Below are 143,379 nucleotides of genomic sequence, written 5' to 3' on the forward strand. Positions count from 1 at the left end.
TGTATGAGAAGTCTGCCCAACACTTTCCTCCCATAAAGCTGATTGAAAGGAAACTTCAAGCAATGGTCCCTTCTTGCAGGCAGAGATCTGAGATGACTCAACAGTACGAGTGGTTTGATATTATCATAAAGCATGTTGAACAGGTGATGTGAGCCACCAGTTTAGGTTTGGAATAGCTGGTCACAGTCTGCCCCCTTGTGTTTGAAATATTCTGTAAATGAAAAAGCTGGTATTGCATGCTCTCACAGTCTTTGAAATAAAAACTTAAAATAGAAAAGTATTTTATAAAAACAAACAAGCAAACAGACAGAAAGGTGAGTAAAAACACAAAAAGACACACATAAAGCAACAAAAAAAATCAGCAATCAACAACCAGCAAATGATCAACATTTGAAAACATTCTCCCTTGTTAATTAAAATCTATTTAAAATATCGTTGGTGAATGTTCAAAGTACTGTCCGATAAAAGTCACTTCCTTCTTCCAGATTTACGCAGGCGTCCGATTGTGGAGGTGAACTGCAGAGCTGACCTCTCACACAGTGAGAGAGGACTGTCTTTTTCTATGTCTGTGTCTGCATCCATTGAGGAGACAGATGTGGATGTTGAGTTACGGCGCTCCACATCACTTGTGCATCTGCTGTCGAGATGCAGGGAAGTCTTTGGAGAGGCTGAGCGTGAATGGGCCCCGTTAGCATGAGTGAGTGGCCCTGCATGTCTTTCCTGATTTGCCTTTCCAAGTCCCTCAAGGTGGGCCTGGAACGTAGAGGTCTGTTGTTCCAGGGGAAGGAAACTGTCCTGCACCTTGTCAAACTGCAAAGAGAGAGGCATTTTTAGTCCGAGTAGGATCTAAACCTATGAACAATGTTGGACCTTATAGTACCTGCTCAATGTTGGATTGAAGCAACAGCTCTGGCCAGACTGACTCACTCCTGCTGCGCACACTGGCACTCATGTGAGTGTAACTCCAGGTCAACTCCTGTGGGACAGGGCAGAGGGAATTTCTGAGTCAAGACCGCAGAAAATATCAGAAGTGGATTTTTACTGGATCAAGAGAACTTTACCTGCAGTAGTTGTGTGCTGTCCTTCAGATGAGCCTCGCAGCACTGCAGTCTGTTCCTGTAGTGACCCAAGACTGTGAACAAAGTCTTTGCAGACATGAGAGAATTACAAACAGCACTCAAAGGCAAGGACAAGAAAAATGATTCATGGTTCTTAAAGAAACTAAAGCTAAAGAGATAACTGTTGTCGTTGTAGGGAGTACTTAACTTTGGAAAAACTAGGCCTAGGCACCAGCTTACCTCTACATCTGTCTGGGCAGAGGCCAGGTCTCCGTGGCCTTGGCTCCCCTCTTTGGTGAGCGTGACCTCAGTGTGCAGCTCCTCCAGCTGAACCCAGAGGCCTTCTAGTCCCTCCAGCATGTCCTTCACACTGGATTCAAAATCCCCCTGCACCTGGACGAGTCTGCATAGTGACCTCATCCTATCAGAGAGGAGTGTTTGATGTTAATCCAACTGAACAAGTGTTTCCAAGAATACACATGGCACAAACACAATATGTTGAACCTTACCTCTGCTGCAGGTAGGAGCGGATGAGCTTCACTTTGTCTTCCAGTACAGAGTCTCCATCCTCCTCCAGTGTCACCTCTGACCCAGTAACAGCTCTCTCAAGTGTTTGAGACACTGACTACAGTGAGAGGATTGAGAGGGCTGGGTTTTTTGTGGGTTTGTTTGGTAGAGGTTCTTCAAACTACCTCTACAAAATGTATGCATAACTTAACTATGCAGCACTTAAGATAAATACATCAACCAAAAGGTGTATGTTATTTGTGCCTAATGCTGTCATATAAAAACTTTAAGAGATAGAAAAAGTGTGCAGGAATCTATTTGATGCATTATATATAATTCCCCACTGACACATCTGTTCTACACATGCAAACACCCCAAAATATATTTTTTCATAAAGTTTAAAAATGCAAAAATACATAAAAATGATACTGATTCTGCAATTTAAATTAAAAAAAATAATGTTTGGAAGATTATAAAAAGAAATAAAGATATAAAATATGAAATGTTTTACCCCAAAACAGGACAGTTATAAAATACATATATTCTACCACTAGAAATGTTGATCTGCTGGTGCAGCAACAGACTTAGGACCAATGGGTTATAACACTCTCTTACACTCATAGTAAGGGCTAAAACACAGATAGAGAATACAGAGGGACACGAACATTAAACTTTCTCTTGTCAGGCAACCTGATTGATTCAGAGTGCAGACGACGGAAGCGGTGCATGTTACCCCAGGCGAGAATATCTGTGTATGCCTGAGTGCAAGGTCTGATCTAATATCACCAACAAAGACTTTACCCTGATCTACATGCAAAGAGCGAATGAAAACACAGGAGATGACAGATATTGCCTGAGGCTGTGTGTGAGTGTGAGAGAGGGTGGGGGCTGAGGGGGTTGCTTCTTCAGGGTGGTTTTCTCCCTCCTACCTCCAGCCTGGAGAGAAGGCCCTTTATGTGGGGCACAGTGGGGTCTGGCAGTGGCTCCTGAAGCACACACAGCAGCAGGCTGTCAGCCAGGGCAAGGGCCAGAGGAACACAGTGGCCCGGGCTCCTCTTCTGGGACATCCTGGAGAAATAATGAGACCACAGTGACCATGTGTATGGATTTGTTGGAAAAGAGTATAATTTTCTGATTCTCTTAAATAAAGAAGTGTGATCTTCCCTCACAATGTAAGATGTAAATGATGATTGTCCTTTAATGATTGGGTGCAGTTTTTCTTTATATGTTGTATTTCATTGGTCGCCTGCTGCTCCTTGTATTCCATGTATTTCTATGCCCCTGTAAAGCACTTTGAATTGTATCTGAATGGTGCTATATAAATAAACTCACCTTGCATTTTATTAAACAGTGAAATAAAGACATTTCATAGCAAACAGTTGTAATGATTAAGACACCTGTGGGTATTTTGGATGCACTGAAATATAGCTCACTTGGAGCAAGAGAATGCCTGATGCATGCAGTGTCCATAGATCAAATCTGGCCTATAAGGTGATGAGTTTCTATGTCTTTCTTTGGTTGTTATTGTCTCCATATGCTGTCAAACAGTGTCAAAAATAAATAGCAAATTATAAAGGAATGGCGGTAAAATGAAGTCTCACCATAAACAGTGGTTGTTCTTGTTTTCAGTAACAACCTCCTGCTGTACCCTCCGTGGAGTCTCCCCCTTGAATTGAAGCAAACTCACTGAATAAACATAACATGATTAAATCCACCAACAGGGTCAAGAGAGATTCAGTCCATGTAGCTGCGCTCACCTGATTCTGTCCTGGCTGCAGGCGGTACTTCAGGGCATAGACACAACCTCCCAGAACCATCCACAGCAGACACACCAACAGGAGCCTCAAGCACACATCAACCAGGGGTTGATAGAGGTGCAGTGGCGCCTCCACCTGACAGACTAACCACACTACACCGACTGGAAGGAAACTGAACCAGCTCCTCCAGGGTAGCAGCGTCCTCAGAGTCTGTGACCAAGAGGTTTGCTGTGACTGATGAACAAGTGGTGTTTGGTTTGAACTGCTGGAATAATGGATCAATACAGAGAGTGAGAACTGGTTTACTAAAAATTAATATTCTCTTTTGTGAACATTTTTTCCTTTCAGTTTTTCCCCTTCATTTTAATTTAGGTTAGATATAATATGTTATTGCAATAATAGTAACAACAATAATAAACTTTATTTAAAGCACTTACTTTTCTTAACAAGATTACAATGTGCTTTTCAGAAAATCAGCAGATGAACAATCATAAGATGAAGCAGATGAACAATAATAAAATAACAACACTGTGGTCATATATAAACACTCGCGGACAAAGTAAATTTTGGAAAAGTAACTTAAAATCACCGTGAAGGGATGTTAAAAACCTAAGGACAACTTAAAACCTTAACAACACTTAGGTCTACATGATTCTAAAATTGACTAAAACCTTTGATGCAAGGTTTCTTCTCAACATTTGGGGGCACTTATGAAATTGGGGTTTTAGAGTCCAGAAAAACTTCAATCAAACACCATGCACTAGTTTTTGCCTTTTCTGCATTAATTCATTGTGTAAATTCTTGTCAAAATTTTAAATCCTCTGCTACTTCCATAATTTGCTGGGGTCAACTGCACATATTCCAAATATTGAGGAATATGTGTGCCCCTTAAATCTTCACCTATGCCAGGACAGCATGTTCGTGTAGTAACACATGACATGAGATGGAAAGTTGCAGATTTCTTGTGCTTCACTTTTCACACAATTTGGTAAATTCTGGGCTCCACATTGTAATTTAAAGTAAAGTTTTGCAGCTCTGATGAATGCTTTGCTTCACAACATGCATTTCAAATGTTGGACCAGCTGTTGCGTCCAGCTGCTCTCCAAAACAGCACGGTCCTGTACAGTCACTTTGGGTATTTTAGCTCATGTCTGGTGAGCAGTTAAATGGGGACCCAGAGGTGCAATATGTTGACAGATATATACCTAATGGAGCAGAAAAACATTTGCTGTCAACATAGTTAGAGCAGGGAAATGTTCTAAAACCATCATTTCACACAGACCTCTCCTCCCTGTAGCAGCAGGTAATCAGAGACCTGCCACTCAAACCCTGAATCAAGTGAAAGGAGAGTTATTGAAAGACACACAGGTCTACATACCTCTGCTGTTTTCGGCTCCTCTCGACAAGTTTTATCTCTTCATCCTCCTTTACCTCCTCCATCCATTTAAAGGCTAGGCCCTGGTCCACTCTCCATCCCTGTCCTGTACCCCCTCGACTTTTGGGGTGGGCAACTGTCAACAGAGGCATTGCAGTGACACAGACACAGACATGCTCACTGAAACTTTACCAGTGCAATCAGTTTAACTTTACACACCTACTCTGTATGTGATTAGTTCAGTGGCATGAAAAGCATGTTAAACTGGTTCTACTGGAAGATTCATTTTATCTAGGCAGTGGCTTTTTCCATTTCTCACCTTCCATCGAAGAAGGAATGTGTTTAACACACTGATCACAATTGTGTGGAGGACAAGCCCTGCTCCGCCCAGATACACCTGAAGCCAACAACCACTTCAGCAACAGTCACTTCTATTCTTAGATCACACCCAGTAAACAACCTGTTGGAATCATTAATTGAAAGCTTTAAATTCCTGACCAGAGAGAAGTTTACATATGAGGGAGCCCATTTTAATTTAAATTATTGACACCCATAAATAATTGTGGTTGACCCTGTCTGTTTTCTATGTAATGATAAAGTATTAGTAAGATTTTGTAGTACGGGGATACTCAGACAGGACTCAAGGGGCCAATTTCTAGGATTTTTTGGCAATTCTTTTTTTAACAAGCTCTATTTTCAGAATCAGAGTCAGAAATACTTTATTGATCCCTGGGGGGAAACTGTGGTTTGTTACAGTCACTCTGTAACAAAAGCATATAAGCATATAATGTAAAAATATAAAATGTAAAATAGAAGTACACTAATAGTAAAACAATAAGCAGTAGTATATAAATATTTAAAAATATAAGTATGTGTGCCTTATGCTACAATGCAATCAAACTAATAGGCTATGTAAAATACAAATATACAATGAGTCTGACACTACAATGCACATCACATTTTGATGCATTTTATGCACTCTGACACCTCATTCACATATAAATTACAAAAATAGTTGGTAGGCAGAAGTTAAGCATCACTAATGTAAAATTTGTTTTCTGTGGCTATGCTGCCTCCTAGCAGTGAGAGCCAGAATGACTGACAATGCCAGACAAATCAAGCTTCAGTTAATCTGAAAATTTACCCGAAAAGACACTATGAAATTATTTGGGCACCACTTGCTCCTGGGTCCAACACATTCATAATGAAGTGAACTGAAAACACAATGTGAAGATATAAAATAATTTAATCTCAATGCATGGACAAAAGGACAAAATCATCACTTTACATGATCAAACTCTCAATATTCTCACAACATTTCACATTGTACAAGTCTATTTTTACAGACCAATAAAAATAATGGGCACATGAACAGCATTTTACAATAGCGTTAATGTACTAACCTGTGTCGTCATCATGTTGAATTTATTGAACTAATGAAGAATACTTTAACACTTAAAGGATAAGCTCCAGCACCAGACATGCCTTGCTCATGTAAAATTAAGTTGGTTATTGCGATCACAAGGCTTTCTCACTTAACTGTGCAGGAAACATGCAATGTGCTGAATGACGATATCCCTTATTGGTGTTTAAGATACTATGCTGTCCTTAAAGTATCATTCCCAAATGAAATTCTTAATATATTTTTTATAGGGTGATAAATAGATTACCACAGTAGCATAAGGTGTCATCACCCTGTAACACTGCATCATGTTGAGCTCCTAAGCTGTCCAGTTGCAAACCTGTGATGGTGTCCCCAAATTACTCTAACTTTAACTTACACTCATTAACACATACTGTATTTGGTACAGTTAGGACAAAACTAATCACAAGTGTGCTATGTTGCTGTACTGGTTTCTAAAGTAACCCCAATTCAAAAACTTAAAAAAAAAAATTTTAAAAAAGTTTGAGGAAAATTTAATGTTTCTCATAAGTCTGAATCGTGTCACCTCCAGTGGTTTAACTTCACGTCTTGCTGCAGTGATATACAGGTGTACTCCATGACTGAGTGACATCACTGTTGGATGTGTTTACAGATGTAACAAAGCGTATTTTCTGACCCTATCCAGCCACGGGTGTGCCATTCAATCTGTAATGATTACCTTTTAGATACATGGGGGGAGAAAAAAGAAAAAAAAAGAATTATCCCAGAGTTTTAGGTCCACTGTATCCATGAAAACTGTGATCTTTGTGAAAGAGAGGAACTGATGTTTGTTTTTCAGAATTTTACTATAAAAACCCAAGTGTTGCAGTTGTGACCATGGCAATGAAAAAAAAGCTTTGGGGGAAATCAGGACAATCCAGCACATAAATAAAAGCAGATGTCTGTGACATTCTCAAAAGGAAATCCATGAAGACAAATCACATAAGATATAAGAGACAATCTGGTAACTTACAATATAACAGATGCTGTGCTGGACAGAAACCAACGTGACCTGTTTTGGAAAGCCAATCACAGGACTGATTTATACAGTATTTTCATATATTTTCTTTCTTTCTCTGATCTATTACTTTCCAAAATTTCATTTACAAATACTACACTTTAAGAAATGTCTGTAACTTTACAAATATGTAAAATGGGCACTCAAATCTGTATAAGGACTGAGCAATAAAGCTTTTCCACCACCTCAGACTCCAGTAGCTCATACAGCAAGACCTTAAAATTCTCGCTTTAATTGTCCATACTTTCCAAACGTGCTCAGGAACCCTGTATTTGATACTATGATATGTTTGTTTTCAACAGCTTTACTCAAAATGTTTTTCAGTGCTGTGTATTTAAAATAAGGGTTCACTTTTTTGTCTTACTGTGTGTTACATGTTCTGTAGTTTACATGTTCTGTTCAAAATCAAAACTTTGCATTCTTCTCTACTAACTTTATTTTTCACAAAATTCTGGCTGGCAGCTTGTACTTTAACACTTTACAGACACATAAAACTGTGCTGGTCATCATTTCATCCCCGTTTCAGCTCTGTATGTACACAAGTCTGTATCCATGTGCATATGACTGTGTGTTTGTTCATTAATGTGCATACAAGCTGCTGAGGTATACATGCAGGATCAGTCGGTGGGTCTGCGCTGGGTTTGCAGAGTTTACCAGTGTACAGTTCAGGGTTTTGTAATGTGAACTTCACTAGTGCCACTGCCATTGGTAGTTGTGGTGATGATGTACTGCGTGGTGGCTTGCTGATTGGTCGGCTGTTGCTCCAGATGTTCAGTGTGGGCCTGGGTTGCGCTTTGAGGAACAGCCTGTTTGGTCTCCAGTTCAGTTTGACCCTCTGAGATAACGTAGTGTGTCTAGAGGACAAGGATGAGATAATTTAAGTTCTACAAATGGACGTTCAGTTCATACAATAAGCCACAATGGTAAATATCTAAAACAAAATGGTCAAGGATCTACCTCACATCTGAGCACCATACTCAAAAGTTTCAAAAAGATGTATATGCAGGAAAACAATAGCCGCTTTTACACAGACATTACGATTTAGGGCCACAACAAAGTCCCCTCTTTTTATCGCCCCTGCATTTTTACACAGAACCAAAGGACAGCGGCAACATCCAGCTGCAGTGTGTGATTATACACTGCATCTCAGCATCCAGATTCCATCAGAGGTACGACAGGCGTGACAGCTAACACAACAACGTCAGCCTCTATGACATATGTGCGTTGGCATCGTTTCTTAACAATAACAAAGGCAGAACATGTCAATCACAATCATTTACCATCCCTGGCGGCTGACTTTGTCCTCTGCTCAGAGGTTAACAAGCTCCTGAATGTCATTGTTTTCCCAGTTTGTGTACATTTGTGGCTGCTGTTCTTCTTCTTTGTATTAGCCACTTCTTGCTACAACTGCAGTGCTGTTACTACTTCCATTCCCGCTTCAATGGCGAAACCATTCTGTCCCCCCTTTCCGCGATCGGACATTATGTACAGAATAGCGAGGCGGCATAACAGTGTTATATTCCTGCCTTGAACAGGCAATGTAAATGCGGCTTACAATTTTTTTCTACATTTTCACAAGTACTGAACAAAACATTTTACATGTGCTTCATCAAGCTCAGTCATCTGTAAGGAGACTGATGTGCAATCATGGAGCCACATCATGTGAGCAAATACCATATACATCTTATATAGCTAAAGAGTTAAAGTAAGTATACAGTAAACAAATATACAGAATACAAATTGCTGGGATACATTTAAAGAAGATTCTGGTGTGAAGCAAACCATTTTTTCATTTATTCAAACTAAGATTTATTTGTTGTAACAGGGGTGTTAAGAATTCCCAAGTAGGTGTCAGCTTCAGGACCTTCTTCTTACTACATATCCATGTAGCCATCTATCATTATAGCCATTGTCACTTTTTATTAACCCTTTTGATTTTTTTGTCTGGAGGTCTAACACTTTCAGCTGCAGTGTTAGCCTTATAAGAACATGGGTGTAAAAATAAAACTGCAACACAGTGATCAGTGATTTCCTTATCACAGCCAAAATGTACTTCTCACTTTCATCTAACAGGTATCAGACAGCATTCACTCACCGTTTTCACCTGGTTGCTGTTCACTCCAGATACAGGTGTGCTGGCCTCTGCGATCACATATTGTGCGTGAGGTAGAGCCATCATCTGGATCTCAGACGCTGCTACAGTAAGAGGTTAACATATTAACCTGACAAGAAATTTATCAGAGCGTATAGAGCCATCAAGACATAGAGTCTGACTAGACGATATGGGAGCACGTGTGTGACTCACAGTAGCCTCGGTAGTTCCAGTTCCCGGGTATGTAAGCATGCTGTACAGTCCCCTGCTGCTGCTGGGTGCTGCTGGTCTGCAGAGTTTGGCTCTGAGCTAAGGTCACAGGGGTCAGCTGAGTGGGGCTCAGTTCCTGACTGGGCTGCTGGGAGGTGGGGCTTAGAGACTGACCAGTGACCTGGAAGAGAGTGAAGAGATATTTCGTTCGTATTTTGTTATAAAACTTAGCACTATGGGTCCCACATTGTATGTTATTTTATGTTCAAATATGATGACTATTATGGAGTATTGAGGTTTACCTGGGTGGCTCCTTGTCCAGTGCCTGAGGGCTCGTTGACCTGGATGTGTTGTACCTGGATGGAGTGCTGGCTGTAGCCATGAGGGTCATGCAGCTGGCTCACATCTACTGTCTGGTGCTGAGAATGTGGGGAGGAAGCCTATAATAAACACAGAAAACAACTATTATTTACGGTTTTCCACATTAGTCAATACACCACAAGACAACTATTTTATAAATATTACTAAATAAAACAGGTTACTTCAAATATTTTACCTGCAAACTATATTTTCAAAATACAACAGGAAATAAAATATAGTTCACCTGCTGAAACATTTCAAGCCTACATGCTATAGCAGTAAGAATGTTCAATGTGGATAATGGTTATTTTAAGCATCAAAAATGGTAGAAAAAATATCACAAAATCCCATAGCACAAGGTATAATATTTACATTTGTTTGTTTTGTCTGACCAGCAGCCCCATACTCAAAAATATACAGTGTACCATGAGCATAAACCAGAAAAAAACAGCAAATTTTAAAAGCTGGAACCATAGAATGGTTTGCATTTTTGCTAAGCAACTAACTTAATGAATTAGTTTATTAAAAAAAAAGTTATTACTTGTTTATCGGTGAGTTACCAAATATCAAAGTATATAACTGTGATTGTGCAGCAGGATGTTGTTGAGTTGCTCAGTCAGCTTTCCCCAGATACATACGATAAAAAAAATTAAAAAATTAAAAAATCTAGGCCTCAGATCAGATCCTGGGTCTTACCGGAGCCACCTGCACCACCTGCAGCTGAATGTGTTGTGGCTGAGACAGGTTGCCTCCTGCCTGAGAGACTGGGATGTACTGGATTCTCTGGTAGTCTCCCTGTGCTGTGCGGTAGTCTGTGGTCAGTGTTTGAGAAAGCTCCGTCATGGCCTGGGTCAGCAAGTCTGTGGTCTGTAAAGGAAATAAATCATTAAGTTATAATATCTGGTATGTATCAGTTGACACTTCTTTCTATCTGTCTTCTTTACTGTCTTGTTTCTGCTGCACTGAGTCCAGTTTTCTATAATTTATAACTCTTTTTTGCACTATGTAGCTTTGTTCTTTGCTATTACCACTTTTTTGTTTCTGTAATATTAGTTTTCAAAAAACCACTGGGTGTTGGTGCTCAACATGTATGTTATGAACAGTTTCTTACCACTACAGCCTCAGCTGTGGTACCATCTGCACTGATGACAGCAGGGGCACTACTGATGACAGCTGTAGTCAGTGGAGTCTGGATGGTGTTTGCAAGTTGGGCAAACTCTGGATGCTTCTTCCTGATGTGCTGAACCATCTTAGTCTGAGATACAAGCAAACAGAAAGTTATCAGTTGGGGTCTTGGACTGTCCAAGACACAGCATAAAATTGTAAAAGACTGCAAACACAGAGCTTGAATCAATCCCTGTATAAATATTTATAACATCTTTGACAGAGCTTCATACTGACCTTGCTGCTGTACTGTTTGGCACAGTGAGGGCAACAGACCGGTGCAGTGGCGATGGTGCCAGTCAGCTGTGTGTGTGTGCTCAACATGGGGTCTGGCTCACCGGGAGCAGCGGGACGCAACTTACGGATGCTGGGAGGCAATTCTGCCCCAGGGTGGTTCTTCAGTATGTGTGCTTTCCTCTTACTGGCACTTTTATACACCTAAAGAGATATCAGCCCATCAGATCGATTCCTAATTATCATACTGAAAGCTCAGGTTGAGAGTTTGAGGTGAGGCAGAGTTTGCAAGTATTATTCAAGGCATGAACTTCATGATAAATATTACATATATTTTTTGATAAATAATGAAATAACATGGATAACGAATGCCAATGAAAGTCTTCTCCAAAACTAAAAGTTCATATGGCAGGATGGGAAAAACAAACCTTGTCACAATACTGGCAGAAGTAGTCCCTGTTGGGCTTGATAATTGGCAGCGTGAGCTCAGGCACATCATCAATACGCATCTCTGGATGACGCTTGGACAGATGATTGACCTGTAACCAGGAAAATAAAGCTGAGTGTACTGGAGTTCAATTTAAACAAACAAAAAAGCTTTCTGTAAGCTGTTGCTCACCAGCATGCCTCTGCGCCTGAATCCCATCATGCACACTCTGCATTTGAACATGAAGCTCTCAAAGTCAGTGGTGGGCACCTTCAGTTTGAGGGTTTTGGAGCGGTGGATTCTGTCAGCCTTCTTGGCCTCTCTGTCAGGATTGTGCATGCGCTGCATGTGCTCCCGCAGCTTATCTTTCCTCTTAATGCCACAGGAAATCAATTGTCACACAAGAGCTCACAAAGCTAGAAACTAATACTACCGACAGTTATCTTGCAATGCTCTATCTATTCATCTCACCTTGAATTGTTTGCCACATGTTGAGCACAGGAAGTCCTTGCGGTCAGAGTGGCGTAACATGTGCAAACGCAGCTTGTCCGGCCGGCAGAAGGCCTTTTCACAGTCTGGGCACTGGAAAATCTTTTCTGAGTGGAAGCAGCGGATATGCTTCTTCACCTAAGGAGAACATGGTAAATGTATGTAAACGTGAGTAAATGTGTAAATTTCTTATTTTAAGGCCATGACACACCAAGTTGACAGTCGTCCGTCAGTCCACATTGGGCTAACAGCAAGTGCCAGCGGCCCTCGTCACAGTTCAGTTCAGCACAATAGAAGTGAAAAATGTAAACAAAGGGCTTAAGTCAAGAGGGAGTGAGGTTGAAACAAACTTGTTATATGAGGGAAGACTGTTTTTCTTCTGTCATTGAGCTCTTTCACCGAAACATTTTGTGGTTGTTAATGTTGTTCATTGCCGTGAAGTAACCATGCTTTGTTCTTTTAACATTTGATTGTATTGTTAATGTGCTAACTGGCTAACTAGCCCCATGGCAGTCTTCCGGTTTCCCGTTTTGAATGATGAATACAGACCACCACCATCTGTTGGTATGGGGGGTTGGCTGTCGGTTTGGTGTTTTCATGTGCAAGTTTTTAGCTAAGACCCAGCGACATGAGGCAACACAGCAGTGGGCTTTCATTGCCACTTTTTCTCTGATGTCATTTTGGTGTGTCTGGCCATTTCTACCTAACTTTTGCTCAGTTCTAACTTAATCACTAGACAAGACATTTATTACTAACCTGGATAAAGTCAGTAAACGTCTTCTTGCAGGAAGGGCATGTGAAGCAGCCGTCCACAGCGTGCACACCTACGTGGTCTTTGAGCAGGTCCAGCCTTTCAAAGGTCTCTGGGCATAAGAGACAAGAGTAGGAGCGGTTCTCCGTGTGCACCAGTAGATGGTCCTCCAGGGCCGAGTCACTCATGAAACTCTTGCTGCAAATGTGGCAGGAAAAGGCATAGGCGTCCCGGCCGTGGACCCGCAGATGCTGATCAAGCTTGTCTTTGTCCCGGAAGGCCTTGCCACAATGGGTGCATTTAAAAGGACGGAAACTCTTCCTAATGAAAAGGTGCTGCAGTGCTGCATTCTGGGATGGATAAAACAAAGAGAGAAACTACTAACAGAAAACCCGAAGAGTGTTTTGTGACATAGATCTGCTGTGACGTGGGAAGAGGTTGATATATGAAATGGTTTGTGCAGGAGGGGATACTTCCTGAAATGTCGTGAACATTATCAACATGGGATATGACAAAAGGAATCTTTGAACCAAATGTTTTTCTGCCTCCTCCATGTCCTACCTACCTGCACATCCATCTTTGGGCGAAGTGCGCATTGAGGAAGAAAGACACACTGTTGTAAAGCAAATCACGGCCACTATAACTGCAAATAAAACACTTGCATTTCAGTGAACACAGCAGTCTTACCCGTATCCTCTTGGCACGGCGCATGTCCTGAGATGTGAGGTGGGCGTCTGATTGGCTGCTCTGTGTGGGGTCCTCCTTCAGTGGAACTTGCAGATCCGTGCTGGAGGGTGGGGTGACAGACTCTGGGACCGGTTCCCCTGCAGGAGGAAGAAGCTGGCCCTCTGTCTCAGTCCCAGCCTCTGCCTCCGACTCCATCTCCACCACCTTCAGCCCATTCTGAGCGCCCTCCATGCGCTCCTCCAGCGGCTTCTCCGTCAATTCCAGCATCTCCTGATTAAAAAGGTTAAGAGGTCAGTCACAGAAAACAAACATCTCACACTTCGGCTCCATATGTATTTCTTTTATTTCAATGATGACATTTCGGCGCTCAAGTCTTCTTTAAGATCAACATGAACAATCCTGAAGAAGTGATCAGCAACTCACTATAACTCCTGATGTGCGTTTTTGTTATATTTAAAAAGGTCGGTCACAACAGAGTCCATCAACTTCTAATCGATTATTCAACACAGCAAGTATTAATGTGCCCCTTACTGTTGTCTTATCCCCACCAGCGTCTCCTGGTGGATCCAAACGTATAAATTTAGGTGGGCGTCCCGGTCTTCTTCCTGTCCCAAATCTCCTCCTGCCTCTTCCTCGACCCCGGCCTCTGGATCTGAGAGAGTAAAGTAACAATGAACACATAATTTGGGCTTAAATGCGGTAGAAATGCAACAGAAAATATCAAATAAGGTGAAGACAAAATGTTTTACCTGGTAACAGAGTTTAACTTGTCGTCATGCATGTTGAGATGTTGCTGCAGTTGTTCGGAACTCACAAAGCGCCGGTTACACTCATAACAAGGCCAGTTCTTCTCTTGCTCCCGGAGCACTACAGGAACAACAGAAATTGAGGACCAGGAACAACCACTACTACTGTTGTAGACACCTGTAATGGCTAAATGAGCTTAATAAGTATTGCATGCAGAGGCTCACCTTTTCTCTCTTCTTCTGTAACACTGTAGATCTTCTGATTGACAAACTCTGCATATGATGCCGCATACCACACCTGCAGAGGAATACTTCATTAAAAACACTAATTACACTGACCTATTCAGAAATCATTTATTTATTGGCAATGACTCACTCTTGTTTCAGCTCTGGTTTGTTTCAACCTCCTGTGTTAAATATCTGGCTCTTAAGTTATGAGATATCAGACTTATGGCTGAGCAGCTGTCTACAACTATACAGATATTTTTGTAAACAGATATTTTCCTCTACTTTCTGACCATTTGTTCACGCGAAACTTAGTTTCAGGTCACTAAAAACAGATTTTTGTTTTAAACAATTTTAAAGGTCAGATTTTCCTAACTGGTTACTGAGCATCAGTGTGGACACTAAAATTGAGTATTGAGTGTGAAATTATGCTGTCATCTCCTTAATTCGCACATGCCCATTGTCGCTTTGTGTAATAAGCACTCTAGCAGTGGACTATGGGTTTGTTTAAATTTTGCTAGCACTACTTGGTCAAACAAAATCACGGATAAACAGAGCTGTCTGCTGTGGCCAGTGCTATCTGGTCCACCTCAAAGTCTGTTAGAACAACGGTTTTGTATTAGGTCCGGTCAAATCAGAAGATGGTGGGACAATTTTTGAAAGTGGATTTGATTATGAGTGGTAGGAAAACTTTCGCATGTCCAGAGCATCAATTTTATCTTTGAGTAAGCTCCTTCATCCTTATATCTAAAGGAAATCATCAGTGATTAAGTCTCAAGTAGCTGTTTTAAACAAGGTAATGTTAGCCTGTTCACTTTACTACCTTTGTGACGAGGGGACACTGCAGTGGACGGCTAATCAGGGTTCCTTTAACTTAAGAAAAGTGGGATTTAAGACTAATTTTTCAGTAGCCAATATAAAAAACATGCACTGACATCATGGATTTTATTTCATTTTTCAAATATTTATTGTATCATAAAACTCTTTCGTGATGTTAATGCAAGAGGCATTTGGTACATTTTTGTTGTTTTTTTTTTTTTAAATAACCCATTAATTTGAGCTTTTGCCATGCAATATCAGAAAAAAAGACTGATACCAATCCTAACTTCAGTGTATAACCATTTTTAAGGCTTTTGAAAGATTCAATAAAGACATTTTAAAGGCAATTAAGGAATTGAATGCCTTTTAAAACTGTTTAAGGATCCGTGGGAACCCTGACTAATGCTGATTTCCTTACCAGGTAGTTGCTAACTTTGCATGCCTGCTGTTGGGTGGTGGGCAGGGAGCATACAGGAGTATAGACTTTGTTTCATTGCTTTACACAGAGTGGAAAAGCATAGAGAACAATATAAGAAGCAGGATAAATTGGCACACTGTATACGCAATGGAACACACCATCTGCACTTCATGGGACTTACCTTGAGCTCTTGTTTGGGTTGAATGTTTTTGATGGTCGTGTAAAATATCTCTGAGCCGTACTGATAGGCCACCAGGTTCTGCTCCAAGTGGTTCTGAGCAGGTCTCACAAACATCATCCAGTTACAGCTGTCCTCATCAGAAAGGTCCAACCACATGTCGTCAGACTTCTCTCCATCTTTCTCTGCATCAAGCATGCACAGCTAACACAACAAGCAAAAAAAAAAAAACAGATTAGAAATAGAGACAGATTTAAAAAGAGCAACCTTAAATCACATATGCTTGTGTATACAGGGTCTTTGTCAGTTCCTACTTACTCAGCACTTTCCTATCAAACATTCTCAATTATAAAACAGATTTCCTTTTTTTCTTGGTTAGGACAGTTTAACTACAGATTTGGTCCTTTTCGTTTCTGGGTGTTTGTAAAGCAATAACGTCACAATTCTGTGTGCAGCTGAATACCAAAATAAAAAATGCACAACTTAAGAGCTCATCAACAACCATAAAGAAATGAATCATTTAGAGCAATGATTTACTTTGAGATGAATGTAGTGGTCCTGCAGTTCACTCTGAGGAACCAGCGGTCCCTCCACAGGGCCAAACTGTGTGCGCTTTGGGATGCGTCTCTTGGAGAACACTCCACCCATGAACCGATCGATGTAAAGGACCAGAGGCAGACTGGCCCGGGCCTTGGACATCACTGGCCGGTTGGGGATGGGATGCAGAGGGCCATGCTTCAGACACACAGAGGAGTTTGCACAATTGCACTCTTCACACCCTGAGAGGCCACAAAAGGAAAAATCATCAGGACAAAAATTACCACAACAGGTATGTAAAATCAACAAGTATGTATTTGTGTTTTTAAATGATGCAGCAAAAAAAAAACTACAAGGAGGGAAGGCCAAGTCACTGAGCTGAGTGTAATAAGTAGACCATTATTTCTCATCAAGACACAGAAAAGACTCAAACATCCTCTGCTGTCTGCTCTGAATGAGCGACTCCTGACAAACCACGACTGTGTTACAACCGTGGACAACATCACTCACACAGGCTGTGAGGGTTGAATGATTGAGGCTGACGAGGTTCCCAATCATCCATCTCAGAGTCTTCATCCTCGTCTTCGTCAGAATCATCTGTTGAGTCCGTGGCCCCGAGGGGACTGGTTGGGGGGTCCCCCATGTCAGCCATGGAAGGGAGTGAGTTGGACACAGACAGCTGCTCCTGTGTGTGTTTGATCATTTCGCAGAGTTAATATTCACTCAACTGTTCTGTTTATTCATTTGTTAGGGAAACGCTGACAAGGTAATATATTCAGGCTTGGCTTGTTCACATGCAACAAGCAACAAAACGTATATAAAGAATAAATAAATGTATACGTGGCTAGTTTTAGACAACTAGATACTTTTTATGTATGATCTTCTGAGCACATCAAAATACTGTGGTTGTCAGGTCAAGAAAAAAATCATTTATATTCTTCCTGAGGGACTGGTGGTGAAAATCTCAAATTAAAGGGAAAACTCACCACGTTTTATGTGGATGTCCAATCAGTGTTGATGGTAAATGTGATTGATTGAATTGAATAAATAAATTCCTCAGTGCTCACTATATTGATTGAGAAAGTCAAGTTTGCAGCTGCAAAATCTGATGTTCTTCCTGCTTCCAGTGTTGTCAATTGAAGTGAGAGTGACTTAGCTGGAGGCAAGGAAGTACTACAGGCTATTTCAGCTTAGATTTCTAGTCTTCACCTCTGGGTAGCCAGGGGATATACTCTAGACGTGTATGTATGTTCTGGCATCCCAAACGAGTGCAGAGGATATTGTGGATGAGGATACATTTTAATACATCTAATACATCACAAAACAATTTGTGCTTGTGTCCACTTAACTTTTCCTACTATAGGCCCTATGCATGCTAACATAAGAACAGACAGATACTATTTACTTGTTTGTAAAACACTCTGTTCTCACCTGGGAAACAGGCTCCAGGATGGCTTGGGGAGCCTCGGCTACATTACTGAGGACATGCAAATTGGCAGCATTCATGTTTTGTCCGCTGGGCAGCAGAACTGTGACCTATGAATGAAATTGCAATGCTTTCAGGTTCAATAAAGAACAGGTGGTAAATTGCTTGTTAATGACGCGACAGTACTTGGTAAACTTACCTGCTGCGTTGTACCATCCTGCTGGATGTAAGCAACTTGTGGCTGATCAGCAAATACAGTCTGAAAGAAAATGTAATACAGCGCTGTGAGCATATTTTGCAGGGCCACATGCATGTTGTGAATTTTACAAACAAAAATAAAAAAATACATGAAGCTTTTGACAGACGTTTCTTAAATTTTCACAATATGTGTTCACATGTTACTCTACCATAAAAGGCATGGTTTTTGTTTTAACCCCACCTGATCATCAGTGCATGTTGTGTTATCTAAATGCTCCAGATAACAGTTAAAATGTCTCTACTTTTAATAAAGGCCCTTCTTACTTGAGTGCCATCTGCAGGATGTATGTAAACCAGTGTGTGCTCTGCAGACTCCACTGAGGTGTAGGAGTTCCCATCTGCTGTATAAACCACCTGCTGCTGTCCCCGGTCCGCCTGATCGCCACTGTACACTATCTGGGCCACTGTGCCGCCTTCAAAATGCACCTGCAACACGTGTGAACAGGACACAAAGGCTTTCAACTAGCGGCAAAATCATTACACACTGAATGTGACTCACCCTTCATTAATCCTCCATAAACTTAATATGTCAGTATTGAATAAGAGATGGTGAATTTATGTCCTTCTCATGTCCTCCTGGAGGGTAAAGAAATGACGACTTGAAAAACCCCTCTATAGAGTACCCCAGCAATGACTCCTAAAACCCAGAAAATTAGCATTTCGGCACCTCCGGTACCCTCGTCTCAAAGTCAATGGGGTATTTTTTAACGGGTTAGAAGCCTAAAATCAGGCCTGTGGTTAACACAAACTGAAGAGACTTTCAGACTATTGCCATAACATAACATATGTAGTTCATTATAGCCTAACATTAATTTTTTACTTCTGGCAATTGCATGAGGCACTCTATATAATCTTAGCTGAATGGATGGTGAATTTTGGGATTTGGTTGAAACTAGGTTCAGTGGACAGGAGGGAGTGTCTGCTGAGTGTGACTGTGTAAGAAAGACAAATTATAAGATGCTTAAGTTGTCCACTGATGTATCAAATGCACTGTAACCTTATTCTATTGCCTCTAAAATATTGACTCTAATATAGCACTTCGGGGACACTTCAGACCTGTGTGCCGTTGCCTGAATCATTATTAGAAGTCTGACTCCACACAGCGGAGGGCTCCTGCTTGGTCTCCATGGCAGCACAGTGCCAGGCCTGTCGCCAACCACGTCACCTGTCTCTTCGATTTTGAGACAGCCAGGGACGCCTGTAATGCACACAGACAATAGGATTGGTTTGATATTAATAACAATAATAATGCTACATGGTGACAATAACTAATACAAAGTAAGATAATGGAAGGCTACATTTGGATTTTAATGCTATTCCAGTACGAGGAGGTGTGAACATTTACAGAATCATGAAACAGCTTTATGAAAATTTAAACAGTGGTGGTTTTCTGAATAAATGTGCATATGGTCTGGAGTAATCTCGTGAATGGATGATGGAGCATCTGCTGTTGCAGCTGTATCAAAGTCATATTGGGCAGTAGCTATTTGGCTGCAACAATGAGGCACTGCAGCAGCCATCTCCGAACAAAGTGGCCCTGAATTCACCCCACGTGCACGCTGCAACACAGATATTTGGGTCTCCAGACACAGTTTTGCCCGGCTGACAGGACATGCACGCCAAAATAAAGCAGCATGTCACTCGGTTGCAGAGCGGTCACACAGGACTCTCAGCGGGGGTACGAGGGAAAATGCGGTTAACGTTTGCTCACGAGGCCGCCCGGGAAACGGTGTCTAAATACAACCGCGAGTCGGAACAAAAGCCACCGTGGAAAACCACAACTCTGTAAACTCATTCAGGAATCTAGTTGGTATAATCAATAATAAATTCAATTCCCCCCTATTTTAACCCCGCAGGTTCTCAGTCCCAACTGGACCATACCACACAAACCAGCGCTATAGAAACCCGGGCATTTACCGCACCGCAACATTAGCGTTACGGCCATATAGTCCCGGTGTAAGGCCGACCTTGGAGCTTAACATAACTTGTCAGGCTCCAGGACGTGCACCGCATTCAGCGATTTTTAACAAAAGTGGATTTGAAGCAGTGAAGACACGAATTATTTGGGTAGACCCACCCGTGCCCCCATCCTAGTTGAGCCCAGCCCTTCAAGTCTGCTGTGTACAAGGAAGACCGGGCTCCATTTTGGGTGGGACTAACAACAACAACCACATCCGAGAGACCTAAAGGAAAAAACGCATATTTTCTTCTGGTACAAACGCGCCCAAACGACCCGCACATTAAATATATGTCAACAAAAACACTACCGAGCAGTCGAGCTACACAGGTGGCCGTGAACCAGTTCCTAGTTTTCTTACATTTAGTGGAAAGCGTAGTTGTTCTTACCTCAGAATGGTAGCTGCAGAGATGGCTGCATTGCATATATTAACATAATCTGCCTAGCAACACGCAAGAGCGTGGCCTCTGATTGGTGGATATTTACTGAGGAGCCGAAGCAATTTGGGACATTTTTAAACACTGCTGTCACCAAACAGTCTACATAATCGTCGAGATGAAATACAAATACGTTTGAGCGGTTACCAATGTTATCGCCAACATGTTCATTGATAGTCTTTATAACTTTATGATCGATTGTAGTTTAGCCAATCAGAAAAATTAAACACCGAAGTCGTCCAATTGAAATAAAGCAGTTGTCCAAAAAGGTTATCTGATCTTTTTTCTTTCTTTTTCTTCCTTTTTTTCTTCTTTTTTAAAAACTTTTTGTTAACATTTTTAAAACAGTACATTCAATGGTCAAAACAAAAATTTACAAATTAAGGTAACGAGACAAGTAGGTACAAACGAGACTAAACAAAAATAAAATAAACGGTATGAACACACATTAACACGGGTTAAGTTAATTAGATATATTTATTAAAGCTGTAAAATTTCCATAAATTTATAGTTTTGGTACATTTTTATTACATCTTTTTAAGTTTGATATTTTGTCAGGATATTTATCTAGATCTGACTTTTTCACGTGGTATATGAGGGCAATTTCTTAAAAAAAAAAAAAAAAAAAAAGTTATATATGAATGTAAAATTAAGCTAAGATATTGAACAGTTTAATTATATGCTGTCCATTCTTGGAGAAAATAGAGTCTTGAATATAAGTAACAGATCTGGTTCTTTGAGTAAATTGTTCTTGCCAAAATGTTTGTGGAGGTCCGACAAAAAATCAGTCCAGAAAATGTTCACATCAGGAAACAAAATGTGCTAATGTTTCTACCATATTGTTAGATGAAGGCGCATTTGTAATTCCTATCAGGAATGTATCTTTAAATAACAGAATTTACTGGATAGTTTCTGTGTATAATTCAAAAAAGCTGTCCAACAATATCAAAGATATTGTTGGACAGCATATATTCGTGTGGAAGAGTAAACACAATACTCCATGTCTTACCATCATGAGCCCGATCTGTTCATTTAATGGAGATATTATCATATCCTGTCATTTTTTTAAAGTGACATTGCTAGTTTACGATAACGTTATTTGTGGGTTTTTTTCTTTCCAGATTATCTAGAGCGATATGTTTTAAAAGTGGAGGTGAGAGGCGATGACAGCGGACACAAGTTAGATTCACTGTACTTTACTGCCCTCCGGTGGCCACAGTGAGGAACTGCAACATTAAATTAATCAAGTTCGAGTCCATGCAGACACGACAAAAAACTTCCGGCAAACGCTTTCAAAAATAAAGGTGTCATACCAAAGCATTCAGCCCAGACAAGCACAAACGGTCATGAAATTGAGTAATTGTCCTACAAAGGTCACAGTTTACAAATTACAACTCCACATTTCTCAGGGGGAATTATAAAGACTTTGATACTTAATGTTTATTGATTGATAAATAACGTAGAAATTGTACTAATCAAACGCTGTAAAGCCCCGCCGAAGTACTGAAAGAAGTACTCTTTTACTTAAGTAAATTCATAAGTGTAGAAATACTGTTGCAAGTAAAATCCCTGCAATCAAAATGTAACTTATCTACCTAAAAGTACAAAAGTGTTGGCAAAAAATATACTTAATTAAAGCAACAAAGTAAAAGTGCTAATTATGCAGAAATGGCCAGTTAAGAACAGTATATAGTATATAATTGAAATATGACTATTGACGCATTAATATGTTCATAACTTTACTGTTATAGCTAGTGACGGTGGACCTACTTATACTGCTAACATTTGCTAACGTAAGCTTGTGCATTTTACTCCTTGTCATATCTTCGTATATGATATACTGTATATTATGATTTTATTGCATATTACAATTCTGAATCCGTAAAGCGACTTAAGTTTCAAATAAATATAGTTTAGTAAAAAAGTGTGTGTGATTTTTAATTAAAGGAAAAAAAAGTTTATCCGCACCGTTTTAGAGTTCGCTCTGCAGTCTCCTGTTTGAATCATTAGTGATTCTGCCCTCTGGCGGTCACACCGAGTACCTACAACTCTTTTCCTGGCGTCAAGTTAGACACAATAATACTAGTGTACTTCTGGTACAATCCTTCAAAATAAAATATAAACCATGTAGTTATGCACTATGGCCACAGGAGAACAGTATACACTCTACCATTAATAAAGTCCATACGTAGACTTCTCACTGGAACTGATTGTTACCTTCTTGCTTTTAATAATAATTATAACAATAATAATAATCATCGTCATCATATTTTAAGTATCGCAATTTTCATATATAAAATGCAGCTCAAAGTGCTGTACATGCGAGAGTCCTAAAAACTAGAACCTGACAATATGTAGAAATATACATATTTATAGATATTAAAAAAAGTAAATAATTCAGAGCAAGGCAGCTTCGTTTGCTTAGCACATTTTGTACAATAGGGCAATTTAAAGTGCTTTACAGAGCAATAAAATTTAAAACACAATAAAGGGCACAGACAATCAAAGAGTAAGGAGATAAGATATAAAAGTCAAATTGAATACTAAATAAAATAAAATTGAGCCATTATACAGCACATGGATACCATAACTGTGGAAATTCGTTGCAGATAGGCCAGAGATGTAAAAATCTAAATAAAATAATTACAAATATAAAAGTAACATTAAATAACAAAAGTCAAAACAGTAAAAGTGCATTAAAAGCATTATTTATAAGAAATGGCAAACTAACATGGTTAACATGACCACCATCAACTTTTATATATTCAAAAATAAAAGAACAGTTTAAAATACCACCGTGCCGTTTATCTAACAGTCCCCCTTTGCAGGCTACTTTTATACAGTCTGTATTTGTAATCATTAGGGTTTCTGCCCTCTTGTGAGTGGGAGTAGGAGTAGTAGAGAGAGTAAGACATAAGTATAACAGTACTTCCGGTTTAAACCCTCAAAATAAAAGTAGGAACATTGTAGTTACGCACTATGACCACAGGAGGGCTAATTATAGTGAAAGATATATCCTTAACTATCAACTATCAAACTATTATATAAAATAAAGTGAAATAAAATAAAAGTCATGAAACTATATATATTATATTATATTATATTATATATTATATTATATTATATTATATATATTATATTATATTATATTATATTATATTATATTATATTATATTATATTATATTATATTTAGATGACGACATTAATACCATGAGTGCATTAAAAAGTCTGTCATTTTTAAAATAAAAAACAAAATAATGATATTATAATAATCCAAACATTACACTAAACATGTGCAAATTCAAGTTAAAAAAAAAGAATAAAAAAACAATGGATCCACAGACATTACTTACAGTCTATGCTGGGGACATAAATTTGATCACGGTATTTTACTAACCAGTGGAGAACTGCAAAATTAAATTGATCAAGTTGAGGTCAATGCAGACACGACCACGACAGTACACTATATACATATATATATATATATATTAGTTGTGTGTTGAGAGAGTCATGTGAATAAATGTGTGTGCGTGTGTGTGTGTGTGTGTGTGTGTGTATGTGCTTCTTTCACCACTGCAGTGCATAAAACAGATGTTATTATATATTTTACTATTATTATTATTATTATTATTATTATTATTATTATTATTAAAACCAGGCATGGTTTTGACACTTTTTGTCTCAGCACCTTTAACTTTTCTGAACTCTCTCTGAATCCAATTTTTGACATAAAGTACCCTGATTTATACAAATAACAGTGTTTCTAGTTTATCCAACTATACCAGAGAATCCATTACTTGATGTCAAATACAAGGAGTTCCATTGTTACAATCTGTCTCACTATCATGGCGACAAAAAGAGCGAAGAATTAAGATCACACAATTACAAAAAACAAAAACACACACTACCTGATACATACACTTATAGCCACTCTTTTTGAAATAATTCTGATTTCAACAGGATCAGTCCTAATCAAAATATAGACCTGGTCCAAAAAACTACTTTCGAATCTGAAAAGAGTTTGGGCTGTAAATCTGCATTCTTATTCTCAAAGCTACCAAATTTCACCTGCAAGGTCAGGAAGGAAGTGATTGTCCAAATAAATGTATCACATGGCACATCGATCATGCTTTCACAGTGAAAGTGGTGCTGTTACAACCTGAGGGTATACACGAGTAGGATATACCCACCTCTGTTTACAGGAGCAATACACACAGACTTTATAGCTGTTTAGCCTCCCATTGTTGTTGTTGTTGTTGTTTTGCATCTCTTTGTAGTATGTATGCATATTTCTGTGCTTTTGTGTTTCTTTGTGGTCATTGTGTGTCTCTTTGTACTTCTTTTGTGTCACTTTGTAACTGTTTGGGTGTTTTTGTACTTATTTAAGATAAAAAATGATGAGATAATTCTTTATTAGTCCCACAGTAGGAAATTTGCACAATTACAGCAGCAAATGGGCATCAGTTTAAAAAAAAAAAAAGTCCAATATACTAGTATACCTGGTTGAATAAAACACAAATCAGTCTAATAAGTACATCATGAAAACACTTTTAAAAAACTGAGATGTATTTTTTGGCGGTGGTGCAGTCACATTGTGTCTCTTTGTAGTTGTTTTGCATCCCATTGTAGTAATTTTGTGTTTCATTGTGGTTGTTTTGCCCTTGTGGTAGTCCCTTTTTTGGTATCTTTTGTCTCTTTTCAGTTATTTTGTGTGACTTTGCGGTCATTTTGTGTGTCTTTGTGTTTTGTGTTTTGTCCTTTTGGTAGTCATTCTGAGTGTCTTTGTATCTCATTGCTGCTATTTTGCATTCCTTTTTATTAGTAGTTTGTGTCTATTTGTAGTTCTTTTATTTTTAGTGTAATATAGTAGTATAGTATACTATTACACTACTATATTATTACTTATTACACATCATTACAGTTATTATATTATAGCCTACTATTTACTATAGCCTTCTATAAGCCTATTTTGTATTGCGGATATCATATTATTATTATTATTATTATTATTATTATTATTATTATTTATTATTATTATTATTATTATTATTATTATTACGTGGGTGTCCCTGCCGCCTGGTGGCGCAGTGCGTCCTGGTGTGTGTGGATCAGATGAAGCAGAGGAGGGAGGAGGTAGAAGAGGCAGAGCAGCCGCGCCACAGACTCTCAGTCCACATTTCCAGAGGAGACCGACACTCAGTCTCCCACCAACATTTTCTGTCGAGCTCGGGTAACAAAACAAGCGGAGCAGGACTCGTCCTGCTCTCCGGGACACAGATTACTCTCAGATTATTCCTGGGACTTGGTTTGCTCTTTCTTCTCCCGGACGTCACCTCACACACAGAGCTCTCAGGATATAGAAGTTATTTACAGTAACACAAGCGGAATCCTGGAAGATGGGTTCAGTCCCGGCGATATCTGCCCTTATTTTGGGCATTGTGGTTCCAGCGCTGGCCGGCTACATTGAGGTATGTAATCTGACATGTTTTTCAGATTCATTCTGTGCTAGGCTGACTGGGATCAAAACAGCAGCGGTGTGTTTGATTATGAAAAAGCAAATCTGTTAGGCCTGTATATTTGTCCTCTATTCACATGAGGTATTTATTGCTAAGGTCTGTTGGTGTCCTAACCAATACACCATTTCATCTGTTTTGATGTAACTGTTTTATTTGTTTGGTTTTTTTTTTTTTTTTTTGTTTTTTTTTTTTTTTTTTTGGTTGGGCTACTTGTTCCTGACGAGATTGCCACACAAGTAGCGGGATTGATGATAATGATTCCCGTTAATAATGAAAGGATTTACATAATACTTTTGATCCATAATTTTTTAAAGGTTTTAAATGTGTTCATGGAGGCTGATATAATATCAGATCAGGTTAAATATTAATGAGCTTGCCTTCAGATCATTCTTCACCTCATTCTTTGTAGTTTGGTGTGTGACTTGAACAATGTGCTGGCCGGAAGGAAGGTGCTGTAGCAAGAATTACACAGTGCACCCACCTCATCTACAACCACTACACCACTGATCACAGGTCTGCTATGAGAGGGGGCCAACCTGTTGAGACAGGAAAAGCTAAAGGATTTCCTCCTGTTTGTTTAAAATATATCATATATAGTCTACACACGATGGACAGTAACTGTTCCACAGAGCAGGAGGAAATCCTTTAGCTTTTCCTGTCTCAACAGGTTGGCCCCCTCTCATAGCAGACCTGTGATCAGTGGTGTAGTGGTTGTAGATGAGGTGGGTGCACTGTTGGGTAGGTTACAGAGGATGGAATCGGTATATTCTCCTGTGCATTCTGATAGTTGTTTGGCTGATGGGTTGGTATACTGTGAACAGCCAAGACAGAGGTTGGTATACCACGTGCACTTGCGTTTAACCTTCACTACAGCCTGTGATGAAGGCAGGCCCCTCTCTGTGTCTTTTAACCCTTTGAAACCTGAGCAAATTGACTTTCAAAAACACGTGGAAAAGGCACTGAGCAACTTAATTAGAAATGGAAAAAAAAAAATTTAAAAATTTAAAATTGTGTAAACTAATTTTGAATATATAATTATGAAAATTATAAACACAGTTTTGTGGACATTTTTCCCTTGCTTTAAAAAAATAATAATTTCCATATCTACTATTTTCTTGCAATTTTCTTTTCAAGTTGCTCACTGCCTTTGCCCCCATGTTTTTGAAAGAAATAAAACCAATGCTCAGGTTTCAAAGGGTTTTACTCAGGGTTCAAAAAGCTTTTAAAAGGGGTCTGAACTAGGGTTGCAAATCACAAGCACTTTCCTCAATCAATTATTTGTAAATTTAATTATCAATTAATCTGTTTTTCATTATTTGAAAAAAAACATAAAAGTTCTTATTTTGCTTATTTCAGAGACTACCAAATGTGTTTTTCCTCAAAGCACAAAGCACCATATTTTATATTTGACGTCACTGCATAGCCTATTGATTAATCAATTCAATTTCACATGTTCAATTAAATTCTTAATGATTGATTAATCATACGTCAGTTAATTGTTGTCATCCCTAATCTGAAGTGCAAGAAAACTGATGTTGATCCAGGTTTCAAAGGGTTAATGTCTAGACCTTGTTACAAACCTAAGCAATAAAATACTGCACGAGTCCATATGTTAGATATGTAGGTCCTCCTGTACAAACACACCCACTCACACACTCCTTACCTACCTGATGTCCCATTTTCCCGCTGGATCACCAGTTATTGTCTTTGGACACTGAAGCCTGCTGTGTCAGACGTGTGTGTCATTGGATAACAATGCACCCATTTTCAGAGCAAATAGCCCCCCCACCCTCACATCCACCCCCTCAGAGGGTAAACACAAGTCTTCCTGCTCACTGCTGAAGTAACCATGACAAAACATTTTAACAAGACGTCTCCTCCTGGCACTGCTGTGCAAAGTGGTTATCAGAGAATGTTCCTCTCTCTCCCGCATTTGCGACAAAAACCTCGGCCATTTTGAGGCAGTATTGGCTGGCATTGTGTGGAGGGGAAATAATGGTTATTATGTCCCCAACAAAATCTATGCTGCTGCACTCTCTCCACAAAGACCTGTCCCCTCTGCAATGATTGCCTCCTCAGTCAGCCTTCCTAACCGCACAGACGTGCTGGTCGATACTGGACAGACTCTCCTGAGATGATTAATGGATGAAATCAATGAATTTTCCTGATCAGTCACCCAGATTAAATTGAGAAATTTATGGTGGCTGCTGGGCATCTTGACTTTAAGGTGCATGCTGAGGATTCCTGTGGTTTAATCAATGGCTGTCCTGAAGGACGAGGCTTTTTTTCTTTGTTTGATTTGGCAGTTTTATTTGCAGTAAAACATCACATGTAGAATATGGACGCATAGCATTACACGCTGTCTACAGGAAGACTTAGTGGAAATAAAAAAACACCTGAATATACATTTGTAGGGTTAAAAAATATATGAACAACTGAGATAGAAGTGAACAAATACAAAGAAGTGACTCTATACAGTCATGTCAGGTTACATCTGTAGTTTAAAAGAGCTCTATGCTGGATTTAGTGGCATCTGACGATGACAATTGCAGGTTGCAACCAACTGAAACTTCTCCAATGTGCCAAGCGTGAACTCCTGGACGGATTCCTTAAGTGTTCATTGTTCAGGAGGTTTTCACCGAGAGCAGAATTATCTGCAGACGACTCCTCCCTTTCAAAACAAATGGACGAGGTGATTAAAACCAGCAAAAACACTTAATAAAGCAGTTTCATCAGTGAGCCTTTGACGCTGTTCATATCATTGCAGCCCAGCACCTGCTAATGTTTGCTTAATTTCCGTGATTACTTAAGATACTGACATTCAGGATGTTTTTAATGGGAGCCGAATTATCCGCAGAGGTCTCTTTCACTCCAGAACAAATACATCGGGTGATTAAAACCAGTAAAAACATTTTTCCGACACTGTCTTTGCTGAGGTTCTGCTAACTATGGTGGGCAACATAAAAATGCAAATGGCTGTATCTAGAGCTTGTGTTTGGTTTGTCCATCCTTGGCTACTGTAGAATCATAGTGATGTAACCTGATGAACGAGGACCTGCTTCCCATGCAAACCCTGCTTCTCATTATAACGTTAGAAAAACATGACAACTCTTATTTCCAGGTGATTATACACCAAAGAAAACACACTTTTTATGTTATTTTCCATTTTTGCGGATATATCTCCCTAACTCACTGGTCCATTTAACTCAATAAAAAGTATACAGATTCACCAAGCATTGCGTTAAACATCAAGATGTCCTTTTATCGGCTGGATACTAATGAAGCCAAAGCTGTGTTGCCCTTTCATGCCTATTTCTCACTTGTCTGAACCATGTTAGGACTTGACAGCCAAAAACCAACTAGTCGCTGTTGCTGCTGTTTGTTGGTGAAGCTGCTGGCGTGCACACTGGGCCCTGCTGATGAGCTTGTGGACACACAGCTGAGGTAGATATTGCTGTGCTGACATGCTGAGTGCACTCCCCTGGACCTTGAGCTTGAATTTACGAGGCGGTGAGAGCTCCTCAGAGATGCGCTCACTGTTGGTCAGGGATGGTTTATTCCCTCCACTCCATCTCCTTTCCTTCCATTGTTCCTCATCTCTTTGTGTACTGCAATTGTCGAAGTGTCATCGGAGCAGAGCGGCCTTCTTGTTTCGCAGTTGCTCCTTTTTCAACCATTTTGGGATAAGCCAGCTACTTCAGCTGTGTAAACGTTTTTTGTTTTGTCAGATACCTGCGAGAGTGCCAGATTGTGAGCTTTTTGTTTCTTCAGCTGTGCTTCCCTCCCTCTTATCTGAGCATCTTTGTGTCGCAGGCTTTACAGTCTGCAGTGGCTTCAACAGAGGTTTTGCCCTGGTGATTTCTAGCTCTTTACTCCCTGTGTCTTGACTTATAATTTCACATTCCTTCTTGTAAACAAACAGTTTTATTCCAGCTTCGCTTGCTGGTGGAAAAACAGCGTGAGCAGTTATATCTTTTCTGGAGCTAATTTAGAAATAGGACTCAGGCTAGAATCACATAGCAGGTTTACCCAGAGAATTGCATCACACTGAGGCATTCGCTGATATGACTCCCACTGGATTAATGGAATACAGAATATCTGGAACAGTTAATGCATTCGGTACATTTTATTCTCTGCTGACTTAAGCAAGCAGAGATTATGACACACAGTGCAAAAATGATGTTACGCAACACAAAATCATTTTAAAAAATGTTGGTCTCACATATATCAACATGTGTCTAAATTCAGGGCAAGACTGAGCTTGTATGAAAGAGACTTGTTTAAAAATCGCAGCCTCCACTCATGCTGATGGCTTTACATGGTCTGTTTGCAAACTAGTCACAGTGGCCCTAGAGGTGTGGACAAGCAGATCCAATCAGCTGAATTGCAGAAATGCTGGACACTTTTTGCACAGAGAGAAGAAGAAAAAATTTGCTCAGCATAATCCAAAAAAATGACTTTGGCGCTGTGCTTATTGCTCTTTGGTTGCAGCCCTCTTGCAGCAGCAGTTTTCCTCTTATCATCTTAAGTCTTTGTGCGTGCTTGGCTGTGTGTGCTTGTAGGCGAGCACTGATATTAAAGTGTGCTCCTGTGTGCCTCCATGTGTGTATTTACCCTGGATATGGGCTGATTGTGAACAGTTGCATGTGAATGAATGCCCCCAGTTGGCTGTGATTGTTGGGGCGGGCGCTATGGAGCTGTCCATCAGCAAGGCTGAATGATTCCCTATGAGGGCCTTTTGTTTGCCCCCTGAAAAGCTGGGACAACCCTGGGCAGCGTTACAATACAGAGGTGATCAAGATATGGAGCAGAGTTGAGGGCAAAGGAAGTGTGTTGGTGACGCTTCAGTCCTGAACAAAAAAAAACAACTAACAATCAGTAGCACTTGCATTTGATAATGATCTCTCAATACATCGTTGTGGGTGGTTGAACAGTTAAAGCCATCTGTAGGCTGTTTCTCCTCTCCTCTAAGCTGTACAGATTGCCTCTTTGACTTCCAGGTTCTGCTGTGTCAATCAAGTTGAAGGTAGCAGCATGTGCTCCATCAGCAGAGAATCGGCCTCACTCGCCCTTGAATTTGTAGATTAGCGCCTAAAACCTTGCTTTCAATTGTTGGGACAGCCCCGTATCCCTGTGAATCCTCTTAGTGACAAGAAACACTGGGTGCTTATAGATCTGCAAAGGGAAAGGTACTAATCCCAGAGCCCTACCCTTCTCTGACTGCTCATATACACACTCATACACTCACTCAGTTCACTCGCCCACTCACTCAGTCAAACCCTCATTTCCAAGCTCTGCAGAGGAAAACTGACATCAAAGTGGCACGGAACAATGTGAGTCACCTGTGTGTAATATTATATCAGTGGTGTTCGCTCAACATTGAAGTTTGATCTGTGCTCTGTGACTAACAGTGGGAAGGGATGTCTGATTGAATCTGAGCCCTTATTCTGCGTCCTTTTATTTCCTCAAAGACGCCTCCCTGTAACTCTGTTCATCTACAGTTTTCTGTCTCTGTCTGTCTTTCCGTCTCCTTTTCACCGCCTTGGCTGTTTCTTCCTCCAAGCCCATGCATGTCTCCTGGAGCGATTCCATCGACAGACACACTCACAGCTCATCCTGGGGATTTAAATAGAGAGGCCTCATCAGGCGAGCCTTGTTCTCACGATGCCAGGCTTTGTCTCCGGGGCTATGCGTGCGTCTAATTATCCCAAGTGAGCAGAGTTGCCTCCTTTTTTTTTTGCAACTGGAAATGCATGCTTGTGTGTCTGTGTGTGTGTGTGTGTGTGTGTGTGTGTGTGTGTGTGTGTGTGTGTGTGTATTCCTGAATCCTCTTACAGCTCAGCTCATCACATATTTAGTCAGTTTTTCTCAGTGAGAGATCCTGGGCGGTGGGGACTTGGCGCGGAGTGAGTGGGTTCAAATCGGCACACTCATGACTGCACATCGCTTAAGTTGCACCAGGCCTCCTGCCATATGTAGGCCAATCTGCACAGCCTCAACAATCCTCCCCATGTATATGCAGCCAATGTGAGCACCACTACACCTGAGTCAGTGTGTTTTCAACAATAGCCTGGCTCAGCATGGCTGCATGAGAATTCCTTTTGTCAGTTTATATGCCAGAGTGCTCAGGAATGCATAGCCTGAAGTGCAAACGGCTTGCTGTATTGTGCAGTGAGCGGCTCTCTTCCTGTGATAGCGCCATGAGAGTGAGGGAGTGACTATACACTCTGACTTGCTCAGTAGACAAAAACATCCCCTTAAATCCCTTTGAAAGGAGCCCTGCCATTCTAGACTTTATTTTTTAATGCATTTTCTGTTTGAGAATGAGAAGACATTCACTGTAGGAGGGTTAAACCCTGTCACCCCCTACTCAGTCTGTGTGTGTGTGTGTGTGTGTGTGTGTGTGTGTGTGTGTGTGTGTGTCCCTGTGGCTCAGTGAGTCACTCTTGCTGCTTGGGTTTTTCTTCCCATGAATAAAATATCTGATGTGCTATCTATGAGTTGTAGTGCACTTGCACCTCTGCTTATGGCCCTGCCTGTCTCTCTCTTAGTCCCTGTCTGTCCACAAGTGAGGAAGACTATGTCCACTGTCCCCTCCTTGTCTTACTCATTTGTGTAATTCTCGCTTTTGTAAGATTAGCGAGTCATATGTAGGCTTTTGTGAGGCCTGGGCACTGATTTGTCATCCTTTAAAAAAAATAGAATAGAGGCAGGCGGCTAAACAATCAAAGAGCCAGTTAAACTATGTGCCAGGCATTGTTTCCTGCTGTTTCCATGCTCAACTGCACCAGAACATGTAAGAGCATAAATTACTCAAGGGCTGTTTTTACTCGTGTTTGAACCCATCTTCAACTGAATTTTGTCTTACTTGTCAAACAAGAGCATTCAAATCAGACCCAGTTTTCTAAACTCCAGTTGTAATTGATGTGTCTTTTCTTAGCGCGCTGTTGATTTTGTTTCTTTGTCTCTTTCGTGTGAGAACTCAAGTGTGGGGATGGGTCTGTCTGTCTTTGTGCATCATATGTCTTCATCTTTATTTTCTCTGGATGTGCGTGCAGCATGCTGGAAGGCTGTTTCTTGATGTTCTGAGTCTTGGCATCACTTTCAGCAGTTTTTAGGACGTGATTAAGGACTGTCATAGCCACAGCGTCTATTTTTGTCGTTGTTTGGGGTGATTTTAGAGCCATGAGAAGTCCCTCTCTTAACTTATGTGCATGCAAAGATTTAAACAGTGCCACAATTTTATAGCTGAAGGAGAATGGGGGGAGGGGGTGGTGCTCTTGCCTTGATAAGCTGGCTGAATGATTGGCAGCCTGCCTGGCTGCTATAGTGCTCTGTTTTGCTGAGCAACGCTGCACAAATACTCCATCCACTGCCAGGGAAAACAGAGCATGTTAGTTCCAGCGCTATCCATCTTCCTGCTTACCAAGCTTCCTTCATATCCCTGCTATCTCTTTACCCCTGTGCCTGTATTGGAAATGGTATCATCCAGACTGGAACCAACGGCGGCATGGAGTCCTTTCTTCTTATTTTTTTCCCCTAAAGTTTATCCTTTTTTCCTCAGGAGAGTGGGGGGAAATGAAAATGTCAGAATGGTAAGAGATAGAAGCAGTGCAGTGTAACTGAATACCCCCAGAGAGAGGCCTGTGCTGCTGCCGCCGCTGGTACTCAGGCTATGTGACGGCCCTGTTAGCAGGCTGTCTGATACAGCACTTTCTCAAGGAGAAGGTGGCCAAGGACAAACAGCAGCTCTGTAGGATGGTCCACTTGGGACACAGGCAGAACAAGGGGGAGATTTCACCTATGAAGGAGGGAAGGGCAAAAGGAATACGCTTGCATTCCACCTTGGACTTCTGAGGCAGAACAGATTTTTTTTTCCTGTGATAGAAGTTAGATGGTTTTCTTTTTTATAGTTTCCACCAACTGATCTATAAGCTCCTGCTTTCATGCAGTGTAATTAGTTCAGTCAGAGGTGTTCATGCATGATGAAGCGCTAAAGCCTGCAGATCCCCTCCCTGCCCTCATAGAAGCAATAAAAAGAAGGAGATTTGTGTGTTGTACAATTTAAGGAGGAGGCAAAACATAAATGAGAGTTAGAACCCAGCTGGAATTCATCGGACATAATTTCCTCAGTCTAAAATAGGAAGCCTGAGTGGGGGAAATTAATGTAGCTTGAATGCTAGCAGGAAACCCAGGGAAATAAAAAACACTCACAGACACACAAACAGACTATGACATATATAATTTCACTGAAAGTATGTGCAACAACTCCCTACTCTGCTTCAGACTGTAATTCCCTTTATTTCCCCTGCATCGACTGTACATAAGAATGCAGATTTAAACACTATGACTTTCAAAGTTGTCAGATCATTGCACTGTTCACAGTACACAACTTGCTTTCTTTTTTCAGCAATCATGGTTTTGGTTTTCACACTACATGACTAACTGGTGACAGGTCGTCATACACTACAAGATCTTCACTAGGAGGAATTGCGGATGAGTATAACTGGTCTCCAAACTATGTTATGTCATGAAAACACATGCATCAAGCGACATGGAAAATGGTATAATATCAAGTGGGAGAGAGGATTTTGGATATTCACAAAAAAGCTTGTTTTCACATGTCTTTTAATTCTACCCTGTTTCCTCTGGATGCAACAATGACATTGGTCTGAAATGCAACACGTACAGTAAAGTTTCTTTTTTCACATGCAGCCCCTCCTCCAGGTTTCCCCTGAACCTATATCTCATGCTTGTATTGGCTGTAGCTCATCAACAGGTCCCCAACGGGTCCAGATATTTAGGCTTCTATCCAGAAGGATAAATGCATCTGTGATGCATTGGCTAGCCTCTCAGCTTGAGTCTTTGAACAGGTTCACACACAGCGCTTGAGCGCTGATTTGCCTCTGATGTGGTGCTTTGTCAGGGATCTCAAAAAACTGTCAGCGAGTAGAAAACCTGGGCTAAAGTCCTATAATGTGAAATAGGCATAGTTGTTTCTGCATCGGACATTTCCTCAAGTGTGTCCCATTGCACAGTGTGTGTGTCAGTGGGTGTGCTGTGTGTAACTGCACTGCACTACGGCAACATATTTAGTATTCTACACCAGACCTCCCTCCAGCCAGATCAGCCAGTGGCTGAGCTATGACCCTATTATCCTTGTAGTATCTCTCTTATTAATTCTCTAACTAATGACCAGTAGAGGATTCCATTATCTGTCACAAAAAGTTATTATAAAACCATTGACCACTGAAACATCCAAGGGAAATGACTCCTATAGCAACAACGATTGTGCATCAAACCATGAACTTTGAGTGCTGTCAGCTCACGAGCTGAAGGAGTACTAGTCATTTGACATAATGTGTAAATTTTGTGTTACATTTCCACTCTGCATAATAGTGCCCTGAAATAGCACTTTTTTATCACAAAGCTGCACCTCAGGAATGCTGCAACTGTGCACCTCTATCAGCCATTTTGATCTGAGATAAAAACCAATCAAGCACTCTAGAGAATTCCATTAGTTTGATGAGATATGAATATAGCTCTGAGCGCAAATCTGAAATAGTCTGCTGTTTTCAGACAAACCCATTAAAAGTCATTTGATCTTCTGTAGCTAATTATAGAGCCTTCTGAGCAGCTAGCCTCCTTCACCGGACCCCACCCCCTCCATTCCCCACCTACCCTTCAACCGCTCTCTTCAGTGTTCATCACATCCCGTCCTTATGTTTCAGGAGCCTATTTAGCATCGCTGCGCTATTGTTGAGGTGCTGGGAGCTGACAGGTGGCCCAGTCATGTGAGGGTGCAAGGATTTCTCTGCCTTATAGTCACTGTCATGGTGTTGGTTTGAATTTGGGATACCTCCCACAGAAGTAATAGGATGCAGTAGAGGGGTCAGACTTGGGCTAGACACTGTAGGGAAAGACACGGGAGGAGAGGGAGCAAGGTCAATCGATTGACAAAAAGCGAGTGTAGTCGACAGGCTCCGAGACGGATGCTCCTGCTGTGAAGTCTGTGTCATCTCCATAGAGACATGACTGATTAGCTGTTGGCCTCAGCATGTCTCACAAGAGTTATACTCTTCACTAGTCTGATTGAAATCCCTCCGCCCCCTCCCCAGAGGAGAGGCTGAGGGAGGGCAGAGCAGGGCTTAATGACAGATAAGCATATCTACATTACATCCATCATTTTCCCCTGGTAAAGATGGCCTCCCTTGCATTGCCTGGAGCATTACAGGCTAATGCACACGTGGGTTGTGTCTCTGCTTCACTGCTCTGCGTCTGCAGGGGGGAAAAAAGAAACAGGGAGCTCTGCAATCAGAGCATAGATTCATTTAAAATCAGCTTGGGTGGTCATGGGAGAGTGGCACTGCATGCAGGCATCGCAGTCAAACACAGCTGCTGTCCATAACTTACTTCTTATTGGTAATCAAAATTGTATTGTTACGCTGAACCAAATGACAGCAGCATCATTGCACTCCAGTGCACTGCGGCATCCAGCAATCAAATGAGGCACGACAGGAGTGACATGTAACACAACAGCGTTGGCCTCTAGTGGGACATATAATATATGTAACAGTAACAGTAACAGTAACTAAGGCATAACATGTCAATTACAATCATTCATCTTCTCGTTTATATGGCAGCTGATCTTCTGATCCTCACTGATTTCCCAGTTTGCGGACATTTACAACTGGAAACATAGCCAACATAATACGTAATTAAAATGTCTCTCTGCCCACGGTCACATCTTTTCGACTTTTTGTTTTACACAGACCTCGTTTCAGTGCCGTTACCATGTCCGTTCCCAGCTCAGAGACGAGACAGCTCTGTCCCCCCTCTCTGCAATCGGACATTATACACAAGGTGGACTGCTATTGTCTCTTTGAATAGGCAGTGTAAATGCATCTAGATTCAGGTTGTACATTCTCACTTAGGCTAATAACTGTTATACAGCCTCATGTGATGGTTATGAAAAAAAACTAGATTTAAAAAAAAATTAGATTGAATTTTAAACATTCAGTTTTATTGAAAATTAGTTCTGTGAGATGAAAAACATTTTAACTTTCCCGCCACAGGGCCTCAGGTGTGAATATGTGAAAGATAAAAGCAGCCTCGCAGTTAACACTTAATGAAAAGATTCAGAGTTCATGGGTTTCAGTGTTTCACATTTGAGAAACAGAGAACTTTTTGCCTGATAAATTACTTAAATATCAAAATTGCAAAATTTTCTGTCCATTAATTCTTTTGTCGTGTGGCTGCATGCTGCTTGATGTTTGCACTTTAGTGCTGTGTTTTTGTAGCATCGAATCCAAAGATGTTAAAATTACTTGTGGATTCAAAGTCAAACCCCTGGTATCATGCCAATACTAGTAAGGTCAACAACCTCCTCCTCTCTGTCAGCAGTCCCACGCAGTACATCTGTCACCCACTATCATTTCATGTTGTCAGATCTTTTGGAAACATTACATGTCCTTGATCTTTTCTTTCTCCTGCAGTTTTCTGGCTGGTCTCCTGCTCCAGCATGGCCTCACTACAACTCATGGCTGCCTTGTAGCGACTGAATGTGATATTTCCATGTTGTCCTTGAAACTGCTTTTCCCCGCCTGCTCCCAATGTCAGCTCCCACTGAGCAGCATTCCCCCACACAGTTCCTCTGATTTAGACACAGTGTTCTTCCACCCCTCATCTCTCGCTGCTGACTGTACTGCACCACACATTTTAGGACAAATTGGTTATTTTATGTCTTACTTTGTTCACCTGAACATTCTGTCCTTGTGCTCCCCTAACCTCCCTCTCCTCTCTCTCTACTATCTCTATCACACCTCTCACCTCATGGCCACTTTTCCATCCTTGCTTCCCTAATTTCTCTTTTGCTTGCTCAACAATTATGTGCTCATTAACTGAGGAAGTCCAGGCAGCTGAGAGAGATGTCAGTGACAGGGCTGGAGGCCTCGCTGAGGTGCCCTGTTACTGTTGTTCCTTTATTGACAAGTCTGCCTGCCTGTCTGCCAGCCTGCCTGGTCTTGAGGAGTAGCAACATGGTGCTGCATGCTGATGAGCGTAGAGTCATCCAGCAGGAAAATGAAAAAGCGGGAGTAGGAGTGACGGAAGGAAGGAAGGATGCGGCACTGTGTTTTCACTTGACTTGGAGAGTTTGAGAGGAAGAGAAGCAAGAGAAAGTGAAGTGAGCACAGGTCATTTCTTCCAAATCCCCTCTCCTCAGCGCGAGAGATTAGGCGGCTGTGCTCTCCGGCAGACGAGAGAGAGGCACACTCCTGTGTCTAATCCTCCTCTTTTAAACTGCTGAGACTGCAGTACAAAGTGGGGAAAGAGTCAGCGTCCACATAAAGCAGCCCGCGGAAAACACAGGCCCATAGTTCAAAACAAACTGAGCCCCGTCTAACAATCGCCTAAGCCCTAAATCTCCTCTGTAGCCACTGCCAGAGCCAAGCCCACCGCTGACTTTTTCCCGCCCAGCTATCGCTTCTCAACAGGCTCTTTCCATCACATCACCTGAAAGTTCCTCACAGAAAATCAGCATTGTGTTAGAAATTCCTTTGCTACCCTCATTATCTGCTCTGTCTGGGTGATTGTAGTCCTAGGCACACACATAACAGTGATACATGCCATGTACATCCATTCACACACACAGTCCCTCTCCTCCTCTTCTCACTGGTTGGATAGACCTCCCACCCAGCACAGAGAGACATTTAATAAATGGACAGGCAATGGCCAATTTAATCATGCTAATGTGTATGTTACAGTGGGCGGCTTATCGGCTATTTGATCTCCATACCAGCTTGCTGGAGGGAGCTGGAAGTAGAAGCTGCAGGAAGATGATTGGAAAGACCCATGCTTTGGGGAGAAGGAAGCAATGAAGTAAAAACAAGAGAAAGCTAGTCAATTTAGTCTCCTGAACAAGGTAATGAAGACAGCAGCTCTGATTCCAATTGAAGAGAGACATTCGAGACAAAGGAAAGAGGGGAGGTCATGAGGCAAAAGTGATTCTTTCCTATTAAAATGGAGGAACCTGCTTGAGCATAAATGGAAAATGTGGAGTCAGATTTAGGCTAAATGCATTGTTTGACTTAGTGGTGAGGCTAGTTGTTCTGTCTATTTTAGTAATAAACATCTGGCACAGTGATGTCAAGAATGTAATCCGCTCAAGGCCACGTGGACGGTAAGCCCGGATAGAGAGGGCTGTGAGGGTCGCCAGCTCACATGGCCCTGAGAGAGAGAGACAGACTGAGAGAGAAGCAGGTGGAGAGGTAAATGTAGCCTATAGACACCGTTGAGGCAAGAGGAGATTGGTGCACAAAGATTTGTCCAGAGTGCTCAAAGTGAATAGAGATGAAAGGAGGGAGATGGATTGAAGGGGTTGCTCATACAGAGAGCTTTTAGCAGGCAGAAGGGGAGAATGGATGATTGTAGTGACAGGAGCTCTGCAGAAGAGGCAGGCATGCTCAAACCTATTGTCAGCACACCATGCAGCTGTGAGGATGCTGCAGCAAATTCACCTGAAAATGGACCCCAATCATCACAGTCCTTTGGTCATTAATGCAAAAAAAAAAAACAATTATCTTTTTCCTGCAAGAAATAGCTTTTACACTCCAGCGCCTAATTTATGCAATCATGCACCTGCGTAGCTTAGCAACTAAACAACAAGCGCTGGGTAAAACCCTCAGTGTAATTATCTCTTTATCGCCGCAGCGCACAGTTATCAGTTATTTCTCTGTTGACTGACTTTAATGCGTATATACCAAAGTACACACCTTAGCCTCAGAATTTTTGACTTGTTTTGTTGTCTTTGCATATCAAACATTTAAAGGTATTGGCTTAAATTCAGTTACCCCTCTAATAAACCCCTCAGTCAGAACTGCAGCAATTAAGTAGCTATTAACAGTTTATAGAGCCTTGCCTTATCTTTCTTTCTCTTTTTAAGCTGTTTTGTACAAACAGGAAAACCAGATTACATTTTTCATGATAGATAATTTATGAGATAATTCAACAATTGATAGCAGAGTTGGGGAATAGTTACCCTTGCCTGCCCTGCTTCTCCCCCTCAGCCCATCTTTCTTCCTGTTTTCTTTGCCTCTTTTTCAACACTGCTTGACAGTGATTGGACTAACGAGGAAGCTTAAGTCAAGCCCTTGCTATCACTTGACATGTCTCTACTGCAAATAGTGCGCCCTGAGCAGAATCGAAACAAATTTGCTCTCTTGCTTCCTCCTCCTCTTCAACCCCTGTCCTGTCTGCCTCCTGCTCCACCGCCGGTTAGAAATCTATCTACTCTGTATCTACCTAATCTAACCAGGTAGGCAGGGAAAACCAAATGTAATATTACGATAGCTGTGGATGACCCTCAAGGCTGTATTTGATGGGGCTGGAGATGTGGTCAGGGAGGAGTAATGTTCCAGGGAGATGCTTGCAGTCTGAAATCTGTGTCAAGAGGGGCCGTAGGGGAAATGGCTCTTCAGTTCCCTCCTGCTCTGCCCCGCTTGCCTCACTTCACTGGCAGCCCCTGCCCTCAGAATAAAAGAGTAATGATACACAAGATGCAGCAGGCATCCTGATGTCGGCTGTCAGGCACTCAGCTCACAAGCAGGCATCTGAACAGCAGCGCTGTGTGTCGGTTTGACGTGCAGATAACAGCTGAGACAAAGATGGCGAGACCACACAGTATTGACAACACCGGGTGTCTGATGAAATGTGTCAGCGGGAAAAACTGTGTGAGGTGAGGGTGAGAAAATGAGGAGAAGTGAAAACCTTTGCACTGTGATGGCAGATAGTGGATTAGTTATCTGTACCAATGACTGTCTGCACTTTGGTCACTTGGACCTACATCATAAATATTGGAGCTGCACTTTGCATGAGTTAACAGGGTCTTTGGTAAACTGTAAATCTTACTTATGAAAATTACTTATCGCAGGAACATACAAATTTTCTAGGATGTCTCCCACAGACATTCACTTTATTAATCGCAGTCCAAGTAGAACGCATAAAACAAGAACCCTGAAGTCAATTTCAGTCTTTCTATTGAGCTCAGTGACCAAGGGAACTTAGCTGATATTTGGTTTGTGAACAAGTCAACACACTTGAAATTTTCTCAGTCATCAGCTTAGCTCCCTAGATCTCTCCCAGTAGCAATACCTCTGCCCTAGTTGTGCTTTCCAACAAATACAGTTGATCGTGTTCACAGGTTAGGGCTTTTGTCTTTGCTACAGCACTTACAACTTGGCGTTCAGACTGACTTTAGCCTTGCATGAAAATAGGCAGCTCCGTTATTCATTTAAAAAATGTATAGTGGTCCTGCAGATAAGTTTAAGCAGGCTCAACTTTTGCTGGACTGCAACAAAACATCACTCGGCAATATACCATATGTTGTGTGTGCCATGCAGTTGTAACACAATAATTGCAGCAGTAATAACTTTCCAGAGTTGTGTTGTAAAATCTGGTCTAAGAGTATTGTGAACTGCTGTGTGGCGCTTTGAAGTTGGATAAACCTTTAACTCATGGATCTATTTCTTAAACTGGACTTCTGTGATCGTATTTCATGTCTGAAGGGTACCTGAAGCAACAAACCCTGACCGATGCAGCCCCTGCTCTGTTTTATCAGGCTGTCTGTGATGTAAACACCTTCTAAAGCTCATCACTGGCAGGTGTAAAGAAGCGGCTGTCGACACCATGTGTCACAGGGGTAGCACAAACAACCCCTGGCATACAGTGGAGATGTATTTCATCAGTAAATATTTCCAAAACAATGGTTGCATAACAACTGATGTGTTGCACTTTTTAACTCATCAAAAGCATGCAAATATGAGGACAATACCAAAAAAATGAGTGGTTTGCATTAATACATTGCCAATACTTATTGGTCAAAAATTAATTGCATAAAATAAATACATAGTTTTTACCAATACCTGCTATAAAACCACCATACCATTGCGCATCAAAATCACTTTGTATCCCTAATTTAACACTGAAAATAAATGAATACCATGTAAACGAGCAGGTTATTACCTTTTTTAATCAGTCCTCTGACAGAATTGTTTATGATGTGTTACCTTTAGATCTAGTTTGCCTTCAAATCTCCATTGCGTGCTCATTTACCAAACCTCTTAAGATGAAATATGGTGCTAATTAGGATGATACCACTTAGCCACAAAAAAACAGCATTATCATCAGGGTTTTAGTGTTTATTTATTTCTTTGAACAAGCTCTACTGGCGAGGGCTGGCCTGCAAGACAAGACCCCACTGGCCCACCAACTGCAGCTTATAAATAGCACAGACGCACCTTCTCCCCAGTGAAAAGGCAGTGTGCCACACGACGAAAAAAAGTACTTTGCTCTAATTAACAGTGTTTTTCTCTTCTCTTGGCCTAGTATCTCTCCACTTCACTACATTAACATTTACATGGCAGGCTTTTAGTTGACACTCTTGTCCACAGCCACTTGAAATGAACTCTAATAATTATGAGATCACAATGATTACAAGCAGCCTACAGTTAAGCACGCAGGGGTGAGAGCGACAGTGCCCCGACAATATCTCTTTTGATAATACAATGATCCTTATAGAGAGGCATGTAAAGGAAAAAAAAAATTAACTAAGGCAAGATGTCGAAGGTTTCATTTTAAGAGAGAGGATATGATTGACCAGTGAGAGGGTGATGTGAGGTTCTTCTCTCAAAGATAAATTTTCAGGCTTTGACTGAAAATGCGAATTGACTGTAAAGGTCCACTAACAGGACCCCTGCTGCTTGACAGAGCTTTACTCTGTCTATAAGCTTTGTGCAAATTTGGTTGAGATTTACTTCAAGTAAACATTTATAAATGCATACAAGTTGTTCTGCAATGTTTGCTCTGGACTAGCGCATCTTAAACCAATTTTTAAAGAGCGAACTTGAAATGAATGAACACCTCCTTTTGTCTTGTGCTTCAGATTCCTGAAACTGACAGAAAGTAGACTTGAGCTCTTTACCTTGTGCTACCCTCTCATTGCAACACTTGATTATCTTAGCATTGCAACAATAAGTTGATATGATATTCACAATATGACAATATGTATTGTAGAACCAAAAAAAATGCTGAAATTCCAGGTAAATATGGTTTGTGGGTGAATCATTGTGAAGCAGCTTTTTTGAAAGTTGTACCATTTGTGTTACCCAGCTCCCTACCAAAGGTAGACTGCATTCAGATACATTGTGAATTTAAATTTTGTCCCACTTTGACAGCTGAAGTAGTTTTGCATTCTGTTGCTTCTGGGCACAAAAAGTCAGAATGCCCAAAATGACCTTGCAGACGTTACTAGGAACTCCAGTTTCCCATATTTTCTTTCAGACTGTCTCATATCTGCCCCTGTCATGCTATAATACAACTAATGATAGCTAAATTTTCTTTCAAGTCAAAACATTTTCAGCTGAATGTCAAGTGAAATTCTGTGCCTGGTCCTCTCTGTTCAAGTTGTTTTATCACCAGCCACACCACTGGGCTGGTATTGTTTTTACCTTGTGAGTCTTTGTGTGTCTGGGTGTCATCATGGCAAAATGTCCTGGTGACACATTTGTATAGGGGTCTACCACAGATGCTGTTTTGAGGATTTTACCAGGTGTCCATACATCTGTTTTTCTGTCAATGCATCACAACTGCACAAGATGCAGGAATTACAGGTGTGTAGTTAAAATCACAGCGCAAAGGCCAAGTTCCATGGTGGGTGTGGTCTGAGTGAGGGTGTCGGAAGTAGGCCGCTTAACCCCTCAGGCTTACATTCATTTAAGTCAAGGATTGTTGTGTTGTGGCTTGCGTGATCCTACACAAGATGGTCTCTTGTTGACTTTTTTTTTAATTATGTCCTCTTTAAGTATTGTTTCATGTCTAATAGTGTAACACAATGGCAGCATTCATTACATTTCTAACTGGCTATGGATGTTGGGACGGTCCAAGCAAGATCAGGAATTGGAGCTAGATCATTAAGTGGAAATACACAAGATTTTAGCTTTAACTTGTCATGATGAAATAAATATTGATTGCACAATGCAATGTCCTCAGAAAAATGACACCATCTACATTTCTATTGGCTTCCCATTAGCCTGACTTTCGCAATTCAATTCTGTCTGCTACCGGATATGATCTCCCGGGAAAATGTTGTGTTGGGTACTGCTGCTGCTCTTACAGAGTATGTACTGTTGCATGGAGTATGCGTTATATGGAGTAGGACACATTACTTCTTCATAATACTGCTGTTGTTACTTTGCAATGTATGTAGTTTAACTATTAAGTTGTAACTGCATACAGTGTGGATTCAGACATTTTATTACTTAAATTAGCCTATGTATGCACTCCTTTTCATTGTTTTGTTCGTTTTTTCTGTGATTATTTTGTTAAATCAGACAATTTTTATTCCTGTTATTGCCATTCAGCTAGTCAACAGTCACTTTAATGCACTGTCATCCTTCATTGCAGCATCTGTCCACTGTCATTCAGCTGTCAAGAGGGTGTCATCTGCTTGCAGCTCAGTTGATGTGATGTATCTTTTGCTGCACAGAGGATCGTGGGTCAGAATATCCAGAAAAAGCATGCTGGCGTGCATACTTCAAAATCTGTATGTCGTAGACCATCCTGGTAATTTTTACATACTGTATTTGACATTGTAGGTGTTGGGTCATACTAAATCTTTTTTTGGCATACTATATAGAATGGTAATAATGCAGAGAATAGTAGTTCTTTGCAGTTACTATCCTTAGAGGTGGACGTGGTGGATGGTGGAAAAACACAAGTAACTATAGAAACTGTGGTAGTTACAGGGCTTAGATAAAAGTGGAAAGTGACCTGTTTGTCCTTGCTATAGTTTCATCAATGCGAGGAACCAAGAGTCTGTCTGTTTTCACTTTAATAAAGATGTTTGAGAACTGAACACTTTTTATCCCAAAATGTTGTCTTTATGAAGATGAGGATCTGGTTGTAAAACAAGCTTTCTATTCATTTAAGCTATAGCATTTTTTATGAATGGTGAAATTTAAACACGTTTGTTATAAGTTAAAGTGGAAGATACTGTATATTGTGAGTGCATTAAACAGCATTTTTAATTACACTCCTACATCCCACAATCTCTCTCCTCTGAACTTGCTAACATAAAATTGCAGAGGCAGTGAACTTTGACTGTCACCCAGCATCTACTGTTCCACCTTTTCTATGAGCTGTAACATTCTGAAAAAAAACACTGGTGTGCTTCATTTTTTCCTGATCAGGATTCCTCCCAGAAGTCAAGCTGTGATTTACTGTCTTGTAAATATTTTAAAAGAAACAAGCGGCAGTTGGTGCAGTGTCTGCATGTCACGGGGAGCAACATTGCTGAACACACTGATGCACACTGTCATGGCAATGGGCACAGTTTTCTTTTTAAAGGAGGGGACAGAGCACAGACATAGCTTTGTGTACTACATGTCTGTTATATGTGTGTGTCAGAGAATATATGTGCAGACCTATGGAGCTGAGAGTCATTCTGCACACAAGGTCACAGTGTTGCTGAATGCAGCAAACAGAGCAGAGCAGCTGTTATTGTGAGTGTCCTCCCTTATTCCATTCACACAGCCTTTGTCACAACACTTCCAATCTCCTCTCCCTTTCCTTCTCATATGCCAGTCTTTAACATATCTGGCCTCTTTCCCTCTTTCTCTGTTATTTTTTTCTGTTTTGTGAATCCCCCTCTTCTTTTTTCTTCGTCTTGTCTTCCTGCTTTGTCGCTGTGAGCTTTTGATTAGCTATCTCCCTGCTTTCTTCTCCCTCCTCCCCTCCTTCTTCCCTGCTCCACTTCTCCAATCTGTTTCTCTCTTTTGCCCTCGCCTTTTCCCTCCACTCTCTCTGTTTCCCTCTGCCTCTCTTTCTTCTGCAGCCTCAATGTTCCTCTGTGTGAATAGCTGGGATGCTTTTGTAGAAGGTTTCCATAGTGACGGGCCATTTGAACAAGTTGTCATTCACGTCTGTTTTGCTGTAAGATAGAGAGAGGCCATGTTATCTCCCCCTGACACACAGGCAGACCTACGCCACTCAATCACCACACCCTGCAACCGGCGAGCTGCAACGCATCTTCCGGCTAGAACTTAATTACAAACACGTCTTGCTTCTGTTCTTCTCCCTCCACTGAGCATGGGGACATTAGGGCGACGCTCTGCGAGATCAAGTTGCAGCTTAATCATAGTTTGCCTTGGCAACTGTTTGTCAGGTTCATTTCAAGATGGAACATGTAGAATATTAACACCAGTAAATAATTTACCCAAAACAGAATGAAATTCACTTTGCAGTTAATATACAACCCTATTCCCATTTCCATTTACCCAGTCCAAGTACAAATTGTTAAAAAAGTAACTGCCAAAAAGGATTGGTAATTACTTTTATGTCTCTTCTTGCTCTTAAAAACAAAATACTATGATATGATACTATGATATGATACTATAAAATGATCAACTCCTTTTCCCTTCTGAATAATTTTTGTGGCTTGAGACTCTAAAGGAAATATAGGGCACAGCTGCATCAGTGGTATCTCCAGTGTTTTGCAATTTGGAACAGCCCAACATAGTCTCATTACCAAAGGCATGTTCAATCAAGCACAGGTTGAGCGGAAAGGATTACAAATAGGCTTACTGTCTGAACCAGGGCTGGCACTGGTGTGTCATGGCCACGCCATTGTCTTCCTTAGTGGGCGTTGGGTGCGCGGTAACAGTATTTTTCTGCTACCGTGTGACATCTCGGGGCAAAAATAACAGCAGACTTTCCTCTCCTGTCCGGCCCCGTCTGGCTATGAATGATGGGAGGTTAATGAGCCAAACAGAGGTGACTGCAAGTGAACAGAAACATTATGTTCAGTTTTCTGTGGAGCATCTCGCTGTCACCTCAAATTCTATCAAACACAAGACTCACACCAGAAGCTAACAAATTAAAATTGTGGTTTCCTTGAAGACATTAAGTAAATCATTTTTGCTCATTTTACATTTTGGAACTGTATGAAAATGTTTGATATGGAAACAAAGTACAATATTATTTAAAGAAATTGTTCTTTTTTTTAAGCACTGCACATTACCCCACAACTCACACTTTTTAAGGGAATAAACTGGTTCTAAACTGGCGAGTGATGTCTCTTTTAAAAGAGGAATCTCAAAGAGAGTTTACGCAGTACTGTAAATTTCACAGATTGAGGTTGCTTTCTTTAGGGGGACGTGAGAGTGACTGGACTCCACTGTTCCCAAAACTGTGGGAGCGGTGAGTCATAAGGCAATTCCAGAGTAGTTTCAGGACACTTCAAATGGTGAAGACAAAAGGCCATTTTCACTGAGACAGAGGAGCTCATTTGCATTGCAGTGAGGGGTTGCCCTTTTGATTCAGAATCTAGGAACATGACACCTTTTTCCTTTTTATTATTCTGTTTTTACTGTCTGCCCTTTGGAGGGTGGGAGGTGGTGGAGGTGTTTGGTCAGTAGGAAAATGTCACTGTGCCTCTGTCACTGAATGTCCTCCCCCCTCTCATCTGTTATGTGTGAGCTGTTTGTGTGGTGATAGTGTTAGTGGCTCAGGTCCCGGCTTTTCCATGGGCCTCATCTCTGGGAGGAATCATACCAATGTCACACAATCTCATTTGGCGTGTATGTGTTTATGGATATTGATAAATAGTTCAAGTAGCATTCAGTATTATAGGACTGTTATTGACCTCCATCACTAAGCAGGGAAGCATCTATGATGAGCTGTAGTGGACAGTGTTATCACAATACAAACTGACAAGCATTTTGGTTACTTGGTAATAAAACCCATCTTAGTTTTTTCCTGGTGTTTTTGTTAAGTCTAGTTAAATTAAACCGTTTGTTTGAAAAATAACCAAGTAATATTTAGAATCAACAGATTTTTCCATCATTGAACAAGCAGATATAGTGATAAAAATGTTTTTCACGATACTTTTGGGTTTTGATTGTTGGTCAGACAAAGCAATATGTTATCTTGGACTCTTGGAAACTGTGATGGGCATTTGCAATTTTAAACAATGCATTGATTGCAGATTAATCAATGAGTGAAATGACTGATGAAGTTAATTGTAGCACTAAACTGTTCCATCAATAAATAGTGATTGTCACAAAGCTCTAACATCTCTTCCTAACAAACAGTGAGCAAACAAATTCTGGCAGATGGAGCGTGAAAAAATTGTCCAGATACTATGATTGACAACATTCAGGGAGTCTTATCGGGCCCTGATCAAGCCTAACACCTATTTCTAACTGGACGCGATGTGAACGAGCAAACATCAGATTGCTTTGTCAGATTTTGTTAGTCAGCCAACAGGCTAAACAATGTGTCGCTTGCTTGAAAAACTGCTCGCCCTGATTCTATTTTTGCAAAGCTTTGTGCACCTCAAACCTATTTTCGGAGCAACCGCAAATAGTTCTTTTTGCTTTGCTCAGGGCTTCATTTGCTCCCTGAATGCTGTGGTCACCGGAGGTCGCTTGCTCATTTTATGTTAGGAAGAGGTGTAACACATTTTGAGGTGCGCAAAGCTTTCTAAAAAAAGAGCCAGAGCGAGCATTGTTCGTTGACGCACAGAGTAGTTCAGGACATCTTCACTGGGAAAAACTGCTGTTTACTTATGCATGTCACATCCAGAAGTAGTGTGATACTGTCAGCTAGTGTAAACATCTTAACCAGGTTGTCTCATTCACGTTCAGCAATGAATAAGAACAACTTGTTTAGAGATTGAATGCTCATCAGTATATCAAATCACTCCTTGAATGTAGAGGTCCTCGAGTGTTTCGGTTATTAGTCTGTGCCACAATGGTCACAAAGTGAACCAAATGCAATGCTCTGTTTGACACATGGCAGCATGAATACCACTGGTGGGAAACAGCTCTTTTCTTTGCAGCAACATAGCTGCTTTCATCATGTCACGCCTGACACTGCAATCAATGCATCTATTCTTAAAGCTATAACATAAATGCTATAATAGAAGCTAATACAGAAATAAAAAAACACTGTAATTGCTCCTCTCCACACATTAGCACAGCGCAGTAATCTGTAGTGAACACTTCTCCCTCATACACATCAACACCTTTTTTTGAAAGCAGTAAGAAAAGGAAATCATTGTTATTTTTTCCTTATATATTGTTCATACAGATCATGTACAGAAGTACATGTGTGTGTTTCTCACCACTGCCTATCTTGTTTAAGTATTAAGTCACCACAGGGAAGGATTAGGTGGATTAACGATGCCAGGCATTTCTCTGCACAGTCACATGGACACTAAGCATTCTGGGAACCCACGTGTCCTAAACGGTGCCTCATTCTGGAGCTGCTTTTATAAGGGCCAGACTGTTGGGATGGCTTCACCATACCTCTGCCAAAATTAGACTCGTTGCCACTGCTCAGTGAGGCCTACAAGCTTTGTAGACAAGTTGACAGTGGAGCTGCTTTTGTACGCAACGAGGGCAATTTACCAGAAACTATGTTTGTCAGAACTGTTAGTCAGGCAGAACCTCCTAACCTGTTCATTAGATTGTCACTAAGGAATTTTGTTTATAGTTTGTTTTGGCTATTTTATAGTCTCTGTGTTTGTGTTGGAGGATCATCACAAAGGCTCAACCCCCCAGTGTTTTGATCATTATGGCTCTAATTTATTTATTTCCCCTTTCCCACGTTCCTCTTGTAGTATGTCTTGAGTTCTCACCACTGCTGCCCTTAGTGGGTGACCTGAGACCACACACACACTCACATGCTTACACACACAAACACACAGATTGGATTAGCTTCTCAGGATCTTGCCCAGATGCTGTGTGGCAGGTCATGTAATAACTGACCTGTACCCATGCTGGAGGATTTTTTTCAATGGAGGGGGGAGGGCATTAGTTTTACTTCTTTTCTAGGCCTGCCTAATTAATCAAAATGTTTGTGAAATTGCAACATGGCAACATGGCAGAGATGCCAAATTATATACCGCACATAAAGTAACAGTGTTGTTTGTTATAGACTCCAGCCCAGCGGGAGGTTTTCTGTTAAAATGAATTGCAAAAAAAAAAAATCATTCCCACTAAAATCGCAACTCATTTTGCAATCGCAATATCTGCAAAATAATCGCAGTATTAATTTTGGGCATATTGTGTAGCCTTTTCAATGATTTCTGCTGCTGTCCGCATCCAGTCAGCATAGTGGAAAAAACTAGGTCTGTTTTCGTAAAGACCATTTTCTGTCTTTTATTCTCTTTTATTTAAAAAAAAACTGCTTTCACATACTTGAAAAATTGCCTGAGTTACATAATCTGTCACAGTAAATGTAAAGCCTTAATTTGGTTTTGTCAGAGTTTCTCTGATTTATCGTTATTTTATAGCACCTGTGTTCAGCATTCTCATATGAAGGCATCCATTTGCACTATGCTTACTGTCAGTCATCCACAGCAAGAAATTGAAGTCAGAGGGAAAAAAATCTTGCAAAAACTGAAACCTTTCTCTGATGTATGTATGTATGTATATATTTCTAATTATTTTTAAGATAGGTGTGACACTGTGGAGGTTCTATTACAACAATAAGAGCAAGTTAAATATACATATGCATGTATATATACATCGCAAAATGATTAATGTTGGAATATAGACGTGATGTAGACAGTTAACAAGCTGTAACTCAAAAATAGCATCACTGGGTAATGCTTTCCAATGGAAATGAAGACATATTTACCTCCTGTCTGTGTGTGTGTGTGTGTGTGTGTGTGTGTGTGTGTGTGTGCGCGCGCGTGTGCGTGTGGGTGCGCGAGTTGCTCATTAGAGATCCAGACTTATAAGGTATATTTATCTGTTACGAGGATAAAAAGGAGTGTTTGTTTGTGTGTGCATGAGATGTTCCATGCGTTTTTTCACAACTAGCGCTGTCGTGTCTTAGCTTGTTTTATGTGAAACTTGGCTGGGAACACAGAGCAGGCTAATAAAACATGTTTGTGTGCTGGAGGCAGACTGGGAAAGCAACGACAGACTAGTGTGTGTTTGCAGTAAAAAGTGAAAACCAGCTAAATGATCCTCAGCCTACACAGCTTTTGACAAGCGTCTGTGGTGGCAGGCCTGTCTCTCCTGCATTCACGCCGCCTCACGCCATTCTTTATTGCATTACAGTCTGCATTCATTTGAGAATAATATGTCAAGCTGGGACATAAGCCAATCAGCTCACATTCCCTGCTGCTGATGCTTATTGACCCTATTTGTCAGTGCTTTCCTGTCTCAGTGCCTCTCCCTTTTCCCAACTTCCACTCCCTCTCTCCCTCTTTTGTGTCTCCCTCTGACTTGCTAAACCTTCACATAGCAGCAGGTGTTCACACTTACACATGATATAACAGCTCACGATGAGTCAGTAATGAGAGATGGATGCTCGATGGCTTACTCTTGTTAGGTGTGGCGGCATATTTTTCCACTAAATGTGTGTTTGTGTGGGTATGTGCTGCATTCAAGACCAAAAACAGAGTTCTTCCAGTCTGTAAATTAAGAGAATCCAGAACAGTCAGCGGTAGATTTATATGGTAAAGCTTTAGATATTCCTATACAATAGGTACAGTGCAACATGAACAAGACAGTGGTTAATACATGATATAAGGGTCTCATGAGAGGACGCAATAATGAAAATAACCTTTGTCTCTGAAAACTAATGTTGTCTGCTGAATAAATCACTAATAAATTATGATTTTTTTGTATATTTTAATACAACATTCCAACATTTCCTTTTCCAGTAACATGTTAAAATGTTTTTGATGACTCATCTTTTGATGTCAGATCTCAGTTAAATGTGATTACAGATCTTGGGGCAATCCAGTCAACCCTTCCCGTTATATAAGAACTTCAAACTTAATTAACGCTAGCAGCTGTATGAGTCTCAAGGTGTCCATCTGGATGCTGGTTTGCACCATTATCATGTTCATTTCATTAGCAGCTTTCTGTACTATATGCAAATAATATATATGTTGTGATAATTTTGACAAATATTCTGATTGCAACATTAGAATGGTAATTTTTGCACTTCATTTTTACAAAAAAAAGATTTTTGCTGGGGATATTTTTTGTTGTGACACATTTTACTTTTATCATAGAATTGCAGCTTCTGCAATTTGGATATTGTACTTAGCCATATTCCAGTTTTGATATTTCATTTAATATTTCATTTAATTGTCCTGCCCTACTTTCTGCACTAGAACTGCACTCAACCAACTAAACTAGAGGACAAGTAATCCTTGAGGACAGCCATCAGTGCCAACATTTCAGTGTACGTCTCTCCACTTTAAACTTTAAAATGAAGTCACACTTGGCATCAGGTCCTGCCCCGATCCTCTGTTACATGTGGAAACACAACAAACCGCGGAAGCAAATTACTGTCTAAGTTATTTCATGTGACCTTTAAGGAGAAGTTCAGTTACATCAAATCACAGTGGGAAGAAAAACAAGACTAAACTCTGATCCACAGACAACAGTGGCCTGTAGTTTCTATTAATTCACAGTCTCTTCTGAATCTAAGAGCAACTTCTGTTTCTTTACATTTTACATTTCTTTATATTTTCTTCTGATTCCATTTCGCCTTCGCTGGCCGACAGAACATATCGGTCTGAGATGATGTAAAAAATTGTGACTATGACACTTGAGTTGTGTGCTTGACTCTTCTTGAAATAAATTTCAGCATCATGGCTGTCCAAAACTGAGTCTAGAACCTAGAGAACCTAGTAAAAACTGAAACTGTTTGAAGATGAGACCAAAATTCTCAACATGTTGTCTCAAAAGCAAAGATGATCTTTTCTAGCCAGAGTCTGTGTCAAGGATGTCACAGCCAGCAGAACTGACAGTCCAGTCTGTTTTCCTGAGGTCAGTCAGCCTGGTTGAGGTATTGCAGGTGATGAGACTGGGACCACAGAGGGGACAAATTCCTTCTTCTGCCTTGCTGTCCCCCCTCAAGCCTTCTGTGTCTTTGCTGCTCCCTATGGCGTTTGTCTTTGTGCTAAGTCTGACCCCGAGCAGCTCTTTTCTTAAGTACTAAACAGGCATGTGACTGCAGATTTAAAGCAGTGGTATAAACCGCCTCCTCTGTGCTTCCACTGCAATTGTTGCACGTGAAGAATTCAAGACACACTGAGACGTTATCTCTTTAGTGGAGGCAAAGGGGCCAAGAGAGGGCCAGAACACTTGTTTTTCCACAGCCACAGAGTCTAGTTGTGGTCAGGCTGTCACTAACTCCCTTGTCTTCCTCCCTTACGTGCTTCTCTGCGTCTCCCATTTCCTCCCCACCTCTCTGCTTCTCATACACCCCGAGCCAATCTCACAAAGGAATGAGAGGGAGAAGAGCAAACAAGCCTGTGGTAGCGCAGAGAGGGAGCACAAAGACATGGAGATGGAGGAATGAGGGGAAATGAGGTTGAATCCGAGGCTGTGCCTCTAGGACCAATTCAGGGTAGTCCACTGTGTGTTTGCTTGCTTACGTGGATAAGCATGTGCCTGTGTGACTGTATGCACATTTGTTTGTGTATTTTATGATAGTGTGTTATGTGTGTTTGCGTGGTCACCAATGTGCTTGTGCGGCTGAATATATGTATGTGGCTGGAACTGTGTTCCGTTTATTTGTGTGTATGCGTGCAGACTCAGCTCTGGCTGGCTCTGCAGCTCATCACACGCTACAGCCAACTGCTGATTACACAGCACTTGTTTTGTCCTCCCTCTACTCTGTTCTGCGCCTATTATCGGCCCGGGAGCCCGCGCAGAATTAGACGCAGAGCTTTGTCTAACACAGAGTTACTCAAGTTTCCCTCTTCAGATGTTTTCTCCTTGGCTTTGCGCTGCAGAGGACACCTTCGTTGATGTCTCCTCAAGGCTGCAAACCAGTGGTGTAGTGGAAGTTGATGGGGTGGGTGCACTAGTAGGTAGATGGGAAGGATCAAGGAGGAAGTGCGTTTAATCTTTATATATTCCAATAGCTTTTCTGCTAATACAGGGAAACTCAATTTGCGTTTCTTGGGGCCCATTTTTGCTAAATGATACGAGACCTGGAGTCAGTCATAGCAGCCCCATACCTGTTTCTAGGATTTTGGGACATTTCTAGGATTTTGAGACATTTCTAGGATTTTAGGGCATTTCTAGAATTTTAGGATGTTTTTAGGATTTTAGGATGTTTTTGGCATTTTAGGACATTTCTAGGATTTCAGAATATTAGGGGCTTGGCTAGGACCTCCTTTGGGGGTGTGGGAGATCCTCTACTGTCTTTTTTTTTTTTTTAAAACAAGTTTTATTTTGATGCTGTTTTATGCATTCTGACACCTTATGTATACTAAAAATACAAAAACAATTCTCAGTGTGAATCACTGTGTTTTTATTGTGAATTAGAAAATGGTTGGGGGGGGGCACCAGGCACCCTGTCAGGGTCCTGGTTTGGCCCACCAGCTGTAAGTTGAGAATTACTGGGTTAATAGTTGGGTATACTGTAAACAGCCAGGAAAAGCGGTGGTTGTTCTCCATATATCTGTGTATACCCTTCAATACACTGCTGAGAACCCAGTGAATGGTCAGACATTTGAGTCCAACACTCGTCTTTCGTTCCCTTGATCTCTCTCCGGGGCTGATGCCTGTTTATTCAGTTCAATGACATTATGACAATCAAGAGGGGATCAGTTCCATTCCACTTCTTGTCTGGAAGCTCCCTGGTGTGTGTTTCATGATGGTTTGGCATGCAGCATTACATCGCCTCACTGATTCATTAGTGTTTCCTGTGCTGTGACAACCCTAGCATCAGGCGAGTGTTAGCAAGCCATGACCTATTGTCTCAATGAGGAACTGATCAGTTGACTAATGCTCGCACTACTCAGTGCCCTTTGAAAGGTATTCAAGTGAAAGCTGATTGCACTGTAGTTTTAGACAGTTGGGGTCCATTTTTTATAGTGATGTTACGTTATTTGAGTGAAGAACAGGAAGACTGGGCGTTTCCACTTCCTGCTTGCAGAACCAACTGCAGGGTTTAGTAAATGATGACAGGAAGGACAGCACAGGGGAAAGATAGCAGATTTCCTTTCATGTTCAAAGGGTTAGGAGGTAAACAAGATAGGGAAATCTGGTAGGAAATCACAGAATCTTTTCTTTCTTTATATTTTGTTGTTCATATTTGACTGCAGAGAACACACATAGTACATGAGGAACCATCAGTGTTTACCTAGACAGATAAATGATCTATCCTTTTGTGGAAAGACTTTGGTCCCAGGATGCCTGGATGAACAGAGCTCTGCCCACAAGTAGAAATGTTTTGTGAGGCATGGTGGACGGCAAGGTTGTTGTTTTTTTCTTCTCTCCTGCTCTCTGTGTGCAGCCTCCAGTCACTCAATGGGCACCAGAGCAAAAAACCTTGTGCACAAATCCAATCAAACCCCTACTCGTTTAACAATCCACCTAGCCAAACATTCCCGAGGTGCATTTAATTTGTCTCCCGTCTGAGCCCCTCTGCTCTCTCAGCACTGCAGCTTTGAATCACAGTGGCAGCCAAGCGTTGACAGGCAGCTCTGAAGTTGCTCCATCACATCTACTACAGTTATCCATTGCAGTACATAAGCTGTGTTCAGACTCCTGTGTAAGGCTCGTAACAAGGTTTATGAGAAAAGCGAGTGGGGCAGACAGTGTTTCAAGTGAATTCAGCCACAATACTCCCCATTCTTTATAGGCTTAATAATGATTGACTGCATTAACCCTCATTTCTCTCTCTCTCTCACTTCGTATTTCTACAGGCGCTGGCAGCCAATGCAGGCACAGGGTTTGCCGTGGCAGAGCCACAGGTGGCGATGTTCTGTGGAAAGCTCAACATGCATGTCAACATTCAGACCGGCCGCTGGGAACCCGACCCATCTGGAAGCAAGAGCTGCGTAGGAACCAAAGAGGGTGTGCTGCAGTACTGCCAGGAGGTGAGTCACTGCAACACAGACACATCTCTCATCCTCATGATATCAGTCTCAGAGCAATGGGGAAATTGAAGAACCAGTTAGAAAAGGGCAGAGACAAAGTGGGTTGTCATCATAGATACAACCAATAAAATGACTTTAGGGTTAGCTGAGGGCGGAGGTCCTCATCCATGCATAAATTTTACTCAGCACCAAGTTTAATAGAGAGACTAGATAGGCAAAAGATAAAAAGAAGAAACCATCATAACATTCTCTCTGACCTACACGCTGCTTTCTATTGTTTTTGACCCATCTGTGACACAACAGGAAAAACAAACATGAAAGGCATACTCCACAGCTGCAGAGCCCTGTATATGGCTCTGGTCTACTGGCAATGGGATAGGAGTCTATCGCCTATTTTTAACTGATTTTCTGTGTTTAAAAACCCACATGCATGTGCTAATTTGGTTGGAAAATAGGTATTAGATGTAAAAAGTGGCACATAACTAATGTTCAGTTTGATTGCTCCCCTTTTCAAGATAACCACGCTAATATAGTTTGTTCAAATCAGAGTCATCACACAGGAAGTGTTGTAGATTTACTATGAATTTACCTAAAGAATAATTTGGGAAGTGCACTTATTTGCTGTCTTGTCAACGCTCAGATGAGAAACCACTTTCATGCCTGTATTTTTGTAATGCCTCCATGCAGAAGCTGAAAAAGTTAATGCCTCCCAATGCAGCAAAAGTGTATTTCATTCTTAACATTAACAGGGGAACTCCTAAAAAATAAGACAAGTAGAATTTATTGAAAACAAAAGATTATGGTTTATTTTATGTGTCACCACATGAATCATATTCACACAATTTTAGGTATGCTAGATATAACCTGTAAATTGTTGAACTTGAGGTCTGGTAGGCAGATTTTATTATATATTCGTTAAGCTAGCTGTTCCCTTTTATCAGTTTTTGTGCTAAGACACTGGTGGTAGCTTCAGATTTAACTGGCCACTAAGGTAGAAAAAGTCTGTTTTCATTTCACTGCAGTTTGTCATATCAGAGGCTATTGAGCTGTTCCTGAAAGACAGACATTATTTACTGTATAGTGGGTGGCATTTAAATCAGCAGACCCTGTGACTGTCATTTTCTCTAGCTGTCTCTACAATTAGGGACAGATTTTTCCATGACATGGATATTCTGGCTCTTATTTACTTGTTCCTACCACTGCATCTCCTAACCCAAGAGGCTGCTGGTATTACTGTCATGCTTTATTATGCAGCTGTCCAAGAAAAATGCAGGGCTGTACATTTTCAAGCAGCCTTCCCCAAAAGCTTCAGTTGCATTTATTGATGACATTTTGATGGCATTTGGGGAAAGTGTGAATTGCATGCTCTTTCATGGTTCAGTAGATGGTATCTAGAGAGTAAAAAGCATGGATTAAAGGATCCCATTGAAGCTCCACTTACGGCACCCTCTCTCTCTCTCTCTCTCTCTCTCTCTCTCTCTCTCTCTCTCTCTCTCGCACACACACACACACACACACACACACACACACACACACACACACACACACACTCATACACACACAAACGAAATATCTATCTCATTATTTAGTATGTGCTCTCTGCTTCTTTCAACAGATGTATCCTGAGCTCCAAATAACAAATGTGGTGGAAGCCAACCAGCCAATTCGTATTGAGAACTGGTGCAAGAAGGAGAAGAAGGTGTGCAAAGGGCACGCCCACATTGTGGTGCCTTACAAATGCTTAGGTAAGCTTGTACACTAGTAAGTAGTTCAAGGTCTGGGGGAAACCACTTTGAGGGCTTTAAACGAATGTTAGGTGTACTCCTTTCCCGCCTCTTCTATATGGGTCCTTTATTTAATGTAGTGGTGAAAGAGATTATAATACATTTTAGCTATAGGCTGAGTTGACATGGACCAATACTGGAGTCTGATTCAGTTGACTAATCCTGGCCTTGAGCTGCAGATTGAGCAGATCCAGGCTGGTTGGGAGCTAATGTCTCTCAGAAAAGATGGCTAAGAGGGGTGGGGGGGCTATTATTGCTGGGGAGGCTTGTTGAGCAATAAAGCACAATCTTATTTCCCCTCTCAGACAGTGGCCATAAACTCACACAGACACACAGGGTCAGCAAGAGGGAGGTCTGTGAGGAGGCCTGCTTTATTACTCCCTATTTCTCCATTCGCCTATGCCATCATACACACCTCTCTCCCTCTTTTGTCTCCCGCAGCATCACTGTAATCAGCAGTGGCAACATGGCTGTATTCTGGTTTATTAAATGTCAGATACAGCCTCGGACTTAGCAGGCCACATTTCTCTCAGCTCCCTAACTTACAAAAACACAGCAAACTCCTGCTGCCTCTGAGGATTGCAATAACACAGAAATACAGTTCTGAAACAAGACTCCTCTCTGTACTTGTCCAGCTATGTCAGGAAGGAAAAAGCATCTTCCTCTATGCTGCAAACACTTCCCGGCACCCTTCCTCTGTCCAAGAGCCTCTTGCTGATTGAGTTGTGCCGCTTTCCGGGATGAAAAAGCCATTAGCAGTTGCATTGGACTGTGAAATGGGCTACCATTCAAGAGCATTTTTGGCAAACGCAGGGAGGAGGCTTTTGGGAAATTCATGGGACAGCAAACACCACAACTGGAGTGGCTACTCTGTGGGTGAGACAGGAATACAAATGAGAGAGGTTCACATGAAGAATCCGTCTCCAAAATACCCCCAGTTTGCTCTCATCTTACATCTTAAAGCTGTTTCCCTGTGACTACCTGCCACACCTGAGAGCCTCTGTCCTCCTGTCTTCACTGTTGCATCTCTCAACAAGCCAACCAACCTCTCATTATGATTCAGCAGCAATGCCATTTAATTAAAACAATCCCACTACCTCTTCTGGAATAATTAAATAGCTTCATTGCTTGTTCTAGCACATTTTTTTGTCATCACTGTTAAAGGTCTACGCACTCTTGCCTCATCAAATTACAAAGGCCTCCTCTGCTGCTCTGCTGGGTTGCAAATGAGGAGCCTGAACAGAGAAAGCAGAGAAGACAGATGGAGAAGGAGAGATAAACATAAGGTGTTGGCGAGAAGGAGGCTATTGAGAGGGTTTCTGCTTAATTATGTAATGGAGCATGTTAGGGGCTTAATTGGAGAGCTCTGATCATATGCCACGAGCCACGGCATGCCTTTGCCACCTCACCGCGCCGCACCTCTCCAGCCCAGTATTTGTCAGGCCTCTCTATCATATTAAGTGCAATGAAGAGTTCTTTTGCATTATTCATTATTTGTGATGTTCACATATTGTTGGACATCAAAGATTCTGCCTTAAACTCTTTAGTGTACATTAATTATAGTAGAATCAAAAAGAAATGAAATAGACCAAAGAGAGGTGGGCTATAGCTTGAAGGATGTGATTAAAAGGGCCAGACCAGCACCCATGTTAAGTTAATAGGTTTATATGAATAATGCAAGCGCAAAGGAAGGAGCTCACTGTGAAAAGAGAGAGGTGGGTTATGCTGTATCCCATCTCTTCATGCAAAGGCTCAGTCACAGAGCCACAATCCCTCCATGTTTCCTGTCCCCAAACAATGGCTCTGCAAATGAATGTGATTTTTGTTCCATGGCACTGTAATCCCTGCAGCATGATGTCTTTGTGAAACAGCAGAGGATTATTTTAGAGACTTTTTATTATTATGTCTGGAATGGTGAGTACAGTGAGTGGTAGATGTGTGACTGTGGTGTTGGTTAGTGTGCATGGCGGAGTATCTGTTACACAAAGATTAAATTGTGGGGAAAAAATTGCTGGGACAACACAGACTGCACTAACATCTTACTCAAAAAGAACATGCATGCAAAGAAAGCATGTTATGGGTAAATATCGATATTTCAAAAGGCAAATGTACATTTATATTCTGTCACAATGCAACTTTTTTGAACTTCTATTGGTAGCTATCAGCAATAAATCCATTAATTTCAGGCATAGTGAGTTTTATATTTAGCCCTTATCTTAACCTTTGAGCTACCTCATCGACTTCTCAGGAGTATTTCAATCCTTTGAGACCTGGATCTACATCAGTTTTCTTGTGCTACATTCAGATACAATTACAAACTGTTCAACTGTTTGAAACCTGAGCAAAGTGGTTTGATTTATTTTATTTTTTTAATCATGGGGGCAAACAATTAGGAAATTAGTAGACCTGAAATTTATTTTAAAGGGGGAAAATTAAAATAATAAAAAAAACTAGGAAACATGTCCAGAAAACTATATTTATAATTGTATTTTAAAACATTGAAAATGTTACATGTTTTTGTTTTGTTTTTTGTTTTTTTTTATTTTCAGCATTTTTTCTTCAAAATTTAAAAATCCTTTTGCATTTTTTTAGGTAATTTTCATGTAACTTTTTACTATTTTCTTGCTAATTTCTGGGCCATGTCTTTTTAAGTTGCTTATTGCCTCCTCCCCATGTTTTTGCAAGAAATCAAAACAATTTGCTAATGTTTTAAAGGGTTAAGGCCGGGTTTTGGTAAGAAGTGGAACTGAATTTGTAACATCTACAGACATGACACATACTTTGCCTTTCCTGTTGACTAAGCTTGTTGATTTAACAAAGGGCAAGGCACAGACACCTCCTGATATCATCAGAGAGTCTGAGTCTTGTGATTGTGAAGAAGTTAATAATGGATACAAACCCAGGCTTGTTTCAGATCACCACACCTCTGGCTCTTTTCGCTCCTTTACCTCTGGAGGTGTTTTTAACTGAGGCTGAACTTTGAAACACAGTGTTGTGACGGTATCACAAATTGAACCTATGTGAAAGGTTTGGTTAAGGTGTAGGTGTCGCCTGTGGTTAAAAATGATAAAAAGTTCTTAACATGAGCTGAAACCCAGGAGTTAAATGCAAATGTTCTTTCCATTATGTAACATCAACCTCCAGCTTCCCTCTGGTTTTAGTCATGTCTCCTTCATGTAATCCTTTCATGGTGGCTGATCAGATTTCTTTCACTTTAAAGGCACAATGCATGATGCAAATGTAAACAAAAGGGCATTGCCAAAAAAATCAAAGCACAAGGCTGGAACCTGATTCTCAAAATGCATGACAAGGAACACTTGAAAGAAACTACATTGAAGCTATTTTTAATGTTTAATGATGCTGTTAAATATTTTTTACATCACTAATGTTTGTTCATGGTCGAGACCTTAATATTTTTAATCATTATTAGATGAGAAACACATTATACGGATTAAGTATGATATATTACAAATCGAATCATTCAGTGCAGATTTCATACTGATGACACTTAATATCATTTCAGCAGACTTTCTTTGGAAAGTCCTTGAAACACAATAGCTGTGCTGGTGATAAGCAGATCTTTGTTAGTGCTGAATTTAACCCCTCACAGCACTGAAGGTGTTATTGGTATTGTACATTTGGTGTATTCTTTCCTTCACACTCGTTAGATGCTTGTAGTGCAGCCAGTCTGGGGACTGGAGAGTTTTAGTGAGGTTGTCTGATAGATGGAAGGTTAAAGGAAAGGTAGATGAATAGAGTAGGCGGAGAGGAGGTCACAGAAAAGGAGGACTATATGCCCTCATACACACACTTGAACAACTACACACACACAGAACAACACTGAGCAGGGGTGCTTGCGAGGCACAGCTGCTCTCCAAACACCACCATCCATCACGCACTGCAGTGTGACTGCGTATGGCGTCTGCTTGGAACCCACTCTACCTCACAACCAAAGCAACCTGTGAGTGTAAGAGAATGAGACAGAGAGAGAGAGATGAAATGAGAGAGTGTGTGAGTGAATGAATCAGTTAGCATCCAGTGTGTAGGAAATAGACCTGAAGGTTACTGGAAGTCAGTCGCTCTCTCAGTCTGTTTCTCTTGATGTGAAGAGAGGAGGAAGTAAGAGGGAAAGAGATGTGAACAAGAACACACATTAAGATAGTTTTACTTGAGCAATAAAACAATGTAAAATTACTGTAATAAAATTTTAGTCATGCATTCAAAATTGTACTGTTGTTAATGTACTGTAAAAAAGTATTGTCTTAAAGTCCACAAAAATATCTTAAAGTAGAAGCACTTGTGCTGAATGACCAATTTCAAAATGTTATTTTACCACTATTATCCTACTTGAATGCCACAGCTTGTCAAAATGGAGGTAATTTTAACTTTAATATACTGTTTGGTAGTCAAGGCAGGCTATTATAATATATCATATTGTAGTAGTCGATCATACCTCAAAAAGCAACTATAGCTGTCAAATGAATGAAATGAAAACACATTACCGTTAAAAATTTGGCGACATAAAAGTAGTGGTAGAAGAGTTTTTAGTCTTTAAAATGTCTGAAAAACATCCATCGCAATTTTCTACATACATGGATGAAATTTTTGTTTGTTTTTGTTGTTATTGGGGTTTTTTTTGTTTTGTTTTAGTCCAAAACCCAAATCCATTTAAAACAATACAAAACTGAAAAAAACTGTTAATTTTCTTATTTTGGAAGCTGGATAATGTTTCCCAATTTTAATGCAATGATAACAAGGAAAACAGTATATATGTGCAGTACTTGAGTAAAAGTTTTCAGTTACTTTCCACCAGCAGTGGGCACAAATCAGAAAAGCAGGAGAACGAGGGTCTGGAGGGATAAGGGGGGTTGTGTGAGGGGGTGTTACTGTATCTCCTGGGTGGAGATGAGAAGCAGCTGCTGAGTCCTCTGCTATTTCCAGCTCTCTCCTCTTCCTATCCTACCCTCTCATTTTCCAAAACACTGCTTTTTCTCCCTCTGCCTGCCTGCCTCGCCTGGCTCATATGAAGCGCTCCAGCAGCTCTGCCTCAGGCCGAGGTCGCGGTGAACCGATAAATGAGCCGTTACAGGACGGCTCCCAGCCCTAGTCATGAAACCTCCAGACCCTCATTTGTGCGTTTTCAGTCCGCCCATTACTCAGCCACTGTGATCTGGACCTTCTATTCATCCCTCTCTCCGTCTGCCTGGCTTTCCATCTGTTTCTGATGGCAGCGTTTCTACCTGAGTGCCTCGTCACACTGCCAGCCAATCAGCAGTTGCTGTCCTTTTTAATCTTTCTTTTGACCCCTGCACCATATGCTTACATGCACATCGTTTTAACTATTCATAGGAACTCTCAAGATGCCTTTCATGTCATTTATTTTCCCCAGATCTGCTTTCGATCAGCTCCTTCTATGAATAAAACATCTCCACATTTAATTCATAAGCAAATGATATCATTGACCTGCAGGAAGAGTCTGGACTACCTTAAAAGAGTCACAGTGTGAAACCGGATTTCCTCCACTGCCATTTTGATTACAGAGATATAGATGTGGCTATAGAAGAGAGATGAATCCCTCTCAGCTTTAGGTGCACAGGCAGATGTTCCAGTGTCAAATGCCCTTTCCATCATACCGCAGTAATGAAATGTAAAGGACCAGGCAGCTATGAATTATTGAATCATGCATTTTTTTGTCTCATCTCATCTACTATTCCTTTTATAGGCCCTCTTGGCAGTTTATTGTTTCCAACCCTGCCAGTGTTGTTGAGCAATGACCTGGAAGGGAAGTGTTTTTTTTTTTTTCAGACAGATTGGTGGTGTGACTAACAGGCGTATTGGTTTGTGTGATTTGCTGTTACAGTGGGCGAGTTTGTGAGTGACGTGCTTCTGGTTCCAGAAAAGTGCAAGTTCTTTCACAAGGAGCGTATGGACATGTGCGTCAGCCATCAGCAGTGGCATGGTGTGGCCAAAGAGGTAAGTAAGGAATTACTTAATAGGAAACAGTGGGAGGCTGTATATCTGACATAGCAGAGCAAGGGAAAAGAAAATTTGTGTGGGAAGAGGAAGTCTTTAGCATTGGTTTAAAGGTATGCTAAGCAGGATTTTCCTAAAACAATGTGTTGACTCATACAAAAGTAATCCCTCTCAATCATCATGACCTCACCTGCAGAGACCCTTCCTCTGCATGTGAGGTCGGGTCTTTATACAAAGGTAGCCACTATGTGCCAGACCAAAAGCAGCATGCATCTAAGAGGACACAGTGCCGAAAAAACACAGCTGTAGTGAATCTGGGCTTGACTTTCACTTTCACTGCTATTTACAAACTGTAGTCAACAATACCTACATAGTACACAGTGCCCAAGGGATGACGTTTTTCTGTTGGCCAACCTGGAAACTAACGTCACCCTGGCTCCTTCGTCAAAAAGCCTATGGTTTTCCATTGGATTTTGGATCGTTGTAGAAAATATGTTCCGTGGTAAACAAACATTTATGACACCAACATGTTTTGTTCAGGAAGATAATCTTTACAAATGAACCCCGCTTTTAGGATTTTGAAGCCTTAATGCAGTCACAAAAAGTAAAAAGCTACTGCTAGGCTAAAATGAGCACTACAGTAGCATCGCCACCACTACAAGGCTGTAAAGTCGTGTTTGGAACAGTTTGGCATGAAGACATTCACTGTACCCACTTGTTTTGTGTCGTAGAGCAAAACATGAAAATCTCTTTAGCTTGTGTTAACCACAGACCTTATTTAAGGCTTCTAACCAAAAGCTCATTCAAAAAACCCACTGACTTCAAGAAGAGGGATCCAGGTTGCTGAAATGCAAAGGGATTAGCAGGTTTTAGGATTCATTACTGGGGTTCTCTATACCTTTAACTTTTAAAAATTAAACCGAAGAAACATTTTGTGCCTTTTCCCTGTCATACTGGTCAGACTTCGATTATTTTTCTATCTTTCCTTTTCCCTCCCTGATATCTTTCCACCTGTCTGTGTGAGTCTCTAAGGCCCTCTGATCACAGTCTGGCTGGGAGCCCTCACATTTCAGCTCCTAATCAGATTAGTGTTGTGGCTGTAATGCAGCTAATCCCCCCCCAGGCAGCTCCAGAGCCGGCCCCTGGGGGCCACTCTGACCACGACAGTAGGAGTAGCAGCTCACCGAGCCCATCAAACGTCTGCTATTGTCTCCACCTGCCTCGTGCTTCCTCCGACTCTTACTCTTCCCCAACACGTATATAACAAATGCCTGAATCTGAGTATCATCTGCAGCCTCAGATAGTGTGACATCCAGTGGCACAAATGGCCTACATTCAATAACAAATATGCTACAGCCAAGCAGTAATAAATCTTACCAGCGGGAAAATATGGGTAAGAAAAATGACTCAAAACCAATCTCAGCTTTCTCACCAACTGCCACTAAGATGATCTTAAGCAGGGCAGCTAATCCTGTGCTGCTCCAGTGGAGTTTCTCAGCAGCCATCAGATTGAAGTTGTACTTGGTACCTCTTGGCTGATATATGAAGCACTGTGTTGTTGACAAATAGAACATCAGTTAAAAAACTGCATGACTTTTTAGAAGTGTGGCCCATTAGTTGCTTTATCAGTATGTGACAAGAAAACCAGTTATAAAATCAGTATGGCTATACTCTGTGGGTGCATAGGTCTGTTACTATATCAGGGACTAACGCTATAAAGAAGCAATAAATAAAACTGGTTGCATCTCTGAGGCTAGATATACCTGCCAACATTGGTAAAATAAAGGATAACAAATGCTGTCTTAGCACACAGGATAAAAGTTTAAATATTACAACAAAAAAAGTTATGTACAGGCATGCAATCAGAATACAGATGTTGGATTCCAAACAGGGATTTCCTCTGACCTTTTATTTTATGAGACATCCATGATAGTTCTTATCACGTAAGGCTGGTCGTGAATGTACTTGACTGGTTTTTGTAAGATTGAAAGTAAAACGACAAATAGCTCCTTGTTGGTTTGATTGTATTTGTTGTTTCTTTTTTTTTTAAGCTAGATTTTATAAGCATAATGACATTTGTAAAATTCACTTAAACCCACCACCCATTTCTGCAAATATACCCCTCTAAATCCTTCACACTGAACCTTTAAATCTGAGATATTTTCGGTCCCAAACCTATAAAAAACAAAAAATTAGGAGCCTCACTGCAACATGTCAACAATACCATGTGACTAAATTAATTAAACCTCCACAGTTTCCTCCCACAATGGCTCACACGCTCCTCCATCTGGCATGGGCATCATTGTTGATAAGGTCCTCTAATGTTCCCTTGATGAATAAAGGTTAAACAAATGTCACCTTGTCAAAGCTAAAGTTGATACTTTCAAGCTGTAAGAAGTCTAGAAACTACAGCAACCAAATCAATCTTGGGCTCTGTGTCCATGTTCAGTCGATAACATAACCGCTCCTTCTTCCTGTCAGGCCTGTGCCAAGAGCTCCATGGTGCTGCACAGCTACGGCATGCTGCTGCCCTGTGGCATTGACAAGTTCCACGGCACTGAGTATGTGTGCTGCCCCGCCTCTCGTGCTGGGGAGTCCGCTCCTCCTTCCTTGCCCTCCCAGGAGGACGACGAAGAGGAGGAGGTAGAGGATGAGGAGATTGGCGAATACGACCTGCCTGAGGAGGATGCCGTGGAGGACAGGTGAGCAGTCTGTGACCGTGTTCATGATCTTGGCATGTCTTTGAAATATTGTGAGGCTCTCTTGCGAAGGGCAGGTATTACTGGCCATCTGGATGAATTAAAGTGTCGTGACATTGACCTGTGGCAGCTGCTCTGCCTTGTTTGATGAATCACCCCTCTTCCTGGCTTCTACCTCTTCACTCAATCATCTCCTCCCCTTCCTCAGTGAGACACCAGCTGATGAGCGGCCCACACCAAAGGAGGAGCCAGTGCACGAGGACGAAGACGAGGATGAGGAAGACGAAGAGGAGTACCACTATGTCTATGAGGATGAGGACATAGATAAGGAGGACGAGTATGAGAAGAAAGAGAGCAGCAAAATGTCAGAGAGCCAAGATGAGGACAAGACTCTGCAGGAAGTCAAAGGTTTGTAATGAGTTGTTTTAAATTATAATGTGCTATCCTCCTCTCTCTCTCTCTCTCTCTCTCTCTCTCCCTTGTTGGCACTTTGCCTACCACTTAAATATAATCAGACCTTTTTAACTTTTAAACTATAGGCAGTTGTACTTAAATCTCAGCCAGACTCTAATTAGATAAGTGTATGCATCAGCAGTACCCTTTTCTTCAGCCCACAGCAATCTGTGATATACTGTTCTGCTCTATCAAGGACAAATCCTCCTGCTTTATTTGTAGCCAAACTGCTGTTATATTCTGCTCATATACAAATAGGAGTTGCTCTAGTTTTGTGTTGTTTAATCATATTTTTAGATAGGCCTATAGCAGAGGTACGGAGTGTTCGTTTTCTGAGTGTTTGTTATTGAGCATGGAATGAAGTGCTGCCCCCAGAGGCCGGATGATCTAACAAGCTGTCCCCTGGCAGCGGTGTGCACCCTGGAGGCTGAGACAGGCCCCTGCCGTGCCTCCATGCCCCGCTGGCACTTCGACATGAGCCAGAGGAAGTGTGTGCGCTTCATATACGGGGGCTGTGCCGGCAACCGCAACAATTTCGACTCAGAGGAGTACTGCATGGCTGTGTGCAAGCGCCTGAGTAAGTCTCACTAGACGGAGGCCGGTTTGACAACACCCCCTTCTCTCTCTTTGCTTGTGTCTTTGCTGCAGACTCTCCGCTGAAAAACATTTAATATAGGTTTAGTCTGTCACTGACTTAGAAGCAGAACACCCGTTCTACAGTCCTCAGATGTCACTTATGAAATCACTACAGCTGTTATTACCATGTCACCTCCACCACAACAATCACAACATCATACTCTTTTCTTTTAATAGTCCACTGATGTATCACATGCTGCAACTACTGATTATATCATGCCAATTATTTTCTTAAAAAATTTTAGACTAGAAAATGCAACTTGTTGCTTGTTTCTTCAAGGCAACACATCAAAATCTAATAAAATTTAATTTGCAATATAAAAAAATAGAACCAAATCTTCATGTCTAAGAAGCTGGAAGTAGATTTTGTTTGTTTTGTTTTGTTTGCTTGATGAATAAGTCAAACAATTTATTCAAATTGTTACAGATTGACTTTCTGTCAGCATATTATTCAATTAATAGTTTTATCACTGTAAGCCCTGATAAAATGTCACATCCACTACTTCACCAATAGATCTTGATGTTTTCATTTCTGGCACACACTGGTCTATCAGTTTTGGTTAATTCTCTACTAAACTGGAATTGTTGAAATATTCAATAATAACTATTTCTGGCAGAAAGTAATTAAGGTTACATTAGGTTTTTTTCCAAAAATATATTTCTTAACAAAGGACAATCTGAAACTACAGAGACATCTTTATTTTAGTTAGCAGTCTCTGTTTATTATATGTTTGTTCATATTTATATACTGTACTTACTCCTCGATCAGATGAATCATATATAAGCTGGTTTTGTTTCTGTGGGCCAGTGTCTTGTGCAGATGAAGTTAAATATTTTAGTAATTGGGGCTTTGTTTCTTAAATGAAAGTATGGGTTTTGCATGTTTGCATGTTTTATTCAAAGTTATGCATTTTTCAAAAGTATGATTTTGGTATCAGCACCAAAACAATAATTCTGAAACTAATAATTAAGGATTTCAAATAATACTGTCACTGAAGGCCAAGACCTTCCAAGTACATTTTAACTTGGGATACAAAGGGAAATTTTCAATTAAGCAGAAACTCCAAAAATACCAAATCAAAAATATGACACTCTTTTCTTAATTTAGTGTTCATTCATATGCATGAAACTTAAAACACACTTTTTAGAATTTTCTTTCTTCTCTGTTTGCTTGTCAGTGTACACTCCTGCTATTTGTTCCTTGTTCCCTCTGTCAGCCTGTAAACAACCTGCCTGTCTGTCTGCCTGCCTATCTTACTGTCTCTGTCTGTCTGTCTGTCTGCTCACAGAACACTACCACTACTTTTTATAGAACCCCACCAGCATAAGTTGGCAAGCACCTTTTTTTCCACCTCTCTTTTCATCAGTTCAAACACAGTTCATTGCCATAACTAAATGGACTTTTTATTTTGCATTTCAGAAAATGAAATTCTTTGAGGAACTAAAGCAATAAAGTTCAAAGCAGGAACTATGTGTTTATCTGTTAACCCATGCCTCCTGTTCTTGATGGTGAGGTGAAACGATGAGGTCACTTCCGGTTTGCGAGCCTGGAGTGTTATTGTTTTTGCAAGTTGCAGCGGCCCAGAGAGTGAGTCCTGCGTGACTGTATAGCGAGGAACCTAGAACAGAGCCCTCTGGCCTTGCCCCAGATGACCCAGCCGTCAAACACAGAGATATTTCCATTAGTGTTGGAGACGCGACCTGTCAGCAGAAAGCCGATGGGAAGATGAAAGGAATTTAAAAGGAAAGACTGTCAGATTCTTTTAAATTTATCAGAGTTACTGAGGGTGGAAGAACGCCAATGAGAGGAGTGCTTCTGTGAGGATCTTTGTCCAGCTTCAAGCTGCATTCCTCCTACGACTCTTTTTCTCTCTCTTCCCAGTTGACTGTCTGTCTTTGTCTTCCTGCCTACCTGTGTCTGCCTGGTTCAGCTGGTCTGCCTCTGTGTGTGTGTGAGTGTGTGTGTGTGTGTGTGTGTGTGTGTGTGTGTGTGTGTGTGTGTGTGTGTGTGTGTGTGTGTGTGTTTGTCTGTCTGTCCCTCTGGTTGTCAGTTTGCCCACTCACCATCTGTTTCCGAATTTGTAGCCATGCCACCGACTCCTCAGCCCACTGATGATGTGGACATCTACTTTGAGACTCCGGCTGATGACAAGGAGCATAGTCGCTTCCAGAGGGCCAAGGAGCAGCTGGAGATCAGACATCGCAACCGCATGGAGAGGGTGAGTTACCAGCTCCAGTGAGGACCTATGGTCAGGACAACACTCTCTCAGTTAGAGAGGCAATAAGCTCATTTTTACAGCCCAATTGAACACATATGAACATAATATACATAATATGTGGTGTTGATCGTTACCACTTAGTCAAAGAATATTTTGCCAGGTAAAGAAGACACTTTACATAGTAAAAAAGGATCAAAGAATACAGATAAAATACAAGAGTACAAATAAAAAAACATAATAATTATACATAATACAGCACAAAATTAAACATTAAAGGCAGTTTTGAAAGATGGGTTTTGATGAGTGATTTAAACTGAGAAAGGTCACTGCAGTCACGGATGTGTTTGGGGAGGGAGTTCCAAAAGGTGGGCGCAGCAATGCAGAAGGCTCTGTCGCCCCAGGTTCGGTGCTTGGTCCTGGTTGGTTGAGACAGGAGGTTGGCATCAGAGGAGCGGAGGGTGCGGGAAGGAGTGTGGTGGATAAGCAGGTTAGTGAGGAAGGAGGGCAACCTGGTTACAGAGGGCTTTATGAGTGAGGAGAACCTTGAAGTGTATGCATTGTGGGACCGGAAGCCAGTAGAGGTTCTGGAGGATAGAGGTGATATGATCGCAGTAGCGGGAGTGAGTGAGAAGGCGAGTGGCAGAGTTCTGAATGTGTTGGAGTTTATTGAGGACTTTGAGCGATGAGCAATAGAGAATGTTATTGCAGTAATCGATTCTGAAGGTGATGAAAGCATGGATCAGGGTTTCAGCTGCAGAGGAGGAGAGTGATGGGCGGAGACAAGCTATGTTTTTAAGATGGAAAAAGGCAGTTCTGGTGATGTGGTTGACATGATTTTCCAGCTTTTAAAACAGAATCTTTTTCAAATCATCCAAAACCTGCAGTACGTGCATGATAACAACCCTTTTGAGACAAAAAGTACAAAACAAAAGTAGTATTGTGATCACAGAATTATGCATCATGATAAACATTGCATTTACCAACTGAACAAAACTTGTGACTGACAAAGTGAGAGCTATTGTCCTTCATTAATTTTCTCGTTTAGAAAGAGTTATAGATATAAACAGATCAAGGCTCCCATAAACTCCCCTGTAACGAGGATTGGTTTTGCATCAGTCTTTCTTAGTAACTGTGATGCAGTTTGTGACCTATTTTGCTGTTATATTGCAATAAGATCAAAGGAGCACTTCGCCCACAGAATGACCATTTGTGCATTGTTGAGTCATGCTGTTACCTTGAATTTTTGAAGAAAACTTTTTCTTGCATGCCTCAACAGAAAACAGCAAACATATTAATTGCTGATGTTTAATAACAGCAAAAGTATATCAAAACTTGTGTTTGCAAACTCTCACTCAACTCACGCAGTATGATCCAAGTCTCATTTATCGTTGTATGCGCAGTACTTCCCCAAACACATGCATTTTTGCTTAAATCTTAGTATTTAAAACTGAACTAAAAGTGAAACTTATCTATGCCTTTGTGACCCTTCAGTTCGGTAGCGCTCTCCATTCCCTCTGGTTTGTGGGGTAATAAGCGGGCTACAATTTCTCTTGTTTTAATCAGCACCAATATACGGCAAGATATCCAAAATCTAACTTCTTTGTTCACTCAACTCCAGGGCAGAGGTCAAAAGGATCAAATAATCTCTTTTCCTAACCACTCTTCCTTAACCTCCAGAGAAAAGGTCATGAGGTCAAGGAGAGATGTGAAGGAGAATTGGACTTGAGAAAAGACGATTGCGGTGTTTAGAGAATCCGACTGCACTTTTCCTCGGCTCTGTGATGTAGAAGAAGATATATGTAATTGACATGGGTCTGCTGTGATGAACCTACAATGTTCACATGATGGACTACAGAAAGCACATCCTCACTGGATTGTTTTTTATTCAGCAAAAAGGTTTTTTATGTGATTGTTTTATTTGTGTTTTCTATTAAAAACTTTATTTGCTGCCTTCTTCAAGCCCTTTGTAATGTGGATCTTAAAAAGTGCGCCATAAACACTGAGAATTGATATTATGTTCATTACTGTAATTATTATTATTATTAATATTATTATTGTTATCATTATTATCTTAATCAGGCCTACTAAGCTCTGAGCGTACTCGCCACTTTGTTTAATGCACGCTATGAAGGCTAAACGAGGCCACCCGGTGAAATATATTACATCATTACCAAGGTGAGAATTAAAATAAAGAGTAATATAGGCTGCCAGTCACACAAGTGAAATGTAATGTTTTCACATGAGACGGTTGCACACTTACCGTCCTTTCCGTTATATTTATCGTCATGAATCCTTGAATCCGTGAAAATAGTCTAATAAATATAAAGATATGTACAACGTGTTAGATCCACTACTGTACATATGCTCATTCTAACGGTTCAAACGTGATTAATTGGAAACATCAGTTGTCCTATACCATCCCCTCGTGTTCTGGTTAATGTGCTGATTCTGATCTTATAGGCTACAGATGTTTATTGTCACTATATTTCTGCTAGAAGCTGTATTAGAGAGAACAGTCAATAGTAAATATTTAACAGACATAAAAACATAATTAGAATATTATATATATATATATGTGTATATGTGTGTGTGTATGTATGTATATATATGTGTATATATATATATATTTAACAAATAATATAATAAATATTTTTTGATAAATATGGGCCAGATTATGATTAAGAACTGATTATGAGCCTGTGTATATAATAGTTTAAGAAGCAGCACACAGCTCAGTAAACAGCTCCATGTTGTTGTGATCGTGTTTTAAAGTCATTTCGGCTCATACAGACTGTGGATCTGTGTGTGATGTGAACAGCTGATTCCGCAAATAGCGGCCGATGTCGCGCATCACTTTAAAAGTTGATCTTTTTCAAAGAATTGTGGGGCAGATTTTCTCCTTTCCTTTGGTAAAGGACGATCCAGTGTATCCTGTGCTAAAGGAGATTATAAAGGAAGCAGTGACACACCTTTCCTTAATATTAAGAGAATTCAAACAGCTCTTATCATGGCAGCCGTTCAGGTACTTCCGGATCATCTCACTCAGCAAAAAGAGGTATTCGACCACAGCCCAGCACCGATTTATAATAGATCCATGCCCTTATAATAGATCCATGTCCATGCCCAGCACATGTTAACTTGAGTCTGTTACACTCACACCTGTCCCCGCACACAATAGCAGTTAGGAACTAATGTTACTCTTATTACTCTTATTACTCCAACTTGAGGCTAAACAGCAACTTAAAGGTACACATAAAAATATATAAATAAAATAACACATCAAGTGCTTTTACTGAGAAAGGAATAATTACTGTTTGTAATAATACAAAAGTACAAAATAATAATGTGGAATTATTAGTGTCAAAATATTCATTTTTCTACAGTATCCTGTAACACGCAAATTAGTACAGTAACATAGGTAGCTAAAATAACCCAAAAGTATAACGTGTACAGAAACTACGGTTATACTCTCTTCAAAGCCATACTCCAGCACTAAAGTTTATAGTGAAAATGGAATGTGTTTGGAAAGAACTGATCATGCAACTGGATACATGAAACTTAGATTATATCTGATTTTTTGATGTAGTTTTGATGTGGTCCCCAGTCCATTAATAAATCATTATGTTAGCTGTTTTTTGTGGGGGTGTGTGATTAAAACACAGTTTTCTTTCCAAATTTACAGTAACACAGCATGACACACTGATTTAGAAACAGTCATTTTGTGAGAGAAGTATTTGTAGGTCAAGGCCAAAAAATGTGCAAATACTCCCAAAATTTAAAATTTTGAGTGCAAGAATATGGCAAGGAGCAAGTGTTCTCTTGTCTATGTGCAACAAAGGGCTTTCTTTTCCATCTACATTTACAAAACATTTACTCACTTTGAGTGAGCAGGTGCAGCAGGACCACCTAGCGTCTTACTTTATTTGTGTCTCTCTCAGGTAAGAAAAGAGTGGGAAGAGGCCGATCGCCAGGCTAAGAACCTGCCCAAGGCTGAGAGGCAGACATTGATGCAGGTGAGACACTGATCCTTCCCCCTGGGAATACCCCCTTTGTCCTTTTGTTTGGGTGAGATATGACGGCTTACAGGCCCTGGGTCCCTCAATCCCTGTGCCATTAAAGATCTCTTTTCCCCAGCTGCTCTATCTTTATCACTCTGAGGCTAAATTAGGGCACTGTCTGAATGGGGAGACCTCTAAATGAGTCCCTACCTCCCTGGACGAGCCTGAGAGGCGACATGAGTGAAACTGAGGGCTGTTTTTTTTTTTTTAAGTAGAGTGGAAATAGCTCTGCTGTGCTGTACTGTGTAAGGTGCATATACATATTTATTTATGTTTATGCTTTTGTTTATAGCACTTCCAAGCCATGGTGGAGTCCCTGGAGGAGGAGGCAGCCAGCGAAAAGCAGCAGCTGGTGGAGACTCACCTTGCCCGGGTGGAGGCCATGCTGAATGACCGGCGCCGTCTGGCCCTGGAGAACTACCTGGCTGCCCTGCAGGCCGACCCCCCTCGGGTAACACCACACATTGGCCTCTGAGAGCGTCTTTTATCCTCTTCTCACCTCTCTCCATCTGTCTGTTGCTTTTTCATCCCCTCAGTCAATCTGCAAACTCATCTCTCACAGACACACACACACACACACACACACACACACACACACACATATCTGTCAGACCACACTCATACCTTACACTACTTATGGACTGTGGCTCATATCCTGTCAAAAGACCTTCTGCCAACTTGCAATTCATCATGATGAGAATGGATTATACTGCAGCCAAAAAAACACACATCCCAAAATCCTCCATGAGCACAAAGTCAATCACATTTGAACCCACAGCTATAATCCCTGTGTCGTGTTTTTTTAAACTCCTCTTATCTAATAGACTTTTGATCCTTTTGCCAGCACACAGTTTGGCACTCTGTTGCAAGGTGCGGGTCGCCTCTTTAACCGCCAGTGTTTTGGGCTTGTCACCCAAAAAAGAAAGACTAAAATATTTCCATTTTCACTCATTTCTGATGTACTTATTTTGCCTGACCTGAGAGCAGTAATTTCTAATCCTGCTTCTGTTACACCTCGGAAATTGGTAGTTGCATCATCTGTGGTGTGATGCTATTTCAGTAGGTGCTGCAGAAGATTTAATGTCATGTCATGCAGTGGAGTTTTTTGCACCTCAAATTTGACACCTTTCTTGTCATCCTTCTGCTCAGATTTATGATGGTGGGGGAGAGAGAATAATTTTCATGTTATTTTTCATCTTGAGTAGCATAAGTGTACTCATCATGTCTGATGACAAGCTCACTGCCAAGTGGGTTTGTGGGTCATATTATTGCATCATTTTGTAGTTTATAAACTAATATCAAGTAAACCTGAATCTGATGAAATCTGAATCTTTTGATTGAAAAAATGTAAAGGTCCAGTGTGTAGGATCTAGGAGGATGTATTGGCAGATATTAAAAATAATGTAATAAATATGTGTTCTTTAGTGTATAATCACCTGAAAATAGGAATCATGTTTTTGTTACGTTAGAATGAGATGTTTATATAGGGTCCTCATCCACAGAGTCCACCATGTTGCACCGCCAGGTTTTTACAGAAGCCCAGAGCGGACAAACCGAACACTTGCACTAGATAGGGCCATTCACATTTTCGTGTCAGCCATCGTAGTTAAGATATTTAACATGACACTGCCCCATACAGTCTTTTTATTACTTTAAATCACCTGGTCAGTTTGTTTTGCAGATAATTCAGCTCCTAGTAAAAACCTCTTGAATAATAAAAACTGAAGGATTCCTAACTGGGAGTTCATGCTTGGCACATGGGAGAAGTTTTAGGTGAATGCAACCTGCAGTCCTCACCGTTTGATACCACTAAATCCTACACACTGTTCCTTTCAAGGGAATTTGAACAATAAGCATCACTATGAATATTTTATCAATAACTAAAATAAGAAAATAACAATTGATTTATATGACTTAATAGTGAAAACTGCTGTCTTATTTACACCCAACACAGGTATATCGTAGTATTTGCAGTATTACAAAGAATCATTTAAGAGGCCATGATTCACCACCTAACACTCTCTTCCTCCTACTCTATGTCTCCCTCAGCCCCACCGCATCCTTCAAGCCCTGAGACGGTACGTCCGCGCCGAGAACAAGGACCGCCAACACACCATCCGCCATTACCAGCACGTCCTGGCTGTGGATCCTGAGAAAGCTGCTCAGATGAAGTCACAGGTCAGTGTTTCAATCCTGATGAACATGACTAGTGATCACCTGATTTGACTTTGTGGAAAAATGCCCGTCGAAAGTGCCTCTGGCCTGAGGTGATGTCTGGACGTCTCTTGTTTTGTCCAATCATTTGGGAAGGTGGACCCAGCAAATGTTTGGCATTTATGTTAGAATGAATTACCTAGGATTTATACAATTAATTGATTTCAACTTTGTAGTCTTTTAGGTCTGTCAATTTGGTTAATTGGTACCTGCCAATAATTTGAGGTTTTGTATCCCTCCTGAGTCAGTTTCAATGTAGCATATTAGAGACTGTGTCAGTAAATCTGAAACCTCATGCAGAGCCACTCCAAGATCTCACACTCTTCCTATTCCCGCTCAGACAGAGGAGGGATAATGATGTCTCAGCCTGCTCCTCTCTGCCCTGTTTCTAAGTGTGTAGGAGGTAGAAAGAGTGTGTGTTTCTCTGAGTTGAAGCCCAGGAGGAGTGAGTAGGCTCGTCTGATGGAGGGAGGGCGGGTGTTTCATTCACTTAAGCCTCAGCCGAAGATTAACATTGCGCAGGTCTTGTGTAATGCTGGACTCTGAGCCGCTGCACAGGGATTTGGCTGGAAGCTCCTCTGTTAGATGTACTCGCCTGTTTGTGTCAGTGCCCTTCGACACCATTTATAGTTATCCGCCACTATTACAGATAACACAGCAGATGGATGAAACAATGTAGTGAGGAGGGGAAAGGACCGGAGGGCTACTATTTAGATGAATCATGGGATCTGGAAGGCGGTGTGCCTCTGTGCTCAGTCATGGGAAGCTTATCTTTATTGTTGTGTTTTTGCAGTGTTTATTTGTCAAGTGTAATTTCTGTGTACTTCTTAACTCAATAGATTTGTTTCTCCATGTTTTTTGGCAACTGTGGATTTGACATGTGACTTTGAAGTGCATTACAAAAGAATTCTTTGTAAATAGAAGGCTAGCTGTGCTTTACGTAACTGTGTTATGCCATCAAGATTTTTCTTTGTTTTTATAAAAGCTTCTAGTTTAGGACAGGTTTCCTGATGCATTGACATCACAGCTCCAACACTTGGACATGTAATCTTCATAATGAGCATTGTTTATCAAACATGGACAGGAAGGTTCCTCAGGCACTGCATCTTGCCTTCAATGGGAAAGGTGCATTATTGCCATCTGTTGCTGGCTCTGGTGCACTGCAGCCATGTGTTGAAAGATTAAAACAGTCAATCATCATATTGAGAAAAAAAAACAACAAAAAAACACCAGTTACCTGCCAAGAGCTGGTCAGCTTTGTCAGTAGCTGGTAGTTGTTTTTTTTTTAATATCCTGCCAACCACGTTGGCAGCTGAAATGTAAAAATATTCCTTCTCTCTAAACATCGTATTGCTCGTAGAAAGCAACTGAAGACTTTTTGGAACACACTAAGTTTTGTATCTGTTCGATCAAAAGAGTTTGTTGTTTTACCCAGTGGTGATCATTCGGGCTGACAGGCAGTGGATCCTGTCAAGTCGGTTCAGAGCTTCACGACTGATTTGAATATTACATGCAGCAACTTGTTTTATGTCTGCAAGTTGGCTGGCTGTGAGCGAGTCTGGGTTCATCTTAAGAAAATATGCTCTCCAGCAGAAAGCACATTTCTGACAGTTCTGTTTACGTTTGTGAACATGAACGACTCTCTCCCTTCAGAACATTTATACTCTGGACAGAGAACAGCTAGCTGCCTGTACTCTAATTTTGCAGTGTAGAGTCATTTATTACATTTATGAATTTTAAACTTTTTTTGGCTATACCGATTAATCAAAAAACTGATTTAGGTTTTACACACAACAACTTCTGCTTCTTCATCATCCGCTGTCTCCTTTATCATGTACTCTCCATCTTGTTGTTTGGCTTGTACTTTCTCTTCCTCCTGAACCTAGTTTCTGAAGATAAATTTCAATCTTCTCATGTGCATTATCTCACCTCACCACCATGTTTTCCCTGCTGAACGTAGCTTCTCTGTGCAAATCTCTAAACAGGAAAACCAAGAATGTAATCTGTGATTCTATTAGGTGACAAAACTAATAAATACAAGAGAGTTTCAGGGGGATTTTCCAGGATAAGGATGTTACTTCTAGTTCATTAATGTTAGCTTTTGAGTAAATACTGTTGAGATGAACATTTTACATTAATTGTTGGAAAACCAATCTGTAATTAGTTGTCACTAGATGAGTGTCAAAGCTATTATTCAGTTAATGGATTTGTCATATGCTATAAAATGACTGATTTATCATTCAGAGTATCATAAAGAAACAATTCCCACTTCTCCAATGTAAGGATTTTCAGCTTTTCTCTGTCTTATATGATTATAAACATTATGAGATTATGCTCTCACTGTGGTTTGGATAAATTTAGTGTCTGGAAGACAACACCCTGAGCTTTAGGAACTTACAATGAGCATTTGTCCTTGTGTTTTGACATTTAAATAAACTGACTGGTTTTATTAAATATGACAATAATTAGCTGTAGTCTTGCATGTAAATATTGTGCATTAAAATCTTGATTATTTTGTCCCTTGTTTTGAATTATGCAAGATCGGGGGAATAAAAAGCATAATTTCCATACAGTGAATATGCTTCATTTAGATGTAATCATAAAGCAGGATTTTGTTAGATGACACCCTGTTTGTCTGTTTTTCCAACACCAGGTGATGACCCACCTGCGTGTGATCGAAGAGAGGATGAACCAGAGCCTGTCCCTGCTCTACAAAGTACCTTATGTGGCAGAGGAGATTCAGGATGAAATTGGTGAGTCATGTTCAGTCAAAAGCCCCAAGATTGCTTGGAGGAGGGATGGTGTGCTGTAATAAAAATAAAGTGAAATGAAAACATTGATGGAATTCGTACCTGCCAGACAGATAAAGCCAGTGCATCACATTTCCTCTGACCCTCAGTGAGTTGTTTTGCTTAAATCTGATGCAAACTGACAAGAAGAAGGCTTCTCTTTGTTCCAAAAGGAGCACAAATACAGGAGACCAGTAGACAAGCTTTAGTTCTGTCTGTAAACCAAATTATCAGAGACACAGAGAAAGGTATTGTCTCTTCCTCAGAATGAATTTGTGCGAGGAGATTTCATACTCTCTGTGTTTATGGGTCTCTGCTCAACAGCTTTATTTTTACAATTTGATCTAAAGCTGGAAACTCATGTGGAATGTATTCATCTCCAGTGATACAATTTAAAACAGTCAATGTCCAGCATGTTTTACTATTTCCTTTTGTTTCATTTGGTTCATTAAAGGAACCACAGCATGGTGTTGCAGCGCAGATTAAAGTGGAGCGTGTGCAGTGACAGATCTGGGTCACAGCTTTCACCATGCAGCATCCTGTTGGGAGATGTGCAGATTTACACGGAAAATAGCTCTCTGAAAAATACTAATTGGTAGTTAGCATAAAGGGGAACAGACGTCTCTTGCAGCAGCAGCTCTGTTAACAATAATTGGTGAACCTCTCATTTTGCACATTGCTGCCATGTCCCAGGCTGACAGGTGTTACCACATGCCAGGCTGTCTCACACTCTGTCACTTGCTCTTCTCCACAGACGAGCTACTCCAGGAGCAGAAAGCTGACATGGACCAGTTCTTGTCATCTATCTCCGAATCACAGCCAGATGTCACTGTGTCGTCAGAGGAGAGCGTGGAAGTCCCCGTGTCTGAGGGCAAACCCTACCGGCCCTTCCAGGTCACATCCTTGGGGTCCCGTTCAGAGCCAGAGGGTGAGCAACTCTAGCCTTTGTCACAAGCAGCATCACGAACAGCACCGTGGCTGTGTGGAGAACAATAGGCCATACACACAAGTCTTTCTGAAGGACGCTGGTGATGAAGCACGCCAGAACTGTTGCACAGTGAGGGAGAATAGGTTTACAATGTATTTCCTGCCAATGCAAATGTGCTGCAGAGCCATGGGTTTGGGCTTATCTGTGCCTGCACAGTTCCCTGCGGCCCAGCCTTCAACGCAGAACTACTGAAGTTCAGATAAATGCACAAAGCCTCAGGCTTTGGTGCTGAGGTGGAGCCAAAAGCTTAGGGGAAAAATGAGCAGTTATGGCTCTCTTCTTTGTCATATTTGTGCCAAACAAAAGACTGACTCCTCAAGGAGAGAAAAAAGTGATGGATGGAATGCTTCCAGCAAGATGGAGGGCAAATGACAAGTAAATCCCCAAGAAGCATTTAATATACATGCCAACACCCCAGAGGGCTTAGACTGAGCCAGACAATTTTGAAATGGCTCCCTTTTTTTGAGTTTGGTTAAATTTATTTTCGGGCTCTTTCCTGCTGGACTCTTTTCCTAATCAATTAACACATCTTGATAATCCTGCCTTTTCTCTTCTCACCTAAGTTAACTCTCTTCTCTCCTTCCCCCTTTTCTGTTCTTTTGTTTCTGTTGCTCATTTCTAATGCCAAGGCGATCTATCAGACTCCCCACGTGCCTTCAAGAAAGGTTGGTGCCTCTGTTGCATCTTGTTTTTCGGTCCCCACCATGCCCCTGCTCCTCATCTCCCATTTTGTTCCACTGTCCTTTTTTCCCGTGGTGCAATTTGGGATCCTCTCTCCCACCATTTCTATTTTATCAAAAGCCATCTGGTGGTTAATTTTCTACTTTTTTGATGACTCACATGGGCTGCGTGGTTTGGTTTCAGTTGCTCCTCTGCTTTTCATCATACTAGGATTATCACTTCATGCTGAATAGTAAAGCAATGGCTTCTAAGTCTAGTAGAAATAGGTCCCAGCCAGCTCCCCTCTGAGAGAGACTCTTTAGTCGTGTGTTCATTGTCATCTCGTCCTCTGTACATTTGTCAAACCACCTGCTTAATTATTCCCCCTCCCGCACACTCATTCCCCTCATCAGTCGCCCTCGTCCTGACAGGAGCTATGTGATTTAGTGTCCCTGTCTTAGGCTCAGTGTTTCCGCTGCTGACCCGCAGCCCATTCTAAATTGGCCCAATTTGTCCTCCAAGACCTGAGACGGCGATGTGGTTACGTCATCTTTTAAGTCTGATCTGGGCTTAACCTTTTGATCTTCCTCAGTGAACACTCAGACACCTTGCACTAATTGTTGAATTTAAATTATATATTGATTTTTTTGAAAAATGGATGTGCAACCTCTCCTGCTCCGCAGAACTTAGTCCCTCCGTATTTGCTGTTCCAAAAAAATAGAGACAATAAACAAGAAAATCCTTACATTTTCAATATTTTGACCTAGATATTCAGCACATTTTCTCTTCATGAATGACTTCAATTATCTATTGTCAATTATTGATTAATGCACTTTTTCAAATTCATGCAGATGTGGGGCGATATTGTTCTGACAGAGGTCACTCCCATTGTGCTGTGTGCTATTGTAGCCGACTGCAACACTATTTGCACCCAGCAGTACCAGCTGATAACCAGCCAGCATTTCAAACATCACTCCTGCTTGAGTGAAGCTTGTAAATACACATTGTTGTTCTTTGCTTAAAGGCAATTGTGATTATCTTGAGGGTTTGGCATTGGCTGACCAGACAAAGAGTCGACGCCAGACTCGTCACCGCTTTACATCGCTCAGGACTCTGCCCTCATTGCCCCGCTTGCTCTATCTTCTCTCAGCTCTTGATTTATTCATGGCATATCTGGTGTGTGTATATTAATAGATCCTATGCCTATTCCAAAACCATCAGTCTAACATGCATATCTGACACTCTGGCCCACTTTTTTTGGTTTAGCCACTTACTCAAACCCTCTTTTTTTTTTTAAGAAATGATCATCTGTTAAAATCTCAGGGAATTTGTAGAGAACTACAGTGGTGCAGAATTTGGAGCATGAAACTGAAAATAAATTAGGGATGCAAAAATGCCAGGATGACTTCTAATTGTTTAGAGAGGTTTTCATTTCATTAGTCAATGGATGTTTACTGAGCACGTTGAGAGGGCCTTTGTAGAAAATATATGCTCAGTGTCATGTTGGCGTCACAGTGCTCACACTGTGCTGAATGGAAGAAAGGAGTCTGTTGTCACTGTGCACTAAGAAGACTGACGCAGTGAGAAAAAAAGCTGGATATCTATGTGCAGCTGTCCTCCATCAATACCACCATCCCTGTTTGTTTGTGTGTTTGTTTGTGCTGCTCTGCTGTTATTGACTGTGCCCATTCACCTCCTGCAGGCTCCGCCATGTCTGGTTTAGACGGTCTAATAGGTGCCGAGGAGAGAATCATCAACAGCAAACCCAAGATCAGCGACAATGTGGTAAGGGCTCTGTGTCAATTTATCATTCTTTCTGTGCCTCAAAGCTTTTTCTAACTTGCTCAGCATGTGAACTGAGAGCAGCATTGTTAAAGTGGGAGAAATTGTGTAAAGATGTTTAAAACATATCCTACAACAGACCTCTGCCTTGACAATTAATTTTATACAATGACCTCGGTCAGAGGCAGTTGAGCTGATTATTGAAATCAACACATACAGTGCCTTTGCATAGCTCTCTTAAATTCAGCTTGAATGAGTCAGATTATTCCAGTAACTATGTTGTCATAGTTACAACTATCTCACACTGGGCTTCTTGCGTGTCTCTCTTCAGCCTCTGCCAACCGACCCTCATTCAGATCAGCTCCACACTTTGTTCGGCAGTCATTGCATGTTACTTTTCTTTGCCAGACACACCATTCCTCCTCATGGATTTTCAAACGATGCTTGGCTGCTGAATGTGTGCTGCATGCCTAATCCAACACCAACTGCAAAGTTGTGTATTTGTGTGTGTGAATATGAGTCATGCAAGTTCTTTGAATGCATGTTTTTTTTTTTAAGGGAGTCTTTTAAGACGGAGCAATCTGAGGTTAAAAATAACCAATGGTGGTGACACCCTAAAATGTCTATTGTGATTATTTTTTGGCGGGAAACAGACTCTGGACTGCTCTGTCTCTACAAACAGCAGATTTTGTTTCTGCCTTTCTGAACACACCCACTTTCACTCACAGCGCTTCTTCTTTAGATTAGAGCTCTCAGTAATGAGTGGCCGACAATCTGTTGAGAAAGACGTGCTAACTGTGTGCCTAGAAGAGAGTCTGTTGTTGATGCTTGCAAACCCCCTCCCTCTCTCCTTCCAGTTTGTACAAGACAGCTCCGAGTGTATCATCACCCAAATACAGATAATCTTTACAGTTTACTTTGCTGCACATTCACACCCTCTCGCTCTCCACCTGCCTATCTCTCTCTTTCTCTCCCTATCTATCTCACACACACATACGATCTCACACACACATTGTGGTGAGTGTAACCTGGGCTCCCCTGTCTGTGTTGACAGGTGATTGATGAGTCTCTGGATGTTAAAGAAGTGGTTTACAGTGCAGAGAGAGTCAGCGTTATGCATGATGATGAGCTGGTGAGTATAGCGGTGCCCTCCACAGGATTCCTTGGGGAACTGTAGTTATCAGTAGTGGGGAGAAGATGAAAGAAGGAGGGAGTGTGGGAGTGTACAGAGATACCAGTTCTGCAACTAAATTTAAAAAAGAAAAACACAGCTTTGGAACAAACCCTAAATCCCCTCTCTTGTATTTTTTTTAAGTTTTCTCTTCAAGCTAATATGTTTTGGTTATTTCTGCATGGGTGCATGTTTGTCATGTGATTGTATCTGAATGTACACAATGGAAATCTCAGTGACTATGACATGATGAATGTGAATCCACGCAAACTGAGTGTGCTCAGTTTATGTGTGAGAACAAGCAGTAAAAAAAAGGAAATTCCCCAGAGGCTGTCTACATATGATTAGTTTGTGTCATATGTGCCAAATTACATTGTGAAGATGACTGTAGGTGACTGTGGTTATGTGTATATACCCAATTGGCCAAGATATTACACATTCTTCCACAAAGACACATTTCATGCATGTTTACACACTATTCACACGTCAATAACGTCATACAGATCCTCTGCCAAAAAATCCTCTGATTCACTTTGTATTTTATCAAATAACATGAGATTAAAGGGTTAATTCAGTTACCTCATCTCCCCATTTCAGAGCTACTCTGAGAAAGATTCATCTCTGAAAGGGACATTTCTCTTACCATCCAAGCTTGGCAAAGTTAAAATCAATTTACCTACAGAGCAGAAAAATCCAATTTCATTTATCACAAATGCTTTTTTTCCTTGTAAATAAAAGGGAAATTCTGGTACCTGTCAGCCTGCTAATTTTATGTCTTTCCATTATTATTATTGATCATGATAACACTACCTCCGCTGTAGATTTGGGAACACAGATTCTAGCAAGAAGAGTATTGATCTGTGTGAGGGTAGGCTTAGTGCAGCAACTTTTCAAACATTTTTAAATTAACAGAAATCACTGCAAACAGTTCTCTTTGAGTCTGACTGAAAGTACACACAGATGGATGAAAAACCCTCTAACTACTGAAGTGAACTGCCTTACATAGCAGATCCACTTTGTGCATGTTACAAATATGAAACACAAAAAGATAGCTTGTGTCAGAAAGTTTTCAAATTGGAAATGTTAAATGTTAAAGGTCCAGTGAGTGGGATTTAGGGGGACATGGCAAGAATTGAATATAATATTATAAGTATGTTTTGGTTAGTGTATAATGACTTGAAAAACAATCATGTGTTTTAGTTACTTTAGAATTAGCCATTTGGTTGCGGGTTATCGTCCACCGAGGCTGCCATGTTGCACCGCCATGTTTCTACAGTAGACTAGAATGGACAAACCACACACTGGCTTTAGACAGGGCCATGTATCTTTTCACATCTACTACTGTGGATGGCAGCCTCCCTGCACCAAAAACAGATTTTTTTTTTTTTTTTTTACGTTAAACTGCTTGGTTTTTGTTGGTTTAAATCACCCGGTCCATTTGTTTTGGAGAGAAAGAGACCTTTGCCGATAATTCAGCTCCTATTAAAAACATGCTGAATGTCTGGATCTTAAAGTTATCAGACAAAAAAAGGTGAGCACACTTCAGAATGAGCCAGACAGCATAAGAGAAACACTGATTTGTAACGTGAATTTGCTTTAATTGGTGTTTTTACAGGTATAAATCTCCTGTTCTGTTTGTTTTGGAGACCTTTGTAGATAAATCAACTCCCAGTAAAACCCCATAAACAATGTACACCAAAGGAATTCTAAATTGAAGAGGTTTCTAGATGCCACTAAATCCCCCTAAATTTTACAAACTGCTTATTAAATGTGGTTATTAATGTTCTCATGATCATTGGTCATAATGGAAATTAAGAATATATAAATAAGCATTCATTTTTAGATGGCTGGAAGGGAGCTGTATTTAAAATGGTCAAGTAAAGGCATGATAGCAACAATTTAAATGTTTATTTGTCATATGAAAATAACCAGATTGTGGTAACTAGTATACAATGTCGTTATTATTACAACAACTTTTACTTGCTTCAACAGTCAGCTGTGTATGTATTGTCTCCTCACTGTTGTTCTCTCTGTCGTCTCTTACCTGTTTTTTCCGTTAGGAGTCCTACCGCCCCCTGGGAGAGGACTTCAGCTTCGGTAGCAGTGCACTGATTGGCTTGCTGGTGATCGCGGTGGCCATAGCAACTGTGATTGTGATCAGTCTGGTGCTTTTGAGGAAGAGGCAATACGGCACTATCAGTCATGGCATCGTGGAGGTAAGCCACCTTTATATGGAGCAGAGAATGGAGATTTGGGCAAAAGGGTGTGAACTGCATACATCATTGCTCTCAATGAGTTATCCATCTTTTTCAGTCAGATTTAGATTAAATTATCAGCTGTTATGTAAATGCAGCATGAGGCAAATTAGATTCTTGTCCCTGCGGCATTTGCATACAACACACACAGCATGTTGTCAGTTTGTTCTGCCCTTAGGGCAGTCTCTAAGAGTGTTGTGTGTTTGACTCCCAGGTTGACCCCATGCTGACACCAGAAGAACGCCACCTCAGCAAGATGCAGAACCACGGTTATGAAAACCCCACCTACAAATACCTGGAGCAGATGCAGATCTAACCAGAGCCTACAGGGGGGGCATTGTGCAGTCTGACAGAGGACGGCAACTGAGGGGGAACATACTACTGACCAATAACATATGCTATTGTTAAAACCATTTGCAAACATCCAAACTCCATTTACTGGTTTGTTCAAAAACAATCCTTAAATAATGCTACTACTTCTACTACTGCTACTATTGTACTATAGAGCTCTTTTTGATCATGTTTCTTTTGAAAAGGTGATGTATCTGCCATTTTGCATTATGGAAAATGTGATTCTGCAGATTTCTCTGTAATTATCAATACAGCTATCTCAGATCAAGATGTATAACATTTCTTCAGAGAGTTTCTTTATTTTTGAGAGTTGCAGGGCGAATCAAGCAAAATATAAGTGTTTTTGAGTGGCCATCGTCAAAGCGGCATACCAGACACTACACTTTAGTTTTCCATCTTGCGAGTGTCACTCATGCAGTCTCTGATGGTTTTCTCAAAAAGAATTGGTGTTTTATTTTGTTCTTTTTCCTCTCAATAGATTGCTTGTATATGAAGGTTCTTTGTACCAATTAAAATGTATAGTGAAACAACAAATGAGAAAAAAATGAAATCATGGATTATTTACTTTCTGTTCTTTGTTATGATAACAGACAAAATATACATATACAGTTTAAATATATATAAGAATAGATGTTTTTATTCCACCTTTTTTTTCCTAGGGAAGAGGTTATGAGTCGGCTTAGGGGTCTTAGCTAAGTGGTCATGAGTTGTGTTTGCAAGCACACTGTCAGAAAGAGTCAGTGAGGATAAAAGTGTGCACAGACCCCCAGCTCAAACACATCACACAAAACCTACTCTGAACCCTTACGTACTAAGTGAATGTGATAATATAGCCCCTCCTACACACAAACACAACCTTTTATCAATAGGGAAATGGTATAAATCGATAGATGAAATCATACCTATTGATATGTGTTACATAGTTGAATGTATTGTGGAAGCTTTTTTTCTCCATACTATGTACCTAACAGGTTCCTATGTGGCTTTGATTTCAATGCATGTCACGAACATTGTGACAGCATGCAATGACATGCTACAAACTGAGAAACAAGTATAGTTTTTTTGGTTTGTTGTTTTGTTTTTGTTAATTGTTTTTTCACACTTTTTCTGAAGCAAAATCCAGGTACTGAAACTAAACTAACTTTGGGGATGATGTACACACATGTTTTTTGAGCAACTGTTGGCTTTGCTGGTCATAAAGCTTAGAACAGTATGATAGATCAAAACAGGGCCGGCTCAGAGGCACAAACACAAGCCGATACATAGGACCCATCTGCAGCCAGGGGCCTCCCACAGGAAGTGAAAATGTACAATATTTGGTGGGTTTGGGGGTGCTAAAACTATTAATTGTATCACAATAAATGCTACAAAAGAAGTGTTATTCTCAATCCAAATAATGGGGGATTGTAATGAATAATTTTGATGGTTACTAAAGGTTTTTTGTGGAATTTGGGGTAACAAACAAAATTTTCAATCTGGAATTTGGGATTCTGGTACCCAGAAAGGCTTGGGCCGGCCCTGGATCAAAGCCAATTGAGGACAACTTGGAGCTGGAGGGCTGTGCAGGCAGACAGAGACACACAGAAAGACAAGGCTTGGAGAGCTGGTTTCTGAAAAACAAAACAATGAAGCAAACTTGTGTATTTTTACAGGAAGAGAATGACACAAATGAGTTAACTGAATCCTTGAGTCCTCTTTTTTCTCTCTCTCTCTTAGTATTGTCTTTGTATGCCTGTATAGTTGATGTTGCAATCATGGCTTTTTTCCGGAGGATTACCTGTGGTGTGCATTGTTCTTATATGAAATGATATGATATATATTTTTAAGTTTGTTTTCTTGTTTTCTATTTTTTCCTCTTCCTGTGACAGTATCTCTGTATGTGACTGTCTCACTATGCACCCAAACGGCTTCAATCTTGTAACTGCCTGCTTGATTGTGGGAAGGGACTGGGAACTAATATAATATGCATATTAGTGATTTAAAAAAAATGATTGACACAAATGGAAACAGATTTATGGTTACAGGGGGGATACACATCAATAAACTCACAACTTCCATATGAATTGTGTCGTCTTTTCGTAGATAGAAATGTTACCATCAAAATACATGCTACTTTAAATACCAAAAGTAGAAGTACTCAATGGAGAATGGCCCATTTTAGAAAAATGTATATTATATCACTGGATTATAATAGTGATGCACCAAACTGTAAGCACCAATAATATTGCAGATAATAAAGACGGGGCTCATCTTAACTATTTTGTATATTGCCCAGTAGCGTAATCCATGATATATCATAATTTCATGGGTGATTTACATTTGGTATTGTTAATCTTGATAGTAAACGGTAGTTAAAAATATTTAACTAGTAATTAATGTAGATAAAAGTAGTGGAGTAAAAAGTATTATATTGGTTTCTAAAATGTAAAAAAGTATAATGTAGTATAAATAGAGATAGTCTTCTCAAGTAATGTACAAGCACAATAGCCTACTTGAATAGATGTGCTGTAGTTAGATTCCACTACTGAAAATGTGAAGTTAAAACAGACTAATACGAGAGAAGTTTCAGGGACTATTACTTTAAGGGGGTGGGGGGCAACCAATAACATTATTTTCATTATCAGTTATTCTGTCCATTATTCCTTCCTCTATAACTGCTTGGTATGTATCATCTCAGATAAACAATATAAGATATATTCAAATTGCTTGTTTTTTTTTGTTTGTTTGTTTGTTTGTTGTTCTTGTTGTTTTTAGCATCTGTAAAAAAATAAATAAATGAAAAATGAAATGAAAATGAAAATGAAAATTTAAAAAAGCTAAATATCATGAAAGACAGAGAAATGCAATACTGGGACTTGGCTTTTTTTCCCCTCCATTTTTTCTTTCCTTTTTTTTTAATACAAATGACTTGAAATATCAATTATCTGTTGATCAATCAATCATCTAATCGTTTCATAAAGGTGTATTTGTCTGGATGAAAGATGAACGAAAGATCAACGAAAGAGCTATTGTTTGTTCTGTATGTTGTACAGACTATTTGTAATTCAATGGATGTATACAGTCCCTGAAATTACTAAGGCTACATATTGGAAATATCGATTCCATTTATCCCCACAGATTAGGGGGATTTTTGTTTGAGAGGGGATAGCGGTTACTCAATGTGAAACTTTCGGCTCATCGTGAATGTAAAAAAATGGTGGTGATTCAACAGTGAGTCATAGTGCCAGTGTACAAACAAGGCAGAGGCTTGGATAAGATCACCTGACTGATACTAAAGAAAAGACTGTATGAAACCTTCACTTCACCAGGATTTGACACAATGAGCCTATATATATATTTTAGATTTTAATATAATTATAACTTCTTGAAATTCTGTGCAGGCTAAAATATAGTAAAAATCGCGACAAATTTTCATCTCCAAGCACCTTTAGTATTTTCATCGAGTTAATAGTGCGTTTTGTTTATGTATTTATTTACTGTTTATTTTATTTATATTTTTTCTGTAGTCGTTTTCCATAAAAGGTCAATAAAATAAGACCGTCCTTACCTGTGGCAGGTAAACAGGAAGTCACCACAGGTGCGGGGTGGAGACACGCCCGCAGAAACCTGAAGCTCCCGGAAAAAGTTTTCCCTCCTATCTTTCGACCTGTTTCGCTCCGTCGGAGTCAGACACGATATATTGAGGTTAGACAGACTTCTGTGAATATCTTGATCGGAGTCTTTCTGTAAAAGCACCACAAGATATTTTTCTTTTGTAGTTTTTTTTCTAGTATAGATTTTCGTCATTTTGCTGCAGGTTGAATTCGCTGTCAAACACAAGAATCATCTCCTGGCGACCAGGCCTGCAGGTTCACCTCGGAAAACAGCCTGTGTGTGGGCAGCGCCAGAAACCACTGAGGAAATAAACAAGAGAAGTTGGGCAGAGGGGAATAGTTCAGGTGTTGTGAGTTTTATTTTATTTTATTTTTTTATTTTTTTAATTATAGCAGTTTAGGCCAGGTGTTGAGCCCTGATGGATTATATGGACAGTGGACTGAGATACACCCCAAAGTCGGTAAGAATCTTGTACTAATACGCATTCTACACACAAGCCGTCATGCAGTTTAACCCTTTGAAAGCTGAGCAAATTGGTTTGATTTCTTTCAGAATCACAGGTAAAAGGCCACGGGCAACTTAACAAGACATAGCCCAAAGATTAGCAAAAAGTTTGTAAAAACGTCACAAGAAAGTGATCAGCAAATAAGCCCCCTTCCACAAAAAAGACCATTTAAAAGAGCTGAAAATGAAACATTACATATGTTTTTTTTTTTTCTGTAACACATTTTAAAATATAAAATAATTACAATTATAAATGTAGTTTTCTGGACATTTTCCTAATTTATAGATAACTATAAATAATAATAATAATAATAATAATAATAATAATAATAATAATAATAATAATAATAATAATCCCTCTTTTTTACAACTAATTTTTAGGTAATTTTCTTTTCAACTCTTATTAATTTCTTGCAATCTGTGTGATATTTCTTGCCAAGTTGGCCATTGCTCTTTTTCCCAGGTTTTTGAAAGAAATTAAAACTAATTTGTTTTGGTGTTACCTGATTTCACCCTCTTTCCTAATTTTGGTACATATTTGTGGGGCAACATAAGACAGGAAGTGGACCAAACTGATGCAGAGACAATCTTTACAGATAAGTTAGTGTGAGCTGACAGGTAAACACTCATAACAAACCTGTCAGACATGAAGTAGAAGGGTCACTTGTATTTTCATTCCACACATACACAACACTTGAAAGTGCACACACAACCATACTTTTCTTTTTTTTTTTATCTCAACAGCCTCAGCCACTCTTACCACTTGCACACTGTTTTGCCTGAAGACAAACACGTTACTAAAAGTAAAAAAGAAATCCAGCTCAGAAGCTGAGAAAACCTGCTTTCATTTATTTGCAAAGCTTCTGGTTCTGTACTGATTAGAGGCTGTGCCTGTGGTTTAATTTGGTATTTTTGGAGTGTGAGCCTTTAAACTCCTAAATCCCATGTCATAAAGGCCCCAGAGTGTTTAAATTCATGAGCAAATACCTCTTCTGAGGCTGCACAATTGTCCAAAATGTGTTACTTTGTAACAAGAAAATCTATCATTTGCATCTGCATTAGGAGCAACGTACACCTTGTGACACATAGGATCAGATTAAGATTCATTACAAAGTAGGGTTTCACTTACAAGGAGTTTGCTTCGGTTTTTGGTGCACACATTAAGCATACTAATTAAACACATTAAGAGAAATACAAATAAGGCGAAGTACTGCAACTCTCAAGAACATGACTACAGAATAGAAAAGTAAAAAATACCACAAAGATTCTTTAAGTGTATATAAATTAACAAACATGCACAATGTAGTTGTTTCAGAATAAGAGAGCTGTAGCGTTTGGTGTAGGATGTGCAGAAATATTAGTCATAGGGCACGTATGTCAGATAATTCAAATCAGAGCAGTGGCTATTGAGAAAATATTAAAAATAATAAGATGTTATAAAATCTTGGGTATCCTGTTCTTTGGCCCATGGTACAACTTTCCATCAAACATCACAGCTCCTATTCCCTATTGCCTTATTTCCAGGTAGTTTGCGTAATGAAAAAGTGTATTAAGGCATCTTCCCACCTGCAGAAAACAATAAATGACACTCCAGACCACTTTAATCTTTGAGACAATTCCAATCTTTGGATAAAACCTTTGTCATTTTCTCTGTCAAACCTCCCTGAGTTGAATCAGCGTAGGTCCTCAGAATGCAGGGCAGCCAGGGGCTGACGTCTGAATTCCTCCAGGTTCCTCCGCCCTGTTTTGACTTGTTCACGAGTCCTTCATTTCTGCCCCCTAATATCCATGTGGGATTACTCCATAGCATCCTAGTGTGATGATGAGTACAAAGCGTGTGGAAAATACCCTGCAACTCAGAGGATTTGTTCTTGGAGCGGAGCTGAGGTGTACTCAGTAGCAAAGTTGCTGTCATAAGTGTGTTTTGGTCATAGGCAATGAGGCTGGCTAATAGTTTAATTCACAAATTCTGATTACATGATGTATATTAGGATTCAGATTTTAGTTGTCTTCAAGAATAGTAAGCAAATTGGTGTTAAAGATTGGCAATAATAGGTATTTGACTTTGTTTTGTGACTGTGATTGTGACTTTACTATAATTATATTGTTTAAACCTGTTTACAAGCTCCCTACATTTTACACTAGAATCAGCATCAGAATAGACTTTATTGCCATTGTATGAAATACAACGACACTTTAAGAGACATCTCTGCAAACAGCAACAATACAATAAACAAATACATAAGTTAAAAGTACATTTATTTCGTTTTTAGATTCTGCAGAATGGCCACTTAGTATTGCACTGTGCAAAAGAAGGTTCATTTGAAGAGCTGTGAGTCATAGATTGTGGTTAATTTGATTTGTAGCCAGAGAAGCTTCATCTTGTTTATAAGGAGATGGAGCATCATGACAGTTTTTCTTGTTTCTTAATTTTGAATCTATTTCCCTTTAGTTTGTAGCTTTAAAAAAAAACACCTTGGGCTGTGAATGCATGATGCATCCAAATGTTTTATTAATAAACAAAACTGAGCCGTGCATATCTACTCCATGCTTTTAAAATAGGGATTTAATATAACCTATAAAAACTTGATCTTTAAAAATCTTTAGATCTAAAGATCTTTAAAAAAAAGTTCTTTGCTGGCTATCAAAGGTGCAGTGTAGTTTATTTTGGACATTCAGCCTGGGTATCAGGTTTATACAAGTGGAGAGAAAGTGTTGTCCTTGTTTTAGAAAACAGACAATGCAGACAGTCTTCCAGTAAACGTCCCAAAGCTTTTAAGATTCTTTTTTGTTGTTCTGTGAAGTAGTCCAGTTTTTCAGGGTCCTTTAAATTTTCTACTCCAGTACAGTGAGCGCGCACAGAAACTTGTTGTGTTCCACTTCAGATCTGAGTGGTTTGCTCCCAGCAGGTTTGACAGGATCTTACATGGTGAAACCTTTGTACCCCCTCCCCCCTCTGTCTCGCCTCTTAAAGGTAACCACACTGCTGTAACTCATGCATGATGTTCCCTTCTAATACATTACCAGAACCAGACAGTGAAACTGTATTTTCTGATTTTTGTGAGTAGATTTTGAATTAATATCTGTTTAGATGTTTTTTTTTAACTTTTTTCCCCCATTTTTCAAAGAAAAGCATTTTGTCATGTTTCAGAACATATTTACACAGTTTTCTGTTTGAGAACCTAATTCTGTAGGTTGGGACATTCCTAAAATACACAAGTACCTTCATGCTGCTCTCACTTATCTTCAGTTAATTATCTAAGTCAGGTCAAGAAAAGACTGTCTTAAAAAAGAAAAAGAAAATCAACAGTGTCAGTGGTTGGAAGTAATATTAGGAAGATGTTGTTTTTGACCCTAAGATTTATCTGTTGATCATTAATTCAGCTATGCAACTCTCTGTCTGTCCTCTAGGACAAGGACTGGGACACCTCTGTCCAGTTCTTGCCAGCATCAGATAACAAAAAGCTTGAGAAGAAAAAGGGTCCGGGGAAAGTTGGGGCTGTGATTGGTGTGATCATCTTTGCTCTTGTTGTCGCACTCATGACTGGACTGCTGGTCTGGCATTTCCACTGTAAGTACACTTTTTAAATATTAATTGGATTAATAGGACACAGTAGCAAGCATTTGATGAAAAAGTACTGAAGTTTTGAAGAAACTTCATCACAATGACAAAGATAGCCACAAAAGTAGGTGATTTTGATCAAGAAATCTGGCAATTAGCATGTAGATAAACACAATGTGCTTTGTCAACATGAGAAAAATATTAGAGCACAGCAAAACCATATTATCAAAGTCAGAGAGATGAGAACATTTTTCAAAAAGACCCTTTTGCACTTTGTAAAAGTCCCACTCCACTCAAAAATGTGTTTTTTCTTCTGTTTATATCCCATTAAATGAATGGTAGTAACTACACTGACTTTTAACTTGTCAAAGTTTGTAACTAGAGAGATGTTTTCACATTCCTCTTCTGAATTGGAGGATTAGATGTCTGTGCATTTACTTAAAATCGAGATTAAAACATCTGCCGGTCAAGCTAGATTAGGTATGTCACTAAGACAAAAGGCAATCAATGTTTAATATGGAAAAGGCATATTGTTAAAGCAGAGTTGCTTTAGCATTGTGAAAGTTTTGACAACAAACGTGGTAGAGTGTGCAAGCTTTGGGCATAAACAGTGCCCTGGAGTTTCCTTTCATTATCTACCAGAAACCCCATCATAGCAAATATCATATGTTTCAAAGTCACTAATGCAATATCAGCCAATGCCAGTTAGCCTACAAGCTTACAAGCTTATCAACACAAGTAAAAGCTGCTATCTACACTTACCATTCTGATATATCTGCCAGTCATTGATTTTGGTGCACAACAGACTCCTCATTTGAGTCTGACTAAGGCTCAAACATGTATGGCTGATTATCTCCAATGTTTTCTGTGTCACAACATTAACATGCAAACTAACAGGAGCAAACTCTGTCTTCTTTGGTGGAGGCAAAAGATATGGATCAAAAGGAAGAGAAAGTATTTACTTTGATGTCTACTTTAGCTTCCTTCTAATAAAAATCAAAACATATTTGCATATGTGTTTTGATAAACCATGAAATGTTAATAAACAAGTAAGAGCTCAGTGCACCTTTGTTCTGTTTATTCCGTCTGATTATTTGCACATGCAAATGATTAAAACCTGGAAAGAGTAGATTAAAGCTACATCAGTTGAAACACCTGAGGGACTCAAAACGTTACAACCTTAAAGATAGAAGGAAAATAAATGAGTAACAAACAAACAAAAGTTGATGAAGAGAAAAGACACAGCATCAAGATAAAATGTGCTTAACTCTTGTGCAGAAAGAGTGTGGTTGTGCATCTTCATTCTTGTCTGTGTGATCCTGCAGTCCGTAAAGATGTGCGGCTCAAGAGGATGTACAGCGGCTCCATGAAGATCACCAACCAGGTGTTTGAAGACGCCTACGAGAACTCCAACAGCTCTGAATTCAAGACGCTGGCGAAGCAGGTGACTTCACAGGTGAGACTGCACTCCACTGCTCTGTTCTTAAAAATGAAAATCATCTGCGTGTCAAAAGTTGTTTTTCAGGTGATTTCAAACAGCCCTCAGCATGCTCTGTTGTGATCTTTCTCCTCTCTCTTTCAGCTTAAGTCCATCTATTCCAAAAGTCCACAGCTGGCCAAATACTATGTTGGTTCCACAGTTCAGGCTTTCAGGTAAGACTCCTTTATTGTTATCTCCACCAAGAGAGCCATGTTTCCATTCCTGTCTTTTGTGTTGGTTTGCAGGAGATCTCAAAAACAGATTTTACTGAAATTTGGGGTAAAACTAGGCCAAGGGTTAAGAAATGAGTGATTGTTTTTGCTGTACATGCATGCAGGTCTAATAGCACCACCATACATAACACACTAATCTCTACACTAATCACATTCTCTGTTATCAAAATTTTTAAGATTTCCAATCTGGATGGGATTTACTGTTAAAGTTATTCCATGTAGGATTTTCCTTAAAAACAGTGTCTAGACTTAGAATATGGACAGAGGGTTTCTGTCTCAGCCATCACCTATAAACCACCACACACTTCAAGGTGTGTGGTGGTTTAGTAAAAAACCATTTGTAAAAAAAAAAAAAAAAAAGTGTATTTATCTGCAGAGACTCTGCCCTCTGCCTCTATTTTATTGTTTTCTTTCGCTCATCACCCAAACACATTAAATGATTGTAGCTGAATTGACAGCTAGTATTTGTAAAAAAAAAAAAAAAAAAAAAATCTGGGAAGAATTCATTTTCATGTGACATTTTTTGTAGCTGTAGGATGATGTGGAGAAAATCAAATATCATTATATTTTTGATAACAAGATGATACTGTAGAGTTGGCTATTTTTGTGCTTTCACAAAATATTGAGTCAATTAGATTTTTTAAAAATTATAATCAGTAATGTTGATATAAAGACCAAATGGGTAAAGGCAAATTATAAAACATCTGGTAAGTTCCGAAAATTACATCACTTTACTGTGATGCAGCCTTTAAAAGCAGGACAAGACTTATGATATTACCATATCTAAAATCTGAGATGATATTTAGTCTGATAACACAATACTGATACAATTTCAATATATTGCCCAGCATTATACATAGCCATGTTTGGGAATGTTTGGGATTATATCACTTACATTATAACTAATTTAAAGTATTAAATGGAAGAAAAAATATAGTCTTGATATATCAGCAGACACGCATCTGTCTGACCCTTTTTTTTAATGTGCACCACCTATTTACTAGTTAATTCTTGTCTCATTGCTCTTAGTGAAGGCAGTGTTATTGCCTACTACCTGTCTGAGTTCAGTGTCCCTAACGGACAAGAGGCATCTGTCGACCACGCTGTGTCCACAATGCAGACGCTAGTGGAAAAGGAGCAGCGTACCCTGTTCAGACCTGGCAACTCTCTCCTTGTTCAAGACGTAGTGGCTGCAGGTAGAGTCAAAGCACCTGAAGGCCAAACCTGTGTCGTTTGTGATTCACACCATATTCCATCACGCTGTTTAACTTTTGGTTTGTTGTAGAATGTCAAGTTCTTGGTGGTTGTGGATTTACTCTTTATTTTTTTGCTGCCAGTATCCTCATATAAGTTATTTGTTTTGTGTTTCATTTTACAGTACTTGATTACCGCCTGACCTCCAATACATTCAACAGTAAGTGCTCAGTTTGCATCTATCATTTATTCTACAAGAGTTATCTATTATCTTCATCGTAACTTATTTGCTTTTATACCAGTGTTTAATCATATCCAGGAAAATTAATGTGTTTAATTGCAAATAATAGCATAATGATATCAGAATAAATCTTTAAACTGGTCAGAATTCAATTAGCATTTAGATAATGGGCTGCTGCAGTCATGTGACAGTGGTTACAATGTTGACTGTGAGTATCACTAAAAGCCGTTGTTTCTCTGTCAGGATTTTTCAGTTTTTCAGAACATACAAGGTCCAATCACCTGGGGCAGATCCAGTCCCCTGGCTTTCCAGACAGACCTTATTCCCCCAACACCTTCCTCCAGTGGCGGCTGAGAGCAGACCCCAACCATGTCATCAAGCTTAACTTTGACACGATGAATCTAGAAGAGAACTGCAAGAACGACTTTGTCAAAATCTACGACTCCCTGGTGGCCATTGAGAGCCATGTTATGGAAGAGTGAGTTTTTCTCTCATCTCATATAAATATAGCTTCAAGCGAATAGTTACTTGCCTGTTTTCTGCTCTGTTATTTTTATGCAGTGGCATGCTGTACAAGGTTTTAGATGTGGATAGAAAGGATTACATCTTGTGTGTAAGGCCCTCTGCTGGTCAGATCGACCCTTTACATATTCTGAGTTAAGCCTTGAATAATACCTCTTGCAATATGACAGTTTAGTCTAAATCTGATTGGAATTTGAAATTTGATTGCTCTTTCCAAATGTAAAAAATGACAACCACAACTTCAACAGGCAGGACTTTAATGTGTGCATGATAAAATCATTTGTGGCATTCTTGCAGGGGAGTGATAAAAATTCCTGTGTATGCAACCCAAATTGACACCACATGATACTTTTTCTCTTGATGGACAAGAAATTTCTTTTCATTAATTAAAAAAGGTCCAGTGTGTAGGATATATTGGGTGGAATATAATGTTACTTAATAAGTATGTTTTCTTTAGTGTATAATCACCTGCATATAAGAACCGTGATTTCGTTAGAATAAGTCATATATAACTAAAGGGAGCTGGTCCTCAGCCGTGTTTCAGCAGTAGCCCAGATCAGCCAAACCAAATACTGGCTCTGTACAGTGCGATTCGAAATTTCATGCTGGTCATTGTAGGTAGCAGGCCCTCTGCGACAAGCAGCATCAGAAAAACACAGATTTTGAATCATAAAACTCCCTCATTTAGTGGTTTCATCTGTTTAAATCACTGACTCTGTTTGTTTTGGAGATTTGAGTAACTGTAAAAACCCTCTGCATGTCTGGATCTTACAGTGTTAGGCAAAAAAAAAGTTAAGCACAAATTGGTAGGTTATAGGCTAGCAGTCTGTCTCGGATGTACCAAACATGACAGAAAAACACTGAGCGTGACAGAAAAACACTGATTTTCAAGAAACTGGAACTAGTCCAGTTGGCTGTGAAACAACACTTACGGATACCATGACCTGGATAACTGAGAACCTTCATCAACTCATCAACACTGATTTGTAACATACAGTCGCTTTATTCAGCGTTTTTACCTGTTTCACTCACCTGGGACATTTGTTTTGGAGAGAAAGAGACCTCTGCCATTTACTTGGCTCCTGTTAAAAGCCTCAACAATGAACACTGAAGGAATTCTAAGCAGGAGTTTCAGCTGGTTGCAATCTGCAATCCTCACCACCAGATGCCGTTAAATCCCCCTACAGCTTACTTAGTTCTCCTTTAATCTATGATTGAATTCAATTTAAGTCAAAGGAACCAGACTAGGAAGACTATAATATGATGTACTTTGTTTGTGCCAAAGGTAAAGATCAAAGTTCAATGATTTTAATTCTTTGGTAGTAGGAAAAATCTCTGACACAGCATTTTGCACATAATTACTTCAGTTGGTGTTTGATACAATAAGAGTATGTTGTTCTGGAATAAATTCAAGCCAATTACTCGATTATTACCATCACATCAGTGAACAGTACAGTAAGGTCATTTATGTTGTCTGGGTTTTTTTCCTCTGCAGGATGTGCGGTTACTACTCACCTAGTGAGCCGTTGACCTTTCTGTCCTCTGGTAATGTCATGTTAGTGACAATGGCCTCAAATGGCGATAAGAACTACCCAGGTTTTAGAGCACAAGTCTCACAAATCCCACGTGGAAGTAAAGGTAGGGACTAGTATCTGCGTGATTAAAACTCACTTAAGTCTCTTTGTTTTGAGCTGCACTGTAAAAGACTGACATTATTATATCCATATTTTTTAACAGGTACAACATGTGGTGGACAACTGACAGGCGAAAAAGGCACCTTCTCTTCTCCCAACTATCCAGATTACTATCCTCCTCGAACTTCATGCCAGTGGTCGATCCAGGTGAGATGTCAGCACATAATCCACATAGCCATGTCATACGTTTCACACAGGTTCCTGTTTTGCTCCTCAGAAGCTCACGTGTCACTTTGTCAATTACTTTTTACCCATCTTTGTCAATCACTAAGGTCCCGGTTGGAAAGGCGGTGAAGGTGACGTTCAAAAAGTTCCTCATGACAGAGCCTGGGCAGGGAAACAGTAAAGACTGTCGCAAAGACTATGTGGAGGTCAATGGAAAGAAGTGAGTGTATGCTTGTGTGTTGTCAAACCACATAGGAATTACAAAAGAGAGCAGGCATGTCAGTGCATGTGCTTCTCATCCTCAGACTGTGTGGAGATAAGCCTGATGGAACAGTGACAGAAACCAGCAACACCAACACAATGATCGTGGTGTTTAACTCCGATGCCTCCTATGTGGACCGAGGTTTTAATGCAACATATGAGGCCATTGATGTTTTAGATCGTAAGTGACTTAGTTTCTCCCCGATAATGATCATTTCTTGACATTAGATAAGTGTGTCTAATGTTAACTCTGTCATTCACAGCTTGTCCAAAGATGTTCCAGTGCAGAAATCAGCAATGCATCACAACAGACCTCAGGTGTGATGGCTGGAATGACTGTGGAGACATGAGTGATGAATTAAACTGCAGTAAGTGCTGTTGACTCAGATTATACTCAGAAGGGGTAGTCACACTCAGTAGCCTAATTACTCCCTGCATTGTTGGTACACAAAATGATTTAACTGCGTGTTCCTCCAGAGTGCAATGCAAAGGATATCACTTGTAAAAATGGGTTGTGTAAGCCCATGTTTTGGAGATGTGATGGCGTAGATGACTGTGGAGACCGCACAGACGAGCTGAACTGTGGTAAGAGCACTGATTGAGGATGGATTCTACATAAGCTTCGAAAGGTTTCAGTCAGTTTTCGCATGCCTGTCTGTTTCTTTTGTTTTCTAAGGTGGTTGCAAATCTGGACAAATAGCATGTAAAAATAACAAATGTGTTTCCGAGAAGAATCGCTGCGACGGCAGGGACGACTGTGGGGATGGGTCTGATGAGCTCGACTGTGCAAGAAGTAAGACTTTACTTTACTGAAGTAAAGCACTTTCACCATATGTATGTGCTAACTTATTAAGCTATGTAGTGCATTCCTTTGCACAATTGGTTTACAGTTCACTTACCCTTTATGTCCAATCTTGCCATGCATCTCAACCCAAATTTTCTACAGCAGGAAGTGGTACTTGGCAAAACAATCTCGGATGCACCCATTGTATGATATCTGCTAAGCGCCAAATTGTGGGCGTACAAGTTTGGCAACTAATTGGATGAAAATAGTGGAACATTTAGCAGCTAAAGAGACAAAGTAGTGCTAAAAGGAGAGTGTGTACTGAACAGGCAATGCTATGTCAGAGATGTGAAACAAAATTATGAGTTAAAAGTTTTTGCACATTTTTTGCAACACATTTTAGTGCATGCATGATTGATGACCGGAGGAATTCATAGTTTGAATCTGATTGTTCTTTCTCCCTCTTCGCAGACACTGGTATAAGCTGCACTGATCTAACATATAGATGTAAAAATAACAAATGCATCAGTAAAGTGAACCCAGAATGCGATGGGACAGAGGACTGCGAAGATGGATCTGACGAGGAAAATTGTGGTATGTCACAAAACAATCAAAACCTCATTGAGTGTATGTACTTTGTCTCAGATTTGAAAACTAGTTATTATAGCCATCTGCATCGTTTAGCTTGCATGACAAAGCAGATGTGAACTCCCACCCACTCCAGGCATGACAGCAAGCTGCAACAAGCCAGCTCTGTGATTAACTGATGTTGTTACTTTTCAGACTGCGGTAGGAGTATGTTCAAGACATCACGTATTGTGGGCGGTCAGGATGCAGAACCAGGGGAGTGGCCCTGGCAGGTCAGCCTCCATGTCAAAGGTCACGGCCACGTGTGCGGAGCGTCCCTCATCAATGAACGCTGGCTGGTCACTGCTGCCCACTGTGTGCAAGATGATGGCAAGACAAGGTAGCCTTTTGCATAATGCTTTTGGTTCCTACTGGCAACTGTAAATATTTATTTTTCTGCATGTTGTGACAAATTTGGGCTCAAGCTCACAGCTCTCTCAGAATAAGTAAGGTGGAGGGAAATCTGGAATGAGATCGATATGCAGGCTACCCAGTTTTAGACGTATGCTGATCATTACATTTTCATATTGTAGATATTTTCACAGATGTGCCTTTTCAGGAGGAGTTGTAGTTAGTATAACAGTAGAATGTTTTTGTAAAGAATGTAGAATGTAATTAAAAAAATGCATAGTTAAACCAAAGTTAAATATTTTTGCTAACACAAAACCGAGGGTGTTTATACTCCACAGTTTTACTGAAAGGCCTTAAGTGCTTATTAAATTCTTTGAATCATCAGGACAAAATAACTTGTCAGTCAGTCACATTCAAAATGAAACCTTAGAGCTCTGTGTTTTTACTAACAACACAATGCTTGTATGTGTGAATAATTTAACATGCATGGGCCCTGTCCAGGCCCTTAGTGCAAGTTTAGATGAGTGTTTAGACCATGTCTCTCTCCCCTAACACAGTAAGCTCAATTTAGATGTGTCAAAAAAAAGGTCATGTTATTCTAGGTCTTTATACAGGGCATATTCTATTAAATTCACATTTTTTTCCTACAATCACTTAACAGTGGGATCAGAATAGTGATAATTGCCTAACATGTTTAATGAACGTTCAATGTTGAAAGCTTGTTGAATATACTGCAAAAAATAATAACAACCCACCTTAACATCCCAGTTACACACCTGTAGCTTTATATATATTCAACAGCAACTCAGCTAGATGGAAAATTGTACTAAAAAGTGTATGTATTCAAAATCAAAAATACATTTCTGACAGTGTTTGATTTTGGGATAACACTCATCAAGTTTTCAAGTCCAAAAGTTAACTAAAGTGCAAACAATTTGTTGTGGATTTATGGACTTTTGCAATTTAGAAAAGAAAAAAAAATCATCGACTGACTTCAAAGCAAACATAACAAGTAACTAGGGCCCTCATAGAAATGTATTGGAGTCAAAAGTACAATATTTGTTCTTCAAGTGTAGTAGATTCAAAGTAATAAGTTTCCCAAAAAATAACAATACACAGCTCAGCTCAACTGACCTTAAGTATCAGTGTTTAGGTAAATGTACTTTTTACTGGCCACCACTGGCCTCAAGATGTGCCTGTCAATGGTTACCTTAGATTTAGAATGAATTCTGTTTTTTCAACAATCTATTTATAAAGTTTTCAAAATTATACCAAAAATAAAAACAAACAAATCTCTCTCTCTCTCTCTCTCTCTCTATATATATACTATATATATATATATATATATATATATATATATATATATATATATATATATGTGTGTGTGTGTGTGTGTGTGTGTGTGTGTGTGTGTGTGTGTATGTACAGGTACAAACACACGTACCTGTACACATACATATACATCAAAAAGACATACATCTGCAAATATGCACTAACATGGCAACAAAACGGTAGATAAACCATAGCTTGGACACTCATGCACAAATCCAAAATAAATACACAGGAATAAAAATGGCAAAAATGTCGAAATAAATAAAAAAAGTAAATGAAAAGAAAAGCTAATAATAATAATTATAATTACAATTATAATTATAGTAAGTATATATGTGCACATACATATACACATGCATACATGCACACACACGTACAAATGAAAATATGTATATATGTGCACATACAGTACATACACACATGCGTACATGCGCACATGCATCTACATAATACATTGAGGGTACTCCAAGTCAGAAAGGTCCATCATGGCATACTGAGAATTATACTTGCTTTGTATACATCATGTTTAGATGAATGATATTGCAGAGGCTGTAATTATGTTTCCCTTGTTGTGTCCACCTGAGTCCTTGTCCTTCAAACAACTTATAAAAGGGCCCCATATACGTTGAAACCATTCTTGTTTGTCTTTCAGTGTATATGTTATTTTTTACAAAAGCAAACAAACAGTCATTTCCTTAAGCCAGAGTCTAATGCTTGGTCTCTGAGTGCTTTTCCATGTTAATGCTATAATCGTTTGGCTTGTAGAAAACATGCATCTAGAGGGAATCAATTTTGTGATCTGTCTTGGTGTGTGTCCTCAGATTCAATGAGGCCCGCACTTGGGTCGCTAACCTCGGCATGCACAGCCAGCAGCAAACTGGGAGTCCCGTGGTGAAGAGGAACCTGAAGCGCATCATACCCCACCCTAACTACAACGATTTTACCTTTGACAATGACATCGCCCTGATGGAGCTGGACAGTCCTGTCACCTACTCCGATTACATCAGGCCCATCTGCTTGCCGTCCCCCCAGCACAATTTTCCAGTTGGTCAATCCGTGTGGATCACTGGGTGGGGTGCCAAGCGAGAGGGAGGTGAGTCCCCACAAACAATAAGCCTTGTATTTCTCATTTTGGTGATCTTTTTTTTTTGCTAAAATATTTTCGTTGTAGTGGCTCTATATTTGCCTACTGATAGATGTCATGTAGTTGCTATTATGCTATTACACACCAAACAATTTTCTCTGATGAAGGTTTGCCATTAGGGGAATATTGATTATTGTTAGAGCCCCAACCTGATGACATCACATCTAAACCAAGTGTGATGGTGTCTTTCTGTTTATGTGTGTGTGTGCTGCAGGATTTGCTGCAAACGTGCTCCAAAAGGCCCAGGTCCGTATCATCAACAGCACGGTGTGTAACAATTTAATGGGAGGGCAGATCACATCTCGGATGACGTGTGCTGGAGTGCTAATCGGAGGAGTTGATGCTTGTCAGGTAATAAAAGGCCCATGCTGCTCTGCTTTCTTGCATTCTGTTTCTCTCTGAAGAGCAGCTTTCTCCCAGAATGTTTTAAAAAAATAAGATATATGCATATTTTGATCAATAGGCAAATTTGACAACTAGATTTAACCGTTGTCAATCATACTGTGGTGATGAAAGTGTTAGGTGTGTTCAGTTGTATGAAATGAAATGACACTTAGCATAGTTGCTTAATATCCATGTTTTTTTAACACTTGAGGAAAAAATTCTGAACATCGATATTATGATTATTGTTCTGAGAGCAATATTGATGGAAAAGAAAAAATATGCTCTTGTTTCTCCAAATTAGTGAGTTAATACTCAGAAGAATTTACAAAGTTATTATGTTGTTAATTCAGTAAAATTAGCAGATTTTTGTTCTGTTAAAATTCTGAGATAATTCTCATGTTAATTCAGAAAAAAAGCATTTTTTTCATGAAAACATTTCCCATAAGTTTGAAATAATAATATCATGAATGCAGGTAAACCTGAGGAATGTTTCATTTCTCAAGTGAATGCATTACACTCTTGTAGGTTTGTTTTTTTTGGGGGGGGTTGCAGTCTTACATTAAACTGATTGCATGCCAACAACATTTCTGAGTGTAAGAATTGAGAAATGAAGGAGAAAACTGTGTAGGAGGAAAAGGTAAAGAAAGAGGGAGAAACACAAGGAAATTACCCACATCCCCCCAATGTAGTAACTTTATGCGCATGTGTATTTGCTTCTGTTAGGGAGACTCTGGCGGCCCTTTGTCCAGTCCGTCCGGCAGTCATATGTTCCTGGCAGGAGTGGTCAGTTGGGGTGATGGTTGTGCCCGCAGGAACAAACCTGGCATCTACACAACAGTCACCAAATTCCGTGGCTGGATTAAAGAAAAGACAGGAGTGTAGACAACTGGTCAAATGAGGCCATATTGACATGAACATGGACTAACAACAACAACTACCAGTATGGGTTTTTGCTTCACCATGCTGACTTTCCAGCTGATGTAGTGACCTTGACTCAGTCACAGCTGCAGTGGAAAATGCACTGTTTGCTTGAAGAGCAATTTCAACACGTTTTATGTCCACTGTGATTTTATGAGGGTGGGGTTTGTGAAATGTTTTTAAGTGTAAATAAATGTTTGATTTTTATTGTTTGTTTTTTGTTTTTTGTTGTGTTTTGATGGAGAACAATGTTATGCACACAAAATAGATTTTAGGCGCAATTGTTACACATAAATGGAAATGTGCATCTATGTACTCTGTTTTCTTTTGTTTTATCAGTAGATGTTACAATTTCCCACTATATTTCCTTGTTGTCTTTGCTCTAAATTTTATAAATTAAGAAAAGAAATGACAGCAAGCTCATTCCATCTTACCTCCTATGGCTTGGTATCTTACACACTGAATTCTAGTCCAGAAATCCCTGAAATCCCTGGTTAGTGATGGGAATGTTCACTTTGGAAAGCATTACCCTCCTCATCGTGGCTGACATTTAATTACAACGGATGTGAACTGCTTTTCTATCAGCATAAACTAGTAGGTTTTGTTTTAGTTTAATATTATATGACCTCTGTTTCATTCGGTACAGTAATCATGCAGTTTAATCTGTCTTAAATCTGTGTAAATGTGTGTTTTATAGCAGATGTTTTTAAATAAAAGATTTCTAATATAACCTCCAGACCTGAAATACAAATCATCCATGATTTTTGGACGACTTTATGACAATAATATTTGTATTCCACTACTACTACTATGTCATAAAGAAAGACTCAGTCTGAGCCCAATGCAAATCATATTTTGTGTGTGTGTGGGGGGGGGGGGGTTCTTTGTTTTTTCCGGCGTATCACTGTTTTCTTCTATTGAGTCTCTTTTGTATGGTGGCCCTGTGGGTCAAAAGACTACAATTCCATGCTGATGTGTGGGGGGAACAACCATGTTGCCTGCACAGCTGCTTATTGACACTCCTTACAGATTTTTTTAACCCCGGAACAAAGTACAAACGACGCTACCTTCTAGCGGAAGATATTTAAGAACGGAGCGGAAATGGTCCCGCCTTGTTATTGTCCCCCCGTCCTCGCAGTAGATTATGTTGTATGTGTCCAGTCTTTATTCGTCATTCATTCTTTTCAGTCGTAACATATTATTTTGTAATAACCTCAGCTGTATCAGTTTAAATTCGTGTTAATGGCTTGTCCTACATATATCAGTTTCAAAAATGGATGGTACTTTGTCAGCTAGTCTGTAATTTAGTTAAACCAATTTAGAGGCAACGTGTTCACTGAAGTGATGCGTGTTTACAAAGCCGTGAATATAATTCATTGGGAGTGAATACACTTAGTGTTGGTGGAGGCGAGTAACGTGACAGTAAACAGTAAACATGGATCCAGAGCGGAGGCGGGACAGTAGGAGCTGGGACTGGGACAGCCCGCAGTGCCGAGTCCAGATGGACGAGATCTTTTTCCGCCGGCACGACTACATCCAGGCCGGCAGCCCGGAGCACAAAGACTTCTGGGCTTTCTTTGATCGCTTCCAGAGGTTTAAAACCAAGAGGGACATGTCTGGAGCAAAGGGGAGCAGAAAGGAAGAGGAAGACGGGAGAAAGACCAGCACTGGAAAGGTAGATCTTGGCCTTCCTAAGGAGTATGATGCTCGGTACCGGATTAATGTATCCGTCTGCACCCGGGATGTGGAGGAGCGCCTGGGGAAGTCAGAGCACAGAGACAGGCATAGATCATCAGGTCCAGGCAGTCAGGAGATCTCAGACTGCCGCCTGGCTCTCCTGCATTTCCTGGACTTCAGCCAGAGACAGAGTTTTGGAAAGCTGGCCAAGCTTCGCCGGGAGCAGAAGAACCTGCCCATTTTCCAGTACCGGGACAGGATAGTGGAGCTGGTGCGAAGCCACCCTGTGGTGGTGGTGGCAGGGGACACAGGCTGCGGGAAATCCACCCAGGTTCCTCAGTATCTTCTGTCAGCTGGTTTCAGCCACATAGCCTGCACTCAGCCTCGACGGATTGCCTGTATATCGCTTGCAAAGAGAGTCAGCTTTGAAAGCCTCAATCAGTACGGTTCAAAGGTTTGTTATGGAAGATTAAATAGAGCTTTTTACCTCTAGCACCAGCTAGATCACATACTTGTCAAGCATAATTTGAAACAAAAATTGTTGATTTGTCTACAAACATTCATCCAACACATAAGACAGCTTTACTAATTGATTGTTTTCATTAAGTGAAAGTACCACATTTGCTACTTAAAGCATCACAAATATAAACTAACTTTATCCTAAATTTAAAAGGTAATTCTTGTTTTTGTGTTGCTGTTTATACCAAGTAATTTAGCAAGTATGAAACCAGAAATTGCAGATTTAGTTAAATATATTTTCTTAATTTGTTTGCAGCACTGACAAAATTGCATTTGAGCTCACAAAATGCAGTCATGTTTTGCAGGTGGGGTACCAGATCCGCTTTGAGACAACCCGAACACCAGCCACCAAACTGCTTTTCCTGACTGAGGGGCTGCTGCTCCGGCAGATCCAGCAGGACAAGACGCTGGCTCAGTACCAGGTGTTGATCGTGGACGAGGTCCATGAGAGACACCTCCACTGTGACTTCCTTCTTGGGGTCCTGCGCTCTCTGCTGGCTGACCACCCAGACATGCGTCTCATCCTCATGTCAGCCACCATCAACATCAAACTTTTTTCTGACTATTTCAATAGTGCTCCTGTTCTGCAGGTGCCAGGCAGGCTGTTTCCTATACAGGTAAGAAGCAAACAGTAAAGATCAAAAATGTAAATATGCATCAATTTATGTTACAAAAGTAACATTTTGTACTCTGTAGTTCTTTGTTTCTCTGTTTCCTGTACTAAGGTGATATATCAGCCCATTCCACCTGAGGAGCAGTCCTCACGTTCGGAGAAACTGGATCCAAGACCATACCTGCGCATCCTCCAGGGCATCGATCAGCGTTACCCTCCAGAGGAGCGCGGAGACCTGCTTCTCTTCCTTAGCGGTGTGGCGGAGATCTCCACCATCCAGGAGGCCTGTCAGATTTATGCCACACACACACAGCGCTGGATCGTCTTACCACTGCACAGCACTCTCTCACTGGCCCAGCAAGATAAGGCACAGTCACCTTTGTTTGGATTAGACTGGACATGCAGTGTTTGATTCAGATATGTTAGACATGGTTTATCAGTTCTAATTCTCTGTCATTGTGTTATTCTTCAGGTGTTTGACATTTCTCCTCCTGGTGTGAGAAAATGCATCATCTCAACCAATATTGCTGAAACATCAGTTACCATAGACGGAGTGCGCTTTGTTGTAGACTCAGGTATGGCACTAGTTGTACACTTGTAGCTATGAACTGACTATTTAAAATTTGCTCGACCTACCAATTTTGTACAACCACTTTTTTTTCAAAATCTCTGTTTTAAATCAAGTGAGATTCCCAAAAGTTTAAAAGCAACTGAATCTGTCATGCTGGATTTTGAGGAAAAAGATTTTTTCTAACTTCAAAGAAAATTAGATAGTTAAAAGGGGGCTGAGAAGTAGGCGTACAACCACATAAATTAATTGTTTTGTTATTTCTTCTTTTACAGGGAAGGTAAAGGAAATGAGTTTTGATCCTAAGGCCAAGATGCAACGCCTCCAGGAGTTCTGGATCAGCCGAGCCAGCTCTGAGCAGAGGAAAGGCCGAGCCGGTCGCACAGGTCCAGGAGTGTGTTACCGCCTGTACGCTGAGTCTGACTACGATGCCTTCGCAGCTTATCCTGTACCTGAAATCCACCGAGTGGCTCTGGACTCCCTCATTCTTCAAGTAACAACATCCCCTGGAAAGCAGGATCACAATATCTGTTGATTTCTTGAATTCCATCCTTAAATTATAGCTTTAATTATGGCATTTTGTTCCTGCAGATGAAGAGCATGGGTCTTGGAGATCCACTTTCTTTTGTCTTCATTGACCCACCTCCAGCTGCTAGTATCCAGACTGCTGTCACTTATCTGAAAGAGCAGGGGGCATTAGACAGTCGGTCTGAACTGACCTCTATTGGTAGTTTGCTCGCACAACTGCCTGTGGATGTGGTCATCGGTAAGATTCCCAACACCAAACTCATATTGTATATTGTAGTTTGTTTGTTTTTTTTAAATCTTTTTTTCCATAAGCTGACAACAGAACACAATATGGTGATAAATGGTTGATTAAAGTTTAAATTGCATAGTTTAAGGCTCAGTTTCACTTGAAGTAATTATACAAAATATCAGTTTTAATTTGGCAATGACATACTGGACTTTAAAAGTACAACACATACAGTTGTAGTCCAATTTTGGAAGGCATGTATTTGTGTTCTTTCAGGGAAGATGCTGGTGCTGGGCTCTCTGTTTAACCTGGTGGAGCCTGTGCTGACAGTAGCAGCAGCCCTTAGTGTTCAGTCGCCTTTCCTGCGCAGCTCACAGCACAACCCAGACTGTGCCACTGCCCGCCAGCCCCTGCACAGCAACCACGGAGACCCCTTTACCCTGCTCAACACCTTCAATGCCTGGGTGGAGGTCAGTAATGGACACATTTTTTGACAATTGGCTGTTTGATATGAACACATTTGATATAAGATGGTCTTCATTGTACTTAAAACTGTTCACCTTTGAGCTCAACAGGTGAAAGGAGAGAGAGGTGGTGGCTCAAGGAAATGGTGTAGAAGGAGAGGCCTGGAGGAGCAGCGATTATATGAGATGGTCAACCTGCGCAGACAGTTCAAGGCAGGCTACTGATTCAGTAGTTCACACAAAAAATATAATGATGGGTTGTGGGTTGTGTGAACAGTATTTTACAATATCTGGTTAACAGGACTTGCTGAAGAGTCATGGCCTGCTGGAATCAGAGAGCAGCGCTCCCTCTAGTGGTGACCGCGGGCAGCGTCGGGAGAGGCTAACAGAGAGGAGGAAGCTGCATCAACTGAGGAGAGATCATGAGCAGCAAGAGAGTAGCAGACGTAAAGTCCTTAGGCTAGAAGAGGGGCAGGATGGAGAGTTCTCCTCTGGATCAGACACAGAGGGACCAGGCAGAGGCAAGAAGGACAAGGAGGAGTCAGGACAGAACGTTGACATACAGGTGAACTCAGAGTTACATGGAAAATGTTGCCACAAAGCAGCCCTAAACCTCAACACAAACTTTTAACATACAATTTGAAACCCTGTCCACTCATTTTTTTTGCTATCTTGTGGTACACCCATGATTCAGTAAGCAGAATAAAATAAAGATGTAATTTAATGCTTCTTATTCCTGCAATCTTTAAAAGTGCAAGTGCTGCTTTGTGGATCATCAAATTTTTGCCAGTTGAATTCAGCAATTTCTAGACAGTTCTAGAAGGAAGTTTTGTGAGTCCTGGCAACAGTAAACTGGTGAAATTGTTATATTATCTTTTTTCATAATGGAAACTAGGCCAGCACATATGTTATCAAGGATGATCATCTGCATGGGTGGGTATGGGTGTGTCTTTGTAAATGTTTGAGACACTCTGAATGATCTCCCTATGTGGTGCTTGTTTGCTCTGTAACAGGAAGTGAAGTTCAAGTTGCGTCACAACATGTCAGAGCTGCAGGAGGCGGCCAGCGTCAGCCAAGACATGTCCTCCCGCCAGCAGGCTTTGCTCAAGCTGCTGCTCTGCCGAGGCCTCTACCCTCAGCTGGCACTGTCCGATGAACACAACTCCACCCGCAAGGACTCCGACCAGGTCAGGCCTCCTGATGCACCCACCACAGCTTATAAGTTTAAATGATACAGTAAAGGGTAAAAAACTTGTCAGTAAACCATTTTTACAATAGTGATCGAAAAAATGATGAAGGTGGATACTTATTTGTCATTTATATTCTTTAGGTGTTCCACACAAAGAATAAGCAGGGAGTTGTGATCCACCCAACCAGTGTGTTTGCCAGTGACCCAGAGGTGCTACAAGTGCCTGAGGATGACACCAGAGAAATGGGTAAACCTCTGGAGTGCTGTGAGAGCCAAAACTTTCAGTCATGATAACACAAAAAAACAAGGGAAAAGAAAATGACAGACTGTGCATGACAAGAGAAGCAAATAAATAAATAAAATTACGTATAAAGTCACAACTGGTATATGTTTATTATTCATAAGAGCAAAACACACCATTAATTCACATTGGGAGATAATCCTTACTTATAAAACCCACTTTTACAAGATATTTAAACTCACAAACAGTTCACACATATTTCTCAATCATTTAAGCATTGCCTGAATTATTGATCAGCCACAATCCAAAAGATGTGTCTTTCTGGTAGTTTGTTTTAAATCTAGAAATGACAACATTTATTATTTGTGATGTTTCTTAAAATTCAGGGCAGTATTCCCAAAAACATTTATTCCTTTTTTGTTGCAAAGACAATATTTCTACTTGAAGAACCATGGCCGCCATTTTTCTCAGCATTGGTCTCATTTTTTGCAGGCAAACAAAAGTATTGAAAGTATGCTCCATGTGTCTATGCCTTGGCCTCTTGATCCACTGATAAAATCTTTTTGTACTGTGCTAACATATCTCTTCCTTTTACTCTTGTCTCTGTTTCCTGTTTGCAGGGCCTGATAGAAGGGATAGCAGCAAACACCAGTTGCTAGCCTTTGTCACTCTGTTGGAGACCAACAAGCCATATTTGTCCAACTGCGTGCGGGTTCCAGCACTGCAAGTTAGTACCAAATGTGGGATTTTCCTGTTCCCACCATGAACTGCTAAATATTCATTAATCCTCCTGGATTAACTGATTCAGTTCTGTTCTGTTATGACAAATTAACCAGACATAGTGACGATAAATCTATGTGATCCTGTTTTGGGGGTGATGTGATTCCTAACTCGTTCTAGGAGTAGGACAAAGAGTTGAATAGTGCGATCGGTTATCAATTCGCCTGTGCCAGTATTGCAGTATTATTAATACACTTGTGCCAAGTACCACTATTTTAAAGGACCACATCACCCAAAAAGCTACCACTCGTACATCAATTACTCAATCCATGTTACCTTGAATTCATGAAGAATACCTTTTTTTTTCTCGCATGCCTACGTGAGGGACGAAAAATCCAAAAAAAGGCATAAATTATTGCTAAACTAAAGTCTTGCGTTTAAAAGCAAAACTATACAAAAACATCTCTGTACAAACCCTCACACAACTTTTACAGCATAATCTTAAGCCCTATCCACACAGGACTAGTATTACCAGGTGACCTCTGGTAACTACTTGTCATTATGGAGGTCATCTGTGATCGCAGTTGCTTGCAAATCTTCCATGTCCACCAATATAGAGGCCGTGTGATAATATTAGTTACGTGCAAATTGACATCAAGGCTATTTGGGGTTGTACAAGTTTTCTGTTTTCTCTGCACCTCATTTTTGCTTCTTTCCCGGTTGAGAATTACAGAGGCTGCGTTACCAATTATGAAAGTTTTTACAGCATTTTGGGTGCAGGAGGCTCACCTTGCTACATAGCATGGAAACTTGTTCACAGAAAAAGTAAGCTCAAATCTATTAAAGAGTTAAATTTCCAAAGATGATGAAATGGATAGCATGTGACAATGTATGTCGTAATTGTTTCTGTTAGTTAAACCCACATTTGAAAAGAAAAAGGAGGTCAAGGCATTCAAAAAGTAGTCATTTTGAGGTTGAAGTATTTCTTCCAACCACTTGTATAATATGCCATCATTATTGTGGGCAAAATATGTTTGTTGTGTCATGATCCTAGCTGTGGTCCATTCATGCATCAGAAAGTAGTAAATGTTCTCTTTGTGCTCATTAGGCTCTGCTGCTGGTAGCAAACTCTGTGGACAGTAACGCTGACTGTACACGTCTGGTGGTGGATGGCTGGCTGGAGCTGGAGCTGAGGGAGCCAGAGGAAGCCCTGAAAGTGCTGTCCACAGCTCTCACCCTCAGGGCTGAGTGGGAGCGCCTCCTACTGGCCCAGCTGGGACAGAGCACAATGGGGGGAGCAGCCATTCAGGGGGTGTCCCGCAAAGTTGTGGAGAAGCTGAGTGAAGGCCTAGTCCGCTTCCTGCTATACACTGAGGTAGTGATGCAGCACTGACCTGGTGGTTACAGTATAATGCATCCCAAAAACAATAATTAGCTAATATGCTTTACATACAGTAAAGGCAAATAATACTAATGTTTATATGTGAACTTTTTTGTGAACTGACCTCGACTCGGGAAGTTGTGGATCGGTGGAAGGAATACTTCGAAGACCTCCTCAATCCCACCGACACGCCTTCCGCTGAGGAAGCAGGGCCTGGGGACTCGGGGGTGGGCTCCTCTATCTCTGGGGCTGAGGTTGCCAAGGTGGTTAAAAAGCTCCTCGGTGGCAGGGCCCCAGGGGTGGACGAGGTCCATCCGGAATTCCTCAAGGCCCTGGATGTTGTGGGGCTGTCGTGGCTGACACGACTCTGCAACATTGCGTGGACATCGGAGGCAGTGCCCTTGGACTGGCAGACTGGGGTGGTGGTCCCTCTTTTTAAGAAGGGGGACCGGAGGGTGTGTTCCAACTACAGGGGGATCACACTCCTCAGCCCTGGTAAGGTCTATTCGGGGGTACTAGAGAGGTGGTTCCGCCGGATAGTCGAACCCCGGATTCAGGAGGAGCAATGCGTTTTTCGCCCCGGTCGTGGAACTGTGGACCAGCTCTGGACCCTTGGCAGGATCCTTGAGCGTGCATGGGAGTTTGCCCAACCAGTCCACATGTGCTTTGTGGACTTGGAGAAGGCATTCGACCGTGTTCCTCGGGGAGTCCTGTGGGGGGTTCTCCAGGAATATGGGGTTTCGGACCCCCTAATACAAGTCGTCTGTTCCCTGTGTGACCGGTGCCAGAGCTTGGTCCGCATTGCCGGCAGTAAGTCGAACTCGTTTCCGGTGAGGGTTGGACTCCACCAGGGCTGCCCTTTGTCACCGATTCTGTTCATAACTTTTATGGACAGAATTTCTAGGCGCAGCCAGGGTGTTGAGGGGGTCCGGTTTGGTGACCTCAGGATTTGGTCTCTGAGCTTTGCAGATGATGTGGTCCCGTTGGCTTCATCAGGCCATGACCTTCAGCTCTCACTGGATCGGTTTGCAGCCGAGTGTGAAACGGCCGGGATGAGAATCAGCACCTCCAAATCCAAGGCCATGGTTCTCAGCCGGAAAAGGGTGGAGGGCCCCCTCCGGATCGGGGACAAAGTCCTGCCCCAAGTGGAGGAGTTTAAGTACCTCGGGGTCTTGTTCACGAGTGAGGGAAGGATGGAGCGGCAGATTGACAGGCGGGAGACGGTGCGGCGTCTGCAGTAATGCGGACTCTGCACCGTTCTGTCGTGGTGAAGAGGGAGCTGAGCCGAAAGGCAAAGCTCTCGATTTACCGGTCGATCTTCGTTCCTACCCTCACCTATGGTCATGAGCTTTGGGTAGTGACCGAAAGAACAAGATCGCGGGTACAAGCGGCCGAAATGAGTTTCCTCCGTAGGGTGGCTGGGCTTTCCCTTAGAGATAGGGTGAGAAGCTCAGTCATCCGGGAGGAGCTCAGAGTAGAGCTGCTGCTCCTCCACATTGAGAAGAGCCAGATGAGGTGGCTCGGGCATCTAATTAGGATGCCTCCAGGACGCCTCCCTGGTGAGGTGTTCAGGGCACGTCCCACAGGTAGGAGGCCCCGGGGAAGACCCAGGACACGCTGGAGAGACTATGTCTCACAGTGGCCGGGGAGAGGGAAGTCTGGGCTTCCCTGCTCAGGCTGCTGCCTCCGCGACCCGACCCCGGATAAGCGGAAGAAAATGGATGGATGGATGTGAACTTTATGTGTTTGCTTTGCTGTTCATTCCTACTTTCCAGACATCCCTAGTTACTCAGAATTTAATATACGCTTTCTGTGTACTTCCTACCATCCCTCCCAGCTCAGTTACAGCCTGCGGCGACTCACAGCTCTTCAGACGCAGAACCTGTACATTGGTCCTCAGTCTCAGTCTGAGCTGTCTAACACAAAAGCTCCAGGTGAAAACTCGATGTTTCCAGGAGTCAAGGCCAAGCCAGACCCGATTAAAGGAGGCCTCCGTGTCACCAGCTTCTTCAACTACAACTGTCTGACTGTGAGTCTGTCTGAAACAGTTGCAATTTAGAAAAACATTCAACAGATGGAAATAATAACACAAATAACTGCTCTCAAAATCATTCCATGTTTGGATATGAATTTCCTGTTATGTTTATTTTGAAGCAAATTGTGTATTTGTAAAGGTCACTTCTAGTGAACTGTAGTTCACACACATAAAAATGAATCTTCATTATTTGTATTTGCATAATTGAGTTATAAACAGTAAAATAAAGCCAGAAATGCCACAACTTTAAGGTGATACTGGTGAGAACCTGTATTTTTGCATGTTTACCACATCTTGGACACAATGATTATGTTCCTGTAGGCATAGGCAGATTATGACACAATGAGCCTTGGGGCTTAGATGTGGAAAATGCCCACTTATACCCCGGGGGGTAGGTACAAAATCCTTATGTTTCCCCCCACAGAACTGAAGGGCCGAAATTGCAGAGTACTCAGCACGTTTAAAGTCCTATAGATAGACTGAGGGTATAGAAATACTGTTAAAATGTATCATGATGTTGTCTTTCATGGAACATCTTCAAAGTTAATGTTCAAGCTTTTCCTCCATTTTTCCTTTTTCAGGACTTTTGGGCTCTTTTATTGACAGTATAATAAGCTCCTTGACAAGAAATGCAAAAAACAGTGTTCATCCTCTGACAAGATATCTTTTAAAAGGGTAGATAACAAAATAATTGCTAGGTATTTCTAGCTGTGTCTTGGATATCATATCATAGGTACTTTTTGTTTTACTTAAATGAATAAACCATTCACCTTCCCCTGTTAAACACATCTAACTTAAAACATGATCATCACACATGACAAAATCTTATGAAGTGTCATTGATTCATGTGTTTTCACTATCTGATTTGCAGGACTCAAAGGATCTCTACAGCGAGTGTTTACGCACTTTCTGGAGCTGTCCTAACTGTGACCTCTACATGCCCCTGACTCCATTGGAACGTATGCAGCACGAGACCTCCTGCAGGCCAGCAGGAGAACAGCAGCAGCCAGAGGACGGTCAGGAATTTTTCTCATGTTGATATTTATTTTTAGGCATCTGTTGGGTGTTAGATTGCTTAAGCACATGCACCAGCTGACACATTCTGCAGTTGACTTGATAAGAGATGAATAATATGATACTTATTGTGGGGTGTGTTTTGTGGTTTTCAGAGTCAGAAGGTGGAAAGGCAAGCTCATCCTTAGTGTCCAGTCTTACCAGAGTTTATCACTGTGACGTCTGTGATGAAGACCTGACCCTCACCTCCACTGAGATCCTCAAACACAAAAGGCAGCATATGTATTCTGCCAAGTAACTGACTACAACATGTAAAGGATGCCACTTAAATACTACTTTAATTACAATGTGTGTCTGTTCTGTTTGGGTCAGACTTGAATTTATAGAATTAAGTAGTTACATTTGTGTCTTTCCTTTTGTACTGAAGGAACTTTATGTAAGTGCTATTACTTCCCTCTAATGTTTACAGGATGTATTTTCTTCAGCTCTCTGCAAAGTTTTGTTCTACATTTGAAAAATCTGCTTGATTGTTCCAATATTTAAACATACTCAAAGGCTTGGAAACAAGAGAACACGTTCATAGTTTTGTTTTTGTTTTTCTTCAAATTCCTTAGATAGCATTGTGGAGTACAACTTTCATACAGTGTTTTGGGAAAAGGCACAGTTAATGACATGCACACGTGAGAGAAGTAAGACACTGATTTAAAATATAGAGTGAGGGTTTAATAATGATACAAACCCACGATATGTAACACCTCAAAGCAGCACATTGGCACAAAGTCAGAAGTAAGACAGCACGGAAGATAAAAACCTGTCTCAAAAAAATATTGAATCAGAATAAATATCTCAATAAATAAATAAACAGGTAATATCTCATTAATTACTTTGAAACTAATAAATACGTACATTTGAAAATATGCACATTGGCAGAAATCAATAACCCAAAAAAGTAAATAGTACTTAACACAGAGTTACTTAGAAATCAAAAGTTATTGATTACTCAAATCAAAAGGCACATTTATTAAGATGTAAGAATGGGGCCTGCAATTGTGATCGCATGACTGTCAGTACTGTACTCTAACACCATTTCTGGACCAGAAGTAGCAAACTGTGTGCAATGGCTTTACGAGTTCTGTATATCTGCACCATTGAGTGAACGTGTGTGTCTGTGTGCAGGTCTATGCATTGCAGATATGTGGGGATTGTGACTGTGTGTGGGACAAAGGGTTAATTAAGGATCGGGAATGTTTGTGTTTCCTGCTTTTGTGACTGCATGCCTTTTTATTTTTAAGTGGACCAACTTTGTTGGCAGGCTGGCCTAGTAATGAAGATGACCATCCCATAACAAAGAGGTCAGGGGTCATGCTCATCAGCAGTTGTGTGTCCTGACTCTGAACCCTACTTACTGCCTGTTCACTCACTTTAAGTCACTTTGGATAAAAGTTCTTGGCTAAACCTAAAATGTAAATAATCTGGTGAAGCTTCTGAAAGGTTCATTCTGCCAAAATTCAAGGTCAACCGGGTGGTTTCCTTACACAGAGCATTTTAAAAAAGAGAAATCCTCCCACAGATTCTCTTACACTGTTACAATATCATCATTCTGAGACACTCAGTGCATTTCAGGAGTTACTTTGAGAACTTTTTGTTGTAATTTAAATTCCAGTGTCCTGTTTATAATCAATGTGCGCATTCAACAAATACCCTGCTCATGGATTTTTCTTACATTTTCAAAACAAACATCAGGCTTGCTGCATTCAGTAATTAGTTCTTCATGTCAGTTAGGTGACCGAAAACAACAATTGTAGTGGTATTAGAGCCTTAGCTTTTTTGTCAACATTAAAATGGGATTCATTTTGTGACTTAATTGTATTTTGGTCAAGAGACAAATCTCAGTAAAGACACTTTCACCAATACTGCTTCTAAAATATATTTCATCTTGCATGATTAAATATTGGTGCGGAGAGGCTCAACAAAAGGCCTTGCGCTTTGAATAATTGAAAATGTAGACATATTAAAGGTCCAGTGTGTAAGATGTAGTAGCATTTAGCGGCAAGGTTGCAGATTGCAACCATAGACTCTATAAAAAGGACAAGACGTCTCCACTAATTTTTGGAAAATTTGGAGCAAGAGTCTGCACAGTAATCTTTGTGGTAATGAGTTACCGCCCATACATCCAACTGACCAATGGCAAACAGCATCAATGATTGTGAGCACACCAACTGGCAAACAAAACTTTCAATCATGATGTAAATCCCCTTTTTTGTAGCATTAAATAACTAATTAAAACCAAACTTAGCAGAAAAAAATGAACACTTGAATATACAGCAGCATGATAAGAGCTAACTAAAATGAAAGAAACTATCTTTGGGAAATTTTATTTGATGTGTACTTTGAACTTTTAGCATGGCCCATGCCCATGGATGTATTAAGTCAACTGGATACAGCAATGAACCCTGCGCCCTGTGTTGCACAGTGGCATATGAAGTCAAAATGGTTCAACTGACGTGCACAAAATTACTTGGATGATACGGAGATGATTGACACAACTTCTGCACTGTGCAGCCCATGGAGCAAGCACTCTAGAGACTAACGGAGTGCTCCCAAGTGCAGCAGAGCAGTTAACTTCTGTCGATCTAATGCCAAACTTCCTGTTTAGTGGTCTGCTAACAGAGATAAAATAATCTGATCTTGCAGCTCTTCCAGACTTTTGAAATGTTATCAGACCAAATGGATTAAATGCTGATAGCAAAACGAGCCATTTTGCGGGGGTTGTGACACTTACAAAATTTATCTTCCAATTTACAGATTTCTCTTTCATAATTTAAGTCTATGAGAAAATGTCTTATTGGGCTGCAGGGTATCACATAATGGTGTAATTACACTGTTTGGCCACTATGCAAATTGGCTTTCAAGCCAGGCAGACTTCCTGTGCCCTGTCCACTGACATCGAGGGTGCAGGGTTTATTTCCTATATTGCAGCCAGCCACCAGGGGCAACCAAAATGTTTTGGCCTCACTTTTGGGGTGTTGTCATGTTGTCCATCTTCATCATACAGTCTATGCAAGCAACCATCTGATACTTCTCCAAGCGTGTATTAAATCTATGGTGGCTGAAGCGAAAACATAAATGACCCTATCTAGAGCCAATGTTTGGTTTGTCCATTCTGAGCTACTGTAGAAACAACATGTCAAACTCTGTGGATGAGGACCCGCTCCATATGTAGATATAAATATCTGATTCTACAGTAACTAAAACACAATGATTCTTGGTTTCAGGTGATTATACACTAACAAAAACAATATTATATTCATTTTTTTGCCAATATATTCCCCTAAATCCTACACATTGGACCTATAAGATGTTTTTTAAAAAAAACATTGTTTCATTCAACAAATCTGTTGGAGCTATGATGGCGATGGCTTTTAATCTACCCATAGCCAATTATTCAGTGAAAGTAGAAAAATATACCCCCAATCAGCAAAATAGACAGAAATGCAGGGCACATCACAAGAAGCATTTTTTTAAAAATGTCTTGTGGTGAATTTATCTTTAAGCCCAGTTTACCTTGGCACCTTGAATGTAATACGAATTTGAAGGATTGTTTGAATCTGTCGCACCACCTCATCAATTGCTTACAGGTAGAGGGAACGTCTGAATCGGGTTAGGACAGGACTTAATATAGCAGCTTTTTTAACTTCATACTTAAGCAACATTCAGCAAACACATCTGCCACTGTGCCCAAACAAAGAACTACCGCAATTCATCTTTTTCAAATTAATGTCTCTTTTCTTATTACAGAGTCAAAAGTCTACAGCACACACGTTTAAATGTCACACCTGTGAGCGACGTGCTGCTGCTCAGACAAGTTTGTGTTCCTTTTTATCATTTCTGTGTGATATCGAACACAATAACACATTACAGTACTCAGTTCCAACACTTTTTGATTAAGTTTTTCCTAACGCGAACGACTGGTACAAAAATACTCTTTCAGTACATTGTTCATTGCACTTATTTTTGGTGGCGTCTCATTCAAAGGCCTAGACACATCTACAAATTGGTTAGCATGGGGTCCTGTTTAGTTTTTCTTTGGGGTTTGGACTGTACGGTCATTGTGTACATTAGGTAGAATAGACTCGCTCAGAGGCCTCAGTTGTAAGCACCTTGACTGATACAACAAGTAAAGTGGTGGGATGTCATGTCATCTAAGGTTAATACTGAAAATACATGAAAAGATGAAAAAATATGTGTTGGGTGACAGTGTTTCATGGTCAACACACATTCTTGATTTTTTTTTTTCTTTTTTCTTTTTTTTTAGGAAACAAAAATAACCTTGTGTTTGGTTAAGGACCATAATGAATCACATTATGACTTTTAAGTCTTTGTGGTTGTCATTGCAACTTCCCCTAACATTAATTGTCCCTTTGCACTTGATAACCTTTCCTCCAAAGTGGTCTACTACATTAACCAAAAGACAACACTAGTGGTCTCAGATGCTCATAACTTATTTGAAGCCTGCACTAATTTGTGCTCATCCTCTCCCAGCCTCTCTCCCCTTTCCTCTCTTTCATTTCTTAACCAGGGGTTGAGTAACATCTGAGGTAAAATTAGAGGTAAAGGGTGACTGTTCATCTAATTGACAAACAGGGCAACATGAAACAAATAACTTCCTCAAAATCTCATGTTTGTGAATACGTGATAGTGTGTGCCATTGGGGGATTCTGTCAATATGTTTTACATTTAGTAAAATATACCAATCAAAATTATAACAATCATATATATAAACATCTTTAGTTTTTTGTGTTTTTCTTTCTTAAAAAAAACAGACATTTGAAACAGTGTACACATCATTGTTGCCTGTGCCACTCTCTTCTTTTAATAAAGTCTCTGACCGCTAATTCTAGATCAGCCAACTCTCAATAAATCCACTATGAAGGCTCCAGATGACTCCCACAGAGCCTGGTCTGAGTGCAGTGAACCCTCAGCAGGCAAGGACCAGTGAGGAAGGCCCTGGGTTGAAAAGAGAAAGAGCGAAATGCAGTGGAAGGCCGTGGGGTTTTGGAGGGCCGCGTTGGAGGTCTGGGCCCACTAAGAGCACTGTTCAACCTGGTAACCTCCTGCAACCCTACATGCGCTCTCTCCTCTCAACACCCAAACCTCCTGGGTCCAGGTAACTCCTCCCACCCCCTAGCCTGGCCTCATCGGACCGCCTTGTGCTTTCCCCCACAGCAGCCACACCTCTCCCCACACCGCAGGCAGGCGCGCAAAGGCAGGTAGCAGCACATGCAGGGCACGAAGAGTGACAGGGCCAGGAGGGCCAACCAGCGGGCACAGCAAAGGGGGTGCGGGTGGCCCCCCATTGAGTCATCACATGAGCAAGGCTCCCAGAACTCACCCTCAGAGTCCGACATGCAGTGGTAGAGCAGACTCTCTGCACACCACACACAGGTCCACTGGCGCAGGCAGTGCAGGGCCGGATCTGGGGCATCTCTGCAGCGGCCCCGCCCGTTCTCCGAAGCACTGAAAACAGAGCGGCAGTACACACAGCGTGATGAGCATGACGATGAAGCCTGAGGACACGGGCTGTCGTCGTCGGGGGAAATTACCCCCGGGTCGCCGCCGGTGGCCCCTCCTCCTCTCTTACGAGTCCGCGACCGGGGCGTGGCCAATGAGGTGTGGATGCAGCAGGGAGAAGGTGAGCCTTTGCCCGTCTCCTGGGGTGAGCCGGCACCTGAGGACACGCCTGACACAGCGTTGGGCATGGACATACAGGTAGGCGACGACGAGGACAGCCGCTGGGAAGCTTTACTGTCCAGGCTCACTGTCACATCGCAGCCTGCCGTCCCCACTCCTGCCAACTCCTTCTCAAAGCGAACCACGCAAAGCTCTGACTTGTCCTGCAGACTCCCTCCACCACCGACAACCACACCTCCGGTCAGCCCCCCGACCATAGTCCTGGTAGCCCCTGCCCGTCGGTAGTCCTCATAACCTCTGGAACCCCACAGGTCTTTGCAAGGGTCCACACTGCGCAGGTCTCCCTCCTCCAGCAGAGAAATCGTGGGTGAGAGGGGAGACAGAGGAGATGAGGCCGGGGGGCCCACAGGAGGAGTAGGTGGAGCAGGAGGTGGGGGCGGGGGCGCTGGTGGATTTAACACAGCCGTCATTTGTGAGAGCTGGTGCTGTCCTGGTCTGGTGTGGATCTGTGGAGAGGGTATAGAATTACAGATTGAGTCAGGAACAATGTGTACTGTGGCCGCCGTTACAGAAGGCTTTCATCTCCAGGATATCTCAGATAGGAGCACAAATGATTGAGAACCCCAATTTTGACAAAAATTTAATTCTATGGACAACAGTGAGTCACTTCAATTTTATTTTACTTTGTATGGAATAAATAATTGTCTGCTGGCTTGGACTTAAGGGTGGAGACAGAGGGGAAAAAACAGCTAGTCAGCCTTATATGTTCTTTTTTTGTTTTTTCATAATTTTTAAATTGCTTTTATGTCTAACATTGAATCTGAAATATCATTGATTTTGCTGAAAATGCCAGAGGATCCAAGAAGTTCCCACATCCCACTTTCAAGGTCCAGATTAAAGATGTAGGGGGACATATATTTGCAGAAATGAAATAGGCTATAACACAATAAAATGTTTTCTTTAGTGTATAATCACCTGTAAATAAGAATTGTCATGCTTTTGGTACCTTAGAATTAGACGTTGATATCTACAAAGAGAGTGGGTCCTCATCTACAGAGATCACCGTATTGCACTGCTGTTTTTGTACAGCAGTCCAGAACAGACAACCCAAAAATTGTCTCGAGACAGTGCCGTTCTTTTTGTGTGTTTTTGTGTCAGCCACGGAAGTTAGAAGCCTCTCTTTAACAAGATCATTGGAAAAACACTGATTTTAAAGTGAAACTGCTTTATTCAGTGTTTTTACGGTTTTAATCATCTGATCCATTTCTTGTGGAAGCCATGAGACCTCGGCAGATAATTCATCTCCTGGTAAAAACCTCCTGAACAATAAACGCTGCAGGTATTCAAACTGGGAAAAGTTTCAGCTGGTTGCAATGTGCAGTCGTCTCCACTAGATGCCACTAAATCTCCCTAAATATTTCACACTGTTCCTTTAAGAGCTATTCTTTTTGTACTCATCATTAGAGCTCACAAGTGCGACAAAAACACATAAAGAGAAGTCTGTGGACCTGGAGTACAGTGTGTTGCATTACCTGAGCAGGTGTCTGAGTGGTGACAGCATGGCTGGATCCAAAACTAAACTCTTCCGACCGCACAAAGCAGGTAGACGACGACTCGCTCGTCACTATGGTGATGGGTTTTGGAAGCATCTCCTTTCTGCTGTTGGATGACGACTCACTTCCTGTATGGGACTGCCAGAGACTACATGTCAACCCACAAGTCAAAACCAGCAATAACTGCATCACCTTTTTAGAGAATAAATGCTCAACCACCGAACAACTTTGAAACTCACAGCTTGTCCATCATCTTCGGTGTCAGCCTCTTCTGGTGTGGAGGACGAGGGCGAGTCAGAGCCTTGATGACAGGAATAGAGAGGATTTAGGTTTGCTTGATACTAGAAGCCAACATGATCACAACTAATGATGTTTTTTTTATATGCGCCACATGTATCTCTACCTCTGTCGAGCTTGTCTATGACAGCCTGCAGCCCTTTCTCAAAGGAGATGGCATCTGCAGGACTCTGGAACGTTAGGCCAAACTTTCGATCTTCTACTCGCCAGTGATGAAAGATGGGGTTCACCTTGTTGTACACTAAGCCCCTTTGCACTGCACACTCCAACACCGGCTAAAGACACAATCCCAGCAACATGAGAGGTTAGTTCAGCGGCCACGATGTTCCCATAAATCATGCCCTCACATAAACATATCTACAGTCTTTAGGTGGTGTTGAGGAGCAACGTGGCACCAAAGACAGCACACGCACACACTCACTGCTCGATCGCGCAGCCGCTCTCCATGTATGATGTATTCTCTCCGCCCCCTGCCGTCATGACTCCGCCCTTTACATATGACCACATGACTGAGGCCGCCACCTCCAAGGGGCACCCAACCGCCACTGGAGTCATCACGTGTCATCACCACTGCACGAACACGCACACTGTCAGGGAAGCCAAGAGAGTGAGCGGAGGCCCAGGCTGATTAAACAACGCAATGACACAGACATGCTTGCACTGATACACTCAGAAGAGAGCCTAGAACAACCTATACAAAAATGCAATATTAATTTCAGTGTGATGCAACTGTTTTCAGCTCCTCTGAACTGTGATTGCATGATGAAATTCACACAAAGAAGACAGAATTGACAGCTGGCCTAGCCGACATTGCAACATGACAGCTCAAAGACGCATCATACAGTGATAGTTTTTATCATCACGCGATTGAGGTCAATCTTATTTTAATTAGCGTGCGATGACGGTAAACACGTGAAAAATCACGAAATATTTGGATAGGTCTGGTCATTTAAACATGTCTGCTGCTTAACTGAGCTGCGCTGAGAATAAAGGAACAATGAAGCAAATGGATAGAAAGAAAAAAGCTTAAAGGAGGAAAGAATTGGCTTAGAGGAGGGAGGAAGAATGAGTGTTTCCCAGATAGATGTATCAATGAACGCGCCCATTCGCCATCAGAGGCCCCGGCATTCTTGCAAAAAAAAAAAAAAAAAGCTCTGCCCTCGCCAATCGGCTGAATTATTCAGCATCACAGTTCGACATGTGCATGTAATGCATGCACAGGTGGGTCTCTTTTGGTTATTTTCAAAACACACTTATTTTTAAGTGCTACAATTATTTTCCCAGACGCTCCTTTTCTCAATTCCGCCCCTGCTGCACGCACTCATTAACACACCCCGATATTATGTTATATTTTTTATGAATGGGATGGAGCGAGACTGGCTTCGACATCGCGAAAAAAAACGTATAAGGCCCTAATACAATGCAATCGCATGTGAAGAAGGGAAGGAAAAAGGAACGAGTGGGTGAGAGGATGGAGAGGAAACGATGGATGGGGGGAGGGGGCGATTAGAAAAAGGAAGGAGAAGAGGAGGGGTGAGGATGAGGGAGAGCGAGTGAGCGAGAGAAAAAAATCACATTTCATTCATAAAGTTTGGCTTTAAAAAATCATAATGAAACCCCGAGACACGTTGATAAAAATCACAACGCCTCCATCCCTCCCTCGTTTTACTGTAGCCATGTCTTGAATGACGCGATGCTGGCCCCGAACTCGCCGTATTTCGCCTTTTTTTTCCCACCATATATTTTACACATTGACTGATTTCGTGACTGTTTTTACCAATAGCAACCACGCATTTAGTTCTGAATTGTTGCATAGCTTCTGTTGTTTAACACGCTTTCATAACTATTATTTTTGAAATGTTGTGCGTGTAGGTTGTGTGCCAGTCGTCTAAAAGCACAGGTCCACATGTAGGTGGCTTAATATGTATCACATATTGGCATGGATATATCGGAAATGGGGTGTATGCTGTTGATTCAAGACTACGTAATGGTGTTTTTATTCTCGGCAGCCTGCTAAATTGTAGAGCACCGATTGTGATAATAGTGCATGATGCTGGATTGGTGTAACATTGATGGCGGTGGCGTCCTATCTATCCGTTTTGGCGGATGACTGAATATGTGCAATGTTAAAAATGAAAATGTAAGGACTTACTCGCCCTCCATGGCTCGGTGTTGCCCGCCGCTTGCAGCAGCCCACCCCAGGGTCTCCTCTCTCTCTCTTTTTATGCTCCTTTCAGGAAACACTCACAGGCTCACTCACATTCTCTCTCTGTATCTGCTCTCATTTTCCTAATCTTTTTATCTCTTCCTCCCTCTCTTCCTCTCGCTCTCTCTCTCCACCTTGATGTCGTTTCGGTGTATCAGGATAGGCTTGAGGTTGCAGCAGCCATTTTCCGCTGGCAGCATCCTCCCTCTCTCTCCCTCGCTCCCTCCCTCCTTCTCTCTCCCTCTCTCTCTCTCCCTCTCTCTCTCTCTCTCTCGCTCCAAATCACTCTCTCGCTTATTTCCTTTCTCACTCTACCTGCCCTGTGCCAACACATCCGCACTAATCATTGACAGCATCGTGGCTTTAGGTGGGCTATAGGGTATGGTAGTGCAACCATGTGATTGGAAATTATTGAAACTGAGCGCTGAGCTGCTGATATATGCAGTGACGTGGGTGGTAAATGAAAGGCTGGGTAAACCATGAATGACCTCCGGTTGATCCCCTGAGTATTACAAACTCTATAGAGCAAACATGAAAATAGATCAAATAAAATCAGATCGATTTGCCCTTCATTGCATCTTTGCGTGCATTTATGTTTTTTTTCAAATCAGAAAAGTATATGTTTATTGTGTTTAATTAAATTCTTAACTGAGATTATTAATGAAGCTCTCCATCATAAGAAGAGAAAGAGCTCAATCAAATGTCCTGTAGGATCGACCTGTAGAGTCGGTGCAGCAGCCTCAGAGATTTCAGTACCATGGACAGCAACACCTCTTGTGCCTCTGTGAAGAAACAGCCTCTTCCACGTTTAATTATAGTCATTGGTGAAATCAGTACCTTTATTTGAATAAAAATATGTCTGTGGCACTCTCGAGAGTCCTTTAAGATAATGTACTACATTTTAGTTTATTTATTTTTAAAGAAAAAGATAAAGGGGGGGGGGGTTTGTTTTTTATTTTTGGAAACAGTGTCTTGAAAGTGCTTCATGACTCCCCACTAAACAACACTAGCACTGAAAGAAGTGCACGTCTGTAGCAGGAATACAGTGTAAATGCCTTGAAATAATGTAAGTACATATAACTATTAATTTTCATTTATGTTTACTTTAAACCTAACTGTTCACTTTACTTAAAATGTAGTTATATCTACTTAATATTGTGAAGTTGCTGCAACTTAAAAATAATAAGTTTAATTAAATCAATCTTTCTAAGTTTTAGCAACTTCAGTAAACCAAGTTTACTGTGCTAGATATCTGTATTCTGCCAGTTTAATATATTTGTACTTTCTTTAATATAAAAACAAAACTTGAAAATCTTTGAACTTCCTCACTGGCAAAATCCTCTTTGTCATGTTCAGATTAAGTCAGACTAACTAGGTAATTTCACTTGTCATTTTTAAGTTGCAACAACTTTACAAAATTAAGTCAATACGGCTACATTTCAGGTAAACTTAACACTTAGATATAAAGTAAACATAAACTAAGATTTATAGTTATATTTATTTTCAAGGCAATTGGTTTCCAATGTTATTTTAAGTAAGATCAATGTGTCAGAATTTACAGTACAGGACCTTAAAGGCCACTACTATAAATTTACAGCATAAAATGTTAAGTCATAGTGCACAGTGGGTTTAAAGTCATATAAAGTAATTGCTCAAATTTCAGCAACTCCTGAGCAATACGTACAAAGTTTGCCACAGTCTTGTAAACTTTTGATTTAATATGCAAACTCTTGGCTTGTCAGTCTTAGGGTGTGATTCTTGCTTAGAATGTGAGAGGTCGATGGCTCAAATCCCAGACAAGCCTATTTAGCTAGTTGATACAAGTTGCACAAAATAACACACAAGGACTTGTCTCGTACTGTCCCTGAACAGAGTTTACTGAAAATGATCAAATACAAATGTGATAGTAGTGACATACTAGGGGTGGGTGATACCAAACTTTTAAATCTGATACAGTACTGATAGTTTTTGCTCAAGTTTAGCGTAATCAGTGGTTCATTTCTTAAATGGGTATGTGATTTTTTCAAATTTACAATACATCCAAAATTTAGACAGTATTAGAAATCTTTAAAAAATAAGCACAGAAAGACTATATTAATACATTTTACTACTTTAAGACAACAGGACACTGCAGTTTTTTTTAATAAACTATTACTCAAACAAAACCTGTGAAGAGGGCATTTGTGGGACTGACTCAAAATAAACTACAGTGGCTGTGGTTTGAGGTAATAAAGGGACATGATAACCAGCACAATGCTGTGGCTCCTTAATGAGTTTTCAACAGTTGAACAATGGAGCTCTATGACAGGGAGACATGCTATATCAGAGGTTGGACAGACCATATTTGTCATTGGTGGTTTTGGTATTTTCATGGGATTACTTTACATGAGAAAAACATGGAATATTACCAGAGAGAGAGAGAGAGAGAAAAAATAAGAAAAATATACAGGAAGTGTTTTGGTTAAATCTTGTGAATTTGATCAAATTTGTCAACACAAGCATGAGGAGGCAATGACGCATGTCTGCTCATGTGTGTTGCAATAGTATTGTTATAACTTTGCTGAACTTATTAAATCTTGCCCCTAACAAATACACCCCAATATCATGATTTCAAAATAATAATATGGAAACTAATAAAAACACATATATAATAAAAACTAAACTGAAACAAGCAAACCCACTCTAAAAACTAACTGGAACTAAACTGAGTTGAAAACAAAATATAAACTCATGAAAAAACTAAAAGTATAATAACTGATGCCTAAACCATCTGCATTGGATTCTTTGAATCACCACAGCAAGACTCGTAGCTTGCATAGCACTGAGAAAAACAGAGAAGGGAGAACATTCTCATCTATTACAGAAAACATTCAAAATGTTTGTTATATTAATGACTCGCATTTTGTAAATTAATTAGTTCCTTAAAATGACTTGCCTTCCCATAAAGTTAGAACTGTAGTGTAAAAACACTGGAATCCACAGCCATTCAAAAAGTTCATTTTTTTGGAATTGTTTATTGCAGACAAAGATTTAATATCAACTGGATTACAAACCATCTAGAGAGGAAGAGGAATTTCCATTTAGAAAACACTCACAAACTTCAGTGTCAATTCAGTCAGTTGCTAAGATACAAAGCAAGGGCAATACATTTCTGGGAGCTCTACTATGGAGAAAATTAACTTTGTATACAAAAAGAGTTTGCTTAAATTGGGGGGAAAATGCTGAGTTGATATTTTTGTGCGACACTGGCGAGCAAAGTCACAGGGTGGTGATTGTAATTAACTTTACTGTAGCTGTAAAAGAGCTGACACCCAAGGAGTATTAGACGTAGTAGCTAGACTTGAAGTCATTGTTTTTCGGTCACCAGCTGAGAATAACCCCTAAAAAGCTCAGTTTTCAATGTTGTTCAGATGGCATATTGGGTAAAATATTAAACTGTGACACTGAACCCCTTGAATGTCTTTAATAAAAGGTAGATGTGTAGCTATTGCTGAAAAGACTTGTCACCTGTGAAACTTAACGTTTTGTTCCAGATGTTTTAAAAAAGAAGGACCTGCACATAAGTGGAATACAGGAAAAATAAATGATTTTCGAGGTTTGGGCAACAAATCAACCACTCTGTCAATTAATGAAGTCAAATGCCTCAAGCAAACTGCATTTGAGCTGACTGGATGTACACAGGATCAGCGGTGTGTGTCTGTACATGGCTGAGTGTGTTCCTGGGGGCGGATTACACAATCATTTCAAGCTGTCGTGCATATTCGATGACCTGCTGTGCCAGCTCCGTAGAGGGGATGGTCACCTCCTCTGTCCGCTGCTGCTGACTGGTGAAAGAGTAATAGTAATCTGGGCTCAGACTCCATCCCCTCTGAAATGACATGAACAAATTCAGAAATTAAAACAAAAGAAAAACAGGAACAGCTAACAGCTGAACAGTATGTTATCTGCAGTTCTAGTCAATGCCTAGATGCTTTTAACACTGACACTAACGGTTTTATGAGCTTCAGTATATTTAAATACTAAATATTAGAGAGCTTAATAGATGCTGTTGGCCTTGTTTTAAACTCCTGACAAGTTGTTATCGTAACTATTTTTCACATTTGTAAAAATCACATGCATTTTCAGTTCTGCCGCTGCAAAGTACTGTTAATGTGCACAAACATCTTCTCAATCTTAAAAAGATAAAGTATGTAGAAGCCTTTCTAATAGAATTGTCACAAGTGAAATGTTAACAAAATGTACATATGTATATAAATATATATTTATTTTTTTTTGTTTTTTTGGTCCAAGTCTTGATGACCTTTTTTTCTTCTTTCCTTAAATGCAACTTCAAAATAAAAATAATATTAAAAAACTATTCAAAAATGATTTCTTCATGTGATCTCTGCCTACTACTTATAATCTGACACTAAATTTAAGTTTGTTTTCCAAATAAAAATATACCTACCTTGTTGGCATACTCTGTCATCTTATTTGGGGAACTGAAGAAAAGCACACGAGTGGCTTCGTTGAACTGGATCTGCTCATATGCCTTCTCTATACAACCTGCGATCTCATCACTGCAATTGAAAAGCACAGTTTTAGTTGACGTTCTCTTTAAAAGACTATGTCATTTTATTGTCTGATCTTGAACCGCGCTCAAGATTTAATAGATTAGCTCAGATTTGCTTAGCAGAATTTATAATTTTCTATATCAAGACACCTTACCAATTACCTATGGAAAGAAAAAAGGACAATATACTTGAATTGTCACCCATTTTACATTTGCCCTGGTCAATGTGTTGTTCATAGCATAAACCATCAGTTTTGTTGCTATGGTTACTTGCATCTTAATATACCTTTTCACGAATTTAGAATGGATTTAATTAACTGTCAACTGATCATGACATACACCAGCATTTTCCACAGCCATAGTATTACATAAGCAAAATTTAAAACAAGATGCACTGGGACTTGAACCAAAATATACAAATTAATTTCAAAGGAAATAATGAACAGCATTGGTTAAAAGCACATGAAAAGGACCATATCAATGAAACGAGTGAAGAAATGATAACAGACATGGTTACCATACTGATTCTTACCGAATTGTGTCGAGCAGAATATCTATAAAAAAGGTGTAGCTCTCTGCAGGGATGTTGCCTTTGGCAAGAAATACCTTGTTGTAGCTTCCTTCCATCAAGTACTGAAAAGGCCAGGAGAGGATACACAGTTATAGAATATGTAAACTGAGAATTTCACAGTGCCCGGCATTTATGCAGGGGAAATGTTTTATTATTTGTTCCAACTAAATTAAAAATTTAGACTTTTTAATTATTAATTTGTGATACATGTCATGAATAACAAATCTGTGTATCTGAGGCCAAAATCAAAATAAGTGAATATAATCATTGAGAGAATGTGATCATTTGAAGAAATTAATTGAGTAATTTAGGGGCACCACTAAACCAAAATACAGCTGCTAGCCTGCCACAAATCTTCTAAGTGCTCCTCTCGGATTGACTGGACAACCAACAACCAATTCATACTTAAGCAAAAATGTAAAAATATTAATTGGGGGGTACAAATTAATAATTGGATGAACAAATATTAACATTCTCCCCTTGATACCTAGTCACAGCAGAACAACAATACAAAATCAAACCCTGAATTTGTTCTTTGTTAATAGGTAAATTGCAGCACCTGCTCTAGGGACACTGGGTGCCTGATGTATACATTGGTCTGAATATCTCGTGCACTCAGTCTCTCAAGTTCTGTGTGAAACTCAGACACACGGTTCTGTGAGAGCAGGAAGAGCAGGTTCAGTCCAAGTAACTGGTGCATGTAGGCAGCTTCAGGCAGTTCATCCCTTGATAATAAAGGTAAAGAAAGAGCCATGTTAGAAGAACCCTGTGTAACAAATTCCCATAAATACACATAAAAGACAAAAAGGTGACATTACTTGTAATCAAAGTAGTAACATTTTAGCTGGGCCATGTATCTCTCAAATGATGGAATGTCCTTCTTGCGGATACTCCACAAGGCTCCGATTTCAAGGACATCACCTGAAACACAGTCAAAGAGCTGTCTTACTAGGGATAAATTCTTTAGAATTTAATTGATACATTACCAGACAATAATCCACGATTAATATGAATATTGTATGTCAGTTTGATTTGCCATTTATACTCACGAGCTAAAATGAGCTGCTGCTTGGTAAGCGCTGACCCACTGGTAGGTAAGAAGTTCAGCTCCAGTAATGAAACCTGTTTAAAAAAAAAAAAAGTTTGGAGTCATTTTCAACAAAATTTCAAATTGAATGTGTAATTTATTTGTCTTAATTGTTTAATAATCTAAACAGACACTAATCCTGACCATAGATTTATAAAGCACACTTAAAAAAAACTGAAACTGAATGACAAAAGGCAATGTCTTTTTACATTCTTCTAATGCATAAGACACATAGAGGTAGTCAGTTAAAGGTAACTAGACTTCAGGGAATTTTACCCCATGGTGGATTGTAACTGAATACATTTACTAAGGTTTTGTAAATTTTTAGGTACTTGCAATTTACTCAACTATTCACATTTAATGCCAACTTATACTTGACTACATTTTTTGAGGCAAATGTTATTTAACTTCACTGCATTTGTTTTTTTTAAAATGTATTTATTAGTTACTTTACAGATCTTTACTATTAACATACATTTTACATCAAATTAATTATTACATATCAGCTTTCCAACAGTAAGCTATATAATGTATTTAAAAAATACAGCTACTATATTTAAGTGATGTACATATTAATAAATCAATAATCAAGAACTACAACATATAGCTCTTATAGATGCTATAACATAATGTTCTTTCTTCATGACTACTTTACTTAAAGCTATATTTTGACGCTGCCATTTATGTGCTATATAACAGATATTCTACAGAGGAGCTGTAAAAAAAAAAAAAAAAAAGATAAATAAAAAGTAAAAGCTTAGGGACGTTAGAGACATAAATAAGCTGAAAGTCGTCTTCATTATCTTTAGTTGAATTTGTGACTGGGGTGTCAATTCCAGGTTGAAACTAGTTTGACAATGCATTGGCCAAAGGTACATCAACGTTAGCATCTCTGACTATTTCCTGTCTTCCGAAAGTGATTTAACTATATTATCAGCCAAACGCAAATGTGTAACTTAGCAAACACATACAAACTCAAAGTTGTCAGCCCAACAAATATCACGGTAGCGTTAAGTGTCAAAAGTTTACCTAATAAACACTCTACACACACCGTTAGCATGGTTAAGCTACATTAGCAGACTAGCTACATTTGCTAACAGCGCTGACGCTTCTACATAATTGAGTGTTCCTGAGTTGAGTCAAACAAATACATTAAAATATACAAATCGATGTGCGACTTCACCTTGAGTTTGCTCAGAAGTTCTCCACATTTACTCAGGTTTGGGTTTTTCTTGTTCCACTCCGTTTTGAGTGTCTCATAAAGACCTGCGGTCTCTTTCAACGCCATGGTGATTCGGCAAAATACACGACACAGGCCACCGGAATACGGTAAATGACTGTCGTGAAGTGCTCCTGTTGCCATGGTTCCTTGGGAACGAAATAAAGGCGTTTATTTATGTATGTATCTCTTTATTTATTTATTGGCTGATAGACGACAGAAATAGTCTAATCTATCCCCCCTTTCAGTCATTTTTGTCTTTGATCCCAAAGAGCACCTGTTTTTGACACCTACACATGTGAAGTACCTCTCCTCAGCCAAACCTTTTAATAAATATTTGCAAATAGCTCCGGAACGCTGGTTTTAAAGCATGTCTTATTTTACCTAGGAATTACTGGACAAATAACAAATATATATATATATAAAAAAAAATACTGCAACATAACAGTGGGTGGCGATGATGCTCCGCCTGGGCTGCAAGAAAAAAGAAGAAGAAGAAGAGGAAGAAGAGGAAGAAGAAGAAGAAGAGGGAGACAGAAGGCGGATCAAGATGGCGGCTTTCGGCACGGAGCGGTGGTTGAATGATTTACCAAACCATAATATTTTCCAAAAAATACGAGATAAGTTGGATACAGAAACCACTACAAATGAAAAGGGGATCGCTAAAAATCTCACCTTTTGTTTGGGAGGGGACTTGTTCGTGTGGGACGATACGGACCGCGTGTTTTACACGACCAACTTACGACAGTTAAAACACGGATGAGAGTAGCGGGAAGTACCAGACCTTGCTGTGCATCAACCCTCCTCTCTTCGAGTTGAACCAAGTGTTGTTTTAAGTCCAACTCAGCACCACGTCGCACTCATCGGGCAGCGGGGGGTCTCGGTACTGGAGCTTCCTCAAAGGTGGGGCAAGAGGTCCGAGTTTGAGGGCGGACGGAGCGAAATCAATTGCAGGACCATCCCGGTGGCGGAGCGCTTCTTCACCAGCTCCCCGTCTGTGAGTCTACGGCAGGCGGCTTGGTACCCGAGCGAGACTGACGAGCCACACTTGGTGCTGCTCACTTCCGACAACACCATCAGGTTTTACGGCTTGAAGTTGCCCCAAACTCCAGCCAAAGTCCTGTCACTGTCACAGTCTGAAGATGACAGCAGCAGCCATCCTCCGGTCCGCTCCTACGCAGCATCTCTTGGTGAGATAGCAGTCGCGTTTGACTTTGGGCCGATTTCGCCCCCACTTCGACATTTGGCAGCACAGAGGTCCAAAGAACAGCTTGTCTACCCTCTGTACATCCTCTATGAAAACGGGGAGACCTATGTGAGCTACACGAGCCAGGCAAACGGTGTGAGTGTAACTAAACCTGTTGGACCCCTCCCAATGTATCCTGCAGCAGAGGATAACTATGGTTATGATGCTTGTGCCATTCTCTGCCTTCCCTGTGTGCCCAGTATCCTGGTCATCGCCACAGAGACAGGCACGTTGTATCACTGTGTGGTCTTGGAGTCTGAAGAGGAGGAAGAAGCAGTGGAGAAGTGGACCACAGAGGCCGTGCCAGCTCTCTATGTATTTGAGTGTGTAGAGCTGGAGCTTACCCTCAAAGTAGCCACTGGAGAGGATGAGGAGCCTCAAGATTTTGATTTCACCTGCCCAATCAGACTGCACAGAGACCCCTTGTGCCAGCACAGGTATCATTGCACCCATGAAGCTGGGGTGCACAGTGTGGGGCTAATATGGGTCAACAAGCTGCAGAAGTTCCTCCAGTCTGGCGAGGAGGATAAGGACAGTATCCAGGAACTGGCTGCTGAGAAGCGCTGTATAGTAGAGCACATTCTTTGTACCAGACCGCTCCATACCAGCCAGTCAGCTCCAGTCCGTGGCTTTTTGATTGTGTCTGACCTTTCCTTGGGTGCCACCATGATTTGCATCACCAGTACCTATGAGTGCATCTTGCTGCCCCTGCTGAGCTCCATCCGCCCTCCCTCTCCTCCCCTGCTCTGTTCCCATCCAGGTCCAGGCTCTGGTAGCTCCCCTCTGCGCGGGCTGGCTGACGACTCTTTTGAGCAGCACATTCGCAACATCCTGGCACGCAGCTCCACCAACCCTCTCGTACTGAAAGCAGGAGACAAGGACACATCACCGCCACCCTCTGAGTGTCTGCAGCTCCTCAGCAGAGCCACGCAGGTCTTCAGTGAGGAGTACATTCTCAAGCAGGACATGGCCCGTGAGGAGATGCAGAGGAGGGTTAAACTCCTGACAGGTCAGAAGAACAAGCAGCTGGAGGAGATGACTCTGTGCAGGGAGGAGAGGAAGAGTCTGAGAGAGGCTGCAGAGAGGTTGGCTGATAAGTACGAAGATGCAAAGTATCGCCAGGAAACCATCATGAGCAGGGTTAAAAAAGTGCTGAGCAGCCTTCAAAGCCAACTGCCCATACTGTCAAACAGTGAAAAGGATATGAAGAAGGAGCTGCAGATCATCAGCGATCAACTCAAACACCTGGACAACTGCATCAAACAGGTGAACATGAAGATGGAGTACCAGAAGACGCAAGTGGACAAAGACGTACCCGCAGCCAGAACGACAGTCTCACTCAACGCCCACCAGAAGAAGGTTGTACAGGATGTCCTCAGAGAACAGGGACAGCAAATCGGTGACATGATGAAACAGATCAAAGACATCAAAAATCATTTCAGTTTCTAAGCACTGCAGAAAACAGTAAAAATGTACTTTAAACGATTGGGGGAAATAATTCAAATGCTCTTTTGACCACGGTGATTAAATCTGCCTTTTTGTGACATTTGGTGAGAAGCGGGAACGAGTGCTTTAGTCACAAGTTGATGTGCCCTGTGTGGAATGTTGGTTTTTTTTTTCAAGTGAAAGATATTTTATATACACACAGATATAACTTTACCTTTCATACTAAGTTTGTCTCTTAATAGGGTTATAATAGGTTTACCTCCATGTTTTCACGTTTAATGTTAATGTTGAGTTAGTGATTTGGTCAGTGGCAGAATATGTATGGATGTATAGGCAGAAAAAATGCAACTATTTTGAGATTTTCAACCCGATTGATTTTTGTTTTTTTGGATCAATAATAAAATTTAAAGTTCTCTGTCCTTACTGTTTTGTTACACATTCAATCATCTAATTACTATGAAAAAGGGGAATTCTATACAGATTGATTTAACTATTTTTTTTTTTTTTTTAAAGAGCAGAAAAGGGAGGTTAATCCTTTGGAATCTGGGCAAATTGGTTTGATTTCTTCCAAAAACAAAGCACCTTGAGAAGACATGGCCCAAATATTAGCAAGAAATTAATCAAAAGTTACAAGAAAATTACCTGTAAAGAAGCCAAGAGGAGGACAGTAAAAGCAAACAAGACAATGGCTGGAAATAAGTGCTGATATTATAAAATAGAAATGTATTTTTAAAAAAATCTAACATGATTTTAAATATATAATATAGTAATTATAAATAGAGTCTTTTGGATTTTTTTTTTCAGAGAGTATCTTGGAAGATCTGATCCATAGCAGATCCATAAATATGATGTTTTCCGCATATGATATCTGTGACATATCCGTTAGGGTTACCAGATTTGTATATCACAAAGATTGCAGATCTGGAAAAATACCATCAACAGATTTTCAGGCAACTGCAGATACAAAGATATCTGACATATTCACGAATCTGCAGTACTGTATCAGCTATCCCAAAAATTGAATTATCTATGTCGACTACAGACCTTTACACAAGCATGTTAGGGATTACATGTTTAACATTAAACTAATTTGTCAAAGATGCTAATGTGATATTTATCTATAGTATAATCTGTTGGAAATACAATGTTAGGTGTCCCTTACCCCAAAAATCGTACAAAGAACAAAGGAGCTTACAGCTAGCCTGAAAGATCTACAATTTTATCTCTGACATATCCATAGATATTTTGAAAATATCTCATTAGTTGTATATACATCTTGATACTGTCTGTATACATATCCTATAAGATACCTATCATACTGTATATTTCATGAATATTGTAAAGATAGATGTCATGATTCTGGATTTTTCAGGGTCCAATCCTGTTTACGGATGTATGTGGGCACACACACACGCACACACAGGACCTATAGACCTATATGCGTTAAATGTAGAGAGATGTCAGAGTGATGGAGCTGACACATAGTCAGAGATTCAAGCAGTTAGAGCTTTGGTGCTTTACCCAAGGCACCTCAGCAGTGTCAAGGTGGTAAACTGGCACCTCTCCTGCTACCAGTCCACACTCTGTAACGTGGTCTAAGCTGGACGATGTTATCAACTAGTTAGTAAGACGCAATGCTTGATAGTAATTAAATATTTTCTTCATCTTTTACTCTGTGTCAGCAAGTATATTATGCTGGTTTTCTACATAAGCAAAACATGTAGCTACTTTGTACATTTTCAGCTAAGTGGAAGCTAATATTTGAGCACACAGCAGCTTAGTTACTGCCGTCCACGCAAGATCTACAAAGAGTTAGTGTCGTTTTTATTTTATCTAAAGTCCTATTCTCACAGGACTACCTATTGAGCACCAGATGACATTTAGACATTTTTTTTTTTTTGGCTAAATCTGGTTGGCTTAATTTAGCCCCCAAAAAGACTTTCAAAAACGGGTCTGACTTGTCCTTATTTAGCCCAAAAATTGACGTTGACAATTGGACTGTGTTTAGACCATCTGACTTTTATTTTATTTTCTATTTTTTTTTATTATTAATTTGCACCATTAAAAAAGTTAGAAACTGGGCTTATATAAATATCTCACAGAAGGCAATACAGTAAATTACAATACTTTGATACTTGGTCCTAATTTAGCCCCAAAAAAGAAGTTAAAAATTGGTCTATGTTTAGACTGTTTGACTTGGCCCTAATTTAGCCCAATAAAAGACATTGAAAATTAGTCTAGGTGTAGACTGTCTGTTCTTATTCTAATTCAGCCTGTGAAAAAGACACTGAAAAGTGGTCTATGTTTAGAATTTCTGTTTTTGTCCTCATTTATATAAATACAGCAATGAAAATACGGTCTCATACAGCAAATGTGGAAGTTTTCTGAGCATTTTGATTGCTGTATAAATACTTAAGTATACAATATAAATATACACACAGCTTATGGACATTCTTAGGATGACCACTATAGCTTCCTTTTGGTCAAATCCAATGTTTTACATTTATATCCAGGTGTGTGTGTGTGTGTGTGTGTGTGTGTGTGTGTGTGTGTGTGTGTTTATGGGACAAATGAACTGCCCAGTAATTTTGACTGACCCCGCCTACTGCGCATGTCAGTGAAGGGATAGCGCATGCTATGGACCGCCAGATTTTGAACGTTCCAATCCTTAACTTTATGGATCTTCCTGGACCCTTAGCTCGGCTGACTCTTAACTTTCTGGACGTTAGCGTGGTGGGACTATAAACTTTCTGGAACTTTCTGGACCCCTAACACTCTAAAGGAATCCTAATTTGGTGAGTATTTCAGAAATCTTCCAACATTTTTGTGGTCATTATTGTGATTTAAAAAAAAAAGCGGTATTATTTTTTTCTTTTAGCTGTATTACTGTTTGATTTGAAGCTATAATGTTATACTGTGGTGAAATTAGTTTCTCTGTGATTGGAAAACAAGTATATATTGGACAATTTGAAACTGTTTTTGCTAACTTCAGTACCACTGACATGAGTTTGCTTGATGGGTAAGCTAACGGCAGATAGCTAGCTAACGAGCTAATGTAACTTTAAAGAAGCATTAGCTAATGGTGGAACAAAAGGAGGGAACTCTCAAGGTAGGCTACTGTTACCATGCTAACAAACCAGAATCACTCTCAAATTCCACACACTCAATTGTAAATTAAACATTTGCGGATAAGGTGAGGTTCACTTAAAATTGGTGATAAACTGATGTTGGGGTTTTATGAATTAAGATTAACCAATTAAACGTAAATGCTACCAAGCCTTTGTTTCCAAATGAAACCTGTCAATGTAAAGTAACTTCTTAACAGTTAGCTAATATTAGCTATTTTAATCTGTGCTTTTAAGGTGGTAGGGAAATAAGCCTGGTCAGGAAGATATTATTAGTATTGTGTCAAAGAAGCTTTTGCAAGGAGAGTAAAGTGTTGAGTTTAAATCCACCCAGTAAAGATTTAAAAAGGGGTGTGAACCTAAAAATGTTTTTTTATGGATTAAGAATTTCTCTGTTAAAGTTAAAAAAAAACAAAAAACTAATAACATAGTTCAAGTCATCATAACAGATTACATGTTTAAGGCAAAATCACAAGTGATATTACAATTATTGAAAACATGAATTGAAAAACATTACATTTATATAAAAAAAAAAAAAAAAAAAAAAAGGAGGATGAGATGAGAAAGGATTAAAGTCTCAACCAGAAGACTCATGTCCTGCCCACCTGCCCACAGACAGGACATGAGTCTTCTGGTTGTAACGTAACAAAGGCTGGTAGCAACATGTGATGAAGTTAACATAACAAGCTGTTTTAAGTGCACGTTAATCACACTATATATAAAATATAGATTTGAATGACACCGAAATTCTCAGTTTTTTTAAACATCTTGGACCAATGTTTTTTCTTCCAGTCTGCAGATGAAATCCATTATTGGCAATCTAGTTGCTGTAAGTACTGAAATTTGACCTTCAGTGTAAGTGAGGATGCAAGCTGCATGGTCACTTCATTAGCTATACCTGCAATTTAATGCTATACAGTACAACAACAGCTCTGCATAAATTCTGCCTTAAAGGGGAACAACAGCCATTTGAAAAAAAACAAGAAGAAGAAAAAAAAGACATTATTCAGGAGCTATATAACACGATGGAAGAAATACTACAACCTGCTCATGAACGTGCATATTGCCTCGGTGTGCCAGGAAAGAAAAGCCTTAAAAGGCATTGGATTAATTAATCTAAAAATAAGGCCTTAGTTGGTATTAGGTTTTTTTTTAATTGTACATAGTTTTAAATAGACACATTTTTTTTTTGTTATATAGATAGATGTTTTATAAGTACTTCTTTATCAGTTGAGAGAGAAAAAAAACCCAACCTCATTATCAACCATGAATTTATGATTATACATTAAATTTGGGTAAAACATAGCCATCGCTTATCCTGTGAGAATGCACTCCATAAAGTAAGATGGGGGGAGGGGGTGATTTTGACAAAACATGAGGTAATAATAGTCCTGTGCGAATGGGCCTTATGTCTTATGTCTGAGTTCTGTTTTTGGCCGCTGTGCCATGACTATCCTTCTATATCTCCTTATTCTTTGTCTTTCTACCAGTCCACACTCTGTAACATGGTCTGTGCTTGACTTCTGGACTCCAACACAATACCCTCTGGTTCCCACACCAGACTGAGCTACTGCCACCAAACTAGATCTACGAATAGTAAAGGCCATTTTTATTTTCTTTAAGTCTGTGTTGTTGTTTTGGTTGGTCGCCATGCTGACCGATCTGTTTGATTATTGATCGTGTCTGCCGTGCCGTGACTATCCATCTCTCATCTCTGTTACCATCCCTTATCTCTGGTTTTACCTCTCTTTCTCTCTGTCTATCTGTCTATCTCTATTCCTCATCCCTCTTTATCTATTCATGGACTCAGTGCCCTGACTATCTCTCTATATCACCTCTCTGTCTCTCTATCTGCTGTGAGATATAAGTGTCATTTACATTTTGCAGTTGTAGAATTATGAGTTTCTATCTGCGTTCTGAGTGGTTTTGAGATATTGAGCCTCAAAGTTTTGCATTCATAATTGCAAAAATGATAAGAACATTTTTTTGTTTTATAAATAAAAAGTCCAAAAATACATAGAACTTTTATGAAACAACTCACGTAATGTTAAGTTGTCACAGAATAAGAATAATAACTTTGACAAAAATGCTAGATATAATGCTGAGGTGGCAGTTTGTGTTGTGTTTGGTTGGTTTGATTATCTCTCACAGCTGCCGTGCCATGACTATCTGTTGTCTAGCTGCTTGGATCTATTACTTTAGACCTATATGATGCAATAATTGTTGAAACTGAAAATAACACTTTGTTATTATTATTTATACACACACACAGGGCCTATAGACATGCATTAGTTGCAGGGAGATGTTAGACTGATGAAGCTGACACATACTCAGAGCTCCAAGCAGTTAGAGCTTCAGTGCCTTGCTCAAGGGCACCATCCTCCAGTTTCCACGTCAAGTCCCTGCAGACTTAGCTATCACTGCCCAGCAAGGTCTACAAAAAGTAAGTGCCATTTTTATTTTTCATGTTTGTGTGGTGTTTTTTTGGTTGGCCGCCGTGCCGACCAATCTGTTTAATTATCTGTCATAGCCACTGTGCTGGCATTTTTGTTTGGTTATCTTTAATGGCCACTGTGCCATGACTGTCCCGCCATATATCACCCTACAGTATCTTTCCCTCATCTTTCCAACTATATCTATATTTATCTCTGTCTCTGGCTTATCTCTCTTGCCTCTCACATAAGATGTATAGTGTTTTTATTTTATTTTACTGTCACGTATTTGCGGTTGGCCTCCATGCCATGACTTTCTATTACGCTTCTATATTTTTTTAGTTTGAATCAATATTGATACAATAATATATTTTTTGATTACTGATCCCTCAATGGGGAAATTCAGTTTTTTCACTCTTGTAATCCTTACATACACAGATACACTAAAAATACACACATTGACACACAGGACCTAGGCATGTCAGTATTTGTGATGATGTCAGAGAGATGGAGCTACTACATAGTCAGCACTTCAAGCACTTAGGGCTTCGGTTCTTTTTGGTTTTCACCATAAGCTGTCTGTGCATTCCAGTACCCATACTACCATACTACACTGTCAGAAAAAGGGGTACGGTTGGGGTACATTCATGGTTTTTAAGGTACAACTGCTGTTGATGTACCATCGGGGTCATAGTTGGTCAAGATACGATAATGTACCTTTTCTAGGTTGAAGGGTACATATCAGTATCAAACTGAGGAAAGGTACATGTCTGTACCATTTCTCCAAACATTTAGAAGTACAAATGTGCAAGGAAAATTGTGAAGTTCAGTTAGTGTGTCTATATAAATAAAGTTATTATTATTATTATTATCTGTCTATTAAGCCTAGGTTCTGTGGTGGGGAAAGGCCCTTTTTATTAACACTAGTGAACTTAGGAAAACTCAGCAATGTATTGAACAGATCATTTGATTTCTATAAAAAAAAAAAAACAACAGAAAACAAACAAACACACTAATACTCTTGCAGTAGCCTGTAGGTCTGCCATTAAGTTGGATAAAAATCTGAGGAGTTATAGGTTTACATTTTTACCTCTGAACTATGAATGTGGCTGTTTGAATGGAAGAGGGTGAGATGCCCATTAGCTGTAATGGCAGCGCACACAGTCACTGCGTCAGTGCGTCATTGCATCTTTCAACGATAGCTGTCCTGCACTTGCTGCGCAAACCGGAGGATGGCATGGCGGCAAGTGCAGGACAGAGAAACATTCCTGTCAGCCAAAATATACTCTGAGGCAAGGGCGGAGAGAGTTACAGGATCTTTGATTCTGACAAATACAAACATATCCATCCTTGGATAGCTCTGTATTTCGTATGTCTGATATAACAGGATACGTCAAAGATGCATTTGATATATAAAGCTCATTGACAGATTAAATTGCTGAATATTACATGTATTTCAGCATATCAGAGATTCATTATATACATATGAAATTACATCTGTCGTGTATCAAGTCCATTTATATCTGATATCTTTAAGAGGATACGTCAAAGATGCAGTTAATGTATGAAAAATGCGACAAAGATCTTCAGCAGATTTGAATTCATTATATTATATGCATATTTAAGGATATCAGAGATGCATTAAATATACGGAATCATATCCGTTGGGTATCAGGTACATTTATATGTGATATCTGAAACAGGATACGTCAAAGATGCTGGTAATATATGAAGATCTGACACATAGATCTTAAGCAGATTCCA

The 143,379-nt window shown here is 40.4% G+C and overlaps 8 protein-coding genes across 15 annotated transcripts; 4 read left to right on the forward strand and 4 right to left on the reverse strand.

Annotated features, from left to right (window-relative positions):
* Positions 1-375: 375 nt before the first annotated feature.
* si:ch211-151h10.2 (uncharacterized protein LOC567699 homolog) lies at positions 376-4,884 on the reverse strand. 3 transcript variants are annotated; one of them, XM_042487175.1, is made up of 9 exons: positions 4,701-4,884; positions 3,323-3,584; positions 3,167-3,231; positions 2,495-2,633; positions 1,568-1,683; positions 1,299-1,479; positions 1,062-1,145; positions 881-976; positions 376-810 (listed from the first exon to the last, which is right to left on the reverse strand). In XM_042487175.1, exons 1-9 carry the CDS (start codon positions 4,847-4,849, stop codon positions 469-471), a joined length of 1,434 nt encoding a protein of 477 aa, XP_042343109.1. In that variant the 5' UTR covers positions 4,850-4,884; the 3' UTR covers positions 376-468. The 3 variants fall into 3 exon arrangements, with proteins under 3 accessions (XP_042343109.1, XP_042343108.1, XP_042343110.1); XM_042487174.1 differs by having other exon boundaries at positions 3,323-3,587; XM_042487176.1 differs by lacking the exons at positions 3,167-3,231; positions 3,323-3,584.
* A 1,762-nt stretch (positions 4,885-6,646) lies between these two features.
* On the reverse strand, positions 6,647-20,425 carry prdm10 (PR domain containing 10). Of its 4 annotated transcripts, none has more exons than XM_042486754.1 (24): positions 20,237-20,425; positions 19,216-19,357; positions 18,424-18,585; positions 18,101-18,160; positions 17,907-18,011; positions 16,986-17,160; positions 16,476-16,717; positions 15,942-16,142; positions 14,524-14,596; positions 14,302-14,419; positions 14,084-14,204; positions 13,553-13,822; positions 13,431-13,442; positions 12,871-13,215; positions 12,097-12,252; positions 11,818-11,997; positions 11,627-11,737; positions 11,202-11,402; positions 10,912-11,055; positions 10,497-10,667; positions 9,743-9,880; positions 9,444-9,621; positions 9,234-9,331; positions 6,647-7,992 (listed from the first exon to the last, which is right to left on the reverse strand). In XM_042486754.1, exons 2-24 carry the CDS (start codon positions 19,285-19,287, stop codon positions 7,804-7,806), a joined length of 3,522 nt encoding a protein of 1,173 aa, XP_042342688.1. In that variant the 5' UTR covers positions 19,288-19,357; positions 20,237-20,425; the 3' UTR covers positions 6,647-7,803. The 4 variants fall into 4 exon arrangements, with proteins under 4 accessions (XP_042342688.1, XP_042342687.1, XP_042342691.1 ...); XM_042486753.1 differs by having other exon boundaries at positions 9,234-9,334; XM_042486757.1 differs by lacking the exon at positions 13,431-13,442.
* Positions 20,426-25,946: 5,521 nt separating this feature from the next.
* Positions 25,947-88,084, forward strand: aplp2 (amyloid beta (A4) precursor-like protein 2). 3 transcript variants are annotated; one of them, XM_042486057.1, is made up of 17 exons: positions 25,947-26,022; positions 55,820-55,993; positions 57,609-57,738; positions 63,638-63,750; positions 66,232-66,452; positions 66,658-66,857; positions 67,312-67,479; positions 69,624-69,757; positions 73,696-73,770; positions 74,108-74,266; positions 75,865-75,993; positions 78,683-78,782; positions 79,573-79,746; positions 82,169-82,251; positions 83,303-83,380; positions 85,480-85,635; positions 85,889-88,084. In XM_042486057.1, the coding sequence occupies exons 1-17, from the start codon at positions 25,951-25,953 to the stop codon at positions 85,988-85,990; spliced, it is 2,268 nt and encodes a 755-aa protein (XP_042341991.1). In that variant the 5' UTR covers positions 25,947-25,950; the 3' UTR covers positions 85,991-88,084. The 3 variants fall into 3 exon arrangements, with proteins under 3 accessions (XP_042341991.1, XP_042341992.1, XP_042341993.1); XM_042486058.1 differs by lacking the exon at positions 83,303-83,380; XM_042486059.1 differs by lacking the exon at positions 67,312-67,479.
* Positions 88,085-89,745: 1,661 nt separating this feature from the next.
* Positions 89,746-105,751, forward strand: st14a (ST14 transmembrane serine protease matriptase a). The gene is made up of 19 exons (XM_042486662.1): positions 89,746-90,079; positions 93,535-93,694; positions 95,011-95,141; positions 95,268-95,338; positions 96,428-96,594; positions 96,777-96,812; positions 97,077-97,311; positions 98,851-98,993; positions 99,093-99,196; positions 99,322-99,434; positions 99,520-99,656; positions 99,739-99,843; positions 99,953-100,060; positions 100,152-100,268; positions 100,731-100,853; positions 101,043-101,226; positions 103,391-103,662; positions 103,928-104,064; positions 104,821-105,751. The coding sequence occupies exons 1-19, from the start codon at positions 90,038-90,040 to the stop codon at positions 104,977-104,979; spliced, it is 2,544 nt and encodes an 847-aa protein (XP_042342596.1). The 5' UTR covers positions 89,746-90,037; the 3' UTR covers positions 104,980-105,751.
* Positions 105,752-106,417: 666 nt separating this feature from the next.
* On the forward strand, positions 106,418-117,445 carry dhx34 (DEAH (Asp-Glu-Ala-His) box polypeptide 34). The gene is made up of 16 exons (XM_042487421.1): positions 106,418-107,146; positions 107,517-107,828; positions 107,937-108,191; positions 108,297-108,399; positions 108,668-108,885; positions 108,984-109,158; positions 109,423-109,616; positions 109,722-109,823; positions 109,912-110,175; positions 110,624-110,797; positions 110,941-111,046; positions 111,661-111,767; positions 112,869-113,135; positions 114,979-115,170; positions 116,048-116,192; positions 116,346-117,445. Exons 1-16 carry the CDS (start codon positions 106,451-106,453, stop codon positions 116,486-116,488), a joined length of 3,453 nt encoding a protein of 1,150 aa, XP_042343355.1. The 5' UTR covers positions 106,418-106,450; the 3' UTR covers positions 116,489-117,445.
* A 2,757-nt stretch (positions 117,446-120,202) lies between these two features.
* On the reverse strand, positions 120,203-126,029 carry spred3 (sprouty related EVH1 domain containing 3). Its single transcript, XM_042487170.1, has 6 exons — positions 125,884-126,029; positions 124,153-124,318; positions 123,838-124,006; positions 123,674-123,735; positions 123,414-123,572; positions 120,203-122,387 (listed from the first exon to the last, which is right to left on the reverse strand). Exons 1-6 carry the CDS (start codon positions 125,892-125,894, stop codon positions 121,386-121,388), a joined length of 1,569 nt encoding a protein of 522 aa, XP_042343104.1. The 5' UTR covers positions 125,895-126,029; the 3' UTR covers positions 120,203-121,385.
* Positions 126,030-128,931: 2,902 nt separating this feature from the next.
* Positions 128,932-133,510, reverse strand: psmd8 (proteasome 26S subunit, non-ATPase 8). The gene is made up of 7 exons (XM_042486613.1): positions 133,331-133,510; positions 132,110-132,182; positions 131,879-131,981; positions 131,620-131,785; positions 131,022-131,122; positions 130,385-130,496; positions 128,932-129,805 (listed from the first exon to the last, which is right to left on the reverse strand). Exons 1-7 carry the CDS (start codon positions 133,508-133,510, stop codon positions 129,668-129,670), a joined length of 873 nt encoding a protein of 290 aa, XP_042342547.1. The 3' UTR covers positions 128,932-129,667.
* Positions 133,511-133,879: 369 nt separating this feature from the next.
* LOC121943213 (nucleoporin 88-like) lies at positions 133,880-136,251 on the forward strand. The gene is given in 3 exon segments (XM_042486685.1): positions 133,880-134,117; positions 134,119-134,196; positions 134,199-136,251. Coding segments are annotated over 3 exon segments (2,142 nt in total). The 5' UTR covers positions 133,880-133,916; the 3' UTR covers positions 136,062-136,251.
* Positions 136,252-143,379: the final 7,128 nt, after the last annotated feature.

This window comes from Plectropomus leopardus, chromosome 5, assembly GCF_008729295.1.
Source record: "Plectropomus leopardus isolate mb chromosome 5, YSFRI_Pleo_2.0, whole genome shotgun sequence".
Lineage (NCBI taxonomy): Eukaryota > Metazoa > Chordata > Actinopteri > Perciformes > Serranidae > Plectropomus > Plectropomus leopardus.

Coding starts and splice junctions, on each gene's coding strand:
- si:ch211-151h10.2 (XM_042487174.1), bottom strand. CDS start 4,849: ATGCCTCTGTTGACAGTTGCCCACCCCAAAAGTCGAGGGGGTACAGGA. Junction 3,232..3,322: donor TGCAGCCAGGACAGAATCAG/GTGAGCGCAGCT, acceptor CTTCAATTCAAG/GGGGAGACTCCACGGAGGGT. Junction 2,634..3,166: donor AAGAACAACCACTGTTTATG/GTGAGACTTCAT, acceptor TTATTTCTCCAG/GATGTCCCAGAAGAGGAGCC.
- prdm10 (XM_042486753.1), bottom strand. CDS start 19,287: ATGGAGACCAAGCAGGAGCCCTCCGCTGTGTGGAGTCAGACTTCTAAT. Junction 17,161..17,906: donor TCCTGGAGCCTGTTTCCCAG/GTGAGAACAGAG, acceptor AAACACACACAG/GAGCAGCTGTCTGTGTCCAA. Junction 16,718..16,985: donor ATTCAACCCTCACAGCCTGT/GTGAGTGATGTT, acceptor GTGGCCTCTCAG/GGTGTGAAGAGTGCAATTGT.
- aplp2 (XM_042486057.1), top strand. CDS start 25,951: ATGGGTTCAGTCCCGGCGATATCTGCCCTTATTTTGGGCATTGTGGTT. Junction 63,751..66,231: donor GGCATGGTGTGGCCAAAGAG/GTAAGTAAGGAA, acceptor TCTTCCTGTCAG/GCCTGTGCCAAGAGCTCCAT. Junction 73,771..74,107: donor AGAGGCAGACATTGATGCAG/GTGAGACACTGA, acceptor TTTTGTTTATAG/CACTTCCAAGCCATGGTGGA.
- st14a (XM_042486662.1), top strand. CDS start 90,038: ATGGATTATATGGACAGTGGACTGAGATACACCCCAAAGTCG. Junction 95,142..95,267: donor CGAAGCAGGTGACTTCACAG/GTGAGACTGCAC, acceptor TCTCTCTTTCAG/CTTAAGTCCATCTATTCCAA. Junction 97,312..98,850: donor GAGAGCCATGTTATGGAAGA/GTGAGTTTTTCT, acceptor TTTCCTCTGCAG/GATGTGCGGTTACTACTCAC.
- dhx34 (XM_042487421.1), top strand. CDS start 106,451: ATGGATCCAGAGCGGAGGCGGGACAGTAGGAGCTGGGACTGGGACAGC. Junction 108,192..108,296: donor CACTGGCCCAGCAAGATAAG/GCACAGTCACCT, acceptor GTTATTCTTCAG/GTGTTTGACATTTCTCCTCC. Junction 108,886..108,983: donor TGGACTCCCTCATTCTTCAA/GTAACAACATCC, acceptor TTGTTCCTGCAG/ATGAAGAGCATGGGTCTTGG.
- spred3 (XM_042487170.1), bottom strand. Junction 123,736..123,837: donor CATAGACAAGCTCGACAGAG/GTAGAGATACAT, acceptor CCTGTCATCAAG/GCTCTGACTCGCCCTCGTCC. Junction 123,573..123,673: donor CCGAAGATGATGGACAAGCT/GTGAGTTTCAAA, acceptor AGTCTCTGGCAG/TCCCATACAGGAAGTGAGTC.
- psmd8 (XM_042486613.1), bottom strand. CDS start 133,510: ATGGCAACAGGAGCACTTCACGACAGTCATTTACCGTATTCCGGTGGC. Junction 132,183..133,330: donor AACTTCTGAGCAAACTCAAG/GTGAAGTCGCAC, acceptor TTTTTTAAACAG/GTTTCATTACTGGAGCTGAA. Junction 131,982..132,109: donor GCAGCAGCTCATTTTAGCTC/GTGAGTATAAAT, acceptor ACTGTGTTTCAG/GTGATGTCCTTGAAATCGGA.